Source organism: Saccopteryx bilineata, chromosome 12 (assembly GCF_036850765.1).
Source record: "Saccopteryx bilineata isolate mSacBil1 chromosome 12, mSacBil1_pri_phased_curated, whole genome shotgun sequence".
Taxonomy (NCBI): domain Eukaryota; kingdom Metazoa; phylum Chordata; class Mammalia; order Chiroptera; family Emballonuridae; genus Saccopteryx; species Saccopteryx bilineata.
Genome location: NC_089501.1, coordinates 3,739,485 through 3,883,663, shown reverse-complemented (window position 1 = coordinate 3,883,663; position 144,179 = coordinate 3,739,485). Strand labels below are relative to the sequence as shown.

The following is a 144,179-nucleotide window of genomic DNA, read 5'->3' as shown; positions in this document are numbered from 1 at the left end:
TGTCTCTTCCTCTCCTCTCTAAAATGAATAAAAAAAAAAAATATGGTATAAAGCATTTTGATTCTTTCAGTTGAGATTTTCATTCAGAGGGGGTGTGTGTCTGTGTGTGTGTAAATATATATGGAGAAATAGAGAACTACACAAACAGAGAGGTTTTAAAAAAAATTGGCCCTTGAAATTTTGGAGGTTGGCAAGCCCAAACTCCACAGGGCAGGCCAGTAGGATGGAAGTTCCAGTAGGAGTTGATGTTAAAGCCTGGTCCAAAGGCAGGTCTGGAGGCAAAATTTCTTCCTCTTCAGGGGACCTCAGTCTTTTCTCTTAAGGCCTACAGTTGAATGGATTAGCCCACCCATATTATGGAGAATAATCTGATTCATACAAATCTTGCTTTAACTACATCTAGGAAACACCTTCACAGCAACATCCAGACTGGTGTTTAATCAAACACTGGCATCATAGCATAGCCAAGTTGCCACATAAAATTAATCATCACAGCATATAATCCACCAAAGTGCTGGAAACAGAAGCCAGAGCTATAATGCTTTATGGTAAGATGATAGCACGATCAAGGGACACAATAATGTCATGCTTAGAGGCTTCAATGAAAATAGCTCTACAGAGACACTAAGCATCCTCTGAGGAGGCTGGCAGACAGTTTTGTTTTGGGGTTTTTTTGTGTGGTTTTTTTATTTTTATTTTATTTATTCATTCTTGAGAGAGAGAGAGAGAGAGAGAGAAGGGGGGAGGAGCAGGAAGCATCAACTCCCATAAATGCCTTGACCAGGCAAGTCCACGGTTTCAAACCAGCGACCTCGGTGTTCCAGGTCAACGCTTTATCCACTGTGCCACCACAGGTCTGGCTTACTATAGGCACTGCAGGTTGTGCCAATCATGCTCTTCCATACAGGAAAAGGAGGAAACATATAGTTGCCTTAAGTTCTAGACCATAATAGTACAAGCTGTCTTGGAAAGTTGTATTGTTTACTCAAACTGGTTAAAAAACCTTTTTTTAAAGATTTTTTTTAATTTATTCATTTTTTAGAGAGAGAGAGAGGAGAGAGAGAAAGAGATAGAGAAGGTGGGAGGTACAGGCAGCATCAACTCCCATATGTGCTTTGACCAGGCAAGCCCGGAGTTTTAAATTGGCGACCTCAGCCTTATAAGTTGACACTTTATTCACTGCACTGCCGCAGGTCAAGCCAAACTGGTAAAAATTTATTAAGTATTTTAAAATAAATAAACTTATTCTCCTCCCTACTCTTCCACCTCCCCTCCTTTTCCTCCTCCCCTTCATCTTCTCCTCCTCTTCCTTCTTCTTTCCTGGATATTCATAATTTCTTAGAAGCCTAGAAACAGATAATGATAGAAATGCAAAATCCACAAATTGCCTAACTGTCCACGTATGGAATGTTGATACCTTCTTGACAGTGGAGAGCAGCGGGCTCACTTCGAATGCTGGGGAAGCTTTTTGTTTTATCTAAGAACTGGGGGCATCCCTCTGGGAGAAGAAGGTGTGGGGGAGGAGTGTCAACAGTCAGGAGGTAGGGAAGCAAGAGAAGCCTGTAGTCTTCCTATTCTTTCTCAATTTCTGTCTTATTTTTTTTCCCTGTCATGAAAAGCTAAGCCATGCCTCAGCATGAAGCATTATTGCTCAAAGCATAAGAGTGAAAGTTTTTTAAAAAAGAAAAAAGGCAGTTTTGGAATATATGCATAGTCAGGAGCCTAGAAGAAAAAATAAACAGTGATTATCTGAATGATGGAATTATTAATTACTTTCATCTTTATATTCCTCTATATTTTTCAAAGTTTCTACAATAAACATAAACAACTGTATACTCAGAACATAAATCATCTTTAAATTTATCTTACAAAACAAGAACCTAAAATATCTTGAGAAATTTACATTTTAAATGTAAATAGGTTTTCCGTACAAATAGTGTATAAGACTAAGCTTTTATACTGAATAAAGCCACATCCACATAATATACTCCAATATTTAAAAACTTATTTTCATGTTAGCAAAATTAAAACTCACCAACCAAATGATAGCACATTAAGATCCTTTGTTAATTTGTGTGGGAAATTTTAACATTTTACATAAATCCTTTTAGAATTTATAATTTTTTATTAGCATATTTTAAAAATTTGCTTTGCTAAAACTAAAATAGTTTTCTACCTTCTAATTTAAGCTGGTATTTCATTTATGAAATTTATGGTTTAAAAAGCTGCAGGTAACATTGGTTACCTCTTTCAATCCTATATAGTCTATACAGTTAACTGCATTAGAGTTCTTAGAATTCCAAATTAGGAGTCAAGTTCATTTGTAAAAGCCATGATTCTTTGAACTGCATAATTATGGCAAGGCCAGAAAGATCAGTTTAGAGCAGAAAGTTTCAAGGTAGTAATCACACAAAACAGGAAATGTGTAAATCTGTGAACAGAGATATATTCATAAGTTTCTCTGCAGAAGGTAACTACTGACTGAGCAAGAAAGAAATTAGCATTAGTGGTAAGACCTCCTAGGACTTGACTGCTTTTCTTGAAAAGAAAAAAGAATACTAAAAGGTTAGTAATAAAAAAAATGGTACTGCCCTGGCATTCCATTGTTCTTCTCTGGAGGGTTGTAAAGATGGTGCTTAGTGACCTCTGTGAAATGTCACAAAGAGAAATGGCATCTGGATTAGTAGGGAAATTAACATGAAGAAGAGACTTCAAAGTACCCTGCAGAGATCCAGAAAATTCTTAAATCTATATGCATACATAAATTGCATGTATACTGAATTAAGGTCTACAAAATGCTAGACATATGAACTCCTTGTTTGGTGCGTGCATATAAGGAATGCTGGACCACCTGCAGTTCTTCTTTTTTTCTTCTTTCTTTTTAAAAAAAATTTTAGTGAGAGGAGGGAAAGCAGAGACAGACTCCTGCGTGTGCCTGACTGGGATCCACCTGGCAAGCCCCCTAGGGGGCGATGCTTTGCCCATCTGGGGCCGTTGCTCCATTGGAACTGGAACCATTACTTTTTAACGCCTGAGGCGAGGCCAACTTACTCCAATCCAGCCTTGGCTGCAGGAGGGGAGGAGAAGAGAGAAATAGATTTCCCTATGATAAGACGCCCCTTTTTTGAAAAATTTGGGGTCTAAAAACTGGGTGCATCTTATACAGTGGTTGGAGATTTTTCTACCTGCATTTTCTCCTTTTTCACGCTTGTTTTTGTGCTCATTGTAGAGGACAGTGATTCGTCATCAGACACAGATGAGGACAAGCTAATGGATGGGAGTTTTGACAGTGATGAGTTGTATACATTTTATGATGAATAAACCTTGAGTTCAATAACTTTATGTAATACATTCTTTTTTCAAATTTCAGGCCCCAAAATTAAGATGTATCTTATACATGGGAAATACAGTAAAGAGAGAGAGAGAGAGAGAAAGAGAGAGAGAGAGAGAAACAGACGGTTGCTTCTTCTGTGTTCCTGGCGGGGAATTTAGTCCAGGACATCCATGCGCCCGGCCGACGCTCTACCACTGAGCCAACCAGCCAGGGCCCATCTACAGTTCAAACAAACCAATCTTTCGTTAGGCAAAACAAAATTCAGAATTAAGACTAGAATTTCAGAACCAAGATTTTGTCATTTTGATGAGAAACATTAAATATACTTCTAAAGATTTATGATATATGGAATCAAAAGAAAAATATATGTGAACAAACAAAACAGAAACAGACTGATAGATACAGAGAACAGAATGATGGGTGCCAGAGGGGAGGGTTTTGGGAAACTAGGTAGAAAAGGTGAAGGAATTGAGAAGTACAGATTGGTGGTTAAAAAACAGTCATGGGGATGTAAAGTGCAGCAAAGGAAATACAGTCAATGTAATAACTATAAATGGTGCTAGGTGGGTACTGGAAATATCAGGGGGCACACTTTGTAAAGTATATGTTTGTCTAACAACTAGGCTATATAGCTATAACTAATACAAAATAATATTGAATGTAAGCTGTAATTGAAAATTATTTTCAAAAATAAACACAGAAAAAACAGGATTAATGTGATAAAAGAGAAGAGGAGAGTTGAGAGAAATAAAATGGAAGTCCAAAACAGGAAGAAAAAGAAGAAAGGAATAAGAAAGTTAGGTAAAGGGGAGAGGAAAAGAGAATATGATCTGAGGGAGGGGGTTTAACTGGGGAGGGATGGGAGATAATGCATCTCCACAGGGCCCCTCTCACCATGAACTTTTAAGATAGAGAGCCCAACCCATAAACAAGCTATCACCTTTTGGCAGAGAAAACATCCCACTTTCTATGTTGTTATGAAGTTTCTTCACACTAGGAAGAAATCTGCCCCCTGTGGGCAGGTTTTACTGTTGTTGAGAACAAAGAAAAAGGAATGGATACTAAGGGTGGAGTGCCACAGTGAGGCTGTCATCCATTATTTCTGGCCCAGTTTGGTGATAGCTAACCCTGTTAAGGCCAGTGTTAGAAAGCTCTCTTATTTCTAAAGCACCCTCTGTTCTCTATTTATGTAAAGTGAGGTAAGGGGTAGTTAGGTGTTTGGTGTAAATTACATTCCAACAGATTTTCTCATTTCTCCTGACTATTGTTTTTGTTTGTTTTATTTTGTTTTGTAAGAGCAAACAGGAAGACTGATGAAGCATATTGATCTCCTGGAAGTCTGGGACCATATATGATATAAATGCTAAAAACCAGGATTGAAACCTGGAGAATGCACTTGAAACCCTGTCCTTTCCATTTTCCCTTTGCTTGTCCTTTTCCATGTTTGATGTCATAGCTGGTGGAAAAGGTTTTGTTTCTTGTCCCCTGTTTTTCCATGTTTTATGTGATCGAGGGCCTGATGTGTTGTAGCAACAGAAAGAAGAGCAGCTTGTCCTGGGCTTTTCTTCCAAAGTCCCATCATTAACAGGTTATGTGATGCTGGAAAAATCACTTGCCTAAGCTAAGATGGGAGGACCAAAATTTGGCCACCAGCCCACACCTACCTACTTCAAAACCATTGTTTACTTAATTTGTATCCTATTTGTATATGTTACAATTCATGCAAAAAAAATATTGCTCTATTTAGGCCCTGGCCGGTTGGCTTAGTGGTAGAGCATCGGCCTGGCGTGCAGGAGTCCCAGATTTGATTCCCGGCCAGGGTACACAGGAGAAGTGCCCATCTGCTTCTCCACCCCTCTCCCTCTCCTTCCTCTCTGTCTCTCTCTTCCCCTCCTGCAGCGGAGGCTCCATTGGAGCAAAGTTGGCCTGGGCACTGAGGATGGCTCCATGGCCTCTGTCTCAGGCGCTAGAATGGCTCTGGTTGCAACAGAGCGACGCCCCAGATGGGCAGAGCATCGCCCCCTGGTGGGCGTGCTGGGTGGATCCCGGTCGGGTGCATGAGGGAGTCTGTCTGACTGCCTCCCTGTTTCTAACTTAATAAAAATAAAAAAAAAAAAAAAAAAAAAAAAGAGAGAGAGAGAGAGAGAAAGAAAAAAAAATTGCTCTATTTAAAAGTGCATGTTACAAATTGATAAGTGGGGAGAAGGAAGGATGAAGAAGACCATTTTAAAATGTGTAATACAGCCTGACCAGGTGGTGGCGCAGTGGATAGAGCGTCGGACTGGGATGCAGAGGACCCAGGTTCAAGACCCCGAAGTCGCCAGCTTGAGCACAGGCTCATCTGGTTTGAGCAAAAACCCACCAGCTTGAACCCAAGGTTGCTGGCTCCAGCAAGGGGTTACTCAGTCTGCTGAAGGCCCGCGCTCAAGGCACATATGAGAAAGCAATCAATGAACAACTAAGGTGTTGCAACGCGCAATGAAAAACTAATGATTGATGCTTCTCATCTCTCTCCGTTCCTGTCTTTCTGTCCCTGTCTATCCCTCTCTCTGACTCACTGTCTCTGTCTCTGTAAACAAAAAACAACAACAAGAACAACAACAAAAAAAGTGTAATACAGGCTGAAAGCTGAGCAGTTAACTAAAAGGCCTTTGGTATTTTAAGCTTAATGGAATAACAAAAAATAGTAGACGGTTAGAAAAATGATGTTTCTAAATCATTTATAAAAATTCATATCTATTATAGCTTAGTAGATTTTTTTTCATGTCCTCACAAACTTGTAAAATCTTATGATTGCTGAATCTGGATTTCCAATTATTTTTGCTCAGAATCTAAAAATTGCTAATCCCTTCTTCATTTTTAAATAGCAACACATATGTTTAAAAAGTAACCACTCAAGATTTTGGTAAGAAATTTCTGTCTCTTGTGATGAACAGACATAAGGTTCCAGAATACAGTAATAATAACAACCACAACAAAACAAAACAACAATGACTAATTTTATTCACTCTTATTATGTCCCAAGAACTTTGCGATTCTAGCTCCCTTGTCTCATTTAATCATTTAATCCATCCTATATGGTAGTTACGGCTGTGACTTTATTTTACAGATAAGTTAACAGAGGGCTATTTTAGGAACTAAATGCAGAATTGCTCATAAGAAAATGCACTAAGCATGATAGGTGGTGGCGCAGTGGATAGAGCCTTGACTTGGGATGCTGAGGACCATGGTTCAAAACCCTGAGGTCACTGGCTTGAGTGCAGGATCACTGGCTTGAGTGTGCTATCGTCAACATGATCCCATGGTCACTGCCTTGAGCCCAAAGGTCACGGGCTTGAACAAGGGGTCACAAGCTCAGCTGGAATAGCACGAATGAGAAACAATCAATGAACAACTAAAAAAAGTGCTGCAACTATGAGTTGATGCTTCTCATCTCTCCCCCTTCCTGTCTCTCTCCCCCTCTAGCTAAAAAAATAAAACACACAAAAAACAATGCACCACGATCTATTCACACACTCATTCTGTAATAAGTGCGGTCCAGCTGGACAGGCCGGCACTAAGACACAGATGTGGACACTCCCCTCATGAAGTTTACAGTCTACCTAGGAATAGAATGTTCAATAATATTCGCTTAAATGATTGCAAAAATGTAGATCTAATTAGATTAAAAATAACATTTCTTTTAACAAACTGAAGATTGGCTCCTAGTTGTGTGGTAATTCTGGAATCATTTAAAACAATTATAATTGTGGAAGGCATTTATTTTTTGAATTTTCCATAACAACTTTATTAAGATATAATTGATGTACCATAAAGTTCACCTTTTTAAAGTGTACAATCAGTAATTTTAAGTATATTCAGAGTTGTACATCCATAAACACTCTCAAATTTTAGAATATTTTTATTATCCCCCCCAAAAGAAACTCCATTTCCATTAGCACTTCCCATTTCCCCCTCCCACCAGCCCCCAGAAACCACTAACTTTCTATCTTTATGGATTTGCCTATTCTGAAGATTTCACATATGTGAAATCATACACTCTGTAATCTTTTGTGTCTAGCTTCTTTCACTTAGCATGTTTTTAAGGTTCATTCAGGTGTAGCATATATCAGTACTTCATTTCTTTTTATTGCCATTGTAGAGATATGCACATTTTATTTATTCATTCATCTGTTGATAGACATTTAAGTTATTTTTACCTTTTGGCTACTATAAATAATGCTGCTATGAACATTCCTGCCTAAATTTTTGTGTATTCACCTGTTTAAGGTGACCAATTGTTCTCCTTTAGGGCAAAAGGTCCTTCTTTTGTAAGTTCCATCCTGCCTTGAAAAGTGTTCTCCTACATGTCCTCCTTTTTGATACTGGAAGACTGTTGGGCAGATAAAATATAATATGCTCACTTTGTTAAAGATGGCGCTGCCCATGTGGAAGCCTGTCTCCCAGGTGATGATATTAGTTGCCCTTCCTGCTTGGGATGGGCGTGATTATGTTAATATGTGTTCGGGGAAGGCTTTCGTACCAAAAGGTTTTAAAAGGAAGAGACATCACATTGTTCGGAGAGATGAGTGATTATACTCTAGGAGGAGCCCATGCTGTAAGAGAGCAGAGAAAGTCCACGTGGAGGTAAGGAGAGGCAGCCAAGATGGCGGAATGCTGAAAGAGAAGCCAGTTAGTGCAGAGTTTGTGCAGAGAGAAGGAGATAGGGAACAAAGGAGAATGATTCTGGTGAGGTAGACACCTTTGATTCTAGGAAACCCGGATAAGTCAGTAGCTTTGTGAGTGCTGAATGAATGGGTTTTGGAGCCCAGTGTGTGTTTTTACTTGCCCACTGGGTGCAAGCTAGGATTAAAGCTAATGGCCCACCAGTTCATGGCTCTGTTGTTTCATTACCGTCTATCCAAATCCAATGCAAACCTGCATGGGCCAAGCAGCTGTGATGGTGGTTGCGCCTACTGGCTTTACAAAGACTAATCTGTAAATGTCCATATTCGATTGATGCAGAGTTGATCCATTGTGTATGATGTGACGTATTTGGATCTAAACGAGTACTTTTTTCTTACAATTATTATTAAAAATTAATAGGCATGTAAGCATAATTACAATATAAAATATTACAAATGTTTTTATTATGCATTTATCATATTATACGGTGTGTTCGTAAAGTCATGGTACACTTTTGACCAGTCACAGGAAAGCAACAAAGGATAGAAATGTGAAATCTGCACCAAATAAAAGGAAAACCCTCCCAGTTTCTGTAGGATGATGTGGCAGCATGTGCGCATGTGCAGATGATGACGTAACACCGTGTATACAGCAGAGCAGCCCACAGCCATGCCAGTTGAGATGTGGACGGTACAGAGGAAAGTTCAGTGTGTTCTGTGGCTCGCTAAATTCGAATCCGTGACCAAAGTGCAACGTGAATATTGGCGCGTTCATAATGAAGCGCCACCACCACATAGGAATAACATTACTCGATGGGATAAGCAGTTGAAGGAAACCAGCAGTTTGGTGGAGAAACCCCGTCTGGTAGGCCATCAGTCAGTGACGAGTCTGTAGAGGCTATACGGGATAGCTACCTAAGGAGCCCTAAAAACTCTGTGCGTGAGCCCACATCGAACTGCACTGAATAGGTATGAAACTGGGAGAGTTTTCCTTTAATTTGGTGCAGATTTCACATTTCTATCGTCTTTTGTTGTTTTCCTGTGACCGGTCAAAAGTGCACCATGACTTTACAGACACATTGTAGTATATTATTGTTGAAATGAACAAAATGTTTCTTTTATTTATGATATTGTTTTCTTCAATTTATTTTTATCCTCTTTTTCATTATAAAAAAAATTGGTCACCTTAGTTATATGCTAATTCTATGTTTAGCTTTTTTTAAAATTGATTTTTTAAAAAGACTTTATTCAATTTTCAGAGAGGAGGGTGGGGAAGAAGGAGAGAGAGAGAGAGAGAGAGAGAGAGAGAGAGAGATAAGGGGGAGGAGCAGGAAGCATTAACTCCCATATGTGCCTTGACCAGGCAAGCCCAGGGTTTTGAACCAGCAACCTCAGTGTTCCAGGTCGAGGCTTTATCCCACTGCGCCACCACAGGTCAGGCCATGTTTAATTTTTTGAAGAAATGCCAAACTGTTTTTCAAAGTGGCTGCACAATTTTACATTTTTATCAGCTATGCATGAGGGCTCCAATTTCTCCACATCATTGCTAGCACTTGTTATTGCCTATCTTTTTGATTATAGCCATTCTAGTAGTGTGAAGTGGTATCTCATTGTGATTTTCATTTTCATTTTCTTAAGGACTAAAGAGGTTGAGGAGGCATTTATTTTTATGATTTAAAGAAATCTTGACTAAAGGAGCACAACAGAACTACTTGAGGAACTTTTACAAGACAATACCTGTGCTTCACACTACTTAAACCGGTGAAAGGATGCTCTACTGATATCTGGAATGTAATAGAAAACCACTTCAAAATGGCTTGAACAATAAGGAAAGTTATTATTTCACATAATAAGAAGTACAAGGTCAGGGCATTCCATATTTGTCAACCATTTAGTACTATCATGGAGTTACACCTTCCTTTTTTCCCCACTAGCATCTCATTTTGTCTGCAGGTTTGTTTCCTTTGCAGTAGCAAGATGACTACTAAAATTCTGGGTAGTCAATCTGAACCTGAAAATGTCCAATGGAAGGGAAATCCTTCTCACAAGACTTTAGCTATCTTTTCTTATATCTTATTGGCCTAGAACTATATCACCAAATCTAAAGCAATTATAAGCACAATAAATAAGAATTCCATGTATATGGTTTAGTTGAAGTGAGATTTACTACCTTCCTAAATGGTAATTAAATGGGGGTTCTGTTACAGGGCAGAAGAGAGAAGTAGATGTTAGGCAACTAACAGTGTGTCTGTTATGTAGCTATAGGCTACAACTTCATGATAATGAAAAATATTAGATTGAGCCTTGAAATTGATGCTGTTGGCCCATTGACACAACATTAATTTTATATGGTTTGATCTAATAATATCTGATGCCATTTTGACAGATTGGGTTGAAGAGTGAGGAGAGGATAATATGGTTCCAGGTTTTAGTTCAATCACTTAAAATAGCTCACAAATTGTGAATCACTTAAATTGATTAACACAAGTAAATCAGACTCTTGTGAACCAGAAGAATTTGTGTAATACAAGATCTTATTTGATTTTTTATCTTTTTCTTGGCACATCTCAAATGTTAGGAAATATTTCCACAATTCCAAGGCCCAAAGCATTTGTCCTGATGTGCGTGCTGATAAAGCCTATGAATGTTGTATTTATACAAACTTAACAGTTTGTTGAATTTTAATTTGGAACAATTAAATCACAAAATGCATTATTCTGTTTTCATTAAAAAATATTTAAAGATTTTAAAGAGAGAGTAACTGTGTACCTTCTATTGTAGGGGTGTTTTCTAATCTAGACAGATTTTGAGACATCTAAAATAAGCTTAGGATATGGAAATGAATGGGATGGGTTTTTTTGTTTGTTTTTGGTTTTTTACAGAGACAGAGTGAGAGTCAGAGAGAGGGATAGATAAGGACAGACAGGAATGCAGAGAGATGAGAAGCATCAATCATCAGTTTTTCATTGTGGCACTTAGTTGTTCATTGATTGCTTTCTCATATGTGTTCTGACCGTGGGGCTACAGCAGACCAAGTAACCCCTTGCTCAAGCAAGGGACCTTGGGTCTTAGCTGGTGAGCTTTGCTCAAACCAGATGAGCCCGCGATCAAGCTGGCGAGCTCAGGGTCTTGAACCTGGGTCATCTGCATCCCAGTCCGACGCTCTATCCACTGCGCCACCGCCTGGTCAGGTGAGTGGGATGGGTTGTTTTTTTTTGTTTGTTTGTTTGTTTTTTAATTTTTATTTATTTATTTTTTTACAGAGACAGAGAGGGAGTCAGAGGGATAGACAGGGACAGACAGGAATGGAGACAGATGAGAAGCATCAATGATTAGTTTTTCATTGCGCGTTGCAACACCTTAGTTGTTCATTGATTGCTTTCTCATATGTGCCTTGACTGCGGGCCTTCAGCAGACTGAGTAACCCCTTGCTGGAGCCAGCGACCCTGGGTCCAAGCTGGTGAGCTTTTGCTCAAGCCAGATGAGCCCATGCTCAAGCTGGCGACCTCGGGGTCTTGAACCTGGGTCCTTCTACATCCCAGTCCAATGCTTTATCCACTGTGCCACCGCCTGGTCAGGCTAGTGGGATGGTTTTAATAGTAGGGTATCCTTGAATTGTACAGAGCTATGTGCAAAGCAGATTGGAAAATGGCAACCTTTCTTTTTCTAAAATTTTAAGTGTATGGGTTTTTTGAATAGATAATACATTCACTCAGCACAAATTCAAAAGATACAAAAGTTATAGTACAGTCTCCCTCCCTAGCTTTTTCTCAGACACTCAATTCTCTTCTAAGACAACTGCATTGAGAAGAAAATTTTTATGAATATTCAAACCACTTCTTTCTCTACAAATGGTAGCATACATCACACACTGTTATGCTCCTTCTTCATGTTCTTGTTTTTGTTTTGTTTTTACCTCACAGGCTATTTTAGAGACCATTCTGCATTGGTATATAATAAGCATCCTCATCTATTTTTAAAAAAGATTTTAAATGTTTATTTTATTGATTAGAGAGAGAGGAAGGGAGAAAGTAAGAGAGAGAGACAGGAACAGGAACATTGATCTGTTCCTGTATGTGCCCCGACCGGGGATTGAACTGGCAACTTCTGCACTGTGGGATGATGCTCTGACCACCTGAGCTATCCAGCCAGGGCCTCATCTATTTTTTATGCCTGCATAATAATCTACTGGGTAGATGTACCTTGTTTCTTTAACCAGTCCCCTATTTGTGGACATTTAGAGTGCTTTTCATCTACTATGAACAGTGCTGTGAAGAGTAAGTTTCTACATATGTCATTGTGCACGTATATCTCTAGAGAAAATTTCTAGAGAGGAAATTGCTATACCAAAAGATGTATGCTTTGTAATTTGATAAATAATGCCATATTGTCCTCTATTCCAGAGAAGCTATAGCAATTTAAACCCCCACAGTAATGCATGAGAGCACTTATCTTTCCACAGGGACAGCTTTCCAGAAGACAGCTGTCATAAAGTTGCCCCCTTGCGCCATTAATCTGGTACAGTGGGCAGGACCCCAAAGGATCCGCTCCCATTTTTCATGACACAGAAAAATACTCATTATATGATAAAGGAACAAACAGAAAGATATGAATCTGAACTGTGTTAAAACTTGGGGAATGTATTAAAAAAAAGAATGGAAAGACATAATTAAAATCTTGACAGTATTTAAAGTTTTTATACTTTTCTACAATTAGCTCTGGTTCTGTTTGTAATCAGGAAGCAATACTAAAGTCACTACTGCTGTTGACCTTGGGTTGGGAGTCTCAGGGGAGCTCCATTTCGGCAGAGCCTCCTTTAAAGGAGTTTCCATCTTCATTCCTTTTCAGAACAAGTACCTCTCTTCCCGTGGGTGTTTCCTATGCTTGGTCAGAGATGCCAAAGAGCTGCGGGGAGGGGGGGCAAAACTCATCTGTACAGTCTGGTAAATCTACCAAAACTAAAATTCCAGTAGTATTATGTTTTACTTAAAAAAAAAGGTTTTGGTTTACCGCTTTCACTGATCACAGTGGGGTTTAATCTTACTTTCTGACTTTGCCATCATCATGGTTTCTGTCCCCCCACCCCACTAAGACCATTAAAATATTTCTGGGCCCTGGCCAGTTGGCTCAGTGGTAGAGCGTCGGCCTGGTGTGCAGAAGTCCCGGGTTCGATTCCCGGCCAGGGCATACAGGAGAAGCGCCCATTTGCTTCTCCACCCCTCCCCCTCTCCTTCCTCTCTGTCTCTCTCTTCCCCTCCCGCAGCCAAGGCTCCATTGGAGCAAAGATGGCCCGGGCGCTGGGGATGGCTCCTTGGCCTCTGCCCCAGGCACTAGAGTGGCTCTGGTCGCGACAGAGCGACACCCCGGAGGGGCAGAGCATCGCCCCCCTGGTGGGCAGAGCGTAGCCCCTGGTGGGCGTGCCGGGTGGATCCCGGTTGGGCGCATGCGGGAGTCTGTCTGACTGTCTCTCCCGGTTTCCAGCTTCAGAAAAATACAAATATATATTTATATATTTCTGAACCCCCAAAGAACCACTCTCTTGAAAAAGACCTGTTCATTTACTAATAGTCTTTGGGTCCCCAGGCAGCTCACCCCCAGCCTGGGCGAGGGCAGCATCCTCGGAGCATTTCCTGGGGAGGTGACTCGGGCTCTCCAGTCGGTGGCCTGTCCTGCACTCGCTGTGCATAAAGGCTGGTGGCCGTGGCAGTTGCAATTTTCTCTCTAAACCCCACTCCTTTTGTTGATTTGCCAAGGCTTACATTCCAAAAAATGGTAATTTGAAAGTGCTGCTGAATTTAGGTGCATTTTGTTCATTTGTTTTTTTTTATTATGCATAGAAATATTGGTATAAATGGTGTTTCAATTATTTTCTAAGGGAGGGGCCTATGAATTCTCTAGGGCCGCAAAGCTTTTAAATGGAGTTGTTTTTCTCGGCCTGTAATCGGTCTCCATTTTAAGTACCCCAGCAGAGAAAGTAAGTTTACTGCTCCTCACACAATGGGCCTCTTCACTTTTTAGGTTTGGGAGACCTGGGTGACCTACGAAAGTTAATTAGAAGGCTAACAAAGACGAAGACAGAGTCGAATACATCGAATACATCGCCTCTCCTTCAGCCAAAGATGTCATCCATTAATTAGGGAAATCGTTAAGGTGGTCTTTATAGAATCCATAGAAAACCTGCCGTTGGCGGTCGACAGTTTTGATCAGATTTTCCTCTCCCCAATAATGCTACCCTTAATGGTACGAAAAGCAGAGGACTGGGGTGGGGAGAGGGGTGAGGAGAGGGGTGGGAAGGATGTGTTTCAGCAACATTACAGTTAACCAGCCGCCGATTGTGACGGCTTTGATTCTCAGGCTGCCCCGCATACTTGCTCCATGATGTAATCCTATTGAACCTGGAAACCAAGGGAGCAGGAGGGAGGCGAGTGAAGCTGCTGCTCCAGCCTCGAGTCACTGGAGGCCCTGGGAGTTCGGAGCACGGCCCCGGGTGGGCCGCTGGGGTCCGACGCTCTCCCCGCAGCCCCGGGTCTGCGGCCAGACCCGCGCCTTCTGCAGCCCAGGGCAGGGCCCCGTGGGCGCTGGACGGCCAGCTCCGGGTGGGGATGGCTGTGCGGCCGCGGTGGGCACCCCAATCTTTTTCAGTGCTTCCAGGAGGAAGATTTCTCCCTCTTTCCCTCCTCTCCTGTCGATGCTCTGCCATGAAAACACCAGCTCAACTAAGGGAAAATTTCAGTCTGGCTAGCTCTTTGCCATCTTGAGAACCACCGTCTAACCGCAAGTCTGGGTACTTGTGGGTAGTTGTATAGACACAACCTTTCTGCTACCTCACCCACCCACGCCTCCACCCCCCTCTGCCTCCTAGTATTTGAACGTAGAGTTTCTGAATCCCGCAGTTACTGAAGCCTTCAGGGTTTTGGTATTATATATTTATAGATGGTATTAATTCTGAAAATGAAATGCCTTATTTTTAAATGTGGAACTTAAAAAATCATTTTAAGTGTACAGTACAGTGGTGTTAAGTATGTACATTCATACTGTTATACAACCATCACTACCATTCATCTTCCTAAACTGCAACTCTGCACCGTGGAACTTATTTATAAAACTACATTTCAGGGTTGGTTCCCTGGTTTTTCAAGTTATCAGTAAATTCTCCTTAAGGAATCGGTATCTTTCAAGGCATTGGGAGTTTTTGTACAGTTTTCGCCTAGCCCTTCTTTACCATGCAAGACATTTCTAGGTACTTTTTGTCTCTCGCTGGGCTGATGTTGAGCCAATACTGTACAAAACCTCTCGCAGACAGTAAATTGCCATTTTGGTTTGCCTTAGTTACCCCGTGGCAGAAAGGGTAAGAGCTGCTGTCCCTCAGGGGAGAGGGAACTATCTCTGTCAGCACCACTGAGGAAAGGACCAGAGTGACTATTCTAAATTTTTTTTTAATTTTTTTTTTTATTATTCATTTTAGAGAGGAGAGGGAGAGACAGAGAGGAGAGACAGAGAGAGAGAAGGGGGGAGGAGCTGGAAGCACCAACTCCCATATGTGCCCTGACCAGGCAAGCCCAGGGCTTCGAATCTGCAACCTCAGCATTTCCAGGTCGACGCTCCATTCACTGCGCCACCACAGGTCAGGCCAGAGTGACTATTCTAAATATAGAAAGTCATGTCCGGGGACTCCACCACACCCAGGCTCTGGTCTCCTGCTCAGTCAAGGAGGGAGGCGTGTCTCTCTCCTGTCACCCAGCCCCTTCCTCCCAACCACCCCACAGCAGTCTGAACTCCCTGGCTCAGACCAGGCCTCTGGGAAAGCAGCTGCCGCAGGCACCCTGACGGCAGCTCCTTCAGTGGAGTCATCATTTCTCCTTTCCTGAGAGTGCCCACAGCACTGAGAGAAATGAGAGTGCCCTCTACTTCCTAGAAGAAAAAGTAGTAAATATAAAAAAATCAGCATGCCCTGGCTGGATAGGTTGATTGGTTAGAACATCATCCTAAAGTGTTGAAGTTGCTGGTTTGATCCTTGGTCAGAGCACAGATGTTCCTCTCTCTCTCTCCCCCTTCCTGCCTCACTAAAATCAACCAATAAAAAAAATCAGCTAAATGATTAAAATTATATAAAATTAAAAGTACATACATTATGAAACATAAGTCGTAGTTCACTTTGTCACCAACACCAAAGTTGAAAAAATTAAACCTCACCATTTTCATATCCTTAGGATCTCTATTACCCCCAAAGGCCTTGTGCCTTTGATTTCAGTTTCGTGGTATATGTACTTATGCCTCTGTTGTTACATTGCTTGATCTTTGCTGTTACAGCTAGCAGTGTATAAAGGGTCTGCACTAAATGAATTAAGAGACTCTTAGTGGTTAGTTGGTGGTGGCTCTGGGCTGAGTCACATCAAGTGCTCCTAGGTGGCCTCTCTGTCCTATTACAGGTGTGCTTGTTGAGGTACCTCTTCTGGCCACCTTGTCTGCATGTTAGAATCATCCCAGGAGCTTTTAAAACTCCCAAGATGAGCTGCATCTTAAATAATTACATATGAATTTCTGGGGGAGGGACCACAGTGTGGTTTGATTTTAAAGTTCCCCAGGGGATTCAAATGTGCACTTATAAATAAATCTAAGTTGATGTATAAAGTAGAGAACAGTGATGGATAACTTTAAGTGTCTACTTGACTGGGCCATGGGGTGCCCAGACATTCGGTCAAACATTATTCCAGATGTGTCTGTGAGGGTTTATCTGAATGAGGTGAACATTTGAATCCATAGATTGAGTGAAGTAGATTGCTCTCCCTAATGTGGGTGGGTGGGCCTCATCCAACCAGTTGAAGGCCTGAGTAAAACAAAAAGGCTGAGTGAAAGGAAACTCTTCCTAAATCATTGCCTTTGAGCTGGGGTATGAGTTTTTGATTCTGGTGAGGACTCAAAAAGAAAAGAGAAAAGCTGGAGAGAAAGCCTTCATGTTCTTAGAGAATACATAAATAATCACAAGAGAATGTTGGTAGAACTTTGGATGTTAGAAGCTATTCCGGTGAGATCTTGAGTAGAAGTGAGGAACAGGGAACAGGTCATTGAAAGCTGGAGGAAAGGCGATCCTTGTTGTAAACTGTAGTCTAGTGTTTTGTAGATAGTCAGACTTCTAAGCAATGAAATTGGATATTTAGCAGAGAAGATTTCCAAGCAAAGTATTGAAGGTGTGGCTTTTAGTCTTCCTTACTGCTTATAATGCATGAGATGGTGATGACTATGTATGGTGCCATTTGGGACCCTGGAAATACTGAGGGGAATACTATGTAAAGTATGTGGTTGTTTAACCACTAAGCTGTATAAAATAAAATTGAAGGAAAAAAGAAAGAGGTGAGAGATGAGTTGAAGATAAAATCCTTAAGCAAAAAGGAACCAGAACTTAAATATTTGGAAAATTCTCAACCTATCCATATTGCAAAAAATAATGAAGATGTTCTGAAGAGAACACTAAGTGTGGCTGAAAAACCCTGTGATAAAGAGATTAATGTACTATATTTCCCCGTGTCTAAGATGCTCCCTTTTAAAAAAATTTTGGGGTCTAAAAACTGGGTGCATTTTATACAGTGATTGTAGTTTTTTTACTTGCATTTCCCACTTTTTCACGTTTGTTTTTGCACTTGTTGTAAACAATTTGACACCAGAAGGAAGAGTGAAGAAACCAACTATAGAAGAAGTTTGTACCTAGGTGAAAATATCCTGGGGTAATATCAAGATTGAGATCATTGTCAAGACATTTAAGAAGTGTGGCATTTCAAATGCCATACATGGAACTGGGGATGAGATAATAAGTGAAGACAGTGATTCATCATCAGACACAGATGAGGACAAGCTAATGGATGGGAGTTTTGATAGCGATGAAGAGTTGTATGAATTTTATGATGAATAAAAGTTGATTTCAATAACTTTATGTAATACATTTTCCCCCCCAAATTTTTTGGGAAAACCAAAAAGTCCTTACTTTGACTATTCGGGATTTTTTATGGTTCGATATAAGGTACATCTTATACATGGGGAAACACGGTAGGTATGAGTCATAGATCTAATCAGACCTCTCATCAGAAGACAGAAATAGAGATGGATTTTACCATCAGAAATCGAGCCAGTTTCAAAGACATGGAATGGCATGAAGGGAGCTGCTAACACGGGTTATCCTTTAAGTAAAGGGAAGAATATGTGAGCTGCCATTCCTACCACAGGCCCAGGGGCAAGACTGCTTCTTCCTGGGTTTCAGAGGGCAGAGCCCTTGAACTGAGCCATGGTGGGGACTTCAGCAGACCCTCAGCAGAGAGCAGAGAGTAGAGAGCTGAGGGTGGATCTGCCCACAGTGCCTTGAGGTTGACACTGCTACCAGTGGCCCCTAAAGCAGGTACATCCAAACAAAGAGGATTGTTTTCAAGCTTTAGGAGCTAATGAAATTCCTTCCAGGTTTTAGACTTGCTTGGGACCTGCCAACCTTTCCTTCTTTTCTGTTCCTTTGTTTTAAAATGAGAATGTTCTATGCCTGCCCCACCACTGTATTTTTTTTTGTCTTCCATCACCTTTTATTTGGTTTTCTTTATGCCCCTCCCCTTCCCCTACCCCATACCCCCCTCCCTTCCCCTCCCTCTGGTAAGCACTGCACTCTTATCCATGTCCATGAGTCTCAATTTTGTGTCCCACCTATGTATGGAATCATATAGTTCTTAGTTTTTTCTAATTCACTTATTTCACTCAGTATAATGTTATCAAGATCCATTCATGTTGTCATAAATGATCCTATGTCATCGTTTCTTATGGCTGAGTAGTATTCCATAGTATATATGTACCACATCTTTATCCAATCTTCTATTGAAGGGCTTTTTGGTTGTTTCCATGTCCTGGCCACCGTGAACAATGCTGCAATGGGGCTACATGTGTCTTTACATACCAATGATTTTGAGTTTTGTGGGTATATACCCAGTAGAGGGATTGCTGGGTCATATGGTAGTTCTATTCTTAATTTTTTGAGGAATCACCATACTTTCTTCCATAATGGTTGTACTACTTTACATTCCCACCAGCAGTGTATGAGGGTTCCTTTTTATCCACAGCCTCTCCAACATTTGCTATTACCTGTCTTGTTAATAATAGCTAATCTAACAGGTGTGAGGTGGTATTTCATTGTAGTTTTGATTTGCATTTCTCTAATAGCTAGTGAAGATGAGCATCTTTTCATATCTATTGGCCATTTGTATTTCTTCTTGGAAGAAGTGTCTGTTCATGTCCTTTTCCTTTTTTTTTTATTGGATTGTTTGCTTGTTTGTTGTTGAGTTTTGTGAGTTATTTGTATACTTTGGATATCAGGCCCTTATCTGAGCTGTTGTTTGAAAATATCATCTCCCATTTAGTTGGCTGTCTGTTTGTTTTCTTTTCAGGTTTTTTTGCTGTACAGAAGCTTCTTAGTCTGATGTAGTCCCATTCATTTATCTTTGTCTTTACTTCCCTTGCCTTTGGAGTCAAATTCATAAAATGTTCTTTATGGCCAAGGTCCATGAGTTTAGGGCCTATGTTTTCTTCTATGTAATTTATTGTTTCAGATCTTATATTTAGGTCTTTTATCCATTTTGAATTAATTTTGGCACAAGTAGACAAACTGTAGTCAACTTTCATTCTTTTGCACGTGGCTCTCCAGTTTTCCCAGCACCATTTATTGAAAAGGTTTCTTTTCTCCATTGTGTGTTTTTGGCTCCTTTATCAAAGATGATTTGACTGTATATATGTGGTTTTATTTCTGGGCTGTCTATTGTGTTCCATTGGTCTGTGTATCTATTTTTTTTGCCAGTACTATGCTGTTTAGATTATCGTGGCTCTGTAGTATAATTTGAAGTCAGGTATTGTAATGCCCCCAGCTTCATTTTTTTCCCTTAGGATTACTTTGACTATTCGGGATTTTTTATGGTTCAATATAAACCTGATGATATTTTCTTCCATTTTAAAAAAAAAAATGACATTGGAATTTTGATGTGAATTGCATTAAATTTGTATCTTGCTTTGGGTAATATGGTTATTTTAACTACAATATATTTATTCTTCCTAACCAAGAACAAGGAATATTTTTCCATTTCATTGTGTCTTTTTCAAGTTCCTTTAACAATGCTTTCTAGTTTTCATTATATAGATCCTTTACATTCTTTGTTATGTTTATTCCTAGGTATTTTTTTGTTGTTGCAACCATAAAAGGGATTATTTTTTTAGTTCATTTTTCTGAGGTTTCATTGTTGGCATATAAGAAAGCAATAGACTTCTGTATATTAATTTTGTATCCTGCAACCTTACTGTATTGGTTTATTGATTCTAAAGTCTTTCTGTGGAGTCTTTGGGGTTTTCGATGTTCAGGATCATATCATCTGCAAAAAAGTGAAATCTTTACTTCTTTTTTCCCAATATGAATGCCTTTTATTTCTTTCTTTTGTTTGATTGTTCTGGCTAAAACTTCCAGCACTATGTTCAATAGGAGTGGAGAGAGTGGGCAACCTTGTCTTGTTCCTGATTTTAGAGGAACAATTTTCAGTTTTTTGCCATTTAATATGATGTTAGCTGATGCTTTGTCATAAATGGCCTTTATTATACTGAGATACTTTTCTTCTATACCCATTTTGTTGAGTGTTTTAAACATAAAATGTATTTTATCGAATGCCTTTTCTGCATCTATTGATAGAATCATGTGATTTTTTTTTGTTAATATGGTGTATTACATGAATTGTTTTACGTATGTTGAACCATTCTTGTGATTCAGGGATGAATCCCACTTGATCATGGTGTATTTTTTTTAATGTGTTGTTGTATTCAATTTGCTAGTATTTTGTTTAGGATTTTTGCATCTGTATTCATTAGAGATATTGGTCTGTAATTTTGTGTGTGTGTGTTGTCCCTGCTAGGTTTTGGTATGAGGGTTATATTGGCCTCACAAAATGTGTTTGGAAGTATTGCTTCTTCAACTTTTTGGAAGACTTTGAGTAGAATAGGAACCAAATCTTTGAATGTTTAATAGAATCCACTAATATAGCCTTCTGGTCCTGAACTTTTATTTTTTGGGAGGTTTTTGATAGTTGTTTCTATTTCTTCCCTGCTTATGGGTCTGTTTAAGCTATTTACTTCTTCATGACTCAGTCTAAGAAGATTGTATTGTTCTAGGAATTTATCCATTTCTTCTAGATTGTTAAATTTGGTGGCATATAGTTTTTCATAGTATTCTATGATAATTCTTTGTATATCTATGATATCTGTGGTAATTTCTCCTCTTTCATTTTGGATTTTGTTTATATGAGTCCTTTCTCTTTTTTCCTTAGTGAGTCTTGCCAAAGCTTTGTCAATTTTGTTGATTTTTTTCAAAGAACCAGCTCTTTGTTTTATTGATTCTAAGTTTTTCTGTTCTCTATTTCATTTATTTCTGCTCTGATTTTTATTATTTCCTTCTTTCTGCTGGTTTTGGGTTGCCTGTGTTTTCTTTTTCTAGTTCCTTAGGATGTGATGTTAAGCTATTTACCTGGGTTCTCTCTTATTTGTTCATATAAGCCTGTAATGATTTGAAATTTTCTTTTATTACTGCTTTTGCTGCATCCCATTGATTCTGATATGTCATGTTGTCATTTTTGTTTGTCTGTATATATCTTTTGATCTCTACTTTTATTTCTTCTTTGACCCACTCATTTTTTAGAAGTGTGTTGTTTGATTTCCACATTTTTGTGGGTTTGTTGACTTCATTTTTGAAGGAGAATTCTAGTTTCAAGCTTTATGGTCAGAGAATATGCTTGGTATAATGTCAATCTTTCTGAATTTGTTGATGTTAGTTTTGTGGCACAATATATGGTCAATTGTTGAGAATGTTCCATGTACACTGGAGGAAAATATATACTCTGATGTTTTGGGATGAAATGTCCTGTAGATGTCTATCATATCCAATTGTTTCAGTGTTTCGTTTAAGGTCAATATTTCTTTATTAGTTTTCTGTTTGGATGAATGATCTAGAGCTGTCAGCAGTGTATAGAGGTCCCCAAGTATGATTGTATATTGGTTGGTTTTTATTTTTAGATCAATTAGTAGATGTCTTATATACTTTGGTGCTCCTTGGTTTGGTGAATATATATTAAAAAGTGTTATGTCTTATTATTTTTTTTAAAGAAACAGAGTCAGAGAGAGGAATAAATAGGGATAGACAGACAGGAATGGAGAGAGATGAGAAGCATCAATCATCAGCTTTTCATTGCAACACCTTAGTTGTTCATTGATTGCTTTCTTATATGTACCTTGACCGTGAGCCTTCAGCAGACCAAGTAACCCCTTGCTCAAGCCAGTGACCTTGTGTCCAAGCTGGTGAGCTTTTGCTCAAACCAGATGAGCCCACGCTCAAGCTGGCGACCTCGGGGTCTCGAACCTGGGTCCTCCGCATCCCAGTCCGACACTCTATTTACTGTGCCACTGCCTGGTCAGGCAAAAAAGTGTTATGTCTTGATTCAATGTCCTTTTTATAATTTTGAAATGATCATCTTTGTCTCTGATTACACTGGGGAACAATTTTTTTTCATTTTCTGTTGCATGAGGTTTTAGAACTGTTTCTATATATCTCTGCATCACTGATTCCAAATCTGTAATCCATTTTTTGGTGCATGCTCTAGTTTTTATGCAATTTTAATTTCTTTTTGTTACAGTTAATGGCATGCATTGGTTTTTAAATTGGAGTTAAAGGGCAATGACTCTTGGATTGAACATAACCACAAGGCAATTAAGGTTTTACAAACATTACTTTTACATAATTGTAGTTGTTTTTAAATGTAAAAAAATATTATCTGATAAAAACACCCTCTTATTTTGTTTTAAGATTGAATCATGGCTTCTTCGGGTAGGCGTAAGTGTAAGAATAGTCCTGACACCTTCTGTTATATATGTGGCTGTTACACATTTCAATGTCAAAGGCTCAATATTTCATCATTTGTGACATGTGTATATATTGCCTATTTTCAAGTTCCCCTTGGTGATCAAGACAAGAATTGGGCTCCTCATATTGTGTGTCATAATTGTGAGGAAATGCTTCATGACTGGACAAAAGAAAAATGCAAAGGAATGCCTTTTGGTATTTCCATGGTTTGGTGTGAACCTAAGGACCACAGCAGTGACTGTTATTTGTATCTGATCCATACAAAGGGCATCGACAAGAAAAAATGGCATATGATCGCATATCCTAATATTCCTTCAGCATTACGACTTATCCCACACTCTGAGACACTCCTGGTTTTCAATGGTTTTATTTCTTCTAAGGACAAAGAAAGTGAACATGGTGATCAAGTGTATTTTGATAAGATGCATGAGGATATGGTTGTAGAATCTGAAGGGTCTTCTTCTGATGCCAAGCAGTCATTAACTCCTCAGTAATTTAGCCAACCCGAATTGAATGACTTAGTAAGAATGACATAAAAATTGTCCTCAACTTTCTGAAGTATGAGGAGCGTAACTGGATCATTTGTGTGGATCTTAAAATGGTAAATTTTCTGCTAGGACAACAGAGAGGTTTCACAAAGTATCCTTGCTTTCTGTGTTTGTGGGACGGCCGAGCTCGGGAGAAACACTGGACACAGAAGGAGTGGCCGAAACGTGAAGCTCTGGAAGTAGGGATGCAAAATATTGTGAATGAACCTGTAGTTAATCAATACAGGATCATTTTTTCCCCCACTTCACATCAAACTTGGCTTAATGAAGCAGTTTGTTCAGGCTTTGAATAGAGAAAGTGAATGCTTTCAACATATCATTTCTGCTTTTCCTGGTTTGTCTTTCAAGAAGATAAAAGCAGGTGTATTCAATGGACCTCAAATTCAAACCCTCATATGTGATGATGAATTTGCCAGGAAGACAAATAAAGAAGAGAAAGCAACATGGCAGTCTTTTGTGGCAGTTACAAAGAACTTCCTTGGCAACAAAAAAGCAGAAAACTATGAACTTCTAGTTCAAAGGATGCTGTTGACTTTCCATGACATTGGATGTAACATGTGTGTTAAGATTCACTTCCTGAACAGTCACCTTGATAAGTTTCCCGAAAATCTTGGAGCTGTCAGTGATGAGCCGACTACTGCTGGAGCATCAAAAGAGATTGTCCTCAATGAGTACACAAATGCAAGAGCTATAAATGCAAATTTTTGCCTGAATAGAATTTAAATAAGTTTTGTGCAAATTTTATGATTAAATTAAGTGTTTTAATATGTTCTATTTCAAAATTGTAGACAAATTCTGATGCAATCATATCTTTTTATTGTATTAGTGTATTTACTGCATTATATAAAATATTATATTTTCACAAAGATGATGCCGAAGAAGACATTCTACTTCATTATATTAAACTAAATGTTGAAAATTTTACAATGATGAAAACCTAAAATCTTGAATCGCAAAAATACTGTAGCTTACAGAGAAAAACTAATATCAGATTTGAGATCAGCACACAGAACAAGTGTTTTTGTGGATACAACAAAAATTTTGTTCCCCAGTGTTAACTTTGCTGTCTTGTAGTCAGCATTGTTAGATCTGAGTATAACTAGCTACACCTACCTGCTTTTCTTTGAATCTGTTTTTATCCTTGTAGCTTAGAAGTGTTTCTTAAAGGCAGCATACAGTTGGATTTCCTTTTTTGATCCACTCTGCTACTCTGTGTCTTTTTATTGGTCAGTTCAATCCATCTACATTTATTTATTTATTTATTTATTTATTTTCATTTTTCTGAAGCTGGAAACAGGGAGAGACAGTCAGACAGACTCCCGCATGCGCCCGACCGGGATCCACCCGGCACACCCACCAGGGGGCGACGCTCTGCCCACCAGGGGGTGATGCTCTGCCCATCCTGGGCGTCGCCATGTTGCGACCCTCCTGGGTGTCGCCATATTGCGACCAGAGCCACTCTAGCACCTGGGGCAGAGGCCACAGAGCCATCCCCAGCGCCCGGGCCATCTTTTGCTCCAATGGAGCCTTGGCTGCGGGAGGGGAAGAGAGAGACAGAGAGGAAGGCGCGGCAGAGGGGTGGAGAAGCAAATGGGCGCTTCTCCTATGTGCCCTGGCCGGGGAATCGAACCCGGGTCCTCCGCACGCTAGGCCGACGCTCTACCGCTGAGCCAACCGGCCAGGGCCAATCCATCTACATTTAATGTAACTATTGACACTTGAGGGTTTCTTATTGCCATTTTATGTATTGCTTTCTGATATCTCTGTTTCTTGTTTGGTTCTTCTCTTGTTTTTCTGTCACTTGTTTTTGTTTGGTTGTATTCCATACTTCTTTCCTCTTTTTCTTCTTTTTTTAAGCTATGTGTTTCTGTAGTGGTTTTTTCAGGGGTGGTTACCATTAGGTAATTTAAAGAATATATATCATATTGATTGTAGTCCATTATCTCATGAGCGCTTCTGCACTCCATCCTCCTTTGCTACTGCTAATCTTTGTCCTCTCCCCTTTTTTGTTGTCACAGATTTTTCTTGTTTTTATTATGATCTTGTTGGAGCTTTTACTTGTGATTTTGTTTTGTTTTGTTCTTTGTATCTAGTTGGATAACCCCCTTTACTATTTCCTGAACTGGGGGTTTGTTGGTGATAAATTCCCTCATCTTCTCTATATCACTTCATATTTGAAAGATAGCTTTGATGGATATAGTATTCTTGGCTGGAAGTTCCTCTCTTTCATTACTTTAAATATTGGGGTCCACTCCCTTCTGGCTTATAGAGTTTCTGCTGAGAAATCTGATTGGTCTTTCTTTATATGCTGTATTCTTCTTCTCCCTGGCTGCCTTAAGGATTTTTTTCAAATCAGTGACAATTTCATTATGATGTGCCTTGGAATAGGTCTGTTTGGGTTAGCAGTGGTTGACAAACTCATTAGTTAACAGAGCCAAAGTATCAACAGTACAACGATTGAAATTTCTTTTGAGAGCCAAATTTTTTAAACTTAAACTATATAGGTAAGTACATTCCTTATCGAGGTAGCACCCACACATTGTATTTTGTGGAAGAGCCACACTCAAGGGGCCAAAGAGCCACATGTGGCTTGCAAGCCGCAGTTTGCTGACTGCTGGGTTAAGGTAATTCGGTGTTCTGTTTGTTTCTTGGATTCGAAGCTCTAATTCTTTCCACAGGCTTGGGAAGTTCTCATCGATTATTTGTTTGAATATGTTCTCCATTCCTTTCTTTCTTCTCCTGATATACCCATTATTCTTTTTTTTTTTTTTTTTTTTTTTATTTCATTTTTCTGAAGCTGGAAACAGGGAGAGACAGTCAGACAGACTCCCACATGCGCCCGACTGGGATCCACCCGGCACGCCCACCAGGGGCAATGCTCTGCCCACCAGGGGGCGATGCTCTGCCCATCCTGGGCGTCGCCATGTTGTGACCAGAGCCACTCTAGCGCCTGGGGCAGAGGCCACAGAGCCATCCCCAGCGCCCGGGCCATCTTTGCTCCAATGGAGCCTTGGCTGCAGGAGGGGAAGGGAGAGACAGAGAGGAAAGCACGGCGGAGGGGTGGAGAAGCAAATGAGCGCTTCTCCTGTGTGCCCTGGCCGGGAATCGAACCCGGGTCCTCCGCACGCTAGGCCGACGCTCTACCACTGAGCCAACCGGCCAGGGCCATACCCGTTATTCTTATGTTGCTCTTTCTGATGGAGTCAGACAATTCCTGTAGGGCTTTCTCATTTTTTTTTTAACTTGTGAGTCTCTCTTCTCTCTGTAGTATCTCTAGTTGCCTGTCTTCTATGTCACTAATTCTTCTGGCTGGCCTATTTCATTAGCTAAGCTTGTTACCTCATTTTTCAGTTCATGTATTGAGTTTTTCATCTCTGTTTGGTTCTGTTTTATAGTTTCAATTTCCTTGGTGAAGTATTCTTTTTGTTCATTAAATTGTTTTTTGTGCTCTCTAAATTGCCTTTCCGAGCTTTCTTGTATTTCACTATGTATTTTTAGGACTTCAATTTTGAATTCTTTGTCATGTAACTCCAAGGTTTCCAAGTAATTAAAATATTTTTCTAGAGATTTTTCATCATCTATCTGAACTACATCTGTCTTTTGTATTCATGATATTTTATTTCTTTTTTCTTAATGGCATTTGAGAGTGGTATTGTTAAAAACACTAATAAGAAATAATTTAAAAACTAAAATAAAAATTGAAAAAAATACAGTGAAAAAATGAAAATTTTATAATAAGTGGAACAAAAACTACAGAGAACAAGGGGCAGGAACTGAGGAAAAATGACAAAAGAGAGAAAAAATGAAGTAAAAAAACAAGCAAAATGCTACAAAGAAAAATATGAATCCAAAATATAATAATTTAATGGTAAATAATGATTGAATGAGAGAAAAAGAGAAAGAGGAAAAAAAAGAAAGGAGAAGAAATGGGAAGAGAGAAGAAAGAGAGAAAAAAAGGGACAAAAACAACAACAACAAAAAAGGTTTCTGAAATGAAACTCTCACAAAAACAAGAATGAAAAATGTAACAAGTATGGATAATGAAGTTCAAAAGAAAAAGGAAAAAAGAAAAAGGAAAGAAGATAAAATGACCAAAATGAAAACAAAGTTATAAAAATGTAATTTTTTCCTGGTTTTGAGAAGTAACTTCTTCCTTTTTTTTTTTTTCATCAGGTGGCACTGTACTGCAAGTTTGCCCCTGTGGGCTCTTGGGGCCGTACTTTCCTCATATGACAAAGAGGAAATGGAGGTAGTGATACTTGTCTTTTCTTTTTATCTTGGGGATAATTACTTTAAGTTTATAAGGGAAATAAATGAATAAATTTAAAGTATTTCAGTCTTTGGCATACAGGATTTGCTCTATGTTTGTTGAATGACTTCTATAGTGCTAAGGATCTCCAAGTACAAGGTATAGAAAATTGGTCTGAGTCTGTGCAAATCTCAGACCTTAACTTTTCAGTTGAGGTTATGTTTTTTTATACTATATTCCTCATAGGAACTAGTTCTGTTAGCTTCTTCTTTCACAAAGTGTGATATAGGGGAAAAAATTAGGTAAATTAAGGGTTTCATTCATTGAGTTCAGGTTTACCTGAGCTGCTACTGTACAAGAAAGTCATTAGTACAACAAATATTTACCAAGGACATTGAGGATATGTGGTTGCACAGAAATAAACTTGATCCCTTCCCTCATGGTGCTGACACCTCTGGTACTCAAACACCCTCACACATGAAAAAGGACAGGGGAGATGGACAGCAGGTCTGCTTCCCTGACCAGTTTTCTTAATCCCTACAAATGTCACTTTTGATCAGAGCCTAGGAGGAGGTGGGAGAAGCAAGACAAACACCAAGATCCAGCAGTCCAGACAAGGGCTGGGTCTGAATACGGGGCCCATGTAAAGGTTTTTAGATTACTCACTTGGCTGTGGGTAGGGGAGAAAGTGTTTGTTTGTCTGTTTCCTATTGATGCTGGAACACCCTCGGTAACTCTGTGTATAACAGTATCCAAATGCTATGTCTTGGCTTAACTTTAATCTGATGATGGCTACTAATCTTGAGAGCCTATTAAAGGTCAGGCACTGTGCTGGACACTCTGTTTTTTAAAAAAATATTTTAAAATTTATTTATTTTTATTATTATTTTCTTTTTACAGAGACAGAGAGAGAGTCAGAGACAGATGGGAAGAGAGAAAAATGAGAAGCATCAATCAGTTTTTCGCTGCGACACCTTAGTTGTTCATTGATTGCTTTCTCATATGTGCCTTGACTGCGGTCCTTCAGCAGACCGAGTAACCCCTGCTGGAGCTAGCGGCCTTGGGTCCAAGCTGGTGAGCTTTGCTCAAACCAGATGAGCCCACGCTCAAGCTGGCGACCTCAGGGTCTCGAACCTGGGTCTTCCGCATCCGAATCCGATGCTCTATCCACTGCACCACCGCCTGGTCAGGCTACTTTCCATGTTTTATGTTTACTCATCAAAACAATCTTGCAAGATAGATACTATGATCATCCTCAGTTTGCTTATGAGAGGACTGCTGCTGTAGAGGAGATGGTCAAAGTCACAATAGGTGGTGACAGGAGAACTAAACCTGTTTTATCCTTCTGGAGGGCCTTCCCTCTTTCTGCCAAGCCATGTAGATCTTTTACTCTCTTCTAAATAAAACAGTGGGAACTTTGTGTTTTGATTCTTCACCACAATGGAGGGAAAGTGCCCATGTTTTTCAACATATCAAAGGATAATGATAATGGCTAATGTTAACTGAGTGATCATTATGTGTCAGACACTAATCTAAGCTCTTTAGAGGTATTAAGTCTTTTAATCCTCACAAACCTATGAAGAGGTTACTCATTATTCAGTATTATTCATTTACTATTTTATAGATGAGGAATTGAGTCACAGGGGTTAAGCAATGTATCCAACTTGAGTCAGCTAGTACATGACAGACACAGTTTAAACCCCAAGGTGCCTGGGGCCAGAGCTTAACATTTGTCATTTCACCCAAAGGAAATACACTGTTTAAAACATCTATCATAATTTTCTTAAGTTGGTGAAATAAAGATCACTAGCATGGGAGGGGACCTCTCTGTCCTCACCCCCACCTCGGTAAGCAGGAGACCCAATTCCATCCTAGTCTGATTGAATGCTTCCCTCTGTCATTGTGCAGTGTTCGACTTATACAGTGGCACACAACAGCCCTGAATTCCATGCACCGGGAAATGGCACATGACCAAAAACTGCACTTAATTTAGTTTCTGTTCCCACAGGTATAACATTTCCCACAGATATGCAAGTTCTCTCGAAGAGTTAACAACATGCTTTGAGAAGAGAAATCGAAGAAACCTAGGAGGAGTTCTTTTACCAGTTCAGGCAAGTGACTGAAAAGTCAGAAATTAATTTTTTAAAATATTAGGTTTTGGATCTTCACTCCCACTGCCTGGCTATTTGGATAAATTGGGCAGTGGCATCACAGACTGGACCCGAACCTCAGTGGCTCAGGTAGGGGCAAGGCAGAGGCAGAGGCACAGGAGAGTGTTAGGGCTTCAGGCTGGTGGGTTCTACTCTCCGTTCACTAAGAACACTCCCCCTCTTTCTGCGTCACAGAGACACGCGTGGGGGATCTCTGCAGCAGGCCGATGTCCTCACATATAAACCTGGTTTGTGACTATGAACCATTATGAATATTGATAACATTAATTAAATTAATTAGGTGTGTAATATATCATTACTAGTGTTCTACTTTCCCCCCTGTCTTTGCTGTACCACGACAGGAAAAAAAAAAGTTTCCATGGCAGTTGGTTTGTATAAGCAAAAAAAAAACAACAAAAAACAAAATTAAATTAAGAGGTCACACACCACTAGCAAAGACAAAATCAGGAAAACATTTTCTAATCAGAAAATGCAAAGAAATTGGGGCTTTTATATAATAGCGAAATTAGGGTTTGGATGGTGGTATTCTTTCAACCAACTTTTCACAAATATTTCCTGGAACCAGCCCAAGGAGGGAATCCTAATTTAGCCTATTCTTTTTCAGATGTAATTGAATTCGCTTGTTTAGGTTTCTGCCTCCCTTACCTTCCCTCCTGTGCTACTGGAGCACTGTTCAGCTCCCACAGGGCACCGGAGTTGTCTGTAGACCCTGTTTGCTTGTCTCTCCTCCAGGGATCCATCTTAATCTGCCCTCAGCTACTCTGTATCCAGGGAAGTTTCTTCAGACCCTTTGCTACCCCAGTGCCACTCACCTAGCACCTGCCCCCCCCCCTGCTCTGCAGCCCTGGAAGTTACCCTTCTATGAAAATGAAGGACTCCTTCGCCTGGAGCGGCAATCGGCAATCGTTGGGAAGATATCCTCTGGGGGTAATCTGGTGCAAGAAAATATGAAGAAAGGTGGAGAATCCTTGACTGGTATCACTTAAGCTGACAATGAGCTGAAGCAACATAGGCTCCCTGTGGCTGGCAGATTTGTGCACCAGTGGAACCAGGAAAGGTGGCTTTTGTTGTTGTTCCAGGGCCCGTGTGAGGATTTACCAGTATTCACATCAGGTTGGAATGAAGCTCTGTAAAGACACATTTGCTCTCATATCAGCATCCACCAAAAGCCATCTCCAGGAGGAAGACAGAACATGCCAAAGGATTTCCACTGCCTGCCTGGATGCCACTCATGTGCCTGGAGTTCTCCCTGGCAGGCTGGGTGGCTGACTTGGCTTCAGAGTTTGACTAATAGCTCCTAGGCCTGCTCCTAGAGGTTAAAAAATGTTCAGATGAAGGCAGGGCAAGGAAACATCGGAAGCCCACGTTGTTTAAAGAGGAATTTGATTTGGATGTAGAAACTTAAATGAAAAGACTTTCCTACTCCTCTTGGGGGATTCTTTCTCCACTGTTTGTCAGAAGTTAATTAAGGTGATTTGGAGCACACACACACACACACTCACACACACACTCACACATACAAGCATGCACACACCCCAGCACAACAGCCGTCTCTGCTCAGGTACTAACATTTCATCCCAAGGAAGTACTGGCCTTCAAGACAAGAACCTCACAGTCATTGGGCAGCAGAGTTTGGCGGACAGCCAAGGGGCTGGTGGGCCTCCTCTGCTCTTGCCATAGGGCTTCTTTAGCCTGGGTTAGTGGGAATCAGAATCTGTCATTTCTGTCGTGGCATCCCAGAATCTAGTTGTCCTGTCTCCAAGTGCAGCCTTCCACGTGCAACAAGAGAATGCAGACTTCTTTGAACAGGCTTCTTAGAGCATGAGCATAAGGAGCCCAATGTGAAGGGTGTCAGCAGCGGTGACACGCTCCGGGGGAAGATGTGGGACTGGCTAGGCTCTGAGCCAACAGCAAGTGAGGAAGGTTGCTGAGTGTCAGAGGAGTTCTTCCAGAATCCTGTTTGCTTACAGTGACCCCTCACCATTGCTCCTGCCCTGGCCATAGGGCATGCACTAATGTATTCCTTGACAATCAAGTCATTCTCATACAAATGGTATTGTTTAGTCCTCATAACCCAGGAATTAAGTGGCATAGTCCCCATTTTATTGATAAAGAAACCAAGGATTCAGAGTGGCTTATATAATGTGTTCCCCAAGGTACAGCTGTTAGAACTGGCAAAAGCATGAAGTCTCAGGCCTCCTGTTTTGAGGTTCTTTCCCTTGCATACCTTTAGTCAACACACAAATGTGTACTGTGTCCCTAGCATGGAACTAGTATCAATTAGGTTCTGTATGTACTCAGCAATTGGTTCTGGAACATTATGTGCCAGACACGGGTGTAGGACTAGAGGGACACAAAGATGAAAAGGACACAACCTTTCTTCTCAAGACAATAGACTTTCACTACTCAAAACTGTTCAGTGGCTACCTCTTGCTTCTAGGGTAAAATCCAAAATCCTTGATGTCACCTACAAAGCTGCAGGAGATCGAACCTTTCTCCATTTCTACTCTGCTCCATGACACTGGGCTTTGCTGAATTTCTCAGTCAGACTAAAACCTCCTTCCTTCCTTGGGGCCTTTGCACCCTGGGATGGCTTCACAGAAGTGTCTTTTGAACAGGGTTTTGAAGAATGCATAAAGAGATTTTGAGGCAGAAAGTGATAGGGGAGATAGTGGGATTCCAGGTAAAGGAGTAAGAGTGGGGAGGAAACTGAGTAAGTATGAGCTGAGAAGTTTCATAGAAAAAGCAGAAGGTTTTTTGTATGTAACTGATAGTCAATAATTACCTGTTGAACAGAGCTGGGCTGGGAAGGCTTGGGGTGGGCAGTGTGATGGGGAGAGCAGGAGATGAGGGTAGGACCACAGAAGCAAAGTCTTAGCTGAGCATGCAGAGGGGTGGAGAAGCCCTCTAAGAGGCAGTTTGGAGAGGTGGGACTTGTGGGAGGGTGAGATGATGGTTGATTTATGGGATGGGAGATCTGAACTCCAGTTGTAGCTCAGTCACTTGCTCTGTGACCTTGAACAAGTTACTTCTCTTGTCTGGGCCTCAGAACTTGTGAGAAAGATGGACTCTCTAAATCTCAAAACGTCTCCTTGCCAGGTGAAATGTGCTCTTTAAAAGTTCAGGTGATAACAGAGGGTTGCAGAAGCCAGGATGGATGCAACCCAGGAGGACAGAGAAAACCCAGGCAGAGTGCTGGCATAGAGGCCTCTGCAGCATGCAGGGCTGTGGAGAAGGGCAGGGGCTTGAGGGGAGTGGGAGGGTGGAGGGAGAGGCTGCTGCCTGTGAAACATCTGTGCCCCATCAGGACCAGATCAAACCCCAAAAGAATCTTCTAAGACAAACCTGACTTTTCCTTACTTCTACCCTGCTCCCGGGTCTAATGTGGGGGGAATCAGGCCCACCAGCACGGTAGAAGGCTGCTGTGACCACTGAAACTGAGGGCCAACTTCAAAGAGGAAGGAAGGCGGGGAAAGAACTGCCCGGGCTTTTTCGGACAGTCCAAATGACAGGACAAGCCCCTAACCTAGTTTTTTCTCTAGTGACCCTATTCTGCCCCATGGATGTCACTTGTCTCTCTCTCTCTCTCTCTCTCTCTCTCTCTCTCTCTTTGAGCTTTTGGAGAGGAGAAGCTAGGCGAGGGAGGTGGGAAGAGACTTTTTTTTTCCACATGAGTCCTCAGAATTACAGTTCACAAACTATTCAGTACACTGACCGGCCTCAACCTCCCCTTCAACGGCCTAATCTAAGGGGTGGATCTATGTGTTTTGTTGCTTGTCAGAAACAATCGCTGCCTGGCCCATTACATTTACAGCACGTCGCCCTTTAATTGGTGTAACACGCTGAGGCCTGAAAGGAGGAGAGGCCCACAAAAGCGCCTGTGAATGAGCTTTGACTCACACAAAAACACTCTGCAGAAGTTCAGAGCTGGCCACTAACAAGGAGGTAGGGAGTTAGTTTGAAAAGGGGGTGAAGTTCAGAAATGTGTCACCTTGAGGAGCCTCCCATCAAAGCAATGGTAGCATTGACAAGCTGCAAAGAAAAAAAGTTAAACCTTCAGGGCTTCGGACTTGCCTGCTGGATTTATTCTTTTTAAACTTGAGGGGGGTGGTAGGAGAGGGGAGTCTTTCTTTTTCTTTTCCTCCTCTCCACCCTTGTCTCTTGCTCTCCTATTTACTTCAGAGAGCCCTAAACAAGTCGGCATGAAAAACATACCTCCCCCTCACCCCCCGCTAAGATTTCAAAAAAATAAATGTATAAAAAATAGTCTGGCTGAACGCGGCTGCCTTAGGCCTCCGCAGCTGATTTCAACCTCTGTGGGAATAGCGTTGTGCCTCTGCCCTCTAGTCCCCCCGCCCGCATTTTCTAAGGCGACTCCCCGTGTGCTGGGGCTGGGAGCGCTGCGGCCCTGGACACTGTGGACCTGAATTCCGTGAAGGCATGGACGGGGGTGGGGGGTGGGGTGGGGGGGCGGCGTTCCGGTTCCAAGGCGGAGGAGGGGCCTGGTGCGAGCCAGACCGAAGCGCGTGGGAGCAGGGACGTGCGCCAGCGCCAGTCCAGCTCAGCCCGATCCTGCTCGAGGCTGTCGGGTCACGCCCAGCAAAGGGCACCTAGCTTTCTCTCCTCCTACTAGTAGCAGCTGGGGAGACCCTACCCAGGCCGACCGGGTTTTCACGCTTTGGTTCCAGTTTGCAAAATAAGGCGTTCCTAAAATTAGAAACTAGTGAGTGTAGGTCCCGAGTGGAGGTGGGGGACTAGGTCGCACCTTCCAATCCTCCGCCTTTCACCGTCACCTGCGCTGTCCCTCTCGCGCACCTTCCTCGCTCCAGATGCCCGGAATTTACCCAGTGGTGGTGGTGGTGGTGGGGTCAACCTCTCTCCTCACCCTTCGTTGCACCCTGCCCTTCGCCACACCTTGAGCCCCAGTGTCTGACAGCACCTCGTCCGTCCCGGGGCGCGCCCAGGGTCCGTAGGCACTCTCCGCAGCTCGCCCCTCCCGCCTTTGTCTGGCGACGGGACCCCCGCCCCTCGGGTTTCTCCTGTGAACCCGCCGCGCTGTGCGAAGGCGGGGGCGCTTTACAATGCAGGGCCACCGCTCCCTCCAGATTTGTAATCCGCCAAAAAGCCGCTGATTGCTGCAATCGTTACTTTTCATTAAAAAAACTTAGAAGCAATTTGGGAGAACCCTTCTCAATGAATACATTTACTCCCAAACGGTCTTTATTCTCCGCCTTCACTTGATGAGTTTCTCTGGCACGAATCCGTTCTTACAGGCACAGAATGGGCAATCCCTTGATCCCCGTCAATTGTCATCCCGAGTCGGGGCCACTTTGACCGCCAATAGTAGGGAAGTCAGAGCTAATCCTCAGAAGGAATCACGGGAAAAGAAAAGCAACAATAACCAAGTCAAGCGTAAAAAATGAAAGAGAAATCTCTATTATCACTCACTACATTTCCCAGCTATGTACTGAAAAAATCAGCTCGCTTGTCATTCGAGTCAGACACCCGCACAAGAATATGGGGTCGTGGTGGGTTGGTAGGCTCACACGACGTAAGGAGAGATATTTGAGAGCTAAAGTCCTCTCTTCTGCCTCTGCCAAATCCCTCTCACATCCGCCATAACCATTAAATACAGACTGACTTTATTCTCTTTATTCTGTATGGGGAGGCCCAGGGGTGGGTGGTGAGGGAGCCCTCAGCTGCGCCTGGATAAAAAAAAAAAAAAAAAAAAAAAAAAAAAAAAAAAAAAAAAAGAAATCCCAGGAGAGAGGGATGGGGGGCGGTGTATCGAACTAAAGAAACGCGCCCCTCACGGGCACCTCCGGTCCCTGGACCTACTATCGCCTCAAACGCGCCTTCCGGATTCAACCGGAGTACCGGGCGCCCTTGCGTCCTCAGGCCCCGCAAACCTGCTGGCGCGCGGCCTCGACTGCTGGGTCTTCGCGCCGGCCAGATGCTTGGCACGCACTCACCAAGGCCGTGGGCCGGCCGCTGCGCGCAGCCGCGCGTCTCCCCAGGGACCGGCGGGCCCTGGTGCAGTCGGCTGGGGGTAGGGTGTGAGAGGCTCGCGGTGCATCGGAAGCAAACACAGGGAGACCTGGGAGAGTGTGCAAACACTGCCACTTTCCACGCTGACACCTACAATTATCTGACACAGACTTTGATTCCTTTTTGCCGAAGCCAAGAGAAGAGTCAAGTTAGTTCTAAAGAGGCCGATGTAAAGCAGGACGCGGGGCCAGATTCCAGGCCTGGTCGCCGCATCTCCGGGAAGGGTGGCCCCAGCAGCGCGCACCCCTCTCTCCCTCCCACCCCGAGGGAACCTCGCGGTTTGCAACTGCTTCGCAGCCCGAGTTCCCCAGCACTGGATTTGGGAGGGTCGCGGAGGACCCGATTCCCAAACCACCTCGGGCAGAGAAAGGACCGCGGCCCGGATGGGAACGAGCAGTCTTGGCTAGTCCGGCGGCCTTTCCGCGTCCTCTTCTCTCGTTAACTTACAAAGCCGGTCTTGGGATGCTTTGGGGGATTTCATTTTCTCAGAGTGGGTCGAAGGAGCCTCCTGTGGCTGAGAGGTGAGGTTGCTTTCCTGTTGACTCGCGGGACGGATTGTGGGGCCCACGTACCGCAAGAAGGCTTTTCACCACCCCTGCACGCCTCGCCCCCGCCTCTGCCAGACCCCAGATGCATCGCTGCGGGCGCTCCTGCTCTGCCTCGCGCCGCAGTGTGCCGTGGCACCGCGGGGCCTCCAGGGGCAGCGCCCAGCTTCCATTCCACCCTGAGCACCCAACGCGTGAGCCTGGAGCGCTTCTCCCTCTGGTGAACCTCTCCAGGCTGTCATTTTAACCCTTCACGCCGCATACACGGCTACATGCACAATATCACAAGTGTGCACATGACATACACTACATACCGTTTACACGAACTTTCTCACACTAGTGTACACACGTGCAGAAAAACGTTCATGCCATAACACGATTACGAAACATATTACATTTACCCGAGACCTGACCCACCGCATGTACATCGTCACACAGACAGGCTCACATTCCTGCACATTCAGGCACACCCCGCACGTGCTCTCCTGCACTGCCTGTCCTGAATGGGCAGGAGGGAGTCATCAGGTTGGAGTCAAGGACTTTGGCCCTGAGACCCGGGCCTCCGTTGGAGCTCCTTTCCCGGGCAGATGCCCCGAGCTTCCCGCGGGGCCTATGGGCTGAGCCCGTGCTGAGCTGGCACTTCTCAGAGCGCACTCCCCAGGCAGCCACGCAAATCAGGCCAGAGCCCGCGGCGAAGACTGGACAGCAGGACTCACTCAATGCAACACAAGACGCTTGCCCACGTGCATCCTTAAGGGAGTGAGTGAACTGCCTTCCCGTTGCCGCGGGGGTTGGGAATGAGATGGGCCGAGGAGGGAATCTGACCTTCCTAACCCTCATTCCCACCCAGGTTGTCTTAGAGAGCCGGGTGATAATCGCCTTCTACAAAGCGAATCTGCCCAGATTTACATAAACGCGGATCTCCTCTACGTCCTCGAACTGGAAAGGGTGCTTGCAGAGAGGGCGACATTCTGCAATCCTAATTAGTGATTTTTGTCCCCTTGTTCCTGGGCTCAGCATCTCATGCAAATGAACCCTTCATTTCAACCACGTTACCCCAGCTCCAGAATTAACTGACTCTTATCTTTAATGATATGCCGCTGAAGTCCTCCGAGCCCGGCTAGCTTTTTATCTTGATTACTCTAATCAATAAGAAATGATAGAGTAGAAGTATAAACTCTATTGGCTTTTAAATATTGCCGACAAGCCCTCTAGATGCCATTCTCATTCATTGTTATTTATCGAAATGATCCTCAGCCTAACAGTGGATGCAAATAAAAGGCGAACAAAAATTAGCCTTGGGGTTTCTCCTTTGCTCCTCCACCCACCAGGGAAGATTCTAGGCGTTTGGACTTGAGAAAGTGAAAACATATATATTTTAAAAGAAAACTGCTCTTTTCCAGGGACAAAAAACAAACAAAAAAGAAAACACACACACACACACACACACACACACACACACACACGAGATACCAGATTACCCATCCATCCAAATAGATAGTCTTAAAGTTAGAAGCTTTTAAAAAGCGCTTGAGAGCCTCCTCCTCACCGACCCCCACCCCAGGTTACATACTTTTGTATATCGATATCTATAGACATTTGTATATGTATATATGTATACTTTCAGACAGTTTAAACTCAGGAAATGCAATTTCCTCCATTTAATTTTCTTGGGAGAAAACTGGGGACTGAATCCCTACCTGTCTGCAGATACCTCAACTCTAGGTGGATGTTAGGTGATGATTGACCAAGGTGTCAAAGCACCTTGAATGAGAAGTTTTGGGGTTCCTAGACGTCCAGCACTAGATGAGTTGAGACTGGGAGCCCATCCTTGGGCAACATGTCACCCACACCCGTCCAAGGTCCAGGACCCCACTACACTATCGGTCGCACCTCCCTCACAGGCCCAGTTTGCGAAGCACAGTCTGTTTCCCAGGAAGCTCCTTGAGAGTGAAGTGTTTATGGTGTATGCAAGAGAAACACTGCACCTCACCCTTGACCAGCTTAACATTTTCCCCTCTCTCAACCCGGGCTCTGAGCTTGGTCGCAGGCGGGCTGGGAGCTTTCTGCGCGTCCCAGGCTGCCCACGGGCTGCAAGAACGCTGGCCGTCATCATTCATCAGAATCTTGTACTAATTCACTAGCCTTTGTTAGAGCTAATGAAACCTATTGAGAGCTTACTCGGCACCAGACAGGAGTGCGGCCCAGGCTCTGAGAGCGGGAAACCTTTGCCTATCTCGCTTGACCCTCCGCTCCCACCCCCTCCGCGCTTTGGATGGGTTCTCGAGATGATGGCAACCCATGATCCGAAAACGCGGAAACGGGAGGGGAGCGCTTGCGCGCTCAAACGCGCGCGCGCGCGCGCACACACACACACACACACACACACACACACACACTTGCCATGATCGGCCTGCGGTGCCCAGCAACCTTCAGGCGTACCGCAACGGTCTAGAAGCCATTACGCTGACTTGGCGACCCGTGGCCCCTCCAACCCCAGTAGCTGCGAATTCTGCTCCACCCTTCCTTTGCACAACCCTACGTGCGAAGCCGCGCTTCGGCCCCTCCGTGGGTGGGTGGGAGGTTAAGCTGAGCGCGCAGTCCCGCAAGGGCGCACTGGTCTCGCCAGGGCAGATCGGGCCGCATAGCCGGAACCAAAAACTGGTAACCCGCGGACGCACTGGCGAAAGGCAGCGCGTTGGGAGCGAAAGGGGCTGGGGCCCAAACTCAAGTCCGCCAAGGCCGCGGTGGATCCGTGGAAAAAGAAGTTGGAAATTGCGAGCAGGCTGAGCCTTTTTTCTTTTTTTTCAGTGGCACGTGGGGGGAAGGGCTGAATGTATCAAAATCATGTAAAATTTCTGTTCTTAGCAACATCCTTGTTATTAGGAATGATGACTAAACCGCCAGGATTATTCTGGACTGTAAGTTATCAAGAGCCCACTAATTTCACATTAAAGCCCATTGACTGCAGCGACGTGATTGAAGGGTTTTTAACAATTAACATAATCAGAAAATGAGCTGAGATAATTTTTATTCAACTCATTACTTTTTAATCATGTATTTCTTTTAATTAATATTTTTTTTTCCGTGAACATAACACAAAGCGCAGCTCCAGTGCTGGCCCAAGCCAGCCTGTGGGACTAAATTTGACACAGCCAAACATTTCGCCAGCCTCATTCATTGCATCTCTATTGTGGTATGGATGAAATAGAAAAATCTTGTCCAAAAGTCACCATGTTGTTTTGAAACACACTTTAAAAGGGAGGGGGGAGGTCTGGGACTGTACAGCCATACGCTTTTAATTCTACTTGAAGTTTTATATTTGGGAGCCTTTCTTGGTTTGTAGCCAGAGAAATATAAATGGGAAGAAAGAAACAGGAGGAAAAACAAGAAGAAAAGGCTTTTGAAGATGAGTGTCCCGTTCTGGGTTCGAAGAGAATTGGCCTTTGGCTGCTCACACCTACTTCCTGGGCCGCCGGGGGTTTCGAAGACACAGCTGTCTGACAGCAGTGTGCCTGTCCTGGGCCGCCCAGCCTCGGCCGCAGCGCACCGGCCCGGAGGAGCCAAGGCGTTCAGCCCCACCCCCGACACCCCAACCTCCTGGGCCGCGACACTGGTGGAGGTGTCTCCGCTTCCCTGGCCCAAAAGGAAATGGGCGACTACCTGCGGGCCCTTCTTCCCGGCAGGATCCTGAATCGCTGCCGCAGCTGCACGCACCATCAATTTGTATTGTAGTCTCTGGTCGCTACCGCAGCCGTCCCCCAACACTTTATGGTATCCCCAACCCAGGAAACTTAATCCAACTCAAATGCCTCAAACGCGGTAAAGAAAGGACATTTCTGGTGGCAAAGCCGGCTCCAGCCTCCCCCTTGGCGAGCTTCTTCTTCACTCAGGTAACTCCGACCCGGGGGCACATCCCTCCTGTGCCCTCACCACAATCCCCCAAAAGGCTGCGTCTCGACTAAGCTCGCGCGCCCTGTGGGAGCCAGATTAGCCTCAGGAAAAAGAAAGAAAGAAACAAAGCCGACACCTAGTGGAAGAAACTGAAAGTTTAAGAAGATAAGAAAGGTTTGGGGGTGGGGGGTGCATGCCCAAACGCCTGTACATGGGAGAGGGATGGGAGAAGGAAAGGAGAGAGCGCTGTAAAGGATAAATAAGGAAAAGAGAAATTAGAAGTGGCAGAGAACAGGAGAGATCACAAAGAAGCAGGTGAAATTCAGGAGGAGAAAGCTGGGAAGCAGAGACTCAGATCTCATTCTTTTGGGCCCTTGGGCAGAATATGCATCAGTGCTTGGGGCCAGGCCATTATCAGGGGTCAGGCAGGGACGTCTGCTTTCCTCTTTCTCCCTAGGGGAGGTCTGGAAGTTCTGTGATTGCAGAAGGCAGAAGGAGATTCCAGTTGGACACTGGCAGCCACTGAGTTCCTGACCCAGACAGCATCCAGGTTCCAGAAAATTCCTCTCTTCCTTAAGAAACTTCTGCCTCCCACACTCCTGACCTCTTAGTCTTAGCTAGGGGATGATAAGGAAGGCAAAAATCCAACCTATGGAATGGGGGGGGGGAGGTTTAAAAAGGAAGCCCTATTCCTCTCTGGTATTTATTGTTGAATTTTAATGGAGAACATCTGGGGCACAAGGTCATATGCTCAAGGGATGGTGGTACTTCAGGCACTAAAAGAAATCAGTAGTGGGAGAACTACTGTTCTGAAGCCTCTGCTGTCAAATAGTTAAAAATAAAAGAAGAAAAAAAAGGTGACATCAAAGATAAAGATCTTCCTGATGAGCAAGTCATTGTTTGCCCAGAGTGAGCTCTTCAGGTTGATCAAGGAAGTAAGTGCAAAGGGTGGCATCTATATCCTTCAACTCTTTTTAAAGCCCCTTTTGGATCCACTATCAAGATGTGCCTCTGCATTGCTCCCTCTTCATCTTTCGACCTTATCTCCATACTCTTCTATGTCCTGATATACAGGGGTTTCTTTCACATACCCCCTCACTCCTGCATCTATGACATGCCAGGAACACTTTCTTTTCCCAGAAATTCCTTCCTTCCTCATTATCCATTTATCCAGAACTTTGCCCTGGGTCAGTTCTCAGGAAATATTTATTGAATTGTTGACTATCTCTGAAATTCAGAGTTTGGGCTTATAAACCAAGACTATGAGCACGTGGGTCTGGGCTGGTCTTTCTGGAATCTGGTATGAATCTGTTATTGCCACTCCTTGGCAACAGAACAACTCTTGCTGTTACAGGAGTGTGTTATAGAAAAGAAAACCCATATGCTGTGCTTATGACTCTCCAATGCAAGTGCCAAAGATGGGGCAGAGGGAAATGAAGGGCGGGCAGATATGCAGAGAGCAAAGGTGTTCTAAAATCTGCTTTGAGAGAAGCAGGTCAGCAGGATCAGTGCGGTGTCCTGGATAGAGAGGGCAAATAGCCTCTCTTAATAAAAATGAATGAAATAGTTTTAGCACATAGTTGCCAAATACACAGGCTGCAATAAATATTAATAAGAGGTGAGTCCATGTTTCTGTGAGAGTAGACAGCATTATGTCCCACAGAAACATGGACTCACCTCTTATTAATATGTGCCTTGATTGGGGGGCTCCAGCCAAGCCAGTGACCCCTTGCTCAAGCCAGCAACCTTGGGTTCAAACCAGCAACCTTGGGCTTTAAGCCAGCGTCCATGGGATGAGCCCGCACTCAAGCCAGCAACCTCGGGGTTTCAAACCTGGGCCCTTAGTGTTCCAAATTGACGCTCTTTCTACTGAGCCACCACCTGACCAGGTGCCATGGCATATTATAAAAATAGGTTTTATAAAATACCAATGACATACTTCAAAGATATAGACCACATATTCCAAAAATTTATATGGAACCAAAAGAGAACACGAATAGCCTCAGCAATCTTAAAAAAGAAGAACAAAGTGGGAGGTATCACACTTCCTGATATCAAGTTATACTACAAGGCCATTGTACTCAAAACAGCCTAGTACTGGCATAAGAACAGGCATATAGATCAATGGAACAGAACAGAGAACCCAGAAATAAACCCACAGTTCTATGGACAACTGATATTTGACAAAGGAGGTAAGGAAATACAATGGAGTAAAGACAGCCTCTTTAACAAATGGTGTTGGGAAAATTGGACAGCTACCTGCAAAAAAATGAAACTAGATCACCAGCTTACACCACTCACAAAAATAAACTCAAAATGGATAAAAGACTTAAATGTAGGCCGTGAAACCATAAGCATCTTAGAAGAAAACATAGGCAGTAAGCTCTCGGACATCTCTCGGAGCAATATATTTGCTGATTTATCTCCATGGAGAAGTGAAATAAAAGACAGGATAAACAAATGGGACTATATCAAACTAAAAAGCTTTTGCACAGCTAAAGACAATATGAACAGAATAAAAAGACAAACTACACAATGGGAGAACATATTTGACAATACGTCTGATAAGGGGTTAATAACCAAAATTTATAAAGAACTTGTAAAACTCAACATCAGGAAGACAAACAACCCAATCCAAAAATGGGCAAAAGAGATGAATAGACATTTCTCCAAAGAGGACATACAGATGGCCAATAGGCATATGAAAAAATGCTCAACATCACTAATCATTAGAGAAATGCAAATTAAAACCACAATGAGATATCACCTCACACCAGCCAGAATGGCGCTCATCAACAAAACAACACAGAATAAGTGCTGGCAAGGATGTGGAGAAAAGGGAACCCTCCTGCACTGCTGGTGGGAATGCAGACTGGTGCAGCCACTGTGGAAAACAGTATGGAGATTCCTCAACTGAAAATTGAACTGCTTTTTGACCCAGCTATCCCACTTTTAGGAATATACCCCAAGGACACCATAGAACGGCTCCAAAAGGAGAAATGCACCCCCATGTTTGTGGCAGCATTGTTCACAATAGCGAGCATCTGGAAACAGCCCAAGCATCCGTCAGAAGACGAGTGGATTAAAAAGCTTTGGTACATATATACTATGAAATACTACTCAGCCATAAGAAATGATGACATCAGATCATTTACAATAACATGGATGGACGTTGACAACATTATATGGAGTGAAATAAGTAAATCAGAAAAAAAACTAAGATGAATCCATACATAGAAGGGACATAAAAATGAGACTCAGAGACATGGACAAGAATGTGATGGCAACAGGGGTGGGGGGTGGGGGGAGAGGGGATGGGGTGAAGAAGGAGAGAGGGGTTAGGGGAGGGGAGGGGCACAAAGAAAACCAGATAGAAGGTGACAGAAGACAGTTTAACTTTGGGGGAGGGGTATACAGCACAATCAAATGTCAAAATAATCTAGAGATGTTTTCTCTCAACATATGTACCCTGATTTATCAATGTCACTGCATTAAATTTAATAAATAAAAAAAATAGGTTTTACTGTGAAAATTTCTCCATTATACACAAAAGTAGAATGTAATAATTCCCAGTGAACCCATCACCCAACTCTAATAAGTGCCACATTTTGCTTTCTTGGTTCCTATCTTCTTGGGTTGGCTGGGGTATTTTAAAATTTATCCCAGACATGAAATGTCATTTAACCCCTAAATACTTCATTATACATCACAAAAAATGTCATTTCATAGTCAAATGACACTATCACACCTAATAAAAATTATAGTTTTCTTATTTCATTTAGTGTGATATTAAAGTTTCCTTAATTGTCTAAAAAAACTATTTTTTTTTTTTTTACAGTTGGTTTGTACGAATCAGGATCCAAACTACATACACCTATATTTGGTTGTGTGGCTCTTAAAGCTTTTAAAAGTATTTTTTATTTGTTGCTGTTATAATTTTTAAGTCTTTCAGAATATTTATTTACTATAGTCTCTATTATCCCCCCTTTCTTTTCATATGACATTGACCTTTTTTCAGAGACCAGGTCATTTTTCTTGAGGAAAATTCCCCATTCTGAGTATGTCTGATTGTTTCCTCATGGTATCATTTAGCAGAGATTTCATGTGTCAGTGAAGCAGAGATTTAAATTGTTTTTCTTGCCCAGGCTGAGTAGATCAGTTGGTTAGTGTCATCCTGATACATCAAAATTGTGGGTTCAATCCCTAGTAAGAGCACATTGCAAGAACAATCAATGAATGCATAGATAAATGGAACAACAAAATGATGTTTTTCTCTCTCTCCCTTCCTCTTCCTAAAATCAATTAAAAATTTTTAAATTTGTTTTTCTTTCTCCTGCATTTCCTGAAAAGTAAGATCTAATAATTTGAGTAAATTCAGGGTTTTTTTGTTTTGTTTTGTTTTTATTGTTTGGGCAAGAATACCATCAGTCAGAGAACTCTGTAAGAGAAATCATTTGCAATTTTTTTTTAGAGAGAGAGAGAGAGAGACAGACAGACAGGAAGGGAGAGAGATGAGAAGCATCAATTCTTCGTTGCAGCACCTTAGTTGTTCATTGATTACTTTCTCTTATGTGCCTTGACCGGGGGGCTCCAGCCAAGCCAGTGACCCCTTGCTTAAGCCAGTGACCTTGGGCTCAAGCCAGCGACATTTGGGCTCAATGTGGTGAACCTGTGCCCAAACTGGCAGCCTTGGGGTTTCAAACCTGGGTCCTCTGCATCCCAGGCAAATGCTCTAGCCACTGCACCACTGCCTGGTCAGGAAAAACATTTGCAATTTTTACCTTTATTTCCATCAGCCAAACATACACTTGATGCTGTTTTAAAGCCTTGGGAATCTAAATTTAGAGAGAGAGGCTGAGTCTCCTTCCTCAGGTTCTGACTAGCATTCTAGTTTCATGTCTGAGCTCTCATCGCCCACCCCCAAATGACCAACCCCCAAAGTGATCTCCCTCTTCAGGTGATGGGTGTATTAATAAAATTGAGGTCTGACCCTGACCCTTGCAGGCTTCTGCAGGATATTAATATCAGAATGGAAAACATCAGCCCCACAGTTCCAACATTCCTATACAACTGAGAAACATAATCACACCTGGGCAGGGGTCGGGTGTCAGGGGGTGGTACAGTGGAAATGTAATATTCACACAAGGGCCAATATTAGCTCTTCTGGCAGAGAAGAATCATCTGAATGAGAAGGGGGAACTATAAAATGGGGAAATGAGTGGAAGGGTAAGTATGGTTCCCCAAAATATAACCCATGTTTTCCAAACAGGTAGTAAGAAGAGCATTCTAATAACAGTCACAGTCAGCATTTCTTTGTGGGAAATCCAGCCACCCTGCCTCTAAGAGCCCCCAAGGAGTGTTGCATGTTGTCCCTAGAACTAGTCCTGTGGCCATCCTGGGGCACTGACCCTTTTCCTCTGATGAACTGATGGTGTGTCTCATGGCTTCCTGCTACAGTTTCATTCTAGACACCACCACCCTGTGCACCAGTCTGGCTATGCAAGGCCCCTGATGCCACAAGGAGGGCACACTCGTGGCCCTTCTCCTGTCTCTGACAAGTCCCTGATGCTGCTTGTAGACTCACTGACATTGATGTCTTTGTGGCTCAAGCTTTTCTCACAGATAGCATAATTTAGAAAACAAAACTACATCTTTTGGTTTTTGCTGAATTGGTTCTCACAGTCCTTTTGCTTAGCAGTCATCTAAGAGGCTAGATTTGGGAAGTGAGTCCATGCCAAACTTCTTTGTATGCTTAAAATCCTCTCTCTCTCCCTCTCTCTTTGTCTTTGAACTGAAAGCCAAGTCCCTGCCCCTGGGAACCCATCACTTCCCAGCAAGCCCCTAGGTTTCTTAAGCTCCAGACCTGTAACAAGTTGCCTCCCCTCCCCTACTTCCAACATGCTCAGATATGTGTATCCAGAGCTCACATCTATTAGTCATACAGTGGGAGCCCTGCTACGTATGTTTTGTCTGCCTCACTACTTTTTTATTCTGCTACCAAAAAAGGTCCCCCAAAAAAGGTAATGCTAAGCCTGAAAATTATAGTGCCATACATGTAAAAATACATATAAAAATGAAAGAAAAAGGCCATAGGTAAAATAGTTATGAAGACACATCAGAAGTATATAAGAAATAGCATTTTATTTTTTAAAGTTTTAAAAATTGACTGAATTAAAAAATTATTGCACCTATAGAACATTATATTTTGAAATTGCCTTAAAATCATTTGACCCTCTTATTTGTATAAATAAACTGAGGGTCAGAGAGATGACCTAACCACAGTTGATTAGTGAAAGGGCTAAATTAAGTAAAACTGGTTACAAAGTGAAATATACATATGGAAATTTGCATATTTATATTTTAGCATCAATTCATGTGCTCTGTTTTGAAGAGGTGAAGAGGCTTTGTAGTCATCTTGAGTTTTAGTTGTTAACTTTCAATGACAAACAACTGATTACAGGTTTGAACATTTCCCTCTTTCCCCCAACCCTTTACAAATCAGCACAAGGTTTTCAACTGGGTCAAAAAAATTCTTTACGTCGGCCTAGCGTGCGGAGGACCCGGGTTCGATTCCCGGCCAGGGCACACAGGAGAAGCGCCCATCTGCTTCTCCACCCCTCCGCCGCGCTTTCCTCTCTGTCTCTCTCTTCCCCTCCTGCAGCCAAGGCTCCATTGGAGCAAAGATGGCCCGGGCGCTGGGGATGGCTCTGTGGCCTCTGCCTCAGGCGCTAGAGTGGCTCTGGTCGCAACATGGCGACGCCCAGGATGGGCAGAGCATTGCCCCCTGGTGGGCAGAGCGTCGCCCTATGGTGGGCATGCCAGGTGGATCCCGGTAGGGCGCATGCGGGAGTCAGTGTCTGACTGTCTCTCCCTGTTTCCAGCTTCAGAAAAATGGGGGAAGAAAAAAATTCTTTAAAGGTCAAGTAAATTTTAATCACAAAGAAATGGAATGCTTCCAATTTTATTCTAGTAGACAAAGCAGTTTCAATACCTTAGTTCATACAGTTTACATACGGATTTATACAGTTTACTGTGTTTTATCATGTGTCTCTGGAATGTGAATGCTGGATGTGAGACTTTGGAACATAGAGATGGCTATAGCCAATAATAATCATGAAGCAAAGATTTGCAATTATTTGGCTCATTTGAACTATTAGATACCCTGAGTAACTCAGAGCTCAAGGTGGCCTGCACTTTCTTTTGTTAACTAACTTTTCTAGTTTATAGCATAGGTACACAGTGGATGTTTAACTAATGTTTAATGATGAGGGCGACAACTAACATTTATAAAGCATGATACACTCCATCAAATCTTTTCACACATAAAGGAGTGATAATTATAAAAGCTTCACTATAGGCCGTATAATTCCAGCCTGAATAACAAGGTTGTGAGACTACTATAAGTATGATATTATATCTCTATCTCAGCCATCAATTTATTTTAGGTCTTCATTTTTTCTTTTGGTAAAAATGGACACATTAAGCTATTTGACCTATGAAGAGAATTATAAGAAGGCTTTGTGCCTTTTTAGGAAATATAAACATGTTGTGATAATTTTTCTGCTCACATATTTATATATTAGAACAAGTATCAGGGAATGGATATATGCCCACATAGGGTCAATTTAGGATCTCCTGGTATTACATTTTCTAGTCTAGAGCAGTGATTATGCGTACTCTGTATGTTTATTGACTTAGTTACAATGAACGCAAGGAGAGAGAATGTTGGGCATATGAAAAAAATAATATTGGCCTTCAAGTCTAATTAACCATTTTCTGTTTTCCTTTTATTAAGAAAAAATTTAAACATAATAAAGAGTAGGGAGAATAATATAATGAACACCTATATGTCCACAGCTTATCTGTAATAATTGTTCATATTTTGCCATATTTGCTTCATATTTTTTCTGGAAGTATTTTGAAGAAAATATAAGCAGTGCACATCCCTAAAAACTGAGGACCGTTTGTCTACATAACCTCAATGCCTTTATCAAATTTAACAAAATTAGCAAGTATTTCCTAATATATAATATCTACTTTATAAAGTAAACCCATATTATCATTTCATTGGCAAATGAAATTATGAACACTAGGTGGGAAATAAACCCATTCTTTAGCTACTGAAATGCACCTGTGCTCTCCACAAAAGTGGCCTGGTGTTGTTAGTAGTACACCTGTATTCTGTGCGCTGCTAAACTGTGGTGAAACCACAGACAGGCTTCTCAGTTTCTCCTTTTTCTCAGGTTCCTTGTTCATAAACAAAGAAGACAAATAGATTCTTCCCACTGGGGTTTACTTGAAGAGCTGATAATCTGTAGGGCTTAAATATTATTTGTTGGGTTTTTTTCACACATTGTTGGGATAGTTCAGAAATAACGCAGAAACAAGTTGTTTTACTGTCTCAGTCTATCTGACTGCTCTAATGAAATACCACAGGCTGGGTGGCTTATAAACAACAAACACTATTCAGTTCTGGAGACTGGGAGTCCTGCATCCGGGTGCAAACATGGTTGAGTGAGGACCTTTTTCTTGGTCCCAGACTTCTTGTATCCCCACATGGAAGGGGTTAGGGAGCTCTGTAGGATCTTTTTTATTTATTTATTTATTTTTTATTTTTTCTGAAGTTGGAAACGGGGAGGCAGTTAGACAGACTCCCTCATGTGCCTGACCTGGATCTACCCGGTATGCCCACCAGGGGACGATGCTCTGGCCATCTGGGGCATCGCTCTGTTGCAAACAGAGCCACATTAGCACCTGAGGCAGAGGCCATGGAGCCGTCCTCAGCGCCCGGGTCAACTTTGCTCCAATGGAGCCTTGGCTGCAGGAGGAGAAGAGAGAGACAAAGAGGAAGGAGAGGGGGAGGGGTGGAGAAGCAGATGGGCGCTTCTCCTGTGTGCCCTGGCCGGGAATCGAACCTGGGACTCCTGTACACCAGGCCGACGCTCTACCACTGAGCCAGCTGGCCAGGGCCTGTAGGATCTTTTTTTTTTTTTTTTTTTTTTTTTTTACAGAGACAGAGAGAGAGTCAGAGTGAGGGATAGACAGGGACAAACAGACAGGAACAGAGAGATGAGAAGCATCAATCATTAGTTTTTCGTTGTGCATTGCGACACCTTAGTTGTTCATTGATTGCTTTCTCATATGTGCCTTGACCATGGGCCTTCAGTGGACCGAGTAACCCCTTGCTTGAGCCAACGACCTTGGGTCCAAGCTGGTGAATTTTTGCTCAAACCAGATGAGCCCTCACTCAAGCTGGCGACCTCGGGGTCTCGAACCTGGGTCTTCCGCATCCCAGTCTGACGCTCTATCCACTGCGCCACCGCCTGGTCAGGCTGTAGGATCTTTTTTATAAAGCATTAATCCTGTGAATGAAGGCTCCACTCTCATGACCTAATTACTTCCCAAATGCCCCACCTTCTTTTTTTTTTTTAATAAATACATTTTTATTAATTTTAATGGGGTGACATCAATAAATCAGGGTACATATATTCAAAGAAAACATGTCTAGGTTATCTTGTCATTCAATTATGTTGCATACCCATCACCCAAAGTCAGATTGTCCTCCGTCACCTTCTATCTAGTTTTCTTTGTGCCCCTCCCCCTCCCCCTTCCCCTAAGCCCCACCTCTAACACCATCAAATTGGGTACTAGGATTCTGACATGTTGTTTTGGGGGGATACATTCAGACCAAGTCACAAACATTAGTTCTATCCAAGGTAGCATTTATTTTTCTCTGCAAAAATACACTTATATCACTCTTTATTCTTTTTTTTCATGATATTATCTTGATGGCATCGTTGTGGCTGCTCCTTAAATGAAACTGAGCCAGAGGGTCTTCTGACTTTTCCAGGGTGGGATAGGGTAGGAAATTCATGTCCCTAGATTTTAGTTTCTTGGCCTGTGTGATGGTTAGTTTTATGTATCAACTTAGCTAGGCTACAATACCCAGATAGTCAATCAAATACTAATCCAAGTGTTGCTGTGAAGGTATTTAGTTGATGTATTATAAATTATCATCTACAATCAGTTCACTTTAAGTAAAGCAGCTTACTCTCAATAATGTATGTGGGCCTCATCCAATCAGTAAGGCCTTAAGAGCAAACACAGGTTTCTTGAGAAGATGTTCTGCTTCAAGACTGCAACATCAAGCCCTGCCTTAGTTTCTAGCCAGCATACCTGCTCTACAGATTTCAGATGTATCAGCCCTCACAACTGCATGGGCCAATTCCTTTATTCCGTTAATGAATCTCTTCACAGACACAGTATCTATCCTATTGCTTGTTTCTCTGGAGAGCCCTAACTGACACAACATGCTTTCTAGATCAGAATGATTTTAAACATTATATATGTGGCAAATTAACTTTGATTCCTCTAATTTAGAATCATATTAATGTAGGATTTTAGTTACTCAGACAGATGTTACTTTCAAGTCTAACTTTTTAATATCTATAAGGAAAAGCAATGGGCAAAAATGATAGGTCACAGATGGCAAGAACTTACCCAAGAGGAGAATAATGCATAGTTTGCATAGATGGAGAAGCATCTACTATACCCTGGAATCACCTCCTAACTAAATACCTGACTACAAGTCTTTTAGGTCAGGCTCCGGTTTTTGGAGGTAGCTACTAAAGACAGACAGAAATTTACTATTAAAGAATGGCCTCAAGATGCAACTGAACCTGTTAATTAGAAAGAATAGTTCAAAATCAGTTATGTTAAACTCATTTTTGCACAATGGTTTTCAACATTAGATTGGAACACTTCATTTAAAGAAATGTTATTCAGAAATCCAACATACACAGAGAATTTTGTCTCTACCTCTCTCCTTCTTCCAAAAGTTCCTACAAGGATATTTGTATTAATTTGTTAAGCTGCTGTAACAATATACCACAAACTAGAGGGTGAGGTGTGGCTGGGACTTAAACAACAGAAATTTATGATCTCACAGTTCTGGGAGCTGGAAGTCTGAGGTCAAGGTGTTGGCAGGGTGAATTCCTTCTGAGGGCTGTGAGAGAAGGATCTTCCCCAGACCTCTCTTCTTGGCTGGTAGGTGGTCATCTTTTCTGCCTTTGTCTCTTCACGTTGTCTTCTCTCTATGCATGTCTGTGAGCCCAAATTTCCCGCTTTTATACGGATGCTAGTCATACTGGATTAGAACCCACTCCCATGACTTCATTTTAACTTGCTTACCTCTATAAAGACTCTATCTACAAATAAGGTACTGAAGTACTGTGAATAGGATTTCAACATATGAATTTTGGGAAGGAGGACACAGTTCCAGCCATAATAGTATTTAAAAATCTCTTAGATCACAGTTTGAAAATTAACTGCTTTCAAGATTCAGTTGTATAAATAAACAATTCTAACCTTCAGACTAACTTTTTTTTTTTTTAACAAGAGCCCATTTTGTAGACCCTTGGGGTAATAGTCCTATTCAAAATTAAACATTCTACAAGAGCAATGCTAACTTTATTTTAGAGTAGAAACATTTTGCATGAAAAGTCCTGCCTTCAAAATTCAATGGTTACCTTGTATGACAGATATTCATGCTTTCATCGGATTTGAAATTGCTGTTTGGGAAAAGTGGAGCCATGACTGTAAAGCAGTGGTCCCCAACCTTTTCTGGGCCATGGACCGGTTTAATGTCAGAAAATATTTTCACGGACTGGCCTTTAGGGTGGGACAGATAAATGTATCACGTGACCGAGACAAACATCAAGAGTGAGTCTTAGACGGATGTAACAGAGGGAATCTGGTCATTTTTAAAAAATAAAACATCGCTCAGACTTAAATATAAATAAAATGGAAATAATGTAAGTTATTTATTCTTTCTGTGCAGACCAGTACCAAATGGCCCATGGACTGGTACCGGTCCGTGGCCCGGGGGTTGGGGACCACTGTTGTAAAAGCCTTACACTTTCATATAGTTTCTACCATGCCTGGGCCTCCTACTAATCAGTAGTATAGAATACCTGAATATTTCCCTCCCTAAAGTTACTGTACAGGTTTCTTACATGCCAATATATATATTAACCTTATTAGTTTGAGGCCAGACAAAATTTTATCAGGAAGAAAACCCCAATGGAAATATTAAGGCACAGAGGTTGCCAAAGAGTGAAACAGGGAACTAGCCTGACAGTATTTTTTAAATAGGATTTTATAGAACAGTTTTAGATGTACAGAAATATTAAGAAGACAATAAAAAGCATTCACATGTACCCCATACCGTGTTTTCCCTATTATCAACATCTTACAAAAGTATGGTATATCTGTTACAATCAATGAACTTATTAAAGTTCACTCAGATTTCCTTAGTTCTATTTAATATCATTTTCTCTTCCAGGATCCCATCCAGGACACCATGTTATATTTAGTTGTCATGTCTCCTTAGCTTCCTCTTAGCTGTGACAGCTTCTCAGGTTGTCCTTCTTTTTAATGATCTTGACACTTTTATAATATTGATTGATTGATTAATTTTTGCAAGAGAGGAAGGGAGAGAAACAGGACTATCAATCTGTTCCTGTCTGTGTCCTGACCAGGAATCAAACCGGCAACCTCTGCGCTTCGGGATGATGCTTGAACCAACTAAGCTGTCTGGGCAGGCAGAGCTGATATTGACACTTTTAAGAAGTACTAATTAACTATTTTGTAGGCTACCCCTCTACTGAGATTTAGCTGATGTTTTTCTCATGAATAGATAGAGGTTATGGGTTTTGTGAGGACAAAGTGCCCTTTCATTACATTGTATCAAGAGAACATATATTAACAGGATTTCTCACTGCTGATTTTTACCTTGATCACCTGGCTGAGGTGGTGTTTGTCAGATTTCTTCAAAACAGAGCTCCTCTTTTTTTACCCTCACATCTATAACTGTACTCTTTGGAAGGAAGTCACTCCACCTCCTTGAAGACAGAGCATCTACATAAATTATTTGGCATTTTTCTGCAAGGGAGATTTGTTTCTCTTCTTACATTTATTTATTCATTACAATCATTTATATCAGTATGGACTCATGAATGTTAACTTTGTACTTCAGGATATCCTTTAATACTACCTTATGTTGTTGCTACAGTTGTTCTCTGACAAGTGGGAACTCTCATTTGGCTCCTGTGTTCCCTAGCCAGTCCCATCAAGGTAGGTTTTCTGTCTTTGGAGAACTTCCTTCCTTTCTGGTGGTACCAAATGCTCTAGGCTTATCTGGTATGTTTCTGACCCCAGTCCTAGACTCAGCCATCTCTCTAAGGAGGCTTGGCTCTTTTTATTGGAAATTGGTATTAGAAACCAAAATTTAGGAGCTAGGTATGTTTGTTGCTACCGGAGTGTCCTTACTAGGCCCTGTCAACAGACAGAGCAAGGAGATATATGCTTATATATTGACCTGTTTATATATATACACATATATATATTTCTATATGTAGCATCTATATCTATATTAAGCTAAACAAAATATAGTTCATAGTGATGTTTCCAATGCTAATCTACTCCAGTGTCTTACTTATCTATAAATTCCTACTTTACAGTGAGAAACCTTGTTTCCAACATGTGTTTACTTAATTGTTCAATTTTAGTACCCATGTACAGCAGTATCAGAATTAACCTGTACCCCTGGGGGATATAACACCAACTGGGGTATAGTGCTTATGTGCAGCTCCTTCTGCCTTGAGTCTTATAGATTCTACTCATTTTTAAAGTTACTTAGGTCAGAACCTCCCCCCCCCCCCCACTTCAGTGAGGTTGTCTCATACATTTGTAATATCGCTGCATTCCTTCAGGGGTATCCCAACCTTCTAAGTGATTTTTAAAAAACAATCCTTCCATAAATATACTAAAGCTCACATTTTCTGCTATAAAGGACTAAAATTTTGACAAATGCACAATATCATGTCTCTACAATTATAGTGTCTCATAGAATAGTTTCAATGACTTCATGTATTAACCCTCCTCTCTTCCCAAATTTGATGTATCAATTTAATTTAATTCCAATAAAAATCCCACCTGGGGCTTTTTTTAATGCAACCTGAGAAACTGATTAAAATACAAATGGAAGAGCAAATATCTAAAAAGATCCCAAACTATTCTGAAAAAAAAAAAAAAATTAACAAGAAGGTGGAACTTGCGCTTTAAAATATCAAGTCATTATAAAGCTTTAGCAATTAGAATAATTTGTTTCTAGTTCAGAAATGTTCAAAGAGATCAGCTGGGTGAAACAGACTCATGCATTTATGAGATCTTGATCTATAAAGGAGATGATATTGAAATTAGGAGTGACAGGATGAATGAGTTGATAAATGATGTTGGAACTGTTTACTTTCCATATAGAAAAATAAAATTAAGATCCTGATTTCACAGAAAACACAAAAGCAAACTTTGGATAGATTAAAACTTGAAGTGTAAAAAAACAAAACTTTATAATTGTTTGAAAAAAATGTAGTATATATCTTTATGACCTTGGGTCATAGAATTTTTCTTTAGACACAAAATGTACAAATCATAAAGGCAAAGAACTGATATTTCACTACATTAAACGTTTTTTTGTATAAAAAATTACATATAATTAAAGTGTAACAAAAAGCATAAAAAACTCAATAAAGAGGCCTGGCCGGTTTGCTCAGTGGTAGAGCGTCAGCCTGGCGTGCAGGAGTCCCGGGTTCGATTTCCTGCCAGGGCACACAGAAGAAGTGCCCATCTGCTTCTCCACCCCTCGCCCTCTCCTTCCTCTCTGTTTCTCTCTTCCCCTCCTGCAGCCAAGGCTCCTTTGGAGCAAAGTTGGCCCGGGCGCTGAGGATGGCTCCTTGGCCTCTGCCTCAGGTGCTAGAATGGCTGTGGTTGCAACAGAGCAACACCCCAGATGGGCAGAGCATCGCCCCCTGGTGGATCCCAGTTGGGCGCATGCGGGAGTCTGTCTGACTGCCTCCCCGTTTCCAACTTCAGAAAAATACAAAAAAAAAAAAAATTTTAAAAAAACTCAATAAAGAGATGGACACAGGATGTGAACAGAGACTGAAGGGGCTAGGAAACTCAAGTTATTTATCAACATGTGAAAAGATGCTCAGCTTAATAGATAATTAGGAAAAGAGAATGTAAAACAAGGAAATATCATACATCACTAAGTGTTATTATGAAAGCTGGGGAGAGATAAATCTTTAAAACTAATGCCATAAGTACAAACAGGTGTAAAGAGAACAATTCAGCCCTGGCCTATTGGCTCAGTGGTAGAGTGTCAGCCCAGCAAATAGAACCGGGTTCGATTCCCAGTCAGGGCACTCAGGAGAAGTGCCCATCTGCTTCTCCACATCTCTGCCTCTCACTTCTCTCCCTCTCTCTTCCTCCCCTCCTGCAGCCATGGCTCAATTAAAGCAAGTTGGCCCCGGCACTGAGGATGGCTCCATAACCTCTGCCTCAGACACTAAAAAATGGCTCTGTTTGCAATAGAGCAAGGGCTCTGGGCAGAGCATTGCCCCCTAGTAGCCATGCCCGGTGGATCCCAGTTGGGGCTACTGTGGTGTCTGTCTGCCTCCAGTCCTCTCACTAAAAAATGTTTTTCAAAAATGTAAAAAAGAGAGAACAATTCATGTAGGAAAACAATTTTAGGTTTATAGAAAGTCTTGTATATGTTCTCAAAGACATGCAAAGACGCTCCTTGTCAATTCATTAGTAACACACACACACACACAGTTTGTTAATAGGGAACTGGCCTGACTGGTGGTGGTGCAGTGGATAGAGTGACAGCCTAGGATAATAAAGTCCCAGATTTGAAACCGCAAGGTTGCCAGCTTGAGCACAGGCTCACCAGCTTGAGTGGGGGGAGAGGGAGGGGGGTTGCTGGCTTGAACATGGGATTATCAGCATGACCCCATGGTTGCCGGTTTGAGCCCAATGGTTACTGGCTTTAATTGAAACCCCCAGTCAAGGCACATAAGAGAAGCAATCAATGAACAACTGAAGTGCCACAACTATGAGTTGATACTTCTCATCTCTCTCAAAAAAGAAAAAAAAAAAGAAATAAATAAAAGAAAGAAAAAGCCTGGCCTGTAGTGGTGCAATGGATCCAGTGTTGACCTGGAATGCTGAGATCGCTGGTTGAAACCTGGGCTTGCCCTGTCCAGGCACATACAACAAGCACCCATGAACAGCTAGAGTGAAACAACTACTTCTCATACCCCCACACCCTCTGTATAATCAATAAAGAAAATATTTTTTAAAAATAGGAAAATTAATGGATAGAATTTTAAGTAAAATGTGGTAATCCATAGAAGTGGTTAAATAGAACTAACTACATTTAACAGATCAGCACAAATAGATGTTAAAAATATGAGAAAAAATAGCAAGATGCATAATAATTCACACATTATGAAACCATTTTTGTAAACCAAAAACATGAAACATTGTATGTGTATACATATTTATATATATTTAATGTTTACTTATGGATATTTATACAAAAGTATAAAATAATTAGCTGGACAACTAGTGATTGCATGACAGAGTGGAACAACAAATGAATGCTTCCCTTCCCCCTCCCCTCTCTCTCCCTTCCTCTGTCTCTCTAAAAATCAATCAATAAATAAAATAATTAAGCCCTGGCCAGATATCTCGGTTGTTTGGAGCATCTTCCAGGAGCATGGAGGTTGCTGGTTTGATTGCCTGGTCAGGGAACATACAGGAGCAGCTCGATGTTTCTGTCTCTCTCTCCCTGCCTCTCTTTCTCCCTCTCTCTAAAAAAAAAAAAAAAAAAATTAGCTGGAAAGATACACACTTTGGTAGCTAGCCTCTAAATTGGCTCACAATTATCCCTGCCTCCTAATCTTCAAACCCTTGTATAACTTCCTCCCCTCAAGTTTGGCCTGGGTTTAGTGACTCCCTTGTAATAAATGGAAGTGATGAGATGTCACGTCCAAACTAGGTATAAAAAACTGTGACGTCTCTTGTTAGTCTTGGCTTTTCTAGCTCTGATGAAGCAAGTTGCAAGTTGAGAGCTACACTATGGAGAGGCCCACATGGCGAGGAACTGAGGGCAGCCTCTAGTCAAGACCCGGGAAGAAACTGAAGCCCTCACTCTGACAGTCTTCAAGGAACTGCTAACTACTGAGTGAGCTTGGAAGCAGATTCTATCTGTTGAATGTGGAGATGACTCCAGTCCCAGCCAACACTTTCATTGCAGTCTTGTGAGAGAACCTGAGCCACAGGACCAGCTACAACACACAAATTCCTGATTCACAGAAACTGAGATAATGAATGTTGTTAAAAGCCACTAAATTTGGGGGCAATTTGTTAGCAGCAATAGATACTAATACATCAAAATTTGAGGCTTAGATTGGAAAGGAAATAGGAGGAAATTGGATTAGAAGAAATAAAGGGAAATTTAAAAATTTTCTTTTATAAAAATGACATTAAACAAACATGACACATCACTTCTCAGTCTTTTGGCAAAGAGCAAGTATAAACAAACATGATAGAATGTTAATAATTGTTAAAAATCTGGGTTGTGAGTGCCTGGGTGTTTGGTGTATTAACATATGTGCTTTCTGTATTTTCTTTATTTTCAAAAAAAGAATAAATTCCCATTTGCAGACTATGAGAAAAACCTAGGGCTGAGATGTTATCTTCTAGCCCACTGGATATGAGAAACATACATTTTGTTTTCAACTTCAGTTCCACAAAGTTGTTGGAGCTCTTCCTGACATATTCTTTGTTATTATTTCATTTATTACATATATAGTTAGTTGTAGGAGATAATGGAAAAGAGAGTAAGTTCATTTAAATTGTAAATTCAAAATCATCAAGTTTTAGGAATGGTGACTTTATAAACAGGAAATATTAAAAACGAAAGGGCAATTGATTTATTTTTGAAAATATTTCATGCTGTTGAAAACAAATTACCCAAGCATATGCCAAAGAGTTGTAATGAGACAAGTGTAACTATTATTCCATAATTCAAACAAAACTCTCCCACAAGAAAGCAGCACCGGGCTACTTACATTTTGGTTCTTTCTTCTTTTGTCTTTAAGATAAATCAACTTAAAAAATGTTTACTGCACAAGGATAAATATAAAAATTGATATACAATAAAGTAGCAACTTAAATGATTGGTTATATCATTTTTATAACATTTTGCTACCTATTCACAGCTCCTCCTGCATTCTGGTGATTTACTATAACTAATCATACAGGATGTGGCAAAAGTAGGTTTACAGTTGTCAGTATGCAAAATATAGTTTATTCTAGCATTATTATTCATTGATTATTGCATTATTTCCCATAGGAACAACTGTGAACCTACTTTTGCCCCACCTATATATATTTAAAATCATTTGGGTCTATCAGAAAATATATTACTTGTGATAACTTAATAATTATGCAACTTCACACGGTAGGCTTTAATTTTAAGGCTCACTTTCACATTTTACTTTTTTTCTTTGGATTAACCATTTTATAAGGACCATCTTGAGTTCCTCTTATGGAAAATCCAGTATAGCAGTATTTTTTTCATTTCATAATGAATAGTACAATTAAGATTTAATTTGAAGCACACTAGTAGGGAATTGAAAGCTACTTTGAATCTGTAAATGAAATGGGAGTTTTAAATTGCTCACATGTTGCAACCCACCCTCTCTAAAAAGCTACCACATGTAAACTTAATTTGAGATGGAGTTTTTTTAGAATAACGTGATTGCTGGTTAAACTGAATCTCTTCCTTGTCATGTGCCCACCACAACTCATTTTATCTAAGGAAGAAAGATTCACAGCTGCCTCAGGGAAGAAAAGGGGAATTTTTACTACATTTTCTTCACAAAGAATATTCTGTAGAAGTATTCAAGGATGAGAAGACCTTATTCTCATTAATGCATGTCCTACCTACTTTTCCCCTTTTTCATAGCCCCACAAAGAAGCACCTTTGGGAAGTGATTTATACATTACATATGAATCAATTTTGAATAAATGTATAGCCTTATACTTAAAATGAGGCTTAATAAAACTATTCCTATTAGAATTTGTGTCTTAATTATTGATTCTAATCCTGTTAATATTTTTTCAAATTTAGATGTACCATTATCAGCACTGAAGTAGAGGACACATTTAAAGATGATATTGCAATTATAGGCTTTCATATTTGGATTGGGATTAGTTTCCTGAAAGGTAGAATGGCATAGCAACTTAGAGGTGTGAGTGAGAGAGGAGTTCAAGACCGCTGAAAATGACCTACCTACATGTTGTGGCTATAGGAAGAGGATTGGCTTTGCTCCAAATTGGATTTCAGGTAATTATGTATACAAATGCCTAGGGCTTGAAAGATTTTGACAAAGTTGGCCTGAAAGTTGAGAATTGGTATTTTAGAATCCTTTCCTACCTATCTTGTTCTTTATATCTGGGTCCATAGGGGCTAATCATGGAATGAAACAGAGAAATAACCAAGTGCTTGTGATCATTATGGAAATAAGGACTTGCAGGAAATGCTAAACATACAAAGCCTTTGTTTTTTTTTAATTTGTCCATTGATTTGAGAGAGAGAACAAGAGAGGAAGAGAGGTGGGGGAGCATCAACTCATTGTCTCACTTAGTTGTTTCATTTAGTTGTGTACTCATTGATGGCTTCTCGCTAAACATACAGTCTTTTTTTTTTTAACATTTTTTAAAAAATTTTTTTAAAGATTTTATTTATTCATTATAGAGAGGGGACAGAGAAAGAGAGAGAGAGAGAGAGAGAGAGAGAAGGGGGGAGGAGCAGGAAGCATCAACTCCCATATGTGCCTTGACCAGGCAAGCCCAGGGTTTTGAACCGGCAACCTCAGCATTTCCAGGTTGACGCTTTATCCACTGCGCCACCACAGGTCAGGCGAAACATACAGTCTTGACATACCCAGGATATTCCAGAATTTGTGTTTTAAATGCAGAGCATTTCTGGAACCAACTTATGACCCACAAGCCTGTCATTAAGACAATATGTTATCCCAATAAATACATCTTCTAATAATGGGGTGAATAATATTTTAATATATTTTAAGAGGAAAGTAGAAGTATTTTCCAAGCTTATTATTTTAGAGAGATAGCTAATTATCTCATGTTTATAGATCTCTAGGAAAGATGACTTTAGTAATCTTGAGCCTTAAATTTCTCTTTCTACAGTCTTTAGAATATAAAAGGAATAATAGCGGTCACCTATAAATTTGTTAAAGTTGATTAAAATCACATTTTGCCCAGGATGGGATTTATTTACCCAGAATTTAACCAATGACTGTACATATGTACACACATTCGTTCATGTATGCGGGTGTGCATATGTGTATAACTTGAGCTTAAGATCAGTATAGAATAATAGGCTTTGCTGTCCTGACTTGATACAATCCCATTGTAAAACAAATTTGATGTTAGGTAGCTTCATGTCAGGTAAATTTATGATTTCCTTTAGACTTTATACAATATTGGAAATAAGCTTAGGGATCTTCAGTTCTTCCCTTGTGGACACCCAAATGTCTAGGGACCTCAGACTGGAACCTGGTTTAAAGAATGGAAACAACTGAGTCACTGCTTGTCTATTATGACCATTTCAGGTACTATGATAACTGAGTTGAATCTCTGCAAAGCTGATCTGGATAATTAACATTCATTTGTATTTGAATGGCTGGAAATCCAGGAATATATTTGTCACAGTCATTTAAATGCAGAATGGCACAACTAATGAGCTACATATTTTTTAAAAATACATACTTGTGGTATGTATTGAAGGGAGGCCAACCCAACATGCCCAATTGCCTCAAAATTCCTCCCTTTACCCAACCTACCTTAATACCATCCAACTCCTTTTCTACAACATGTATCCACCAGGCTACTGTTTATGATCAATTTTCCATTAGGAGGGAAGAGACTAATACAATTTCAAACTTCTTTTCTCCTCATCCACATGGTCACAGGATAGCCTCTGAGCAGCCATGGTTATAAATTAGTACCATCTAACTCTTGTCCTGGCTATAGTTTGACTGAACAGAGAGTTAGCCTTGGAAATTTTGGAATCAAGAGTAAAATCTGGCCTTTGTCTAGTTTGAAATCTTCAATGCAGTAGATATAAAAATGGAGTTTGTGCGCCTGACCAGGCGGTGGCACAGTGGATAGAGTGTCGGACTGGGATGCGGAGGACCCAGGTTCGAGACTCCGAGGTCGCCAGCTTGAGCATGGGCTCATCTGGTTTGAGCAAAGTTCACCAGCTTGGACCCAAGGTCGCTGGCTTGAGCAAGAGGTTACTCAGTCTGCTGAAGGCCCATGGTCAAGGCACATATGAGAAAGCAATCAATGAACAACTAAGGTGTTACAACAAAAAACTGATAATTGATGCTTCTCATCTCTCTCCCTTCCTGTCTGTCTGTCCCTATCTGTCCCTCTCTCTGACTCTCTCTCTCTCTGTAAAAAAAAAAAAGAAGTTTGTGCAGCCATATTTTCTTTTTTTTTTTTTTTTTTTGTGGCAGAGACAGAGAGAGTCAGAGAGAGGGACAGGTAAGGACAGACAGACAGGAAGGGAGAGGGATGAGGAACATCAATTCTTTGTTGTGGCTCCTTAGTTGTTCATTGAGCCTTGCTCAAACCAGATGAGCCTGCGCTCAAGCTGGCAACCTCAGGGTCTCAAACCTGGGTCCTCCACATCCCAATCTGACGTTCTATCCACTGTGTCACCACCTGGTCAGGCTGTGCAGCCGTATTTTCTACCATGAAGACTGAGTAATTAATGAGATGCAGAGTGAAACAAAGGCAGAGGGAATATCTGGTGCATAGTTCCAGTCCCATCCTAAGACATGGCCTTGGTTCCATCCTTATATTTTCCATTTTTTGTTGAAGTTAACTTGAATTGGTCTGTTCCTTGCAAAAAGATTCAACAGATAGACTGTCTTGGTGGAAGCTTATTATCAAGTGGCACAGTCCCATTATTGCCTCTATCAGATCAGCAGGAGTTATTCTCGAAGGGCAGAGAATACAGTCTCTGAAGATCTAAGTATAAAATCAAGGTACTTCAGGAAAATCAAATGAAATCTTGGTTTATACCTGCCAGTGAAAGATTTGTATGCAAATATGAATGTGTGTATAATCACATAATTTAAATAATTGTCATGGTCTTTAAAATAGTAGCAGACTAATAAGAGGGAATAGAGAGGCAATCACCTTTCCTTTGGTACTGAGAGCAAGCAGAATAGTTTTTTTGAGGGTGGCTAACTTCTTTCTCTAAATTTTAGGAGGAAAAAAAAATGACCCTACCCACAGTTTTACAATTCAAATACAGAGAGCATAGCTCTCCATTCTACATATAAAGCTGGAATAGGCACAGCTGGAAAGAACTGAATAATTACAATATCAATCAGATCAGGGGAGATTAAATGATTCCTTGAATACAGCATTTGGGAAGAACTAGAATTGGAAGGAAAACAAAATAGTTTACAAAAGAAGCAAAGCAAACAATTTAATACTGGCCTGATCTTCAAGTAAGCACAGTGGAAAGATGATAACAAGTGGTATTTGCCCTAATTGTTGCTACAGGGGAACTGAAGAACATCCACTTATCTGAGACAGGAACATTTATACACTTTATTATATTTGTAACAATTGCTTCCTTCTGCTTCTGATGCCATGTACACAGTGAATATGACTACAAAGATGATTTAAAATTTGATATTAAAAAACGCATGCTGTATAGAAATAGCATCTTGTTTATTTCTCTAGCAATCCCAGAAAATTAAAAGGATAACCAACAATAAATAATAAAACATACTCTGAAACTGTCAAACAATACTTAAATTCCATATGTGGTTATTAATAACTACTGAACAATTAAGATTTTTAAATAGTGCAATTATTTTTCTATTTATAATTGTTATCATTATTAGTCAGGGTTCTTCAGAGAAACAGAACTGACAGGATGTATGTATGTGGACTGGCAGTTTGCTCAAACAAGTAAATATATATGAAGAATAATGGGAATCTAGTTTTTCACTGTTGGAGAAGGGAGTTAAATATGAAAAGGGAGAAAAGTTGAATGAACTCTGTAGTGTAGATTAGAATTAGCAATAGCAGTGGCTGGAAATACATATAGATATAAAAATAAATAAAATATATATGTGTATATATTTATGTATATGTACACACACACCTATTTATGTATTTGTGTGCATTTTCCCTGACTCTGTCCATTGAGAAAGCCTAATAGCAGAGGCACCCCAATTATGACTGCACATAGTGCCCAGATTGTGGCTTCTGAATATCATTCTCCACTAAAAGAAACCAAGAATCTTTGGAGAAAAAGCTGATTCCTTCTACTACTGGGGCAGGAAAAGGACATGTTTTTAGCCTAAGTCATCTTGAGCCAGAAAGTATTATAAGAATGTGCTCCAAGAATGATGGGGACATGTCAAGAACACTCAGAAACCAGCTTGAATGGGCTCCCACTGGCCAAATCTGGGACAGGACAATGTGAGCACAATTTATAGTTCCATAAATAAAATTTCCTACTAATTCAATTTCTTTGGTAACAAAAATAAAACAAAATGTAGCCATCACAAGCAAACTTAGGAAAACAAAACAATATTCAAACAGATTGGGTAAAAGATAACTCTAAGACCCATCAGAAACATACAAGGTCTACCGGAAAGTTCTGTTTCTATCACAACAAGTTTCAACACTTAAGCACGTTTATTTAGCGCATGTGTGCCTCTCTATTTTTATCACTTAATGTATACATACTGATGTAGCAAATTAACTAAAACAAAGTTGATTCACGTTAGTCTTATGTGTGAAGCGATAGTGTACCCATGGCTACTGATAAAGTTCATTTACGTCACTGTAATTTTTACGAATTTCAACAAGGAAGAAATGCTACAGAAGCATGTCTGTCGCATCCACCATATTCCCCGGACTTAGCACCCTCTGACTATCACTTGTTTTTGTCCTTACAAAATTTTTTGAAGGGCAAAAAATTCAAAAATGAAGAAGATATTAAACAAGCACTGGTTCAATTTTTCGCATCAAAAGATAAAACATTTTTTAAAAATGGGATATACAAATTGCCCTCACGCTGGCAAGAAATCATTAATAATAATGGCAATTATATTATTTAATAAAGTTTATTGATGGTAAGAAAAATTTGTATTTTGTTTTAATTCCAAAAACGGACAGAACTTTCTGGTAGACCTTTATATATACTATCAGATAATCAAAAGTTAGCATATTAACTCTTGCAATTTACAAAGCAAAAATGCAAACACAAAATACCTAAGAAATAATTTTCTCCCAAACTTGTCAGAGAACTGTTTTCCAGGTCATTAGTTTAAATTCTTTTTACAGCCCAGCAGTGGAATTGGGATGCTTGTTAGAGAGTATCCCTTATTTTGCTTAGGAATGTCAGAAACTGGATTGGAGTTCGAAGCTAAGCCAATTTTCCAGATTTTTACACTGGATGCAGATCTGTGCTGCACCCCAGGCACCTTTTTGGGTTCCAAGCAAACCTGGACATTAGCTACCTTTGTACCACGGTACAGAGTGAGAGAGCTTAGTCCTGCGCTGCCCAACACAGCACCCCTCGTCAGATGGGGCTATGTACAGTTAATTATGTAAATAAAATTAAACATTCAGTTCCTTGGTTGCAGCAACCACAATACAAGTGCTCAACAGCCACATGTGGCTAGTGGTTACCACATTAGACAACGCAGATACAGACCCTTGTCATCGTCACACAAAGCCTATCAGACAGCGCTGATGTAGACAGTTTAGAGTGTTGGTTTAGTTTTTCCTGAAGAAGAAAGCCAATTTACTACATTCAATACTGACTTCTCTGTAGAAATACTTGTTTATTGTGTGGAATTTCTAAAGCTTACCTATAAAGGATTAAAGCAGGCAGAGCATGGAGTATTCTACTTATTTCCAGATGAATTTTTCACATATCCTGTCTTTTTAAAGTTAACCGTCTACAAATCTTTTAGGACTATGGTAAACCCCAATCATATAATTTCTTTCCACTGACCTGGACAAATATGATGGCTTGTTGTGGATAATAAAGAGGCAGCTAATCCCATAAAACCGGGTGAATACACCAGCTTTGTTTTTGAAACTGTAGCCAAAAGGAGTCCAACAATGCCAGCAAAACCAATAATAACACCAAGTCTGGGAAAAAATCCAGAAGGTGCATTTTGGAGATAGTCATAACTATTCAATCCCCACTGAACCAAACTTTGCATCCTGGAATCGGTTTGGGAGTACAGTTCCTGACACCAACTTTTATATAGCCTGTAATACTGCTGGAGGTGTGAGATGCTTTCTTCAGGTTGAGTTCTTGGCTCCTCCACATATTTAGACTGACCTTCAGGAATGGGAGTGAAAGCTCATTCATCTTCACGGCAATTTTGTGAAGTGAGTCCTTTTTCTGTGATGTACAGGTTTTTTTTTTTTGTTTTTTTTTTCATTTTTTTTTCTGAAGCTGGAAACGGAGAGACAGTCAGACAGACTCCCGCATGCGCCCGACCGGGATCCACCCGGCACGCCCACCATGGGGCGACGCTCTGCCCACCAGGGGGCGATGCTCTGCCCATCCTGGGCGTCGCCATGTTGCGACCAGAGCCACTCTAGCGCCTGAGGCAGAGGCCACAGAGCCATCCCCAGCGCCCGGGCCATCTTTGCTCCAATGGAGCCTTGGCTGCGGGAGGGGAGGAGAGAGACAGAGAGGAAAGTGCGGCAGAGGGGTGGAGAAGCAAATGGGCGCTTCTCCTGTGTGCCCTGGCCGGGAATCGAACCCGGGTCCTCCGCACGCTAGGCCGACGCTCTACCGCTGAGCCAACGATGTACAGGTTTTAAGGGTCGGGCTGGCCAGCCCCATGGACCTCTGAATTACCCTGAACATGCCTCTAGCATTGGTGGCTTGGGGGTGTACGTGTTTGTTTGTTTTAAGATTTTATGTATTAATTTTAGAGGAGAAAGAGAGAGAGAGAGAGAGAGAGAGAGAGAGAACAGGAAGCATCAACTCCCAGGGTTTTGAACCGGCGACCCTCAGCATTCCAGGTTGACGCCTTATCCACTGCGCCACCACAGGTCAGGCCTTTGTTTTTTAAGCTTGGAAGCCACCAAGCTCCACTAAAAATAATCAGTAGACGTGTTTACTCTTTCCGAACGGGATGTTGGGTAAAATTACGTTAAAAATACCAAGTAAAAAAATCTGCAAAGGCACCTGCCGGCGGTCTTAGGGAACGCGTTCATTCCCACGAGCCCGTCTTTCTGCCGTGTGACTCCTAGAGCGCAGGGAGTTTCCAAAGTGGGCGATGGAGAGCGAAGACTCCCCGAGATTCAGTTGTTCAAAGTGGTGTCCGCCTGTCTTCACAGGGTGGGTGAGCCTCGGCTCAGTGACCCACAGCCGGACGCACCCCGGGTCTTACGCGCCCTACGGTCAGTTCGCTGTCGCCGGCTTGGGCAGGAGGCCGCAGGAGAGTACACATTTCGCCGCCCGGTTGGCGCCGGCCCGCCGGCTGCAAGAGACCGTCGGTAGCCAATAGGGCGGGGCGCCGCGCGCCGGGGGCGGGGCAATGACGCGCGCACCTCGTGACCCCACTCCCGGCCTGCACCGCGGAAGCCGGAAGCGGCGGCGGTCCGCGGCACCGGCCAAGAGCGTGGGGGTGCGGCGGTGAGAGCCTTGGGGTGTGTGAACTCCGCGATGGATCCCGACGCGACAGGGGCGTGGCGGAGGTCGTTGCCACTGACGCAGCTGCTGCTGGTGCCGCTGTTGTGGTCGGGGCTGGCTCTGGGCACGGTCGCCTTGGGCAGCAGCCCCCGCAGTGTCCTGTACGACCTCCTGTCAGAGCAGCAGTTGATGGAGGTGGAGGACTTGTCTCTGACCCTGCTGCAGAGAGGAAAACTGGGGCCACAGTCGCTACCGCCGGACCTGCCGGATCTGGACCCCGAGTGCCGGGAGCTGCTGCTGGACTTCGCCAAAAGCAGCGCGGAGCTGACCGGGTGCCTGGTGCGCGGCGCCCGGCCGGTGCGCCTCTGTCAGACCTGCTTCCCCCTCTTCCAACAGGTCGCCAGCAAGATGGACAACATCAGCCGAGCCGTAGGGGTGGGTAGAGGAGCACACCCGGGACCCCTGGCGTGGAGGGTTGAGCAAGGAAGAGGGTGTGATGCGGTTAACTCGGGGGCGGGGCTTAGTTACCCCGTCGGTAAGAAAAAGGGGTTGGACTAGGACTCCAGAGTGGGAGCATCGAAAGAAGTGGATGGCATTATTGGGCTTGGGGTTTGAATTTTTGCCTTTGTGGTTGTTCGTAAGCTTCCTCTTGTTACATACTATTTACAGATATGGCTCGTTCTCTTGGGCTCCTCCACCACCAACCCAGCCTTTCCTTTCCCCTCGTCCTTACCCCCTCCCCAAACTCCGCCACAGCTTCCTCCTATTTCCACCTGGAGTTAGTTCCCAGTGAGGACCCTTTCCGGAGACCCCAAGTGGAGCGGGGAAGGTGGAGTGTGGTAGTGGTTAGGAGCTTGAGCTTTGTAGCCAGAAACGTTCGGTTCCACCACACTTTACAGAAGTTTGACTTTGGATTATCTCAGTCTTAGTTTCCTCTTCCTAATTAGCCTTAAACCCTTGGGAAGTTGCATTCTCTGTGCTTGCCGTTTTCACTTGTAAGATGGGCATAAAAGGAACTCTTAGAAAACTGGCACATAGTAATAGTTCTTAGTAAATGGGAGCGAAATTTTTTGGAAACGGTAAATTTATGCCCCGTTTTTGGTACCATAGAGCTTTTCTGGTCATGTGGTAGGTGCTATAAGGGATTGAGAGAGAGAGAGAAAAGATACGATTTTCTGCTCATAAGAACCTTATAGGGTCTAAAATAGTAAAGAGTATCAGGGCTGATGGGAGTCACAAGGTGTGGGCTGGATATGCCTTGTAAAGGGAAAACGTGAATAACTTTGGGATTGTGGAGTGGGGAAGTTTCTCTTGTGTTGAAAGCACAAGTAGTTTCATGAAAATGTGGTTGGAATTATTTCATAAATCATAGTTGGTTTGAAAAAATAAAGACTTGTGTATAGTTTTATCTTGCTTTAAGACAGCCTGATACTATTTAACAAATTATTTTTTACATAAAGAGATTTATTTGTGTTACATAAATCCTGTGGTCAATCTTTCTGTGAAGAGCTAGTTTTCAATGTAGTTTAAATAAATTCAGACTTACACGCCGTATTTTCCAGGCATGCTTATGTGAGTATAGCAAGGGATTCACACACACATATCTCACTATGATGTAACAATAAAGCCCACAAGACTTGTCCATGTCAACTATAGCAGGTTATTATATATTTTATGGCAGCATATTCTGTTCTGAGCAAAGGTGAGTTGTTTTGTGGCCAGAATGACTGTGATCATGGTGCAAAGCTTGGGGCTTTTGCAGCAGCAAATGCTTTTCTCATTTGTGTAGATACTGTGGAATTTAGAAGAGGTTAAAAAATTACCACAAACGCTAATACAGTATTATGGGCATCACCCACAGGGTGTACGAATTTCCATATGAACTCCTCTTCCCAGTGTAGGGGGTGGCAGAAACTTCCTTCTCCATTGTACCTCTCAGATTCCACCAGTGATCTTGGCACCTGGCTCGCCTCACCCATGTGTGAAACACCCATGTGTGAAAGGGAGAGAGTAAAGATGAAAAGAGAAAAACCCTTTCCCCAACTGCATTTTCTTTCCAACTCATTCTAGACTTTGGTCTCTTTCCCCTCCTTTCCTCAGAGCCGGCTGTGGTATATTAGCTCAAAGGCATGATTTCTATGTTCTGAGGTACTTCATGGATTTAATAGGTTTCATTGGATTGGTTTGGGAATTGAACTATCGTGTGTAATAATGAACATATGGAAAAATGTGTTCTGACTTTCTTCAGAGTAAACTTGAAGGAATCAGTTGTCCTTTGTGTGTGAGGGTGGAAGGTTTCTTTTTGAGTATTTTCCTTGACTCACATAGACTTCGTCTTTTATTTAAATCCATTTAATCAGTAAACATATGCTGTTCTTAAATATTGGGCTGGTAAAAAGATGTAGAAGAAAAAGGAGGATAAGGTTCAGGCCTCAAACTTTCAGTGTGTTGGTAAAATAAACCTATACTGAGAAAAAGAGAATAGGAAAAAATTATCCATATTAATGTATAAATTGTACAATAGAAATTTAGAACAAAAGGAAGGAGATGCTGAATTAAAGAGGGGAACTGCAAGATGGAGTTAATCAAAAGAAAATCTATAAGCTGAATTTTGAACAAAACATACTTTCTCCCCTCTTTGAGTGTCCATGGCTTGATTGGGAGGGGGGGAGAGTGTAACAACGGGAAAAAGAATCAAATGTAGAATTTAACAGGCTATTTCTGTGGTACAGCAAAGTTAATTCATTTAACTATAATATCAATAGAATTATCTGATGAGAATTCTGTTTCTTTGTTACTTCCTCTTGGAATTACTGGAACAAGGATTGCGTAGTCTTAATATTTTATAGTAAAGAATACAGTGATTTGTGAAACCAGAATGTAGAAATGATGGATTCCCCCTTCTTTAGAGTCATACTTTCTTCTTTTAGTTTAAGCTGATAGGGACATGGTTTCATGATGTTCAACATCATCAGAGTGGTTGGCAGGATGCTTTGGCCCTGCAAGTTCTGAATTGCTAAGCTTTCTCTTCTTCTTTGTGTGTATGTGTGTGTGTGTGTGTGTGTGTGTGTGACAGAGACAGAGAGAGGGACAGATAGGGACAGACAGGAAGGGAGAGAGATGAGAAGCATCAATTCTTTGTTGCGGCTCTTAATCTCCTTAGTTGTTCATAGATTTGCTTTCTCATATGGTGCCTTGACTGGGGGTGGGGAGGCTCCAGCAGAGTGAGTGACCCCTTGCTCAAGCCAGCGACCTTGGGCTCAAGCCAGCGACCTTGGGCTTCAAGCCAGATGAACCCACACTCAAACCTACGACCTCAGGTTTCAAACCTGGATCCTCTGCGTCCTAGTCCCATGCTCTATCCACTGTGCCACTGCCTGGTCATGCACTAAGCTCTATCTTATTCTACTTGGTTTGTTTAAAATCTATATAGATAGACATACATATGTATATATATTATTTATGAAGGTGCTAGTGATTGGGGGTGTGTACCTAGAAGTGTTCAACATACTTTTAGTGTAGAATAAGTTCTTAGGAATATAGACAATCCTTAGAACATAGCATAAACATAATAGTCTGTATCTTTTATTAGAGGTCAGAAAATGTAATGCTTAATTCATTCAAAAAATTATTCAGTACCTATTTTGTGGCTGGCTAATGGTAGTTACTAGGGTTGTAGCTGTGAATGAGCAGAGCTTGTAGTGTGGTAGGAAAAACAGACAGTAAACATATCATTGTAAAAGTAATTACTTAGTTCAAGTGAGAATTGTTGTGCAGGATAAAAAAAAACCCTCAGATGCTACCAAAGAATATAACAGGGTGCTCATCTCTAGGGCTGGAGGTAGATAGTGTGCTTAGTGATGAAAGCTAAGACCTAAAATTTGAGAGGATGTGGGACCAGGGAGAGAAGGTATACAGATAAAGAAGTAGCAGATATGAAGACTGAGATGGGAGTCTGCTGTGTTTGAGGACTATAAAGAACACGGATCACTAAGCCAGGAGGAGAGTCGTGAGCTGAGCCTGAAGAAATAGGCAGGTGCCTGCTCAAGTGGGCCTTGTGGGGTATGTTAAAGGTGTTAGGCTTTGATATTAAAGCAGTGCAGTGTTATTGAAAGGTTTAGTTCTGTGGAATGACATGATCAGATTTGTGCTTTAAAAGGCCTTTCTGGCTGGCTATGAGAGAAAGTGCAGGGGACGGGCTGGGGAGGGCAGGGAACATTATCTATAGGGAAATGAATTAAGAGACACTTGCAGTGATAAGAGAAACAGTGGAAGCTAGGCTATATGGGGGCCATTGTAACGGGAAGAAATGGATAGATTTCAGAGAAATTTAGGAGAAAAAATTGACAAGACTTGGTACTTAATTAAATATGGAAAGTAAAGAAAAGGAAAATGATGGTTTCCAGTGTTTTAATAGCAGATTAGTGAGTAGGGTTGTCATTTACACAAATGGAGGAAGGAACCTGTTTGGTGAGGGGAAGATCATGATTTTGAAAATGTTGACTTTGAGATGTTTTGCTACATGTAAGTGGAGATAGTGCATATGTGATTGGATATGTATGTGTAGAGATCTGGATTTGAGATGATATGTTTGGGAGTAGTTGGCTTAAAAATAGTGTTTGAAACCACGGCATGATGAGTATACTTTATGAATGAGTAAGGCGTGCTAAGAGTTGAAGACTTGGGTAGAGAATAAAGTGTCAAAGGAGACTGAGAAAGAAAAGTCTGAGAGATGAAGAACCATTTCCACAGTTGCCATCACCTTTTCATCATACCTGAACCACGGAACTGGTCTAATTAGTCTCTCTGCCTCCTCACCCTACATATTGTAACTGACAGCCTGTGTTCCTCAAACTCTGCGTTTCGTGTCACTCTCCTCAAAAATCTTTAAAAGTTTCCTCAAGACTCTTCAGAACTTTTCCCCTAAGTTGTCCCTCTCATGCCTCTGCTTTCACAGAGGTGCACTCCATTCTAGCTATATTAGCCTACTGAATACTCCCTGAATACTATGCAATCATTCCGTTTTTACCCATGGATCATTTTATTCTGCCATTTTAGAATCCTCTTCTCTTTCTCAATATAGGGCTTAGTTCAAATCTCACTTTCTCCATGAACTCTTCCTAATTTCTCCCAATTACACTGATGTATCCCTCAATTGAACTATTCCATACGTTGACCACTCATACAGACTAAGCTGTATTGATTTTTTAGCTAGCCAGACATCTGCTTTTGAAGATTCAACTCATGTTACTGATTACGCTTAGCCAACTATACCCACTTAGCTACTTCATGTTGGCAGCAAGGTAGCTAGGTGAAATAGCATATGTCATTTACTTACTACGTGCTAGACATTGTGCTAAGTGATTCATGTATGTTATATAGGACTCATGATTATGAAACTGAACCTCAGAGAGGTTACCTCAACTGCTCAATATCGCCAGGTAGTGACTGAGGCTTGTCTGACTTCTTAGTCTATGTTCTAATATTTAAGAATTGATAGTAGAAATTTTCTTCTATTGCTGATATTTCTGTGAAAGCAATTTCTAGAGTTATCAGTCTTTTTCTTTTATTATCTTTATTTAATTCCTTAACTTTATGTGTCTGGGGAGGTTCTTTGAAGCCCCAGTGTTGATGGTATACGTTTTGTTTCCTCAAAACACCAGGATTCTTATAGTGCTCTGTAAGTAACAGGAAGCTAATTAACTTTGAAAGAAGGAAGTGTCATCAGGACTTAATTCTTTGCTTGGTGAACAAGGGAAAGAAAAGATATAAGGATCAAATAATTTAGGAGCTTGGATTTATTATTTGCATAGCATGAGTTTTATTATTAAAATGCTCTGTAGAAAGCATATTCTTTTATCTGGTACAAACTATGTCACATTTTCTTGTGGATTATAAGATTTTGAATAAAATGTTGCCTAGAATATAGGACTGTATGTTTTGTGATTACTTACCTATCAGATTAAAAAAATATGTAAATAATATGTTCATTGTAGAAAAATTTAGTGTTAAGGAGACCAAAAAAAAAAAAAAAATCAGCATACTTCCATTATTCACATACAACTACCTCTACATTTTCTGAATAGCTTTCCAGAATTTTATGCACAAAAAGTAAGAGATGTGACAGGCTTACAATTTGGGCCTGAGTTGTTCAGATTATACTATAAAAGCAGACACTTACTGAGGAAGCAAAAATTTCTTCTCTTGCAAAAGAACCTGTTATCAATAAATGTTAGCTGCTATTGCATTACTACAATTGTTATTATTAATTACATTATTTGAGTATATCAAACATGTTAAAATGCTTAGAATAAGTATTTAAATTATTTTAAAACATTTTTATTTTTTGTCTCAATTTGTTTAGAACTCTTAAAAATACTCAGGTTGTATTTTTCTTTTTATCCTTCTCTCTCTCTCTTTCTTTTTTTGGCTACAGAATACTTCAGAGAGTCATAGTTGTGCTAGAAGTCTCTTAATGGAAGATAGAATGCAAGTAGTTGTGATTCTGTCTGAGTTTTTTAATTCCACATGGCAGAAGGCAAATTGTGCAAGTAAGTAATTCCTTTATTTTTATGTTGCCATTATGGTTCAATAGTATAGATGTCAGATTTTATTTTAATGTATCTTGAAATCTTTGAATTTATAAAATACTTTTTATTACTCTGTTTAAATGAACTGTGATTAGCATCATGGTTTATTAGTGGGAGTTAGTGGAAACTACTTGGGCAAATACCGAAAAGCAGAAAAGTGAAGCAGTGAAGAGCATGAGCTTTACAGTCAGGCAGATCTGGGTTTGAATCTAAACTCTGCCGCTTACTAGCCCTAACATACTAGCTCTCAGACCTTGGGCTTGAAACTTTGCCTCTTCAGTTTCCTCATCTGTAAATGGATGATAATAATGACCGACATTATATGATTGTCTTGAGGATTAAATGAGATAAACTGTGTGAAGCTCTTAACTCAGTACCTGGCACATAGTTAATGTACAAGAAATATAAACTGTTTAATAGTAATTATGATATTTATGATAATCTGTCATATGGTGCTATGGATGATAACATCTGTTCTGTTTTGCAGGTTTGAATGTATTTGTCGAATAAAATGTGATCTGTTTTTAGGTTTTCTTTGCAGAATTAAAATCACTCTTTCAATTCAGAAGTATTTTGAATAAGAACTGTATTCTAGGCAGTTTTTGTTTTTTTATGCCTTATAATTTAGTGAGGTTGAACGTTTTATATATATATATATATATATTTAGATTTTATTTATTCATTATAGAGAGGAGAGAGAGAGAGAGAGAAGGGGGGAGGAGCAGGAAGCATCAACTCCCATATGCGCCTTGACCAGGCAAGCCCAGGGTTTCGAACCGGCAACCTCAGTGTTTCCAGGTTGACGCTTTATCCACTGCGCCACCAAAGGTCAGGCTGAACGTTATATTTACAGCAGTGGTCCCCAACCTTTTTTGGGCCACGAACAAGTTTAATGTCAGAAAATATTTTCACGGACCGGCCTTTAGGGTGGGACGGATAAATGTATCATGTAACTGAGACAAGCCTCAAGAGTGAGTCTTAGACGGATATAACAGAGGGAATCTGGTCATTTTTAAAAAATAAAACATCGTTCAGACTTAAATATAAATAAAATGGAAATAATGTAAGTTATTTATTCTTTCTCTGCAGACCGGTACCAAATAGCCCACAGACCGGTACCGGTCCGCGGCCCGGGGTTTGAGGACCACTGATTTACAGTATAAGCTAAGGCAGACAAATAATGCTTTAATAAAGCTATAGAGTCCTTGGGGCAAGTAGAGAATAAATTGAATTTGGGAGAATTTGAAGTGACTTTCTGAAAGAGGTAGTGTTTTATCTTTTATGGATGGTTATGATTTCAATAAGTAGAGATGAGAGGAAGAACATTGCAGATAGACATCATGGACAGAGGCACGGAGGTATAAAAAATACATGTTCCAAGGTCCTGAAAGCACAATGGGAGATAAAGTGGAAAAGGGAAAGTAGGACTTTGACTGATACTGCAGTTTATCTCTCTCTCTCTCTCTCTCTCTCTCTTTATTAAGTGAGAGAAGGGGAGGCAGAGAGACAGACTTCCACATGTGTTGAACCGGGATCTACCCAGCTAGTCCCCTAAGGGCAATGCTCTGTCCATCTGCGTTGTTACTTTGTTAGGCAACCGAGCTATATTTAGTGCCTGAGGCAGAGGCCATAGAGCCAGGGGCCAGCTCACTGGAACCATCAAGCCATGGCTGTGGGAAGGGAAGGGAAGGGAGAGAGAGACAAAAGAGAAGAGAAAGGAGAGGGGTGGAGAAGCAGATGGTTGCTTTTCCTGTGTCTCCTGACTAGGAATTTAACCCAAGACATCCACATATCGGGCCAATGCTCTACCACTGAGCAAACTGGCCAGGCCCAACAGTTTATCTCTTACACAACAATTTTTATACTGCTTAGAGTATCAGCCTATTACTGAGGAATGATTATATACTATAGCATCTTGGGGATTTACAATACACCTGGAATATTAAAGGCAGTGAGAAGAACTGCAAGTTAAAAAAAGCTTTTTAATGTCATTTAACCTACCTATTTTCAAGTTTTTCTTTTTTTTAACTGCAAAGACCTCTTTTCTCATGGAATTCCATTGGAAGAGGAAGGGAGAGACCAGTGAGGAAGCTATTACAATAGTTAAGGCAAGAAGCAAAGATAGCCTGACCAGGCGGTGGTGCAGTTGATAGAGTGTCGCACTGGGATGCAGAAGGACCCAGGTTCAAGACCCCAAGGTCGCCAGCTTGAGCGCGGGCTCATCTGGCTTAAGCAAAAAAAAAAAAAAAAGCTCCCAAAGTCGCTGGCTCGAGCAAGGGGTTACTCGGTCTGCTGAAGGCCTGCGGTCAAGGCACATATGAGAAAGCAATCAATGAACAACTAAGGTGTTGCAATGAGAAACTGATGGTTGATGCTTCTCATCCCTCTCTGTTCCTGTCTGTCTGTCCCTATCTATTCCCTCTCTCTGACTCTTTCTCTGTCCCTGTTAAAAAAAAAAAAAAAAAAGAAGCAAAGATAACATGAAGTAATGTATGGACTATGGAAATAGAAAGGGCAGGATGGATTAAAATCTCTACCTGTAAATCATTAAGGAGCTTAACTCTCCTAAGGACTTCTCTTCTTATTGAGTTCATATAAAGAAAAACTGTCAAGGGGGAAAAACCCCTTGCTAAGCTTCTTTTCCTTTGCAGTATACCATGGTATATTGAATATTGACTCTCTTAATTTTAACTCTTAATTCATATTTTTTGTTAATTTGAATAGAGATTTGGCTGACAGTTGTTTTTTATAAGGAAAACCTTCATTTTTAGAGTAAAAATTTCTTTATTAATGTATAAATGCAATAAAATATAGAAATATGATTGAACAGAGTTTGTTTAACCTATATGGAATAGCTGCTTTTTAGTATTCTTTTTTTTTTTTTTTGTATTTTTCTGAAGCTGGAAACAGGGAGAGACAGTCAGACAGACTCCCGCATGCGCCCAACCGGGATCCACCCAGCATGCCCACCAAGGGCGACGCTCTGCCCACCAGGGGACGATGCTCTGCCCCTCCGGGGGCGTTGCTCTGCCGCGACCAGAGCCATTCTAGCGCCTGGGGCAGAGGCCAAGGAGCCATCCCCAGCGCCCGGGCCATCTTTGCTCCAATGGAGCCTTGGCTGCGGGAGAGGAAGAGAGAGAGAGAGAGGAAGGGGGGGTGGAGAAGCAAATGGGTGCTTCTCCTATGTGCCCTGGCCGGAACCGAACCCGGGTCCCCCGCACACCAGGCCGATGCTCTACCGCTGAGCCAACCGGCCAGGGCCTGCTTTTCAGTATTCTTAAGTCTTTTAGAAAACCACTAATACAGAAAAATGTTAATTACAAATAATTTTAAATCAGTTAATTAGAATAAATGGAATATTTATTGGGGTTTACTTCTTTTGACTGATGTGACTTAATTTATATACTCGAGGATATAAAACGTCTTTTCTTTAAAAGGTATTTTGTAACAAAGACTTTACTATTTCAAAGTATACTGTTCACAAAAATTAGGGGATATTTCAAAATGAATATGAAGTGATAAAGAAAGAAGCATTTGATTTTTTTAAAATTAAACAAGAACATCAGAAAAGCAAACAACAAGTCAAAGAAAATTGTTCAGTTATGCAAATGAGATACAAAACCAGCTTATTTCGTTGGTGAAAATGCACTATATAAAAGTCTGAAAGTACTAGAGTATCGGCAAGTTCTCTGTAGTTTTTTTTTTTAGGTGAGTTAAAAAAAATAACATTTTGACCTGACCTGTGATGGTGCAGTGGATAAAGCATCAACCTGGAAACGCTGAGGTTGCCGGTTCAAAACCCTGGGCTTGCCTGGTCAAGGCACATATGGGAGTTGATGCTTTTTGCTCCTACCCCCTTCTCTCTCTCTCTCCCCTCTTTCTATAATGAATAAATAAAATCTTTAAAACAAAATAATAACATTTTGTCCTGGCCAGTTCGCTCAGTGGTAGAGTGTCGGCCCGGTGTGTGGAAGTCCCAGGTTCGAGTCCTGGCCAGGGCATACAGGAGAAGCACCCATCTGCTTCTCCACCCTTCCTCCTCCTCTTTCTCTCGATCTCTCTCTTCCCCTCCTGCAGCCAAGACTCCATTGGAGCAAAATTGGCCCAGGTGCTGAGGATGGCTCCATGACCTCTGCCTCAGGTGCTAGAATGCCTTGGGTTGTAATGGAGCAAAGCCCCAGATGGGCCTAGCATCACCCCCTAGTGGGCATGTCGGGTGGATCCTAGTCGGGCGCATGCGGGAGTCTATCTGCCTCCCTGCTTCTCACTTCAGAAAAGTATAAACAAACATTTTGTGTATTTACTCAAGAGTATGTCTGATGCAGTGGATTGAGCATTGACCCCAGACACTGAGGTCCCAGGTTCAAAACCCCAAGGTTGCTGAATTGAGTGCAGGCTCATTGGCTTGAGTGTGGCCTGGGCAGCTTGAGTGTGGGGTCGCTGGCTTGAGTGCGGGGTCATCGACATGATCCCAAAGTCACTGGCTTGAACCCAAAGGTCATTAGCTTGAAGCCCAAGGTCACTAGCTTGAGCCCAAAGTTGCTGGCTTGAACAAGGGGTCACTGGCTCAGCTTGAGGCCCCCCCCCCCCCAATGAAGGCACTCACAAGAAGTAATCATGAACAACTAAAGTGAAGCAACTATGAGTTAATGCTTCTCACTTTCTCTCCCCTTCCTCTCTTCCTCTCTCTCTCAAAATCAACTTAAAAAATTAAAGAGTATGGAGTAAGTACTGTATTTCCCCATGTATAAGGTGTACCTTCATTTTGGGGCCTGAAATTTGGAAAAAGAATGTATTACATAGTTATTGAATTCAAGTTTTTATCATAAAATTCATACAACTCCTCATCGCTGTCAAAACTCCCATCCATTAGCTTGTCCTCATCTGTGTCTGATGACGAATCACTGTCTTCATATATTGCCACATTCTCAGTTCCATCTATGGCATTTGAAATGCCACACTTCAACAACCACTGTATCAGACACACCCTGTTTTTATACCCCAAGTTTTTGAACAAAAATGTGTCTTATACATGGGGAAATACAGTACTCTTTAGAATAAATTCTTGGTACGTGGTTTTTCTGAGTTGATCTTGAAAATATTCCTTGATTGAACTTCTGAACAAAGGTAATGCTTACTTCCTAATTACAATTAATTTGGCCAAGGCATAAGGTCAGATGAAAGAAGCAAGGTGCTGAGAATTAATGACACCTTATGAGGAATTAGGTAGGTGACTGGACAAGAAAAAAAGGAAGATTTAGTTTTCATTCTGTTTACATTAGTACCCTTTGGATTTTATGACATATGCATTTAACACATTCAAAAATACATTAAGAAAATTAACAGAATGTCAAAATCTAGAATGAGTATGTTAGATGTAGTCAGAGAGATTAGCTATCTTGTTTTCCAAGATTATACATTAAAAAATTATCTTCCATATATTGTTTTATTCATATTTTAAACTTTTATCATAACTTCTATATTTTAAATGGAAATACAAGTTTTATAAATTTATACTCCTTAGCTGTTTTCTCTTGGATGTTCTAAAACAGGGGTCCCCAAACTACGGCCCGCGGGCCACATGCGGCCCCCTGAGGCCATTTATCTGGCCCCTGCTGCACTTCCAGAAGGGGCACTTCTTTCATTGGTGGTCAGTGAGAGGAGCATAGTTCCCATTGAAATACTGGTCAGTTTGTTGATTTAAATTTACTTGTTCTTTATTTTAAATACTGTATTTGTTCCTATTTTGTTTTTTTACTTTAAAATAAGATATGTGCAGTGTGCATAGGGATTTGTTCATAGTTTTTTTATAGTCCGGCCCTCCAACGGTCTGAGGGACAGTGAACTGGCCCCCTCTGTAAAAAGTTTGGGGACCCCTGTTCTAAAATAATCATCTTAATTAGAATTGAGTAATATTTCTCAGATTACTTGGAAACACTTCTAATTTGTTGTTTTCAAATCTACTTAAAGATAATGTGAACATTATTTTTAAAAAATCGAAACATTTTCAAATAACTTTAAAATTTTTACTAAGCCCTGGCCAGTTGGCTCAGTGGTAGAGTGTCGGCCTGGCGTGCAGAAGTCCCGGGTTTGATTCCTGGCCAGGGCACACAGGAGAAGCACCCATCTGCTTCTCCACCCCTCCCCCTCTCCTTCTGCTCTGTCTCTCTCTTCCCCTCCCGCAGCCGAGGCTCCATTGGAGCAAAGATGGCCCGGGTGCTGGGGATGGCTCCTTGGCCTCTGCCCCAGGCGCTAGAGTGGCTCTGGTCGCAACAGAGTGATGCCTTGGAGGGGCAGAGCATCGCCCCATGGTGGGCAGAGCATCGCCCCCTGGTGGGCGTGCCGGGTGGATCCCGGTCGGGCGCATGCGGGAGCCTGTCTGACTGTCTCTCCCCGTTTCCAGCTTCAGAAAAATATAAAAAAATACAAAAAAAAATTTTACTAAAATTTTTTTTAATTTTTTCTAAGTGAGAGGAGAGGGGATAGAGAAACAGACTCCTATATGTGCCCAGACAGGGATCCACCTGGCAACCCCCGTCTGGGGCCAGTGCTCTGCTCATCTGGGGCCATGCTGCAACTGAGCTATTTTTAGCACCTGAGGAGCCATCCTCAGCCCCTCCAACCAATCGAGCCATGGTTGTGGGAGGAGAAGAGAGAGGAAGAAAAGGGGGAGAGGGAGGCCTGAAGGAGCAGATGGCTGCTTCTCCTGTGTGCCCTGACTGGGAATTGAACCCAGGACATCCACATGCCTGGCTGATGCTCTACCACTGAGCCAATCGGCCAGGACTAAATTTTTACTAAAATTTAAAAAAGTATTTTTACTTGAGCAACATGGTCTTCTCTTACAAATTAGTGAGAAAATTGCCCATGCCGGTTGGCTCAATGGTAGAGTGTCAGCCTTGCATCTGGCTGTCCCGGGTTCCATCCCTGATAAGGGCACACAAGAGAAGCGACCATCTGCTTCTCAACCCCTTTCCCTCTTACTTCTCTATCTCTCTCTCTCTCTCCTCCTCCTCCTCCTCTCCAGCAGCCATGGCTTGATTAGAACAAGTTGGCCCCGGGCGCTGAGGATGGCTCCATGGCCTCTGCCTCAGGCGCTAAAAAATGGTTCCTGTTGCAATGGGGCCAAGGCCCCAGATGGGTAGAGCACTGCCCCCTAGTGGGCTTGCCAGGTGTATCCTGGTCAGAGCGCATTTGGGAGTCTGTCTCTGCCTCCCCTCCTCTCAGTTAAAAAAAAAAAAAGTAGTGAGCAAAGAAATTTGTAGGAAGATAAAATAAGGAGCTAAAGAAGGTGAGTAAAAGCCTGACCAGGTGGTGGCACAGTGGATAGAGCGTTGGACTGGGAGGTGGAAGACCCAGGTTTGAGACCCCAAGGTCGCCAGCTTGAGCACAGGCTCATCTGGTTTGAGCAAGGCTCACCAACTTGAGCCCAAGGTCGCTGGCTCGAGCAAGGGGTCACTTGGTCTGCTGTAGCCCCCCCAGTCAAGGCACATATAAGAAATCAATCAATGAACAACTAAGGAGCCACAACGAAGAATTGATGTTTTTCATCTCTCTCCCTTCCTGTCTGTCCCTATCTGTCCCTCTCTCTACTCTCTCTGTCTCTGCCACACACACACAAAAAGTTGAGTAAAAAGTCATCAGTTAAATTAAGTAGTATTTCTCAATTTCATAACCCTTGTCTCATTTGTGTTTTACAATAAGCCCTGGGAGGTAGAGTGAGGGCTCAGAGAGTGTAAAGGAACTGCAGATCAAGAGCCTAGAATGAAATTGAAAAGGCTTTGAGACTGTTCATCTGAGTAGACAGTGTTCATGAGTTAATGCCTATTTTTGTTTTTTTTTAAAGTTCTCTTTGACAAATTTATTGCACAGCCTTCATTTTAAGAAATACAAATATACTTTAATTAACCCTACAAAAGTTTAACACTTATGCTTTATACATGTTTGATATTATGGAAAGCCTAACTTTTTATTAAAAATATAAATGTAAGCCTGACCTGTGGTGGCGCAGTGGATAAAGCGTCGACCTGGAAATGCTGAGGTCGCCGGTTTGAAACCCTGGACTTGCCTGGTCAAGGCACATATGGGAGTTGCTGCTTCCAGCTCCTCCCCACCTTCTCTCTCTGTCTCTCTCTCCTCTCTCTCTGCCTCTCTGTCTCTCTCCCTTTCTCTTTCCTCTCTAAAATGAATTTAAAAAAATAAATGTAAAATACTTTTTCCTAAAGACCAATTAACACTACATAAAATTAAAACTAGATAATATGAAAAAATTTTTAATAGAGTTGCACATTTTCTGAAGTTAACTCTTAGCAACTATCAGACATCAGATTCTGATGTAGTCACATCCTTGGCAACTGGATCTCTTAACCCTCTTATTTAATGGGACCCTCCCTCTTATTTTATTAATAAATGGTGCTCAAGTCTTCTCTTTACCTTTGTACATTAAAAAAACACCTTTCTTACCTGTCCAGTTACTGTTTATTAAATCATTGGCCTATAGAAATATGTAAAAGAATACAAAGAATATTTACTCGTTTAATGAAATAGAAGAAAACAATCATATCAGTATTATTTTATTTTATTTTTTACAGAGACAGAGAGTCAGAGAGAGGGATAGACAGGGACAGACAGGAATGGAGAGATGAGAAGCATCAATCATTAGTTTTTCGTTGCATGTTGCGACACCTTAGTTGTTCATTGATTGCTTTCTCATATGTGCCTTGTCCGTGGGGCCTTCAGCAGACTGAGTAACCCCTTGCTTGAGCCAGCAACCTTGGGCTCAAGCAGGTGAGCTTTTTGCTCAAACCAGATGAGCCCTTGCTCAAGCTGGCGACCTCGGGGTCTCGAACCTGGGTCTTCTGCATCCCAGTCCGACACTTTTATTTTTTTTTATTTTTCTGAAGCTGGAAACGGGGAGAGACAGTCAGACAGACTCCCGCATGCGCCCAACCAGGATCCACCTGGCACACCCACCAGGGGGCGACGCTCTGCCCACCAGGGGGCGATGCTCTGCCCCTCCGGGGCGTCGCTCTGCCGCGACCAGAGCCACTCCAGCGCCTGGGGCAGAGGCCAAGGAGCCATCCCCAGCGCCCGGGCCATCTTTGCTCCAATGGAGCCTTGGCTGCGGGAGGGGAAGAGAGAGACAGAGAGGAAGGGGGGGGTGGAGAAGCAAATGGGCGCTTCTCCTGTGTGCCCTGGCCGGGAATCGAACCCGGGTCCCCCGCACGCCAGGCCGACGCTCCACCGCTGAGCCAACCGGCCAGGGCCCACAGTATTATTTTAAATTAATTTTTTTGTCCAATCAGTTTGTCTAGGATGTTGTCATTTTGTATTGTAGGGACTAGACTATACTACCCTGAAATATGACTATAAGAAGTCAGAATATGCCACCCCCAAATATGCCTCTGAAAAACAGTGGAAGCAACAGTTTGTAAGGGACATTTATATGTATAAAGAACATCTTCATTTGTAAGAGAGTCTCTATATATACCAAGAAGAGAAGGATGGCTCTAAAATCACAAGAGTCTTATAAATGGAAAAGGCAGGGATATAATTTGCATAACAGACCTTACACTGTTCACCATGCTTTTCTTTGTCATTTCCCTTTAACTGGTCTCCCCCAACTCCTTCTTTCTTTGTTTTAAGCTGAAGATGTAAGCCTGAATGCTAAGCCACCTCTTTGAGTTACTCATTTTCCTTGTGTATCTTTCATGGATATGTGAGATATGCAAGTTAATAAACTTCTGTTTGTTTTTTCCTGTTAATTTGTCTTTTGTTTCAGGGGCCCCAGCTGAGATCTTAGAAGGGTAGATGGGAAGTTATTTTTTCTCCTGTACAGTATGTATATATGAAGATCACAATATAAATATTAAAATAATTTTTTTCTGGATTATTTGTCTTTTTATTTAAACACTGATCAGTTTTCTGGTCAGTTTCTGAGAACTTGTGTGAAATCGTTAAATGTGAGCCACTAACCCATTTGTCTCAGTTGCCTTTTTGCAATGATCTAGTTATTAAATTTGTAAATATACAGCTGCTAAGTGATGCCAGCAATAAGGATCTTTAATATTTAATAGTAAATAATATGGAGTTCATTCAGTCTGGCATCTCAATGGTAAAATGAGAAGGAAAAAAAATTACAAAGGAAGAACAAAAACTATTGATGTGTTTTAAAAACTTGTTTTTGGCTTTCTTTCTCTGACTGATTTATTTCACTTAGCATAGTAGTCTCTAGGTTCTTCCATAGTGTTGCAAATGGTAAGATTTCATTCTTTATTATGCCTGAGTAGTACTCTTATTTTATCTATGTACCACAACTCTTTTATCCATTTATCTATTGATGGACAGTTGGGTTGCTTCCATATCTTGGCTATTGTAAATAATTCTACAGTGAACATAGGGGTGCATATATTCTTCCTAATTAGTGTTTTGGGTTTATTTGGATATATACCCAGAAGTGAAATCACTGGGACATAAGGGAGTTCCATTTTTAATTTTTTGAGGAACTTCTGTGCTGTTCTCCATAGTGGCTGCACCAATCTACATTTCCAGCAACAGTGCACTAGGGTCCTTTTTTTTCCACATCCTTGTCAATACTTACTGTTTGTTAATTTATTGATAATAGCAGCCTGACCTGTGGTGGCGCAGTGGATAAAGCGTTGACCTGGAAATGCTGAGGTCGCTGGTTCGAAAACCCTGGGCTTGCTCTGGTCAAGGCACATATGGGAGTTGCTGCTTTCAGCTCCTCCCCCCTTCTCTCTCTCCGTCTCTCTCCCTCTCTCTCTCCTCTCTAGAAAAAAAAAAAAAAAAAAAAAAAAGAATGTATCTAAAAAAAAAATTTATTGATAATAGCAATTCTGACAGGTGTGAGATGGTATTTCATTGTGGTTTAACTAATTAGTGATGAGCATCTTTTCATATTTCTATTGGCCATCTGTATGTCCTCTTTGGAGAAGTGTCTATTTAGATCTACCCAATTTTTAATTGGATTGTTTGTTTTTTTGGTATTGAGTTGTATGAGTTCATTAAAAATTATAGATGTTAACCCCTTATCTGATGTATAATTGATGAATATGTTATTCCATTCATGATTTGTCTTTTCATTTTGTTGATGGTTTTCCTTTGCTATGCAAAAAACATTTTAGTTTGATTTCACTTAAATGGGGGATCTAAAGAACAAAATAAATGAACAGACAAAATTGAAACAGACTCATAGATACAGAGAATAGACTGATGGTTGCCAGAGAGGAGGGGGTTTGGGAGCTGGGCAGAAAAAGTGAAGAGATTAAAAAGTATAAATTGGTAGTTATAGATAGTCTGATGATGTAAAGTACAGCATAGAGCCCTGGTTGGCAAACTGAGGCTCTTTGGCCCCCTGAGTGTGGCTCTTCCACAAAATACCACATGTGGGCACTATCTTGATAAGGAATGTACCTACCTAAATAGTTTAAGTTTAAAAAATTTGGCTCTCAAAAGAAATTTCAATCGTTGTACTGTTGATATTTGGCTCTATTGACTAAAGAGTTTGCCGACCACTGGTAGGGAATACAGTCAATAATATTGTAATAACTATGTATGATGCCAGGTGAGTCCTGGGAATATTGGTGGGAGGGCTGAGTATTAATTATCTAACCACTATGCTATACACATGAAATGAGTACAAAATAATATTGAATGTAATCTGTAATTGAAATAAAAATTTAAAAATTCAATCAATATATGATCCATTTAAATTAATAAGTGATCCACTTTGTAGGATATACCTTTTGATACAAAATGACTCTTTTTCATCCTCTGTGCCAGCAAATGCAAAACTATAATTGTAGAAGTAAAAATTTTTAAATGAATTTAGGGGCTATTAGAATTTGAAAAAAGTATTAAAAATGTAAAATATGAAAGCTAAAATATTTTTTTAAAGGATATTAAAATTAATATACTGCAAAAACAACCTTTCCTTTACTACTTGATCTAGATGTGGTTGGCACCTAGTCTCTAGTTATTAATTGGTGAAAGGAAGGCTAGACCCCATTGAATGAGAGAGTGTTATCCATGTAGTACTTCCATCTCTTTTGTTTTTAGATTTTATCTGTCTTTGAGTATTAGTCTTGGTAGGAAATGAGTTTTGGGAATTGGTAGAGACTCAGAAGAAGTGTTAAAAGCTCAACTGTTCCAATTTACGTAAGTAACATGAAAACTAGTTCATGAGAATGACTGCTGAGAAATAAACTATACTGCTCACAAAAATTAGGGGATATTTCAAAATGAATTTGAAGAGAATAAAAGCTTTTTTGTTTTGTTTTGTTTGTATTTTTCTGAAGTTGGAAACAGGGAGGCAGTCAGACAGACTCCTGCATGCGCCTGACCGGGATCCACCTGGCATATGCCCACCAGGGGGCGATGGGCAGTTGCTCTGTTGCAACCTGAGCCATTCTAGTACCTGAGGCAGAGGCCACAGAGCCATCCTCAGTGCCCAGGCCAACTTTGCTCCAATGGAGCCCTGGCTGCGGGAGGGGAAGAGAGAGACAGAGAGGAAGGAGAAGGGGAGGGGTGGAGAAGCAGATGGGCACTTCTCCTGTGTGCCCTGGCTGGGAATCGAACCCAGGACTCCTGCACGCCAGGCCGATGCTCTACCACTGAGCCAATCGGCCAGGGCGCATTTTTTTTAATTGAACAAGAACATCAGAAAAACAAACGACAAGTCAAAGAAAGTTGTTTGATTATGCAAATGAGATGCAAACTCAATTATTGTGATTGAGTAGCAAGTGACATACTGGTGGGATTTAACAGAAGCATGTCAAACTGGACGAGAATGCCACACATTGACTATTCCGTAGGGTGTATGGTCACCCAAAACTGCCAAAACATACTGACAGCAATGGGTCATGGGCAGGATCAGATTGTCCAGCAGTTCTTATGGGATCTTCTGCCACTCTTGCTCCAGGGTGACTTCCAGCTCAAGAAGTGTGTGGGAGGCATTGGACATTTTGCCAGACGTCTTCCCAGTGTATCTCAAGCATGTTCGATGGGATTCAGGTCTGGAGAATGTGAAGGCCAGTCCATGTGTTTGATTCCTGCCTCCTGAAACATGTTGACAAAGGTGCGCACAGTGGCGACTTGTATTATCGTCCACGAAAAGAAAGTTGTTTCCAACTGCTCCAGCTTAGGGTACCAATATAGGGTGCAGGACCTCATCTTGATACCTAACAGCAGTATCCATTTCTGATGAAGTGGAGGTTAGTACAACCACCAGTGCTGATTCCAGCCCACACCATGATTGCACCACCACTAAAGGAGTCCCTTTCTTGCATGAAACTTGGATTCTCCCTTGTTCCTCATTCATGCCAGATTAGGACACGATTGTCAGGATGTAGACTGAACCGTGACTCATCAGAGAAGAGGACAGTTGACCACTCATACGGGTCCGATGACGATGCTCATCAGCCCACCTTCTACGGGTTCTATGGTGTTCAGCATATAACGGAGTGCATACCATTGGTCGCCAGGCATGCAGTCCAACATGATGGAGCCAGTTTTGTATGGTCTCGTTGCATATCTGTCGTCTATTGACAGCAAGAGACTGTCCCCACAGCTCTGTTGCATTGCTTTGCCTATTTCTTCTTGCTAGTAAGGTCAAGTAGTGGTCATCTCTTGCTGTTGTGGCAGATAGGCGACCCTGCCCTCATCTTCTTCATACTGTGCCAGTTTCTTGAAAGTGATTCCAAAGTGCTAATCATGCTTTGGGATGTTCCAAGTGCTGTTGTCACTGCCGTCTGTTTGACCAGCTTCAAGACATCCTATGTCTCTCCAGGCTTCGCATTTGGGCAAATCATGTTGCAGGGGCATTGCAAGGGCTGGGAAATTGCAGGATGTGCACTTTCAAGATCAGGGAGCATGCAGATGCTCCAGTACTTTTAGCCTTTTGTATAGTACATTTTCACCAATGAAATAAAAGTTCGTTTGCATCTCATTTGCATAATGAAACAACTTGTTTGCTTTTCTGATGTTTAATAAAAAAAATCAAATGCTGCTTTTTTTTATTGCTTCGTATTCATTTTGAAACATCCCCTAATTTTTCTGAGCAGTATATATCAAAGAATTTTCCTATATAGAACTTAAAAGCTGTTATCATAGTTGTATTGTAGATATAAAGTAACCTTGTTATTGAGATGCTTCTTGGTTGTCTTATGCATAGGACAGTTGAATAACTAGCAAAGTGACCAGGTTTGATGAGACCATGGATCGTTTTATGGTTAACTGTTTCTGTTTTTTGTTTTTTTTATCTTTTTTAGCTTTATTGAGATATAATTGACATATAATTGTGTAAATTTAAGGTGTATAATGTGTTGATTTCATACACTTACATACTGTGCAGTGATTACCACTGTAGTGTTAGGTAACACTTCTATCACATTACATAATTACCATTTCTTTTTTGTGTTGAGAACATTTAAGATTTACTCTCTCAGCAACTTTCAAGTACTTAATACAGTATTGCTAACTACCATCACTGTGCTGTACATCAGATTCCCTGAACTTACTCATCTTACCACTTTGTATCATTTGACTAACATCTCATTTCTTCCACCCCAGACCCTGGCAATCACCATTCTTCTCTCTATTTCTATGAGTTCAGCTCTGAGTTGACTGACTATATGGGGGTTTATTTCTGGACTCTTGATTCTGTTTTCATTGTTTACTTTTTTGGTGATAAGCGTCAATCTTCCCTATTTGATGAAACTCCCAGGGAAGAGGTTGATGACAGTTGAGTTTCTTTTAGGATCTGTCTTTAGGCAGATAAGGGAATTCACAGAAAGTTTCTCTGTATCTGCTGCTTTTCAAGTGGCTTTAGCTCAAAATAATTCTTATGGCAAAGAGGCATATTCTGACCCCTTTCACTTACTATGTCTTGATTTTTAAAAACTTTATAATAAAATGAAATGGTTAACCAGAACTACTCTTTTCATGTTTTATCTCCATGGTATTGTAGTAAGCATTAGACTCACTTACTTGTATCTTATAATTTAAAATGTCTTAGTTTTCATACTTATTTTTTAAAAGATTTTATTTATTGATTTTAGAGAGAGGAGAGAGAGAATGGGGTGGGGACCAGGAAGCATCAACTTGTATTAGCTGCTTCTTGTAGGTGCCTTGGCCTGGAAGACCTGGGCTGCGAACCGGTGACCGCAGTGTTCCAGGTGGACACTTGATCCACTGCACCTCCACAGGCCAGGCATGAATTTTCATACTTATTAAACTAATTATATTGTTCAGGTACAAATTTCCCTCTGTGCTATGTTTTCTGAAGCTTGCTCTAATTCTCAGAAATTGGTGATTGTCTTTGTTTTCTATAACACAAGTTTTGAAAAACAGCTGAGATCTTTATATAAATTCCTATCAGATGCAAAATACTTTATCTAAAGATGTATAATTCCTGTTGTGATAATTCAGTAGGTTTCTATGTAAGGTCCCAACTTGAATCCCTAACACCTTTAAAGAATGCCTTTTGAGCTGATGCTTGAGTGCTCACTGAGAAAGAAGCTATGCTAATCTGTCCTTGAGGAGTCTGCCTTGGTTATCTGAGATGAGGAAAATTCGCAATTAACACTTCATTTAGTCCTATAGAAAGCTTTAGTACTACTAATATCTCTTAATTTACTAATTTTTAAAATATATAGCTTCTCACTGCTTACAACCTCATGCTCCCAGTTCCTATAAAAGGATAAAAGGAATTTACTGGAGTTTCTTTGTTTTAAATCAGAAAGTCAGGGCTCTTTAATAATGAAAATACTTTTAACCTCTTTATATAAATGAACTCCTTTGTGCTGTATAATACTACTGTTTAATGATCATTGAAAAAAATTTTGATGGTACAGATTAATGCAATATATAACATGATGACCAGTCTATTTAACTAGCTTTTAATTTAATGTTCAAGTTATTTTAAGGAAAAAGGAATGGTTGTCAGTAGAAGAATAGAAGAGATTCATTTCTTTTGTTGTTCAGAGAAGCATCCTTTAGAAATTAACTTTTTTATAAAGAAATTTCAATTTCATGCTTTGTATAGAAGAAATTATTACTGCTCTCAATTATTCATGTACCTCCCCTAGGCAACACAGGGATGGGCACATGCCCATTTATCCTGATACTGTGTATGTCAATTGCCGTGACATGGCTCTGTACAATATTGTGTATGTCTGTACGATATTGTGTATGTCAGTTGCCATGACATGGCAGATGTACAGCTGCCATGGATAAAATTGTGTCCTCTGCCTGAAAACTATTATGCTAAGTAAAATAAGCCAGGCAGAGAAAGAAAAATATCATATGACCGCACTCATTTGAGGAATCCAATGAACAATGTGAACTGAGGAACGGGATAGAGGCAGAGGCAGGATCAAAGGGACCAGAGGGAAAGCGGACAGAGGGAAAGGGGATGAGAGGAGGGGATCAGAGAAGGGAAAGAGATTGGTGAAATTATATACACATAACACAGCGTTATAGAGAGCAGGAAAGCAAATCCTGGAGGGAAAGGAGGAGGACGTTGAGGGGAGGAGGCAAGGGAGATGTTGAGGGGAACACGCGGGGGCGGGGGTGTACTCGGTAAGACACCTGAATCTATGTAAACACAATAAAATCAATTAAAAAAAATTGCATCCTCTGTACTTCCCTGAAAAATGTCAACTACAGAAACCAAAAACCTATTCAATTTTGTTTTCCCAATATACTGATATTTCACATATTTGTAATTATGGATTATTTATGTATACTCTGCTTTGTGTGTAAAAGGATTCAAGGCAATTTTGTGATGGCATCAAACCAGGATTAAGGAGGGCAGTATATGTTATTTTTTAAAAAGAATTCAGTGTGTGAACTTTCTGAAAGCCAACAGTTGGAGTACATTTTTAAATAGTAAATTAAAAATGGCATAATTAAGAACACTTACTTGAGAGTCTAGAAAGTATTATATGTTTTGTATTTCGATGCCTTACTATGTTGGTGTGTGACTCCTCAGTATGTTACTTCATTTTTCTGCCCCTCTGCTAATTTAAGGGTTCCCTCAGATTTTCAAATGATAAGGTGAACAGTCAGAATGGAACTTACATTCTTGAAAAGATAAAGCTTCAGAGAATGTATAGAGTACATGAGTTCAGAGAAAGAAAGGCCGCAAGAATGGGTTTATTAGCAGGGCCCCTGTATACAGGGTGCAGACTAACCCCTGCACTTCAGGGACTGTGTGGGGGTGAATGGGCCTGAATTCCAGCTCAGTCTCTGGAACAGGAATGTTTCCTTTTTTGTAATTGAACTACCAAGAGGGGACGTCCCTTTTCAATTTGCACAAAGAAGTCTGAATGTGGTATTGCTGCCTCTTCACCAGGTTTAGGTTTCGTCTCAGTTGCCAGCACCGATCATTTGGGGGTGACTGGCTCTCTGCATCCTGTGAGATATCTGTGGGTAGTGGAGGGAGGAGTGGTGGCATGTATTTGTTGACTCTGAGTATTGAAATTTAATGGTTTAGAATTCAGATGTGAATATTAAAATATATTGTGGTGTTTGAAATGAAGGCTTAGGAATCAGGCTGAGTAGAAATTCCAAGTTTTCGCTTAGAGTTTTGTGACTTTGGACAACTTCCTTAATTCCTCTAAGCCTCTGTTTCTTATTTAGAAAATAGAAATAATCATAGTTTGTGCCTCCTAAGATTGTTGTAAGAAGTAAATGTGTTTAAAGTACTTAGAACCGTCTGACCTGTGGTGGCGCAGTGGATAAAGCGTCGACCTGGAAATGCTGAGGTCACCAGTTCGAAACTCTGGGCTTGCCTGGTCAAGGCACATATAGGAGTTGATGCTTCCAGCTCCTCCCCCCTTTTCTTTCTCTGTCTCTTTTCTCTCCCTCTCTCTGTCTCTCCCTCTCCTCTCTAAAATGAATAATAATAATAAAAAAAGTTAAAGTACTTAGAACATAGCAAGTATTCAGATGCTTTCATTGCAGTGATTGTTGTTTTTCATAGTACCTGCATATCTCATGGTGTGTCATATCCTAGTGTCAACTGTAAGGGAGAAAACAAATCTTTTTCCTCTATCTGTGTTAGGTTTCCTGGCTGAAACACTGTAAATTAGACTGGCCAAAGACCGATTAACAGGAGAAAAACAAACAAAGGTTTATTAACATATGTGTTGCACATGTGTACCTTGGAGCCCCCAGCGACAACCCAAAGGGATGGTTAGAATTTGGGCTTATATACCAACTTAGACTAATCAAAGAAAAGGCATTTGGGGCTTCTGGGTGGAGGAGACAAGTTATGGGAAGGTGACCAGGAACAGTATGATAAACAAGAATTGTAAAGTTGGTCTTACAGAGATTTAAGTAGTGCCTTCTCTACTGGTGAGAGTTAAGAGTCCTCTTCTTCCTTTTACATGACAGGAAGACATTTTTACAAATGAATATTTCCTTTATAAATATTTATAAGACACAAACTTGTGCCCTGCTTTTAGAGTTTTCCTGCATCTGCTGGTTCTCAATGGCCTTTAGCTCAAAATAATCCATATGCCAGACAGGCTTACTTTTTTTTTAAATTGAATTTTTTGGAGTCGCATTAGTTAATAAAATTATGTAGATTTTAGGGGTACAATTCTATAATACCTCTTCTGTATATTATATTGTGTGTTGACCACCCCAAGTCAAGTCACCATCTATTCCCCCTTACCCTCTCCTACCTCCCCCCATCCCTAGGCTTATTTGGGGTGTCATGTTCTGGTCCTCTTCACACCTATTCAGTTTCTCCTATCCATTGGATTTTATTTGCAGTTCCACCTTTCTCCTGGATATTGTAGTGGTCTCCCTTCCTGTGTCTCCATTCCCAGTTGAGAGCTATCATATTAGATGGCCCTGAAGGAGTATAATATACAGCTATCTGTTGAAATTAAGGGGGATAAGGATGAGGTTGATTACTACAGGATAGAAAATATTCTTGTGGAGTAATTGGTAGGGCATCTGTAAGGATTGCTTTTGTGGCCCTGAGATTAGAATTGAATTGAGTTCCTTTATTAAAATTTTAGAATTTTCTAAAATAATATTTGACAACCAGAATTCAGAATAGAGAAAGTAAATGGAGCCAGTCCAGGATTAGAAATGTCTGTATGTGGAATGTAAAGAGGGCTAGGATTCTAGGAGAGTAAGACTGAAATGGCTGACCATAGTTCCAGGATCTGAAGCCAGGTGCTTGAACCTGGACAAGAGGGTAAATTGAGAAGAACATGGAGAGGTTAAAGCAAAGTGAGGATAAAGAATAGGTTTATCGAAGAAGGGAGAATAAATTGTGCTAAATTCATAAAAGGAATGAACTTGAGCTAATGTTAAGAGAAATAAGTTAAAGGACTAGCACGTTTGTAAAAAAATTTAAAGTGTGTAAAAGAGTTCTGTTTTTTCCCCTAGACTTTACTTAAAGCCTCTTTATGAGTATTTAAGACAAAATTTCCACCAGCATGTTTCTCTGGAATCCTAACTCGCCTTAGTTGGAGGTAACTCGTAGTGCTATTTAGGCAGAAAACCATTTATCCGGCATTAATTTTACCTAAATCCATATGCTATCTTATCCCTTTCTGTGTCAAACTCAGTAATTCTGTGTCCTATCTTCACAATGGGTTATTTGTTGCATCTAATAGGATAACTTATTTTCACATGCTCTTTCTCATCTACTGCGAGTTAGGATTCCAGAGAAACATGCTGGTGGAAATTTTGTCTTAAATACTGCTTTTAAAGGCAATGTTTAGTTAGTAGCTTTGAATATTAAATTACAATATAGGCCCTGGCTGGTTTTCTCAGTGGATAGAGCATCAGCCGGGCATGCTTAAGAGGTTACACCATTAAAAATCAATTTAGCCTGACCCATCGGTGGCGCAGTGGATGGAGTGTTGGACTGGGATGCGGAGGACCCAGGTTCGAGACCCCGAGGTCGCCAGCTTGAGTGTGAGCTCATCTGGTTTGAGCAGAAGTTCACCAGCTTGGACTCAAGGTCGCTGGCTTGAGCAAGGGGTTACTCAGTTTGCTGTAGCCCCACAGTCAAGGCACATATGAGAAAGCAATCAATGAACTAAAGTGCCACAATGAAAAATTAATAATTGATGCTTCTCATCTCTCTTCGTTCTTGTCTGTCTGTCCCTGTCTTTACCTCTCTCTGTATCTGTAAAAAAAAAAAAAAAAAAAAATCAATTTAAATTTTATTTGGTATATTGTTTTTATAAAGAGGAAACTGTGATTAAGATTTTCATGAAAATGGTTATGATATAAAAATTTTTTTGTAAACTAAAAGAGGTAAGTTTTATGTACGTGGAAAATTCTCTTATGTAAAATACTTCAAGCTTGTTTGACTAAACAATTAGTGTGAAACAGAAGATGATAGCTTGAGAGAGAAATGACTATATATAATTGTTGCTTGAGGTATTTTAATATACTTTTTTGGGTTGTTTTTTTTTGACAGATTGTTTAATGAACAAAAGTGAAGAATTATCAAATAGCACATTAAACTTCCTCAATCAATTTAATAACACCTTGACCTGCTTTGAGCATCACCTCCAGGTATTTTATATATGATACTTGAAAATAAGATGCTTTACAAATGAATATTAAGTTCCCGCTCTTATGGCATTAATTGCTGATATTTATCTATACACACAATATAGAGAAGTAAGTGGACCTGGATGTCTGCTTAGTTCTTCCATTACTAGTCCTCAGGCAAATCATGAAAACTTTAGTTTTCTTTTTTGTGCGGTGGGGATAGTAAGACCTACCTGGCCCCCCTCAAGTGTTTTGTGGTGAGGATCCAATAAGATAGTGAGCATGATCACATTAACTGAGGCATGCGATTGTTTAAAACATAATGTTCTTTAGTCTGACAGTAATTTATCTTGATTTTGTTTATGTAACAAGGTATTTTGCGATGCTGTATGATTATGTCTTGTCTATAGGAAGCTTACTTTTTACGTCAGTATTTGCTTATATATACTTTACCTGCTTTTAAAGGCAATGTTTAGTTAGTAGCTTTGAATATTAAATTACAATATAGGCCCTGGCTGGTTTTCTCAGTGGATAGAGCATCAGCCGGGCATGCAGACGTCCTGGGTTCAATCAGGGCACACATGAAAAACTCCCATCTGCTTCTCTTCCCTTCCCTTTCCCCCTCCCCCTTCTGTCTCTCTTTCCCTCCCACAGCCAGTAGCTCCTTTCGTCCGAGCATTGGCCCCTGGCACTGATGATAGCTGGGTTGGTCTGAGCATCGAACTCAGGAACTGAGGATAGCTCCATTAATTTGAGCATCGGCCCCAGATGGGGGTTATCAGGGGGATCCCAGTAAGGGTGCATGAAGGAATCTGTCTTTATCTCACATCTTCTCACTTAAACAAAAGAATATATATATAATATATATAAGGTAGTCTTCAGAAACCTACCTTAGTGGTTTTTTGTTTCTCACCTCTGATCTGTAAATGTTGGTATTGGAACTTTCCAGGTGGTAGTCAAGGGTGAAATTAGAACTGTGATAAAATCATAGTTTTGAAACTTGTTTAACAAGTAAGTAATCCCTACAAATAGATGTGAACACGTTTAGGATATAGATATGCGTGCTTTTCTTTTTATTACAAGAAAGGAATTATAAATTTTCCTCACAATAATAGAAACTCTTAGCTATGCATTTCCCAAACTGTGTTCTGCAAGGTGTTACTAGATGGCCCATGCACTGATGAGGTTGGGGAATGCTTTACTACAGGACTTCAGAATCCTAGTAGACTAATTTATGTTGTAAAACTCTAAATGGTAATTTTTTAATATACTGTTTATCAATCCTATCTGCCCAGAAACTCTTTGGTTTAAGACATTAGTATTCTGATGAATGTATTTTAGGGAAATTAGCATTTTTCCTGGGATGGAAGTTGCAAATATTTTTCCTAGTCTGTTGGCTTTTTATTGTGCTTTTCTTTTTGTTGTAAAGAAATTTTAATTTTTATGTTGTTAGAGTTACCAAAAAATTTGTAATGGCTTGCAGATTTTGTATCACACTAGAAGGCCTTTTCCCACTTTGAGATTTTTAAAAATTCTCTTTTGATTTATTTTAGTACTTTTGTAGTTTTTATTGCTATGTCAAAATATATGTGCATTTAAAATTTTTATATAAATAGCTAAATTGCTAAATTACGCTCCCCCATCGAGGGTCTGTGCTCAGTTTTTGGCTGAACACATTTTGCTAAATGCACAAATGTTCTGTGAACAACTATCAATGGGCTATTTCTTGTGGCAGAACTAAATAAAGGAAGTCTTAGTTTCTCTATCAAATAGGTAGTGAGGGTAACATTGTGGAGACTACATAATTTTAAATCTTAATTTTTCTTTTTCTGTTATTCCAATATTCCTTCCTCCTTCCCTCTTCTCTCACTCCTTTCTTCCCTCCCTCCCTCCTTCCTTCTTTCCCTCCCTCCTTCCTTTCTTTCTTCCCTCCCTCCTTTCTTCCCTTCTTCCTTCCATCCCTCCCTCCTTCCTTCCCTCCCTCCCTCCTTCCTTCTTTCCCTCCCTCCTTCCTTTCTTTCTTCCCTCCCTCCTTTCTTCCCTTCTTCCTTCCATCCCTCCCTCCTTCCTTCCCTCCCTCCCTCCTTCCTTCTTTCTCTCCCTCCTCCCTTTCTTTCTTTCCTCCCTCCTTGCCTTCCTTCCTTCCTTCCTTCCTTCCTTCCTTCCTTCCTTCCTTCCTTCCTTCCTTCCTTCCTTCCTTCTTTCCTTCTCTTTCCTTCCACCCTCTATCCTTCCACCCTCCTTCCTCTGCCCTCTCTCCCTCCCTGCCTCTTTCCTTCCCTCCTTCCCTCCTTCCTTCCTCTCCCCCACTCCTTCTTCCCTCCCTGCCTTCCTTCTTTCTTCCTTGTGGATTTATTGAGACTCTACAGAGGGCAAAACATTGAGTGAGATAGACTCCCAGGTTCTGCATCCTGAATGTGGGGCTAGGGGTTTTTGTGGCTTGGGGATACAAAAGTTGCTGTGGTTAACCAATCAGGGTATAGGTTAGCAAGCTTCTCCTCTTTTTGGAACATAGATATCTGGGCATATGTCAGTAAAGTGAAGCACTCTGGGATTGTGTAGCACTTATTATGGGATGCAGGAAGGGACTTTGCTAGCCAGGTATTGAATTTGTGTTTAGTGGCTTGGCTTTAGATCTCATGTCTGACAGCCGCTTGTCTCATGGTCTTTCCTCATATCCTAGACACCAGGCTGGCCTCAAGTTGGGCCCCACAACTCTCCTCTGGTCCATACCTTTGCTTCCTTCAGATTAGAGCCCTGCTCTAGCCTCAAAGACCACCCTGCCTCCCGCTTTAACATGCCATTTCTCCAGACTACAAGGTGTAGAATAAAGTGAACCGGACTGTTTAGAAAACTTATTCTTGGAAAGACAGCTGTCAGTCTTGAAAGTGGAGGAGACTGAGAACCACTAACATAGTATTTTATATCCATTACCTTCACTTTAGGTTATATAATTCTTTGGTGTTACTCCCTTTTTGTTGAGTAGAAGGGCCTGGGTTACAAGCTTGGGGGTAAGAGGGTTATGTGGGGATATAGTTTTAGTGCCTTTTCCTTTCCCATTAATAAAGTCCTCTCTGTTGGAGTCAGTACAGGCAAGGGCATATTTTATTTATTTGATAAAAGTAGGATAGATAGGAGCAAATATAAAATAACAAGAGAATTTAGGAAATGCTTGGTGTTTAGGTATCAGTAATTTGGCAGGTATGTTAGCGTTATCCTCACTTAACAGTGGCTAGTGCAGTGGTTTTCAAAATTGAGGGGCAACTGGAAAGTGCCAGATGTTTTGCTATGTGCTTATATACCAGATTTCTAATCCTTGGGACCTGTAATGCAGGTCGTGTAGTCCTATTTTGTAGATGGTAAAACTGAGGCTCAGAGTGATTTAGCAACCTGCCTAACATCATAACTCAGCACTTTAACATACTATGTTGTTTCCTGTTTTCTAAGAGGGCAAATAGTGTACACTTAAGAGATGTAATGTTTATTGTCAGTATTACCTGTGCCTTTGACATTTTAGGAGAGCATGCAGAGTTTTCTACAGCTAAGAAATTATTCAGAAGTATGCAAAAACTGTCGCGACGCATACAAAACTCTGAGTAGTATGTACAATGAAATGCAAAAAATGAATGAACATGAGAATAAGGCTGAACCTGGAACACATTTATGCATTGATGTGGAAGATGCAGTAAGTACTTTGCTTCTAATATGATACATATTTTGCATTGGTGTTGAATGTGCCTTCAGTATTATTACCCCTTTCAGAAGTATATTGGAATCTTCATATGCTGTCTGCAACCACAAATAACTAGTTGTAAACTACTAAAGTTGTAGACTATCCCAATCTTTCAAACTAAAATGAAAATTAATCGGGTCTTCATAAGTGAATTGATAATTTGGTACATTTTGTTTTTTAAGTTTGGTAATGTGTGTCATTTTCTGAGATGTGGGCTTTATTGTATGTTTACCTTTCAGTTTCTCATTCATGTGTTGCTAATTCAAGAAGTCTCTAAGTTCTGTTCTCATGTGTTTTTGAAGCCATTCCTCAATGACTTCCTATCCCATTGCTTTATTTCTTTATATCTGTTATCTAAAATTTTTTATTTACTTATTTATAGTCTGTCTTCCCTCACTAAAATATAAACCACATGAGTATAAGGATATCATCCCCTTTTTTTGTTCACTGTTCAGTATTTAGAACAGTGCCTGGCATATTTAGGCCCTTAGTAATATGTATTGAGTGAAGGTCAACAGAAAAGCTTTTTTCTCCATTATACATCCTGTCTTTTCATGAGGCACCACGAGATGGCAATCATGTCTTTTATAGAAATAGGCATTAGAAGAGAGTGAGAAATGATTGGCTAAAAGTAGAGAGAACTCAAGGTCAAAATTGATAAACTTAATGGTTGAGAATGATGAGTGTAAATTATTTTAGCAGCTCAGAGTTAACTACAGTGGATCAACAGTATTCAGGATGGCAAAAGGCACTTAAAATAGACACACCATGGGGATTTTTGTTTGTTTTATACTGCTTTATTCCCAATGTCAGGAAGAGTACCTGACTTCTCCTAGGCTCTCAATAAGTAATAAACATATATTTTGAAAATAATAGTCTTTTTCATTGTTTTTAAAATAAAGAAGAAAAATAATATTGGTTCTGTGACATAAATGGGATTACATAGAAAATCAATATGACCAACTAATTTAGAACATGCCATAAGCAAAATGTGCAGTAAACATACAGTTTACCATTTGTAAACCATATCTCAATTAAACAAAATACAGGCAAGAACAGTGTTCTGCATTAAATTTGATAGTTTCCTTATATTAGCCTGTTTGACAGGAAACCAAGAGCTCACTGAAAGTGAGGTACAGCTGCCCCCAACTTGTATCTATTTTATGCTGTGAAACAAGATGTTAATGTTATCTAATAAAGTCTCTATGACTCATTGAGTATCATGTACTTAAAAATTATTTCCTACATATATGATCTTTCATAATATCTCTAATAAAATATTAAACATTTCATAGAAAAGCCCTATAAAGTTGACATTTTTCTTGTCATCTAAAAATACTGCAGGAAGCTTAGAGATTACATCTGTAACATGAAAAAAATTTTTGTTTTAGTGAGTCTTTCCCCTCCAGTTTTATTAAAAAATAATGGACAGAATTGTAATATAAAGTGTGTAACATGATTTGATATATGTATACATTGTGAAAGGATTCCTGCAGTCAAGTTAATTAACACATCCATCACATCATATCGTTAAGCCTTAAAATCTTTTTTAATGAATAAAGCATGATTTAACTATGTTCTTTTTTTTAAGTTTATTTAGAAAATTAACTTTAATAAGGTGACATTGATCAATAAGAGTACATAGGTTTCAGGTGAACATTTCTGTAGCATTTGAACTATTTATTATGTTGTATACCCATCACCCAGAGTCAAGTCATTTTCTGTCACTTTTTGACACCCTCTTTACATCCTTTGCCCCCCCCTTCCCCTTCCCCATCCTCCTCTACCACATTCCTATCCCCCTGGTAACCACCTCACTTATATCTATTTCCGTAGTCTCAGTTTTATATCCCACCGATGTGTGAAATCATACAGTTCTTAGCTTTTTTTGATTTACTTATTTTACTCAGTATAATGTTCTCAAGGTCCATCCATGTTGTCATAAATGTCACTGTGTCATCATTTCTTATGGCTGAGTAGTATTCCATTGTATATATGTACCACATCTTCTTTATCCAATCTTCTATTAAGAGACACATTGGTTGTTTCCATGTCTTGGCCACTGTGAACAATACTGCGATGAACATGGGGAATGCATGTGCCTTTACATATCAATCTTTTTGAGTTTTGGGGGTAGATACCCACTAGAGGGATTACTGGGTCATATGGTAATTATATTCTTAATTTTTTGAGGAACCACCATACTTTCTTCCATAATGGTTGTACTACTTTACATTCCTACCAACAGTGGATGAGGGTTCCTTTTTCTTCACAGCCTCCCAACACTTATTAACTGTCTTGTTGATAATAAGCAATCTAACAGGTGTGAGGTGGTATCTCATTGTAGTTTTGGTTTGCATTTCTCAAGTAGCTAGTGAAGATGAGCATCTTTTCATATATCTGTCAGCCATTCGTATGTCCTCTTGGGAGACGTGTCTGTTCAGATCCTTTCCCCATTTTTTAATTGGATTGTTTGTTTGGTGCTGAGTTTTGTGAGCTCTTTATATATTTTTAATATTAACTCCATACTGGAGTTGTTGTTTGCAGATATCATCTCCTGTTGGCTGCCTATTTGTTTTGTTGTCAGTTTCTTTTGCTGTACAGAGCTTTTTAGTTTGATATAGTCCTATTCATTTATTTTTGCCTTTACTTCCCTTGCCATTGGGGTCAAATTCATAAATTGTTCTCTATGGCCAAAGTTAGTACCAGAGCTTAGTACCTACATTTTCTTCTATATAATTAATAGTTTCAGGTCTTATATTTAGGTCTTTGATCCATTTTGAATTAAATTTTGTGCAGAAGGACAAACTGTAGTCAAATTTTATTCTTTTGCATGTGGTTTTTCAATTTTCCCAGCACCATTTATTGAAGAAGCTTTCTTTTCTTCATTGTGTATTATTGCCTTCTTTGTCAAAGATGATTTGTCCATATATATGTGGTTTTATTTCTGGGTTCTTGATTCTTTTCCATTGGCCTGTATGTCTGTTTCTCTGTCAATACCATGCTGCTTTGATTATTGTGGCTCTATAGTATAATTTGAAGTTAGGTAGGTAGTGTGATACCTCCAACTTTATTCTTTTTTCTCAGGATTTCTTTGGCTTTTGGGGACTTTTTACAGTTCCATACAAACCTGGTAATTTTTTGTTCTATTTCTTTAAAAAATGACATTGGGATTTTGATGGGGATTGCATTAAATTTGTAGATTGCTTTGGGTAACATGGCAGTTTTAACTATGTTGATTCTTCCAATCCACGAACGTGGAATATTTTTCCATTTCATTGTGTCTTTTTCAATTTCTTTCAATAATGTTTTATAACTTTCAGTATATAGGTCCTTCACATCCTTTGTTAAGTTTATCCCTAGGTACTTTTTTTTGTTATTGCAATTACAAAAGCAATTTTTACTTTTTAGTTCATTTTCCAAAGTTTCATTGTTTACATATGTGAAAGCAATAGACTTACTGTATTGGTTTATTGTTTCTATCAGTCTTTCTGTGGAGTCTTTGGGGTTTTCTATATACAAATTCATGTCATCTGCAAAAAGTGAAACCTTTACTTTTTCTTTTCTGATATGAATGTCTTTTATTTCTTTTTATTGCCTAATTGCTCTGGCTAAAACTTCCAGAACTATGTTGAATAAGAGTAAGAGAGAGTGGGAAACCTTGTCTCATTTCTGATTTTAGAGGAAAATCCTTCATTTTTTTCAACATTTAGTATGATACTAGCTGATGGTTTGTCATATTATTATGACAATACCCTTTATTATGTTAAGGTACTTTCCTTCTGTTCTGATTTTATTGAGTGTTTTAAACATAAAGAGATGTTGTATCTTATCATCTTATCAAATGTCTTTTCTGCATCTATTGATAGGATATGATTTTTGTTCTTTGTTTTGTTGATATGGTATATTGTGTTCATTGATTTCTATATGTTGAACTATCCTTGTGCTGCAAAATGAACCTACTTGATCGTGATGTATTATTTTTTAATGTGTTGTTGTATTCGATTTGCTAGTATTTTGTTTAGGATTTTTGCATCTGTATTCATTAAAAATATTGGTCTGTAGTTTTCTTTTTTTGTGTTGTCCTTGCCAGGTTTTGGTATAAGGGTCATGTTTGCCTCATAAAATATGTTGGGGAGTATTGCTTCCTCTTCTTCTTCTATTTTTTTTTTTTGAAGACCTTGAGAAGGATAAGCACCAAATCTTTTTTTTTTTTTTTTTTTTTTACAGAGACAGAGAGTGAGTCAGAGAGAGGGATAGACAGGGACAGACAGACAGGAACGGAGAGAGATGAGAAGCATCAATCATTAGTTTTTCATTGCGCATTGCAACACCTTAGTTGTTCATTGATTGCTTTCTCACATGTGCCTTGACCGCGGGCCTTCAGCAGACCGAGCAACCCCTTGCTGGAGCCAGCGACCTTGGGTCCAAACTGGTGAGCCTTGCTCAAACCAGATGAGACCGCACTCAAGCTGGCGACCTTGGGGTCTCGAACCTGGGTCCTTCCGCATCCCAGTCCGACTCTCTATCCACTGCGCCACCACCAGGTCAGGCAGCACCAAATCTTTTTGACTGTCACAAACCAGCGCAACGAGTAATTTCAGGTCCTGAGTGGGAACAGTGCAAAATTAAGAAAATATGCTTAAAAAATAAAAGGATGGGTTCGGGAAGGCTCTGCAAAGTTGCTAGCAAAAACAGAGCACACTCAAAAACCGCTTCCTCCTTTATTTATAGGGCAAAGTGGGCCATTAGCAAATCAATGAGATCTCTGATCACATCTCCAAGGCAACCCAAGAATTTTACCAAGTGCGGAAAACCCCCACCACACATAACATCTTAACTTCACACAAAACAAAGGATAGAAGAAACTTGCCTCCAGTCTTTCCAGTGGACATGGGGGTTAGGATGAGTACAAACAGTCCAGCACCACAGCTTAACAGGCGTTAGTAACTTCACAGAACAAGTGAGGTGGGGGGTTGGGCAGACTGTCAGCTTGCTGCCAGTTCCCTGTACCTCTGTCCTCCAAAAATCCAAGCTGTAAAGCCCTGTTGGCTTTTCAGTCCCCAACATTTGACTGCGTGGTAGAATTTACTACTGTAGCCATCTGGTCCTGAACTTTTGTTTTTGATAGTTGTTTCTATTTCCTCCCTGCTTATAGATCTGTTTAAATATTCCACTTCTTCATGACTCAGTCTAGGAAGGTCGTATAGTTCTAGGAATTTATCCATTTCCTCTAGGTTGTTGAATTTGGTGGCATATAATCTTTCATAATATTCTACTATGATCTTTTGTATATCTATGGTGTCTATGATAATTTCTTCTCTTTCATTTTGGATTTTGTTTATATGAGTCCTTCCTCTTTTTTTCTTTAGTGAATTTAGCCAGTGTTTTGTTGATTTTATTGATCTTTTCAAATAACCAGTTCTTTGTTATATTAATTTTTTCTACGGATTTTTTGTTGTTGTTGTTCTCTATTTCATTCTCTAATTTTTACTATTCTTTTCTTCTGCTGACTTTGGGTTGCCTTTGTTCTTCTTTTTCTAGATCCTTAAGGTGTGATGTTAGGTTGTTTACTTGGGATCTTTCTTGTTTCTTGATATAAGCCTGGTAATGATATAAACTTCCCTCTTATTACTGTTTTGCTGCATCCCAGAAATTTTGATATGTTGTGTTGTCATTTTCATTTGTCTGTATATATCTTTTGATCTTTACTTTTATTTCTTCTTTGATCCAGTCATCTTTTAGCAGTATGTTATTTAATTTCCACATTTTTGTGGGTTTCTTTACTTCCTTTTTACAGTTGAATTCTAATTTCAAAGCCTTGTGAACAGAAAATATGCTTGAGCCTGACCTGTGGTGGCACAGTGGATGGAGCATTGATCTGAAATGCTGAGTTCGCTGGTTTGGGGCCCCAGGGTTCTCTGGTCAAGGCACATTCAAGAAGCAACTACTGGCCCTGGCCGGTTGGCTCAGCGGTAGAGTGTCAGCCTGGCATGCGGGGGACCCGGGTTCGATTCCCGGCCAGGGCACATAGGAGAAGCACCCATTTGCTTCTCCACCCCTCCCCCCTCCTTCCTCTCTGTCTCTCTCTTCCCCTCCTGCAGCCGAGGCTCCATTGGAGCAAAGATGGCCCGGGCGCTGGGGATGGCTCCTTGGCCTCTGCCCCAGGCGCTAGAGTGGCTCTGGTCTCGGCAGAGCGACGCCCTAGAGGGGCAGAGCATCGCTCCCTGGTGGGCAGAGCGTCACCCCTGGTGGGCGTGCCAGGTGGATCCCGGTTGGGTGCATGCGGGAGTCTGTCTGACTGTCTCTCCCCATTTCCAGCTTCAGAAAAATACAAAAAAAAAAAAAAAAGAAAAAAAAAAAGAAGAAGCAACTACTACTGAGTTGATGCTTGCCACTCCTCCCTTCCACCTTTTTTTCTCTAGCTCCTCTCTCTAAAACCAATAAATAATATCTTTTAAAAAAAGGAAAATATGCTTGGTATAATTTCAGTCTTCCTGAATTTGTTGATGTTAGTTTTGTGGGCCAACATATGGTCTATCCTTAGAATGTTTTATGCACACTGGAGAAGAATGTATAATCTGATGTTTTGGGATGAAATGTCCTATCAATGTCTATTATATCCATTTGGTCCAGAGTGTCATTTAAGGCCAATATTTCTTTACTGATTTTCTGTTTGGATGATCTATCTAACGCAGACAATGACATGTTGAAATCTCCAAATATGATTGTGTTTTTGTCTGCTTTTATTTTTAGATTAGTTAGTAGATGGTCTTATATATTTTGGTGCCCCCTGGTTTAGTGCATATATATAAAGACTAGAAAGCCCGGCGGTCATATGAAATGACCGCTGTTCTAGATATTATAAATTGTAATTAAAATGATTTGTGCAAAGGTGTCTGCTAATTCAAACTGAATTACCCAGGGCAGGCAGCGAGGATGCCCCTTTGCTTACTGCCCCACGGGGTTTCCCTCTTCTACTTGCTTAATTGCTTAAAGTAGAGTGCAATGAAGGAAACCACTGGTGGTACATTTCTTAAGAGCCACCGCTAGCTCAATAAATAAAGGTGATTTAAATAATAAAATGTTAATTCACATGTCAAAGATCTCTTTGTACACAACATTTCTTGTGTAGATCTTTCCATCATTTTTAAGCTCGCCTTGCAGAGGACCATCAATTATTTTTAATTTTACGTCCGTTCTTTCATGAACTCTTGAACAGGCAACATAAAGTTGACCGTGTCCAAATGCAGGCTCAGGTAAAAAAATGCCAACACGCTTAAGCGTTTGGACCTGAGACTTATTGATGGTCATAGCAAAGGCAAGTTTTACAGGAAATTGTCTACATCTCAATTGAAACGGCAACCCTGTTTGAGATGGAGCCAAATCAATTCTTGGAATGACATGTATTTCACCTTTAGAGGAGCCAGTCAAAGACTTAGCTATTATGACATTATTTTTCAATTGGTGAACCTCTAGTCTTGTACCATTGCAAAGACCCCTTCTGGTGTTAAGATTTCTTAACAGCATAATAATTGCTCTAATCTTTAACCTCAATTTGTGAGGTGGCATGCCAGAAGGCGGGACTATTTGAATGCTGTGGCAACTTCACCCCATTGGCTAGTACAGTTACGCAAGCAACCAATAAGCTATCGGTGACAAACAGACACTTAAGCCACATATAATAAAGAAGTGTTATGTCTTCTTGATACAATGCCCCCTTTATCATTATGAAATGTCCATCTTTGTCTCTGGTTACCTTTGTTGTCTTGAAGTCAGTATTGTCAGATATGAGTATGGCTACACCTGTTTTTCTTTGGATATTACTTGCTTGGAGAATCTTTTTCCAACCTTTCACTTTGAATTTACTTTTGTCCTTGTAGCTTAGATGTGTCTCTTGAAGGCAGCATATGGTTGGGTTTTGCTTTTTGACCCAACCTGCTACTCTGTGCTTCTTTACTGGTTAGTTCAGTCCATTTACATTTAGAGTAATTATTGACACGTGAGGATTTCCTATAGCCATTTTTTGTTTTGCTTTCTGGTAGCTCTCTGTCTAATTTTGTTCTTTTTTGTTTCTGTCAGTTGTTTTTTCTTTGGTGGTATTCCATACTTCTTTCCACTATTTCTTCATTTTTAAAGCTGTGTGTTTCAGTAGTGGCTTTTTTGTGGATGGTTACCATTAGGTTAAGAAAAAAATGTTCATATGTACAAGAGTCCTTTGTCTTATGAGTGCTTCTGCACTGTCCTCCTTTGCTACTGCAGATCTTTATCCTCTCCCCTTTTATGTTTTTGTTGTCACAGATTATTCTTATTTATTGTGACCTTGTTGGAGCATTTACTTGTAGATTTGATTTGTTTTGTTCTTTGTGTCTGGTAAAATAACCCCCTTGAGTATTTCCTGCAGTGGGGGTTTTCTGGTGATAAATTCCTTCAGCTTATATATGTGTGTAAAAATGTTTATTTCTCCTTCATATTTGAAGGATAACTTTGATGAATATGCTGTAGTATTCTTGGCTGGTAATTTCTCTCTTTCAGTACTTTGAATGTTTGGGTCCATTCTCTTTTGGATTGTAGAGTTTCTGCTGAGAAGTCTGATGATTACCTAATGGGCTTCCTTTATATATTATATATGTTCTTTTCCCTAGCTGCCCTGAGGATTCTTTCTTTGTCATTGATTTTTGGCATTTTATTATGACAATTTTACTATTATGTGCCTTGGAGTAAATCTGTTTGGGTGTGGTAACTCAGTGTTCTTTTTGTTTCTTGGGTTTGAGGCTCTAACTCTTTCCATAGGCTTGGGAAATTCTCATTAATTATTTGTTTGAATAAGCTTTCCATTCCTTTCTCCTTCTCTTCTTCTGAGATACCCATTATTCTTATATTGCTCTTTCTGATGGAGCCAGACAATCCTTGTAGAGCTCACTCAGTTTTTTTTTTTTTAATTCGTGAGTCTCTCTCCTTTTCTCTCTGTAACATCTCTAGTTGCCTGTCTTTGATGTCACTGATTCTTCCCTCTATATGGCTTTTTCTGTTAGCTAAACTTGCTACTCCATCTTCAAGTGATACATTGAGTTCTTTATCTCTGTTTTTAAAGTTTCAATCTTTTTGGTGAGGTATTCCTTTAGTTTAGTAATTTGTTTTTTGAGCTCATTAAGTCGCCTATTGGTGTCCTCTCACATCTCATTAAGTATTTTTAAAACTTCAATTTTGAATTCTCTATCATTTAACTCCAAGGTTTCTGTGTGATAGAGATTGTTTTCTGGAGATTATTTATTTTCTTTCTGAAATATGTCTCTGTCTTGTGTAGCCAGATATTAGATTTCTTCTTTCTATTTTTATTTTATTTTATTTTTTATTTTTTTACAGAGGCAGAGATAGGGACAGAGAGATGAGAAGCATCAATCATTAGTTTCTCGTTGCGCGTTGCGACTTTCTAGTCATTCACTGATTGCCCTCTCATATGTGCCCTGACCGCGGGCCCCCAGCAGACCGAGCAACCCCTTGCTGGAGCCAGCGACCTTGGGTCCAAGCTGGCGAGCTTTCCGCTCAAGCCAGATGAGCCCGTGCTCAAGCTGGAGACCTCAGGGTCCAGAACCTGAGTCCTTCCGCATCCCAGTCCGATGCTCCATCCACTGCGCTACCACCTGGTCAGGCAGATTTCTTCTTTCTAGATGGCATTTGAGAGTGGTACTGTTAAGAACTCTAACAAAAAAAAAATTTGAATAATTAAAAAGTAGATACAATCAAAAATATAAAAACTTAACAAATTATGACAAGAAGAAAAACCACAGGAAAAAAGATCAAAAGCAAACAAAAAAATTGAAAGCAAAATACCCACAAAAAAAGAATAAAAATTAAAGAAAAAAGTGGAAAAAAGGAAAAATACATTTCGATTTTGAGAGGTTTCTTCCAGTAGATGTTGCTGAATTACAACTTTTAGCTCTGTGAAGTTCCTGGGCTATCTTCTGCTGAGATATTGCTGTCACAAAAATGTAGGCAAGGTCACAGTTGTCTTGGTTGGTGGGGCATGTTGTGAGGGCTTTCCAACTTGAGCCTTTCGGCTTTGGCTTTCCAGCTTTAGCTTTCCAGCTTTGCGGCTCTAGCAATGGCAATCTCAGGCTTCAGGGCACTCCTTCCATGTTTCAACAGACCTGGGGACCAGACATGGAGCATCTCTGTTCTTCAGGGGAGAGAATGGCTCTGGAGAGCTTGGTGTGGGGTTTGCCTGTGCCACTCTCGGTACCACGAGATGAGGGAGGCAGGATCTAGGAGGCTGGGGGAGGGGGCTGCACTTTAGTTTTCTGACTCTTTTGAGTGAGGGCTGCAGGTAGACTGTGGGAACACTGACTATGACCCCTCACTCTGGCCACTTTGGTTTAGCTCCCCCTCTGCCTCACAGCTTCTCCCAGCAGAAGGAGACCCAGTCACTCCAAGTTTCCCTCTCCATATGCCTCAGACTAAATCCAGAGATCCTGAGCTTCCATCCTCCCTTTAGTGCAGCAGAGAAAAAAAACCTAACCCATTCACTCCAGGTTTGTTTCCTCTTCAAAGTTCACTGAGGAAGCATTTATCTTCCACCCTCCTTTTCACCCATCCCACTTTTAGTTAATTCGGTGCATGGATCTTTCAGGCACACCTGTGAGCCCAGCTGGGATTCCTTTGCTGCATTATAGTTGTTCAATTTGTTGAAATCAAGGGGAGAGATCAGAAGTATCTCTCAAGTCACCATTATCTGACCTGTATATACAGTTCATTGTGGTTGAGCCAAAAGGGCAAAGATTGATTCCAACTACTAAGACAGGGAAACTTGATCTGGTTCAGAAGGAATTGACTCAAAACATGGACAGTCAACTATGTTCTTATTGATACAGTTTCTCTGTTTAAACTCGAAAGGTTAATATTTGAATAGAATTATGAATTTAGAATATGACATTTTGTATGTATGTAAAATTATACCATGACAAATTGTAAACCACCTTATTTGTTGGCAGAAGAAATTATTCTCAGCTATCCATAGATATTTTTACAGTGTGTATTTAGTCTAAATTCTGAGTGCCTGTTTAGTTATTAACAAAATTATTGTGTAAAGTGAAAATAAATTAAATATAAAGTAGAGTAATATTATTTGTTATTGTTCCAGATGAACATTACTCGAAAACTTTGGAGTCGAACTTTCAACTGTTCGGTCCCTTGCAGTGACACTGTGCCCGTAATTGCTGTTTCTGTGTTCATTCTTTTTCTGCCTGTTGTCTTCTACCTTAGCAGCTTTCTTCACTCGGAACAAAAGAAACGCAAACTCATTCTGCGTAAGTGTCTTTTTACAATTGTTCATGTATATAGATAAAAACTTGTGTTTTAAAAATGTAGGCCTGTTTAGAAATAATATATGCTCTGAGAACTCAAAGTATAGCCTAAGACAGTTCTCTACTTCAAATTTTAAAGTTATGCTTACTAATGAAAGATATGTAAGAAGTTTACAAGTATAGATAATTGAAAGTCAACATACAGTACCTTTCAGTTGCTTTAATTGAGAAAGCTTGATTCCCTGGAGTATGGTAGCAACAGCAGAGGAATAAGCAACATAGGTTTTAAAGACCTGAAATGCCACAGTAGGGAGATAGAGACAGCTCGTAGGCTCATTGGAGCCATGCAGAAGCACCTAAAAGTTCTCTAGGCAAGGAGAAACTGTAGCTTACACAGTTTATGAGCAAGTTGAAACTGCAGTTGCAAGAACATTACTGACATACAACATGACTTCTATACAAATTAATTCCTTTGTTCCCATCAAATAGAGCAGAGCAGAAAAAAGCAGTAACCAGAAGACGCTCATCTGTATCAGAATGAAAGTATGAGCTTATATTTTAGTAATTTTAGTATTTATTTATTTATTTATTTATTTATTTATTTATTTATTTATTTTACAGAGATAGAGAGTCAGAGAGAAGGATAGATGGGGATAGACAGACAGGAACAGAGAGAGATGAGAAGCATCAGTCATTAGTTTTTCATTGTGACACCTTAGTTGTTCATTGATTGCTTTCTCATATGTGCCTTGACCATGGGCCTTCAGCATACCGAGTAACCCCTTTCTTAAGCCAGTGACCTTGGGTCCAAGCTGGTGGGCTTCGCTCAAACCAGATGAGCCCGCGCTCAAGCTGGCTACCTCAGGGTCTCAAACCTGGGTCCTCCGCATCCCAGTCCAATACTCTATCCACTGTGCCACCACCTGGTCATGCAGTAATTTTAGTTTTTAAAAATATGCTTTTTTTTAAGAAAATAGGTTTTTTTTTCTCTTTTCAAATATTATTTCTACTCTAGAAACCTATGACATAATAATTCTTTCACCTGTAAATTTCTTTCTAACACTTCATGGTTTTTCTAATTTTATTTCTAATATATCTAACTTAAATGAAAAGGTAACTTGTAGATCAGTTTGAATGCAATGTGTAATGTCTTATCCCCTTAGAAAGCTAGCCACTAGAGGAAAGAGTATTTCATGGGTGTACTAAGAAAAGCTTTTTGAAGATTGCCAGCATTCTGTAAATCTGTAATATCTCAGTCCTAAAAACACTGATTTAGAATAATAACAAAATATTGCAAGCAGGGACCTCTCTGTTGAGAAACTATTTTTCAGGGCTTGGTGTACTTTTAAAGTTTAGCATCTTATTTGCCATGCAAATCTATTTAACTCTACAAAATTATTTTCTGCTTCTGATTAGGGTTGTTTTTACAGTCAAAACTCTATTATCTGTCTGTTTGTGCAAGCCACAAACCTTGTTCTCTTCTAATTTCTTAAATTTTTTTTATTTGCCCATTTCCTTCCCAACCTCTTTTCAATTCATCAGCAAATACTGCCAACTCTACCTCCAAAAATATATCTTAAACTGTCTTTCATGACCTTTACTGGGAATACCCTCGGCCATCATCCTGTCCTGTCTGCATTAATGCAGGAGTCTCTTGTATTTCTGCTTCCATTTCTTGACCCACTACAACCCTGTCTTCATATAGTGACTAAGGTACTTTTTTAAACACAAATTTTACTGTGCTCCTCTCCAACTTGAAACCCTTTTTGTGTTCCTAGATAAAATCCAAACTTATTTCCAGGGTCTGCTCTCCAAGCTGCATGTGACACTCCCCCCCCCCCTCCCTTTCTGTTGCACTCACTCCTCTCCTTGCTCACGAGGGAGGCCGCGTGAGGCAGCCTGGCCTTCTTTCTGTGCCTCCCAAATGCTCATTCACACAGTCTCTTTCCAGGGCTCTTGTACTGTCCTCCCCACTTTCTTTGACTAGTGCCTTGTCATCCAGGTCTTAGGTCCAAGGTTACTTACTCAAAGAGACATCTTTTGACCCTCCCCCCAACTTAAGTATACACCCTTTTTTTTTTTTTTTTTGTATTTTTCTGAAGCTGGAAACGGGGAGAGACAGACAGACTCCTGCCTGCGCCCGACCGGGATCCACCCGGCACGCCCACCAGGGGGCGATGCTCTGCCCCTCCGGGGCGTTGCTCTGTTGCGACCAGAGCCACTCTAGTGCCTGGGGCAGAGGCCAAGGAGCCATCCCCAGCACCCGGGCCATCTTTGCTCCAATGGAGCCTTGGCTGCGGGAGGGGAAGAGAAAGAGAGGAAGGAGAGGGGGAGGGGTGGAGAAGCAGATGGGCGCTTCTCCTGTGTGCCCTGGCCGGGAATCGAACCCGGGACTTCTGCACACCAGGCCGACGCTCTACCACTGAGCCAACCGGCCAGGGCTACACCCTTCTTTTAATTCTTCTGTAATATCTTTCTTATAATGGTATTTAATCACTTTTTAAATTAGTTCTAAATTTATTTGCTACCTTATTTGTTTGTCTCCCTTGACTCAACTGTAAGCCCCATCAGAACAAGGATTTTGTTTGTCTTGTTCACCATTATATCACCAGCATCTAGAAAGTTCCTGGCCCATAGTAGGTGCTCAAAAATACTTGAGTTAAACCATTATACTTAATATTAACATTTCCTAAAGTGTGTTTCTCAAAATACCAGTCCTGTAAATTATTTTTTATGAGCTTCATAATATAGCTGAAAATAAGTTAAAGACTCTGAGATTACATTTCCAAAATCTCATATGAGAACTTCTGCATAATTACTATTAATGTTACACAGAAGCATTGTTTATTAATTAAATTATAAATTTAAGGAAATGCTAGTGTAAGCAAACAGTTCTTGTGCTGTTACCTCATGGACATTGTAATTTACTTTTCTTTATTTTATATGTCCCCATTCATCAAGTCCTCTGGTAGCAATTAGAGGTTAAAAAAAGAAACAAACCACAATATAGCAAGTCCTCAAATAACTTTGTTATTTCATTATAACATTGATGAGATGCCACAGGAACTCAACTCTTCTTTGTGCAATTAACCTATGATAGTAGACTTGGTTTTGTTATACTTCACTTCTGTTAAAGTCACAGAACCTACCAGTGAGGTTAAGTGAGGCCTTCTGGACATTCCCTCAACACACTGATCATAATCCAACTATTACAGCAAATGCAGTAGAGGTATATACAGTGTAGTCAGACCACAGAGGAGGATAAGATTAACTGCGTTATGGATGTCAAAGTCACCATTAGATGATCCCTGGGGTAAAAATTTAAAGGATGTAGGGACTTATCAGTGAATAAGAAGGCAAAGAAATTATAGGTATAAGTACTCATTGGTACTACTGATTAGTTTTATAAATTTGGTAATTAGTTAGTAGAAACTAGATTACTTCTAGTCATTTCAAACAATGTAATTGGGGTGGGGGGACCTTTTGAGTTAATTTGCCTTCCAAATCCACTGAAGACTTAAGTAGACTTTTAGCTTGGACTAAAGTAATGCACTGGTCTAGGAAGTCATGTTATCATCTTGCTTTTAGAGTGATGGTCAGGGGAGACCCTAACACAGGGGTCCCTAAACTACGGCCCGCGGGCCACATGCGGCCCCCTGAGGCCATTTATCCGGCCCCTGCCGCACTTCTGGAAGGGGCACCTCTTTCATTGGTGGTCAGTGAGAGGAGCATAGTTCCCATTTAAATACTGGTCAGTTTGTTGATTTAAATTTACTTGTTCTTTATTTTAAATATTGTATTTGTTCCCGTTTTGTTTTTTTTACTTTAAAATAAGATCTGTGCAGTGTGCATAGGGATTTGTTCATAGTTTTTTTTTATAGTCTGGCCCTCCAGTGGTCTGAGGGACAGTGAACTGGCCCCCTGTGTAAAAAGTTTGGGGACCCCTGACCTAACAGAACCCTGGTTCTCATCCTTGACCATATATCAGAGTTGTCTGCTGAACTTAAAGACAAACAAAAAACCCAGACCCCTAGATCCCAATGCAAACCTAAATCCTAACCTCTCCTCTAGTGTTGAGAACTTCTGAAGTAAGTAGGTTTCTCCTTAGCCAGTGTAAGATACTTTTATCATGGCACGGTTGTTTTCCACTTCTGGAACATGAGAACATTTGTGTTAACTATAAGTACAAAACATATTACCAGGCAAACAGCCATGATTTTCTTCATTAACTCTAATGATTCAGTCCCATTAGCATCATGATCAAAATTGATTGAACATATTTTATTAGCAGCTATATATATTTGTGTATGTATTTGTGCATAAGTAATATACAACTCACTTTTCTTTGTAAGCCACTTAAATTTTTTTAACATTACTGAGTTTTTCCACTGAATTTAAAATAAAATTTATTGAATTTATTAGGGTGATATTGATTAATAAAGTCATCTAGGTTCCAAGTGTACAGTTCTTTAATATATCATATGTATATAGTACTGTGTGTTCACCACCCCAAGTCAAGTCTCCTCCTGTCCCCATTTATCCCCCCTTTACTCTCTTCCACCTCACCCCCCTTCCCTCTGGTAATCAGCATACTGTTGTTTGCGTCTATGAACTGAATTCTTTTAAGAGAAATTGAGATTTGTATTTCTAACAGACTTTTGAATGTGTAATTTTATTATATTTTATAGCACCTCCATTTTTTAAAATACTATTACCTATATCACATATTTAAGATTGTGATGTTCAATATGATATAAATTATGTCTTTTTTACTTGCTACTGCATCTAATAAAGTCCTATGCAGCTTCTAGCAAAGTTATGTTTTTTTTAAGATTGGTGGAGAAAAATAGGTTTTAATTCTTAGAAGATTGAATACCCTGATTCAAATACAGAATGAATAAATTAATACTATAGTTCTTTTTTGAATACTATAGTTTACATAAAAATAATGAATACTTATGTTTATAGAATTAAGTTTAACTTAAAATCTAATACTTTTGATTTATATAGCCAAACGTCTCAAGTCCAGCACCAGCTTTGCAAACGTTCAAGAAAATTCAAACTGAAACCTACAAAATGGAGAATTAACATCATATCCCATGGATGAATGGTGGAAGATACAGCTCAGTCCAAAAGAACATAAAGTTCTTAAGAAACTCAAGGACTTCAGATTTATTTTTAAATAAGAATTTTCAATTTTTTGTTCCTTCTCCACCCCCTTTTTACGGGTTTGGATATTTTTAATTTACAGACATAGCAATGTTGTGTGTTTTAACGTGTATTTGTTACAATAACAAAAGATGCAAGAACAATCTTTGTTTTATTTTATAGGCATATTATTACTATTTGAGACTTACAGTATTTCCGTATTAACGTATTATCTCAAGTAGCAAAAGTTTTGAAAAAGAATTATACTTGCCAAAAAGTAGCAGGTCCAAAGGTCAATTTAAATTACCATTGCAGTATTATTGTTACATACATATTTAATATGTCATATGTTATAAATAATAAGTAATTCAATCTCTAGTTTCCTTAAAGTCATTTTTGAAACCACTAATTATAAACCTCCCTAACAATTTTTAGAAGTGGGAAGGCACATTACATTTCTCTTTGTAAAAAGATTTATGGTAACTGGTTTCTTACTAGACTTTTATAAATAGCATTTTACACCTTATTTTTGCCTTTATTTCTTTCATAAGTAATTTAATATTATTGGACTGCTTCATTATATTCAGGGCAAGATAGATTCTTTTTATACCATGGATTTGCATTGTGAATTACATTCAGTTATTTGGCAATTTATAATTTATTACTACTTTAAATCAAATGTAGCATTATCACACTGTATTTAAATTGTGACTTTTTAAAGTGGAGATTTTGTCTTAGGATATATAAAGATTTTTGGAGCAGAGATAAAGGAGGAGTAAGAAAAGCTTAAGGCTCAGAAAGCAGACAGAGACCTGAGGGGATGCTACTGGTAAATGGTTCGTGCCACGGGCATGAGTCAGAATGAGAGCCCGAGTAGGTTAAGGTGATGCTTACTTTTATCTAAATTATTTAAATCAGATAAAAGTGATATGATTGGTATGAAGTCATATATTTCAGAAAACATTCTATTTGGAATATTTGTATCTTTTTTTTAAAAAAAAGCTTCATTTCAGAATTGTTTACAGTTTTTTTTCCCTCAGGTTTTTAGTTGTTAGGTATTTTCTTTGTTAATTCCTTCTTACCTTCTTGATGAAATAGGATTTGTAGTAAACGTTTAGAAACAAGAGTTTGTTTAAATGTTAAAAGAATTTGAATACCTTCATGTACTGTAAAATACTCTATAGAGAGACAACAAAGTGTTTTTATTTATTTTTAATCTTGCCATATCGGCAGAGTGAGAGGAAAGGCTCATCCTTGGATATGTAACATATCTACAAGCTGTTACAATTTTTCTAGTCTGCTTTGATCCATTAAAAATGTGCTGGGGTTTGTTCTGTTGTCACTGTTCCCACTACTGATACTAATAGCACTATTATGATCTGAAGCATATAGTTGAGGGCCATTGAGAGCAATCTTTCATTAATGCAGATAAAATCAGTTTACATGTGCAAAGGTACAAAATGGCATATTTGATTCTGTAAGCAGTGACTCTGAGCACTTTTGAATATTATGTATTTGTAAAAATCATTGCTTTTGGAAATGTTTGCTAATAAGCACTTTAAAAAAGAAAAGGCAGCCTTTACTATTTTTCTGGTTGAGTCATTGCTCTTTAGAAGTAGCGTCAGCAATAGCTTTCAAAAATAAGCATTAAGTACTACACTCAAGTGTGTGAATATTTCATTTTTTATTCGTTTTGAAAAATTCTTTGCATAGTTCTGAATTCTTAGACACACAGCATATGTGTATACAAGAACATTTTTAGTTTTTTTGACACTTTGAAATAAAAGAAGTAGCTTAAGGAAATTGCAGTGTCATATTTAATTTTTAAATAATTTTTAAAACTTCAGCTATAATTAAATATCATGTTTTGTTTTTTCAGGTTGTTGGATTTAAATATCTACTTTAAAGGTACCATCTATCTTATAATTTTGCTGCAAATAAAAATGTACTTTTGGATTTTGTTGTTCGATTCAGAGGTAGAAATAGCATCAGCTGTCGTATAAAGTATAACTTTAAATCACTGCATAACACCAGGGTTTATTCATTACCACTTGGTAAATGTTACTTCTAATGGGACCAGTATTCCGTAATGTTTCATGGATGGGCTCTACTATTTTTTTTACCGCAATGTACTCCCAAAAAAATGAAATGTTTTCCCAAAATGATGTTGTAGCTGGGTTGCATTTTCGACCAAAGACTTGACATCAGATAAGTAATAGACATCACCAGCAATGAATTGTGAAAGCAAGAATATACTAATAACCTATGCAACATTTTAAAATGGAAAAAAACTATGTTCCAAGTATATATTCTTAGGTTTTATTTCTTTAACCCTGCCAGTAAGTCTCCTTTCAGGGCTTGCAACAAATGACTAATCACAAAGGAATGTCTGAGGTCACAAGCCAAAAAGTCTTGGCAAACTTCCATAAAAGACCCTCCTTGGTCCAGCAGCCAATGGGCTAATGCCCCACGACCCTTCCCACTGCCCCTCCCCAAAAACCCTTAAAACCCAGTCCCAGGCTGTACCTGGTATGTGACTCCCCTTGCTAGTCAGCCTGGCAGGGTTTCTTTCTTCCTTTCTGTAAAACCTGTTACTCTGGTCTTTTTGGACTCCCATGGATTCCAACATTTGGTGCTGAAACCCGGGACGGTACTAACTGCCTGGATGATCCCTCTTTGCCATCCAAACTTACAACCAGGGAAGCAATGGTCAGCGGCAGCTCATCCGGGCCTTACTCCCTGATTTTGTTTGGACATGTAATTGTAGATTGATTGGCCAGCAATCTGACCCTGTCCCAAACCCCTGCCGGACCAGAAAGGTAAGGTTTTTTTCCCTCCCCTTCCCCGGCTGGCCTCCAAATTTCTCTCTGAAAACACCCCTTCCTGGTCAGATGGTTTTGACTTCGGACCCCATATCTACGAGTGGTCTGCCTCTACTCCTTTATGGACTTCTATGAAAGTCTAGGCACACCTAGTCAGGCCCCTCTCCTACGTCCTTGGATCTCAGCCTTGGGGTGATGACTTTCTGTCTTAGTTTCTCTTTCTACGGAGATTTTCTCCTCTCAGAACTGTGACTGAAGGCAGGGACGCCCCCTTCTCTCACCAGTCTCCTCTACTATGGGCTCCTCTCAGTCCAAACCAAACAGCCAGGCTCCCCTCGGAACATGGGCTCCTCCCAATCTCAGGCCTCAGAGACTAATCCTTTACTCCTTCGGGACTCCTCTACTCCTTCAGGACTCACCCTACTCTCTGAGGTTCACAGTTTGGGAGGTTTCTACTCCGAGTGGCTAGCTTCTATGGACTTCCTCGAAAGTCTAGGTGCCTAGCCAGGTTGCTTTCTACTACTATTACAATATCCTAAAAGATCTTGACAATTTCTGCCACCAGACGGGGAGGGCATCAGAAATTCCTTACGTGAAGGTTTTCTTCTCCCTTTGTTCCTGTCCTTAATTTCTGTGCCGCCTATTCTACACGCAGGCCGTTTTTTGGCCAGAGAAATCTCACCTAAAACCTCTGCTCCTAATCTTCCCTTCTCTGAAGACTTCCAACTCTCTTCCCCTCCTGCCTGACCCCCGGGGGCACCCCTCTCTCAGGATCTATCTCTGGTCCCTCTGCAGATCTCTTCCACTTAAGTCTCTTCTCTCTAAAAGCCCCCTCCCCTCTCTTCACTAAATTCTGTTTCTCATTCACTTGCAAATACCAGTCTCTCTTTCTCCTCCCCTGCTGGCCCCTCCCTTCTCCACTGTGTTCTTAAACCCCTCCTTCCTCCTTACAGATGGGCGGATCTATCTCTGTTTCTTTTTTGACTCATTCTCCCCTCCCCACCGGCTCCAGCAGCAGTGCCTGTCTGTACTTTGCCCCAATTCCCCTCCCCACAGACAACTATGCCTTTCTCCCCCTCACTCCCTACCCTCTCCTCAGAGCTCTAAACCTTTTTGACTCCTCTGACCACGTGGCACCACTACCAGAACTTTAATCTCCTCCTCCTCCTACTGCAAATTCTGACCCTCCTTTCCATCCAGCTGTCCACGCTGTCCATCTGTCTGCTTCCTCTCTTCCTCCCCTCTACACTGACAACTCCCTGCCATCTCGAAAAGCTTAAAAAAAAAAAACCCAAAAGTTGTCTGTTAATCTGTGTAAGTAATCTGTTTTGTCTCTTTGTGTCTGTTTCTAAGGCCTTAAACCAATAATTACTCGCCTCTTAAATCAAAGCTTACTCATCCCCACGGACTCTCCCTGCAATACCTCCATTCTTCCTGTTTGAAAACCTTCAGGGGCTTATCGCCTCCTACAAACCTTACACCTAATCAATGAAGCGGTAGTTCCCCTCCATCCAGTAGTCCCTAATCTCTACAAGTTACTGTCACACGTTCTCTCAAACTCCACTCACTTCACAATCCTAGACCTTAAAAATGCCCTCTTTACCATTCCTCTACACCAGTGTTTTTCAACCAGTGTGCCATGAGACATGGTCAGGTGTGCCGTGGGGAAATTAAACATGGGACCCCAAACTATGGCCCATGTGCCGGATACGGCCCGCGGAGACTATTTATCCGGCCCGCCCCCAGCCACCTCCATCCGAACATAAACATTCCCCTCACAATCCCTCCAGCTATCAGCGACAGGAAGAGTGAAGGCACAGGGAATGCTCACTGACCAATCACCTAGGATTCATCCCAACCACTAGCGATGAACCAATAGTAGGCCGCCTCTCATCCACACCCAGGAAGGTCCCCGCTCGGGCTGCCGTGCACTTGTCATTGTGTGGCCGCGGCGAGTAGTTGAAGCTGCTACTCCTCCCCATGGTCCCGATTTCTAATCCTGGTCAGGACTGGAGGTAAATGTTGCCACCACTGGATGAAGCCTCAGCCTCAGCTGGTTATGTCTACCTTGATGGTGTATATAGATATTTGACCTTTTTCTTTTTAAAAGAGGCCCCCGCAGAGGGTGATATACAATGCATCACAATGCATCACAATGTTATCTAACTTTAAAGCTAAAGTTTGCTGATCTTCCTTTGGACAGTTTTTGGTTATCTGTTGCCAAGGAGTTCCCCATTCTGGCCAACAAAGCTATTTTGACATTGCTCCCGTTTTCAACCACATATCTATGTGAGCTGAGCTTCTCAAGCTTGACTGCGATAAAAACTAAAACCAGAGAGAGACTGAGAACTGTTGAGGAAGAGCTTCATGTGTGTCTTTCTACCATTACTGCCAGGATATCCCTTTTGTGTTCATTGAAACAGGCCCAGGTTTCACACTAAGTGAGTATAAATACATTTAGAAACTATATTATTAACTATATGTATAATATGTACTGTGTTAGAGTGTCATTTTGTGTCATTTTGGTAGGTGGGGTGCCCCAGGATTTTGTAAATGTAAAAAATGTGCCGTGGCTCAAAAAAGGTTGAAAATCACTGCTCTATACCCTGACTCTTACTTTCTGTTTGTTTGGTTTTTTTTGGACTGACCCTGACACTAATGCAGCCCAGCAACTTATGTGGACTGTCTTACCCCAGGGGTTCAAAAACAGCCCACACCTGTTTGGGCAGACACTAGCTCAGGATTTAGCAGCATGCAATCTCAAAACTAGTACTCTCACAATATGTAAATAACCTACTCCTCTGCAGCCCCTCCCTGCCTGCCTCAAGGAGACACACCTCCACCCTTCTTAACTTCCTCGCTGTGAAGGGATATCGTGTCTTCTCTGCTAAGGCTCAGTTTCACTCTCAGTCTGTAGTCTATCTGGGCATTGCCTTAACCCCCAACACCTGAGGTTCACCCTAGATCGAACTCAGAACCTCCGCAGTCTCCAACCACCTACCACCATGAATCAAATCTTTTCTTTCCTTGGTCTAATAGGCTTCTTTAGACACTGGATTCCCAATTTTGCTCTCTTAGTCAAGCCCCTCAGTGAGATCTTCTGAGCATGGCTTTTAAGGTCTATAATGGCCAAGGGAGTAACAGAAAAGGCAAATAAGGCCCAAAAGAGGTCAGGAAATACCAGCTTTTGGCATATGCTCTTAAAGGCTCCAGCGCCCTAAAGGGCTTCATAGCATTCCACCAGGACCCTGCTCCAGAGTGGAAAGAAAGGACATTGAACTGAAGCCTGCCAGGCTTCTTGAACCCCACCAAGGGACACATCATTGCTGTGGAAAGAGGGACATGAGAAGGTAAGCTGCCCCCTTGCTTCATGGAGGGAGGGTTCAGTCTCTTCTAGCCCTGCTCCAGCTACCTGTGACCTGACCTTGCCCAGCATGCTGGGAATTGCCACTGAAGGTCCAAGGACATCATTCACGAGTCTAAGGTATTTCTACCAAATAGCAGATAAACTAATCTCATTTCTTGTGAACACGAGGGCCATCTACTATACCTTGCCTGAATATTTGAGTTTCATTTATCCCTCGAAGATCTCTACTGTGGGTATTGACAGTCTAATTTTGTTGCTTTATTTAATGTATAGTATCTCCCTTATTCCTCTTGTCTCAATGCCCCATGCCTATTGTAGGCTGGGACCTGCTGCTAATTCTAGCTAGAAGCAGTGGTCACTAGGACTTAAACTCTAGCTGCAAAGTGTAGAAATGTAACCACCCTTTCCCTAAGTACTTGCAGAATTTACAGGTTACTCAACAAACTGTTCAAAGACTGTCCAAGAGGTGCTTTCAGCATTACATCACCCAAGGACTGACTTTCACGTGGACAGGTCCACACACCATGATCCTGACAACTCCCACTGCTGCTAAAGTAGAAAAACAGCATGCCTTACTCCAACCACAAACCAGAAGCTGGTTGGTCTACGTATGGCGAATATATGAAGAAACTAAGGACTCTTTTAATCAGACTTTGGGAAAAGGGAAGCTAGGGTAAAAAGAAAGTCAACTTAATTGTCACTAAAAGTTAAAGATTTTTAAATCAAGAGTTCTGACTAGAAAGGAATTGTATGGTTTTGATAATAGAAGGTATAAGGTATGGAAATACTTTTGAAAGAAAAAGGAAGAAGCAAGTTGTTATGAAGGCCAGTTATTTCTGGATAAGAAAGTGCATGGAAAAAAAAAAGTGCATGAAAGCTGAAGGTTTATGTAAATTGCAGAAGGTTTGTGCAGGTTATAGGAGGTTTATACAGAGAAAAAAGAATTTGAACAATCAGAAAACTGGTTTTTGAAGAATGTTTAATTAGTCACCATAGCTAACAATCCTCTACTCTCCCCATTTATTGGGGCAAGTCTTTCCTTCACCCTGACTATCTGGAGCTCAGAAACAGAAAAACAAAACCAACCTTTTGTCCATCAATTCTCTATCCACCTCTCATCCTGTATCACCCAATCAGGGGCTTTCTACTTCTGTGGGACCAACACCTTTATGTGTCTCCCTACTAATTGGACAGAAACCTGTACTCTATCTCACCCCAAATATCAACCTAATCCCACTCCATGAGCCTCTTCCAGTTCCTAGTACACTACCCATCAATCTAAGGACCAAACGAGCTATACAGGTAATTCCTCTCCTTATTGCTTTAAAAATTTCTATAAAAATAGGTCTAGGGACAGGGGGACTCACCACTGGCCTGTCTTAATCCCACTCTCTGTCTCTCTCTGAAGACCAGCGAATTCGTAAAAAACAAACCAAGTCATGGAATCAGTGGTTTCGCACAAACTGGGTGTCTTGACTATTACCTTTCATTAGTCCACTCACTGTCCTATTTATTTTTCTAACTTTTGGACTCTGCCTCTTACATTTGTTCACTAGTTTCTTACAGAACCGCATGCAGACCTTCACCAATCAAAAAATTGAAAAAATCTGGCCCTGGCCGGTTGGCTCAGCAGTAGAGCGTCGGCCTGGTGTGTGGGGGACCCGGGTTTGATTCCCAGCCAGGGCACATAGGAGAAGCGCCCATTTGCTTCTCCACCTACCCACCCCCCTACTTCCTCTCTGTCTCTCTCTTCCCCTCCCGCAGCCAAGGCTCCATTGGAGCAAAGATGGCTTGGGCGCTGGGGATGGCTCCTTGGCCTCTGCCCCAGGCGCTAGAGTGGCTCTGGTCGCGGCAGAGCGACGCCCTGGAGGGACAGAGCATCGCCCCCTGGTGGGCAGAGCATCGCCCCTGGTGGGCGTGCCAGGTGAATCCCGGTCAGGCGCATGCGAGAGTCTGTCTGACTGTCTCTCCCTGTTTCCAGTTTCAGAAAAATACCAAAAAAAAAAAAAAAAAAAAAAAATTGAAAAAATCTATCTAACCCTACACACCAACCCTGAAACCTGCCCTCGCGAAACAGAAAAATCTGGAACTCTATAAATACACCCCTACCTGACAAGAAGCCACCACTGCATCTCTCTACCCCTTACTGAGAGTAATCCTTAGGCCATAACACCTCACCACCCCTATTCAGGAGGAAGAAGTTACAGAAGATAATGACCTCTGTCCCTTTTCCCTTGAGGTCTCTAGGAACCACTCTCTCTCTCTCTCTCTTTTTTTATATATCAAATAGTTGGGAATCTTAGGTTTCATTTCTTTAACCCTGCCAGTAAGTCTCCTTTTAGGGCTCGCAGCAAATGACTAATCACAAAGGAATGTCTGAGGTCACAAGCCAAAAAGTCTTGGCAAACTTCCATAAAAGACCCTCCTTGGTCCAGCAGCCAATGGGCTAATGCCCCATGACCCTTCCCACTGCCCCTCCCCAAAAACCCTTAAAACCCAGTCCCAGGCTGTGCCTGGCACATGACTCCCCTTGTGAGTCAGCCCGGCAGGGTTCCTTTCTTCCTTTCTATAAAGCCTGTTACTCCGGTCTTTTCGGACTCCCATGGATTCCAACAGATAGATATGACTTTCAAGTCTCCACCGGTTCTTTGCATCTAAACCCTGTCACCTACTGTTGTACCCACAGTGCCACCATTTTTCCTCTTAGCCCCAATTAGCTTCACCAACACTAAAAATTCAGGTGACTTCATGGGATTGTGGTAAAGTCTAAGTTTTCTAGTACTTTAAAGAAGTCACTTCATTGCCTTCTGGTTTGCAAATTTCTGCTGAGAGTTCTGCTGTAATTTTTCTATTTGTTCTTCTGTATGTTATGCTAATGTTTATTTTCTATCTGCCATCAAGATTTCCTTTTACTTTTTGATTTTCAGCAGTTTTACTATAATTAATCTAGGAATGTTTTCTTTGTATTTATTCTGCTTGGGATTCCCTGAGCCCCTTGGTTGTTTTCATTGTTTTTTATTAATTTTGGAAAATTCTCAGCCATTATACCATCAAATACTCTTTGCCCTATTCTCTCTTTTTCTCTTTCTTTCTCTCTCTCTCTCTCTCTCTTTCTTTTCTTTCTTTCTCTTCCTTCCTTCCTTCCTTCCTTCCTTCCTTCCTTCCTTCCTTCCTTCCTTCCTTCCTTCCTTCCTTCCTTCCTTTCTTTCTTGACCAGGCAGTGGCACAGTGGATAGAGCATTGGACTGGGATGCGGAAGGACCCAAATTTGAGACCCCGAGCTCGCCAGCTTGAGCATGGGCTCATCTGGCTTGAGCAAAAAAAAAAAAAAAAAAAAAAGAAGCTCACCAGCTTGGACCCAAGGTCGCTGGCTCGAGCAAGGGGTTACTCAGTCTGCTGAAGACCCATTGTCAGGGCACATATGAGAAAGCAATCAATGAACAACTAAGGAGTCCCAATGAAAAACTGATGATTGATGCTTCATAAATCATAAATTTTTCTGTAATAGACATGCACTGATAAAAATTTCAACATACAAATTATAAATAAAACTGACCTAGTTAAAGTGACTTTCACAAAAGATAATATCAAGTCATTCTGTAAGCTTTTGGAAGTGGGTAGGGAACAACATAAACTGTCATGTTTATCCACATATATAGGCACAAAAGATACTAACTCTTAAAAAAAATGAACAGATTTTTTAAAATTTAAAGGCCATGAAAATAAGGAAATATTCTTTTTTTTTTTTTTGCATTCTTCTGAAGCTGGAAATGGGAGAGACAGTCAGACAGACTCCCGCATGCGCCCGACCGGGATCCACCCGGCACGCCCACCAGGGGGCGATGCTCTGCCCCTCCGGGGCATCGCTCTGTTGCGGCCAGAGCCACTCTAGCGCCTGGGGCAGAGGCCAAGGAGCCATCCCCAGCGCCCGGGCCATCTTTGCTCCAATGGAGCCTCGGCTGCGGGAGGGGAAGAGAGAGACAGAGAGGAAGGAGAGGGGGAGGGATGGAGAAGCAGATGGGCGCTTCTCCTGTGTACCCTGGCCGGGAATTGAACCTGGGACTTCTGCACACCAGGCCGACGCTCTACCACTGAGCCAACCGGCCAGGGCCAGGAAATATTCTTTTTCATATAAAATTTGAAAAGTATTACTATTTCCTATAGTAGTAATTTAAGATGTAGATGTGGATAAGGACCACTATATGTGACAAACTGAACTTAGTGAATGAAGAGTAGTGGACTGGCAGTCAAAAAATAAATATTTCTCATCTTCTCTGCTATTTAATTAGTTACAAGAACTTGGAAATCTAACTCCTTGATTTTTTTATGTCATCATCTATTAAATTTGCTAAGTTTTCTGAGCTATAATTTTAAAAAGGAAAAGTTTTACTTTTAGGACTTAAGGAATAGGAAATGTGAATGTGGTATTTACTCAACTCTTATTTTTTTTCTCTTGTAGATAGTGTTTTTTGCATTGCTAATAAACTATTTAATCCCCAACTTGAATGACAAAATAAATATAATTTAAATTTATACCTACAAAGATCATTTGTATATGTTTTACTTAAATTTTCTAGCTAGTATGCATATTCTGTTTAAAAATAATTTATCTACTAAAACCTATTTCTGACTTAATCTTTTAGTTGTTTAAAAATATGAATTCTAGCCTGACCAGGTGGTGGCGCAGTGGATAGAGCGTCGGACTGGGATGCGGAAGGACCCAGGTTCGAGACCCCGAGGTGGCCAGCTTGAGTGCGGGCTCATATGGCTTGAGCAAGGAGCTCACCAGCTTGGACCCAAGGTCGCTGGCTCCAGCAGGGGGTTACTCGGTCTGCTGAAGGCCCGCGGTCAAGGCACATGTGAGAAAGCAATCAATGAACAACTAAGAAGTCGCAACGCGCAACGAGAAACTGATGATTGATGCTTCTCATCTCTCTCCGTTCCTGTCTGTCTGTCCCTGTCTATCTCTGCCTCTGTAAAAATAAATAAATAAATAAATAAAAATTAAAAAAAAAAAAAAAGCCTTTAAAAAAATATGAATTCTAATTAGGGTACACATACCAACTAGGCTACACTTATACTGCATTTACTTATGATTTCCTTTATTAGAAAATACAATAAAAGTGTTTGGAGTTAAATAAGAATAGATTTAGATTCGCTAAGGGAATTTAATATAAAGCAACTTAAAGTCCAATAACACCAAGTTAATATATATGTGATAGTGCTTTAGAAATTAACAAATATAATATTACTTATAGACATTTTAAAAAACTGTATAGGTAGGTACATTCTTTATTGAGGTAGAGCCCCCACGTGGTATTTTGTGGAAGAGCCACACTCAAGGGGCCAAAGAGCCGCACGCAGCTCGTGAGCCTCAGTTTGCTGACCAGGGCTCTAGCCAGCTGAGCTATCTTGCCAGGACCTCCCTTATCTCTTATTTTTGGCCTCATAAAAATCACTTAGGGAAAAAATCCCTAACAAAGTACATGTGATACTCCTCTGGTGTCAGTGCCCTTCCTCGGCTTTGATTCACAGCTTCCCCTTAAATTCTACCTCTTTCCAGCCACACTAGAAATAACTCAGCAAGATTCAGCTTATCCTGGGCCTCGGTTGGACTCACTCATTCATTCCCTGAAGAAACATTTCTGGTTCCCTAAGATGAGAGGCAGTTAATTTAGCACATCTGAAGTTTAACGGTGAGCATATCACTTTACAGTACAGTATTCAGGATGCTTGTTCTTTGTTTTTATTACATTTTATCTCTTCTTGCCTCCTTCATCTTTTATTATATTATTTTCATCCTTCCTCAGAAACATCTCCTTGCACTCTAAAACCACAGACTCTTAGAGCTAGAAAGAAATGAAGAGACTCTCCAGAATCTGGTTTAATATATATCTTCTGAGGGGAAAACTCAAACTCCAAGAGTTGAAATTACTTGCCCGCATCAGTTGGAAACCAAGTCTTTGACTCATGGTCCCAAATTCTTTCCAGCGTCTTACATGATGCTGCCTTGCTTCTCTAAGAGAATAGTAAGGAGAAAGAAGGCTCCAGAGCTTGCAGAAATAAATTTATTTTTCTTTTATTTGGCCAAAAAATATTAGAACACATGCATTTGTGCTTTCAAAATATTAATTTCTGAAGTTAAAGAGCTAAATCCATATAATAAAAGAAATCCCAAATAAATTTAAAAATAAAAATATTTTGAGTATACCATTAGATTTATGATTTGTTTCTCCAGCTAATAATTAGTCAGCTGCCCAGTATTTCTTTAGTACAAAACTCTGATAGCATCCTTAGTATCCCACTCTATTGATCAATGAAGACCTTAGCCCTGGATGAATTCAAGAGGCATAGAACTCTCTTGTGTGCCTCACCTGTCTCTTTAGTTTTTTCATGGATCTAGCTGACTCCTTTCTTCTACAGTGCTGAATGTTTGAAAGGTATCCATTCAAGTGTCCCCTTATTTGTTTTTCATCTTTTCTTTTTCCTCCACCTCCATTTTATAGTCTGAAGGAAGGTCAAGTGTCTTTTTATTTAGCTGCACTATAAAAATTAAATTTGAAACAAAAATGAAATATTATTTAGGTGGTATTTGAAATGTTCCTAGGAAGGGGCTGCTTCCAATTCCGTCTTTACGTGTAGCTTGAGAACATAGGACCTGTGGCTCAGAGGAATGGACAAAGATTGACTGAAGAGCAATTGCTCATAGAGGAACGGGTTTTCAGGAACCCAGATGCCCTCTTGGTGCCCTGCAGAAGAGCCAGGGTGTGCACAAATGGCAAATATTCAACAAACATTCGCTGAAGAGCCCTGAGAACTGCATGGACAGCCCGAACTCCTCACCTGGTTTAGCCTTCCTGGTCCTCATGAACTGACCGGGCCCACTTCTCCCAGACTCACTGCTGACCACTCTCCCCTTGTTCACCATGCTCCAGCCCAGCTGTTTTTCATTCTGTTCCTTGAATTCTGCCATTCCCTGCCTAGAGGCCCTGAGTTGGCCCTCACCTGTTCCCTTGAGCTGGAATGATCTCCCTTCTCAGAATTGGCTCCTCATCCCAAGGGAAGCCTTTTTGAGACAATGTACCTGAAGGAGGCTCCACCTCTATCCACGTGGTCCTATTTGTTTCCCTTATAGTGCCTGCCATGATCTGAGATTATTAATCATTTACTGTTTGGTGTCTGTGCCTCTCACCTTCCCCAAGAACCTAAGAATTTGTTTGCCATATTCAGCATATATATCCCCAACATCTCAGATAGCACCGGATACATTGTAGATGCTTGATAAATATTAGATGACTATATGAATTAACAAATAAAACAAGCTAGAGGATCATGCATTATTGTTCAAGTAGCAATGGGCTGTGCAATTACAATGTCAACTAGATTCAGAATTGCCTACCAGGCATGAAGCCTCCAAGAACATCATTGTGGGCAGTAGACACATAGAACCTTTGATTCAAGGTGATTGCTTCTAACTGGAACTTTTCCTAAACCTGGAATGTGCTCTGACAGTCCCTTGTCATGTTTCGCATAGCAGTTAAAACTCCTCAGTGAGAAAATGCCTGAGCGGTATTAGGAGCTGTGATGTACCTTATTAATGGTAGATTCTGGGGACACAGAGGTAAGGAAGTCTCCATCCCTGTCCTGAAGGATTTTATGATCTGATGGGGGTAAGTCACTCAGACCTCAGGATTTTCATTGGCACATGAAGCAGTCTCAGCAGTGTTGTTCTACAATATAAGATGTTGAAATGGTTCGTGAATATTTCACATTTGGAAGCCTAGGACACTTTGGACCTTCTTAAAGTATTCAATGTTTCAAAACTAATAATGATACATTTTTAAAAAGCTACCCACTACTGAATTTGATAAATCCTTCCCTGGCAATTTTTTTTTTTTCCCTCCCAAGGTAGTTGTGATTATATTTACATATGATGATACTGAAAGTCAGGAAAATTCACTAACTCGTACAAGGTCACACATGCCACTTGTAAGTGAAAGCCATGAGTCAAATCTATGTGTTTCTGAGCGTCGGCCTAGCGTGCGGAGGACCCGGGTTCGATTCCCGGCCAGGGCACACAGGAGAAGCGCCCATTTGCTTCTCCACCCCTCCGCCGCACTTTCCTCTCTGTCTCTCTCTTCCCCTCCCGCAGCCAAGGCTCCATTGGAGCAAAGATGGCCCGGGCGCTGGGCATGGCTCTGTGGCCTCTGCCTCAGGCGCTAGAGTGGCTCTGGTCGCAACATGGCGACACCCAGGATGGGCAGAGCATCGCCCCCTGGTGGGCAGAGCATCACCCCTGGTGGGCGTGCCGGGTGGATCCCGGCCGGGCGCATGCGGGAGTCTGTCTGACTGTCTCTCCTTGTTTCCAGCTTCAGAAAAAAAAAAAAAAAAAAAAATCTATGTGTTTCTAATGCCAGAGCCCATGCCCCTTGCACTACACTCTAGGATCATGTTTCCAATTCTCTAGGACCCAGTGCTTTATATTTTTCACCTTCAGTGGATCTCTTCCCAACTTCCCTTCTCTACTCATGTCAGAGAACCTCAAATGCACACTGGGCAAAAACCCTGTAGACACAGGCAGGCTTCTTCACCAGAGGGTGCAGTCCAATGGCACATTGTTCTGATAGAACCATTCAATAAGCCTGTAGGAACGCTAAGGACACCTAGAAGACATGGCACAAAAATAACACTGAACAGTTACAGAAGTGATGGAAGTGAGACCCTAGTGGGCTCAGCTTCTGTTTTCCCTTTAGTAAGTGCAGAACCCTTCTAGGTGACACTGTTCCCTAGGTCTGTCCAGTCTTCTCTTACCCCTTGCTTTAGTATAGGAGTTTTTGGTCCCTAACAGCCACCTAAAAAGTATTCATTGATAGAAAGCGACTGTGTTGCCCTGGCCCAGTACTCATTTGATTAGAGCCCTGGTAGGCAAACTGCGGCTCGTGAGCAACATGCAGCTTTTTGGCCCCCAGTGGTTAGAGCGTCATCTGCGTATACCAAAGTCACAGGTTCCATCACTGGTCAGGGCACATACAAAAATCAACCAATGGCCTGACCGGGCGGTGGTGCAGTGGATAGAGCGTCGGACTGGGATGTGGAAGACCCAGGTTTGAGACTCCGAGGTCACCAGCTTAAGCGAGGGCTCATCTGGTTTGAGCAAAAAAGCTCACCAGCTTGAACCCAAGGTTGCTGGGTTCAAGCAAGGGGTTACTTGGTCTGCTGTAGCCCCACAGTCAAGGCACATATGAGAAAGCAATCAATGGACAACTAAGGTGTTGCAACAAAAAACTAATGATTGATGCTTCTCATCTCTCTCTGTTCCTGTCTGTCTGTCCCTGTCTATCCCTCTCTCTGACTCTCTGTCTCTGTTAAAAAAAAAAATCAATCAATGAATGCATAAATAAATGGAACAACAAACTGATGTTTCTCTCTCTCTCAAAAATAAATAATAATAATAATAATAATAATAAAAGCAGCTGTGTCTTCCAAGAAGTGTGACTTCCCCAATGAATGGGCAGCAGGGGGTGCTGGTTTCCCACTGCAGCAAACCTCCTTCCAGCTTGGGAAGGCAGTTCCACTCTTCCCAACCCCTGAGGACATGGCTTTCACAATTCTTTTTTCCCAGATATTACTACTTGGAAAATTGTGATTTTATTCCTGCTCATTAAATCTTATAAATATTATGATTTGGCATGTCACCTTTTTCATAAACTCTGGGCTGCATGGACAGTCACAGAAACTAGGCGGGGAGTTGGCAGGAATGAAACACCCCCCACCCATCCCCCCACCCCACCCTACCCCCACCACATGCCGTCTGGCCAATGGCAGGGCACTGCTGGGAAAACGAAGTATGAAAGAGGAAAACTTTAAGTGTAATCAGGCTGCTGAGGGAGTAAGCCTGACTTGCCTTAAGACCACTTCTTTGGAACATCAGGCAAATTTCTTTTAACTTCTGGAGTTTGAAATGGTTTTGTAGGTACATGTGACAATGGACTTCAAATTAGACTTTTGAGGGAGATGGATTTCTAACTAGCTGCTCTCTTCTCTAAGTATGATTTATAAGAAGGCATATATATGCCCATGGGAGAAGGAGTGGGCTGAGGAACTAGGGAAATAGTGGAAGAGCAAAAGAGGGGAGTCGGTGGAAGGATAGCAGAGAGGGAGTCAGGAACAAAGGACACAGGGGGTTTAAGTGTTCTGTTTCCCCTGCCCTTTCATTAGCACCAGTGGTGGGGCTTCCCATGGAGTCACAATCCAGCCAAGCTCCTCTTGGGAGCTGGTTGTAGCCTGAGGCACAGGCTGACCGCTTTAGCAGAGGCTCTGACACTGAGCCATGGGGTAATGTCAACAACAGCTGACTGTCACAGGACTTGAGGAAGAAAACCAATGGGAATCCTGGTTCTGAGCAGTGAGCAGCTCATGCCCAGCCAGTTCTCTGCTGGGTGCTGGGAAACTAACATAATGGAGTGATTTTGTAATCTGTCATAATACGGTAAACCACAGATCCACAGACTTTGACCCCTCACAGGTATATTAAGTTCCTTTTTTCAGCTTCACAGGTTCTCCCTGAGGGAGGTGGGAGAGGGCCCTTTTTCTAACTACACATCCAATGCAGATGATTTTTTTTTTTTGTATTTTTCTGAAGCTGGAAACAGGGAGAGACAGTCAGACAGACTCCCGCATGCGCCCGACCGGGATCCACCCGGCACGCCCATCAGGGGTCCACGATCTGCCCCTCCGGGGCATCGCTCTGTCGCTACTAGAGCCACTCTAGCACCTGGGGCAGAGGCCAAGGAGCCATCCCCAGAGCCCGGGCCATCTTTGCTCCAATGGAGCCTTGGCTGCGGGAGGGGAAGAGAGAGACAGAGAGGAAGGAGAGGGGGAGGGGTGGAGAAGCAGATGGGTGCTTCTCCTGTGTGCCCTGGCCGGGAATTGAACCCGAGACTTCTGCACACCAGGCCGACGCTCTACCACTGAGCCAACCGGCCAGGGCCCAATGCAGATGATTTTTTAGTAGCAATCTTATAAACCAGTATCTTTTTACTAGCCAATTAACTAATTGACAGTTAAGAATTTGTATTAACAACATACTGCAGCCAAGCATTGCTTAATCTGACAGTTTTATTAAAAATGTAGGCCAGCACCACTATCAACCTTTATGTAGGACTCCTGCTTTCTAAGCATCCTAGAATCACCTGTAAACCTATATCCTACTGGCAAAAATTGTTCTCCCCGGTCAAAGTCCAGGAATCATCAGGGTTAACTTGCTTGGGTGATTTTTTGTTGTTCCCTTTGTGATGTATCTGAACAAGGAAGTATTTTTGTTCCTGTTTTCTTAACATCTTATTGGCATGGTTCACTTGTTCTGGACCAAGTTATCCAGGTAGTAAATTATCCTGACTCTTCCTTTTTGCTTTTTCATGTCCCTTACCCACTTTTAAATTTTTTTCTTTTCCTGGTTGAGGGGTTCAGTGGATCAAGCATTGGCTTAGCACACCAAGGTCATGGGTTTGATCCCTGAGCCCGGTCAGGCACCTACAAGAAGCAATCAATGAGTGCACAACTAAATGAGAATAACAGGTTGATACTTCTTTCTCTCTCCTTAACCTTCATCCACCTCCCTACCTCTCTCTGTCTGAAATAGGAAGAATTATTTCTCAAGTTGTTAGCAACTCCTTCAAAAGTTTTGCACGTAGTGGCAGAGATGATGAAATTCAAAATCTGTTCTATCACTGCCCTTTCCAGACTTTGCCTCTAAAACTCTCCCCATTTTTCAAACCCAGCTTAAATAACCTTCATGAATCCTCTCTAATTTCCTTCACTGAGGGGAATCAAATATCTTCTTCTTCCACTGTGCCAGCAATTGCGTTAAACTTCTCGTGTGCCCTTGACTCACCTTGGGAGTTCCATCTATGCTCTTTTCTCCCTCCCATGACCCCTTCCCTATAACACATACTAAATATTTGCTAGGTCAAACTGAATTTACCCTTTATTGCTAGCTCTAATCTCAGTCTGTCTTTTTGTTGTTAGTATTCAGGGTTTCATGAAGAGGAGCCGCAAAGGATTGAGGCAGCAACAATACTGCAAGTGGAGGATCCCAATCTCTCCAGGATTGAGGTGCCTTGGAGAGATCAGCTATCCAATTTATTGAACAGAAACATGACATCATGCGTGAGAAACTAACAAGCAGAATAGAGTGTACAATTTTATTATTTAGTTTTGCAAAACTGATTAGATGCTCTTGCCTTTTCTGTGACAGAACACCACACCATTCTGCTGTCTGATTCCTGACCTGCAGAAAGCTCCAGCAGGGTGTGAAGCCAGTAGCCAGGGCTACCATCACAGCAGCCTGGCCCATGCAGGTTCGCATTGGATTCGAGCAATCAGTAAAGAAATAATGGAGCCAAAAACTGGTGGGCCATCATCTTTAATCCTAGCTTGCACCCAGCGGGTAAGTAAAAACACACACTAGGCTCCAAAACCCACTCACATTCATTGCTCACAAAGCTACTGACTTATCCGAGTTTCCTAGAATCAAAAGTCTCTAGCTCACCAGACTTATTCACCTCTGTTCCCCATCTCCTTCCTTCTCCCTGCACAAACTCTGCACAAACTGATTTCTCACTCAACACTCCACCATCTTGGTTGCTTCTCCTGGGCTCCTCCACGTGGCCTTTCTCTGCTCTCTGCTCTCTAATGATCTCAGGAACCAAGAGAGCAGGCTCCTGTTCTGCCCCCATTTTATAGTGTAGAAATCAAAACCTTTAATCCAATATACAAAATAGGGAAGTCTCTAATACAAAGTCACTTATCAGAGACATGATAGGATTGCACCACCCACATCAAAAAGGGTGGGAAAGGCTTAGTCCTAAAACCAAGCCCCAGGCTACAAGGATCCTGCCTGCCCACAGCCCGCCCCCAACACACATTAACATCACCTGGGCAACGGCTTCCAGTTGAGCAGCGCCATCTTTAACAAAGTGAGCATAATATATTTTATCTGCCCAACACAGGGCCAAGCATTGTGTCTTTTAGCCTTCTCTGGACACAATTGCCTTTGGTCATGTATGCTTGGTCTTGACCTTCACTTTCTCAGGATGGGAACAGAAAGTCACTTGGTGCTTTGGCTTTTCCTCCAACATTTCCCACCTTTTTCTTTAACTCATTCTGCAACATTATGGTATAAAAGAAAGCTCGTCCTCCGGAACAGCACAAGTCACTTCTGTTATTTCTCTACAAAAATGAAACAGCAATGACAATTAATGTGCTTATTGTAGAAGTTCCTAATAATTGCAAATGTTTAACAGGGTGTAGTTCAGAAAATCTATCCGCAATACTAACTAATAAAGGTGTTGTTGGTCAAATAAGTTTGTAAATATGATATATATGTTTGCTCGCTTGTGACTTATATTGGGTGTGGGGGACAGGCTATAAGCAGGCCAGGTCGTTGTAGCCTAAGGTTTGGTTTTGGGACTAAGCTTTTCCCCACACCCTTGACTGATTGTATGATCTGGGTGGTGCATTCTCATGAGGAATCCAATTATGCCTTGGATAAGTGACTTTGTATCAGAGACTTCCTTGTTTGTATACTGGATTAAGGGATTTTGGTTTTCTACACTATAAAGTGGGACAGACCAGGAGCTTGGACACACAGTTCCTGCTATCACAATTGCAGGGGCTTCCCTGATCCCTTGCCCTTCATGGGAAGAGCTGGTTTTCTGCTTTTCCCTTGTCTTCTTTTGTGGTTTGCCTGTCTTGGTGAGACACCAATAAATAGGATGGCCCCCCATCCTCTGACTCCGCCATTTCTTTATCGTCTGCCCGAATCCAATGGGAACCTGCATGTGAATGGCCACGATGGCGGCTCCTGGCCTTACAGGTGTACTAGTGTTGGGCAAATAAAATATATTATGCTCACTTTGTTAAAGATGGTGCTGCCCACGTGAGGCCATCACTCAGGTGATATTAATGTGTGTTGAGAATCCTTGTAGCCTGGGCTTGGTTTTGGGATTAAGCCTTTCCCACCCTTTTTGATGTGGGGTGGTACAATCCAATCATGCCTCAGAGAAGTGACTTTGTATTAGAGACTTCCCTATTTTGTATATTGGATTGAAGGTTTTGAATCTACACTATAAAATAGGGGCAGAGCGGGAGCTTGCTCTTGGTTCCTGGGATGATTAGCATGAGAGAGCAGAGAGAGCAGAGCAGAGAGCAGAGAAAGGCCATGTGGAAGAGGCCAGGAGAAGCAGCCAAGATGGCGGAGTGTTGAGTGAAAAGCCAGTTAGTGCAGAGTTTGTGCAGGGAGAAGGAAGGAGATGGGGAACAGAGGTGAATAAGTCTGATGAGCTAGAAACCTTTGATGCTAGGTGTAAAGCCAGTGGCCACGGCCAGGGCCACCATCACAGCAGCCCAGCCCATGCAGGTTCGCATTGGATTCGGACAGTCGGTAAAGAAACAACGGAGCCAAAAACTGATGGGCCATAGTTTTGGTTTTTTTTTTTTTGTTTGTTTGTTTTTTTCATTTTTCTGAAGCTGGAAACAGGGAGAGACAGTCAGACAGACTCCTGCATGCGCCTGACCGGGATCCACCCGGCACGCCCACCAGGGGCGATGCTCTGCCCACCAGGGGGCGATGCTCTGCCCCTCCGGGGCGTCGCCATGTTGCAACCAGAGCCACTCTAGCGCCTGGGGCAGAGGCCACAGAGCCATCCCCAGCGCCCGGGTCATCTTTGCTCCAATGGAGCCTTGGCTGCGGGAGGGGAAGAGAGAGACAGAGAGGAAAGCGCGGCGGAGGGGTGGAGAAGCAAATGGGCGCCTCTCCTGTGTGCCCTGGCCAGGAATCGAACCCGGGTCCTCCGCACGCTAGGCGGACACTCTACCGCTGAGCCAACCGGCCAGGGCAGGGCCATAGTTTTTAATTCTAGCTTGCACCCGGTGGGCAAGTAAAGATACACACTGGGCTCCAAAATCCACTCACATTCAGTGCTCACAAAGCTACTGACTTATCCGAGTTTCCTAGAATCAGAGGTTTCTAGCTCACCAGCCTTATTCTCCTCAGTTCCCCATCTCCTTCCTTATCTCAGATACAAACTCTACACAAACTGGCTTCTCATTCAGCACTCGCCATCTTGGCTGCTTCTCCTGGCCTCTTCCATGTGGCCTTTCTCTGCTCTCCTCTCTGCTCTCTCATCTAATGATAATCTCAGGAACCAAGAGCGCAAGCTCTGGTTCTGCCCCCATTTTATAGTGTAGAAATCCAAACCTTTAATCCAATATACAAAACAGGGAAGTCTCTAATACAGACACTTCTCTGAGGCATGATTGGATTGTACCGCCCCACATCAAAACGGGTAGGAAAGGCCTAATCCCAAAACCAAGCCCCAGGCTACAAGGATTCTACCTGCCCACGGAGACACACATTAATATCACCTGGGCGAAGGCCTCCTCATGGGCAGCGCCGTCTTTAACAAAGTGAGCATAATATATTTTATCTGCCCAACACTAGGAAACTCGGATAAGTCAGTAGCTTTGTGAGCACTGAATGTGAGTGGGTTTTGGAGCCCAGTGTGTGTTTTTACTTGCCCGCCAGGTGCAAGCTAGGATTAAAGATGATGGCCCACCAGTTTTTGGCTCCATTGTTTCTTTACCGACTGTCCGAATCCAATGCAAACCTGCATGGGCTGGGCTGCTGTGATGGTGGCCCTGGCCTTAGATACTGGCTTTACAACTAGAAAGCAATTTCAGTTTTTCTCTGAAAGTGTCATATATATCTTTTTTAGAGACTCATCTATTAAATACATTTTAGGCAAGTTTTGCCATTGTCTACGCCAGTGGTTCTCAAAGTGTGCACAGGAGCACACTGGTGTGCCCTAGAAGATTTCCAGGTGCACCCTATGGTATTCCAGAGAAATATGTACCTTTTGGGGATCAAAAACCAACAGAGTTTTGGAGTTTAGATTTTTGGGGAACAGAGGTGTGGGGAATTGTCTGTAAGCTGACAGTTTGCCCAACCCCCCACCTCACTTGCCTGATTAGGTTGTAAAAGGCTGTTAAGCTGTGGTGCTGGATTGTTTACACTACCCCCCATGTTCCCCAGAAAGACTGGAGGCAAGTTTCTTCTATCCTTTGTTTGGTGTAAAATTGAGATGATATGTATGGTGGGGGTTTTGGATTGATGATTAAACATAAGGAATTGTCTCTTGAAGCCTTTAGAATTTCTATAAAAGAAGAATATGTGGCAATATCTAAAAAAGCTTTGAACATTTTAATACAATTTTCAATATCCTATTTATGTGAATTAGGATTTTCTACCCTCAACACAATTAAGAGTAAAAAGAGAGGAATTCTTCAATGTAATGATGAGAAAATGAGAGCGTGCCTTTCAAATATATGCCCAAACATTGAAGAAATTACTAGGACACATCAGGCTCATGTTTCTCATAAACACAAGAATAAAAAAAACTTAACACATTCACGCTAGGGCCTGCCAAATTTACTAAATCTTACTAAGAATGTATCTATAGCCTGACCAGGCCATGGCGCAGTGGATAGAGCGTTGGACTGGGATGTGGAAGGACCCAGGTTCGAGACCCTGAGGTCGCCAGCTTGAGTGTGGGCTCATCTGGTTTGAGCAAAGCTCACCAGCTTGGACCCAAGGTCGCTGGCTCCAGTAAGGGGTTACTTGGTCTGCTGAAGGCCCGCGGTCAAGGCACATATGAGAAAGCAATCAATGAACAACTAAGGTGTTGCAACGCATAATGAAAAACTAATAATTGATGCTTCTCATCTGTCTCCATTCCTGTCTGTCTGTCCCTGTCTATCCCTCTGACTCTCTCTCTGTCTCTGGAAAAAAAAAAGTATCTATACCTATCAAAAGATAACATTTTTGTCTTTTTAAATTTTTTAACCCCTTTTTTTTACGAATTCTAAAAAGCATAACAAAAAATATAACATAAAAACGTCTTTTTTTTTTTTTTTTTTTTTTACAGAGACAGAGAGTGAGTCAGAGAGAGGGATAGACAGGGACAGACAGACAGGAACAGAGAGAGATGAGAAGCAACAATCATTAGTTTTTCATTGCGCGTTGCAACACCTTAGTTGTTCATTGATTGCTTTCTCATATGTGCCTTAACCGCAGGCCTTCAGCAGACTGAGCAGCCCCCTGTTGGAACCAGCGACCCTGGGTTCAAGCTGGCAGGCCCCTTGCTCAAACCAGATGAGCCCGTACTCAAGCTGGTGACCTTGGGGTCTCAAACCTGGGTCCTCAGCATCCCAATCTGACACTCTATCCACTGCGCCACCACCTGGTCAGGCAAAAAACATCTTTTAATGCCAGAATAAATTTAATTTTGTTGTATTTATTTTGTTTAATTACCATAAAAACATGCTTGGACTTTGTATATTTTTCTTTAATATTTGACTTAATTATTATAACATATTTCTCAGAAATTTGTATATAGTGCACCTACAATTATTTGTAGAATTTTAAATGCGCCCTGACTTCAAAATGTTTGAGAACCACTGGTCTATGCATATGAACAGGGATCCAGACTCCTGTTCTAGCTTTAAGTATATACACAAAATCAATAGATTGATTATAATTAATAGAGGAATTAAGACATGTATAAAAAGAACAATTCACACAGGTAATGAGATTAATTGATTCATTCCAGAACACAGACCAATCATGAACATATAAGGTAGACATACATAAGTCTGAAATGTCCACCCTTGTAATCTATTTAGAATAGGGTGATGTGACCAATTTTGTATAGTAGATAACCAACCCTGTGATTTTATCTTTAAGCAATGATCACCTGCACCTATACGAATGGGTAATCTATCTGAGCCCACAATATAATTTGATGTAACCTGTCCTTCTTCTTCAGGCTTTCAGGGTCCACGGCTGTCAAATGGTCCTGGAAGCCAAACAGAATTACTAATATAAACCAAAAAAGGGGGTGTTTTTTTAATTAACAGGTCTATTTATAGGAGATTAGGAATATAAACTTAGTATGAATAGTTAGTTCCGCTTACTGTTACAGACACAACAACCAACATTGCCATAAACAGAGTCAAGGATGTTTTTGGAGTCTTAGCCCCAATTTAAACATTTTCTGCATCCTGGGTAAGTTTCTTCAGTTGCTCTCATGTAGGTGGTTCAGCTTTTTGTGTTGCAGTTGCCTTCACCTTCACTTCTCTGAAGTGAAGCCAAACCTTTGGCTCTAGGTTTAGTCTCTCTATTTCTTCTTCTGGTGGCTCAAAAATGTTAAATCTTTCTCTCTTTCACTTCTGACTCATGCCAAGGCTTCAATCTTCTGGAAGGTATCCACTGGCCTCCTGTATTTGTGGAGAGAAGAGCAAATCCTCACCCATCTATTTTTCCTACATTGCTGTTGTAAGTCAGTAAACTGTCCCTGTCCAAAAAGCTCATCTTGTGTAATATTAACAGGAGGGTTAGCATTAGCATTCCAATTAGTTTGAATACAAGCCTGATCTTTCCACTAAGTTATAAATTGTAAGTATTCCACTCTTGAAAGAATAGTCCAAGCTAACATCTCCCAACAACAGAAGGAGGAGGTGGAGGCCAATTATCTTGGTCAGTTTGAAAGGGTTAATACGATGTTGAACCTCCCCATCAGAAAGTTTAGACTGTAATTCAAAAAGTTGCTCCTTTAATTGTTTAGAAGATAAATATTCTTCTTCATCAGAGGCCAAATTCCTGATTTCCTCAGGGCTCCTTTTCCAGGATGTGGCCTGACAAGCAGCCAACTGCTTGAAGCAGCTTGAGACTAATTCTTGAAATGACTTATTAGGGCCCTGCTTAATTTTGCTTAATTCCTTTGTTTCACAGATCTGAGCACATCTTTACACACAAACAAGACAATTTTCAGCACAGAAACACAAGTATAACACATAACTTTGATTAATCCTAATACTTGAATTACTGTTCGATTTCTAACTTTGAATACACCTTACAATGCATTAACCAAATTAGCAAGTCTTAGGATCAGTATTCTATTTGATTTAAATTTAAATGAGCGCTCCTTACAAGTTCCAATTCTAAAGCAAAAAGTGTAGGGATGAAACTATTTTTTCAATATAAGAGTCAGCATTTCCATTTTTTGCATGCAAGAACTTAATTCAGGCCTTAAAAATCACATTTTAGACAACATCAAACAAAAACTAAACAGAAACTAGAATCAGACAAACCAGAGAGAAACCCAGGATTTCAGAGCACAATCAGACTAGAAAGATGCCTGCCTGATCTCAATCAGGGTATTTTCTGACAGAGACTAAGGATGGATGGGACTAATCAAAATCTCTCTGAGGAAAAAAAAACTCATGGCTGTTGAGAGATTTTGTAATCAGATCCATTAGGAGTCCCTGATCTAAATTTCCAGGCAAAGAATAAAAAAGAAAGAAAAAAAATGATAGTTCAGAGGATTATAGCTAAAACATTAAAGAAAATCAGACCATAACAAGAAAAGCTGTAACTTTCCTAATACCTGAGTCTCCTATTCATTCTCAAATTTTATAGCTGCTGCAACTGGCAGTTCAGGTTGACCATGCGAAGATTTCTCCTCCACCCCTATTCCAGCTGAGCAGCAAACTAAGTTAATAAATTCTGATAACCCACTACCATCAGACTAGCCTTTTAATTAATGATTTCTCCACTCTGATGAGCTCTCTGGAGAGACTTCATTACTAATCTCCACTGTTGTAAATTAAGTAAATTTTTTCCTGTGGGGGTAAACCAATAACAATGCCTTCTAACTAAATACCATAGTTTGTCTAAAGTTTCTTTCTTAACTTTGACTTTGTAACTATGTAACAATCCCTTAAGCAACTGTGAATATGCATAGGCTTCATAGTCACTTGATGGGGAATTCCCCATTGCTCCACTATCCCAAAGTAGGAATTTACCTGTCCACATGAATCCCTCTGGTTCCCTTGGGCTGAAAACCAAAAGCAGTCTCAAAGACTTATTTCCTCCTCATGTCCCTTGTTCAGGCACCATTTCCTGTTAATATTCAGGGTTTCATGAAGAGGAGCTGCAAGGGATTGAGGCAGCAACAATACTGCAAGTGGAGGACCCCAATCTCTCCAGGATTGAGGTGCCTTGGAGAGATCAGCTATCCAATTTACCAAACAGAAACATGACATCATGCATGAGAAACTAACAAGCAGAATACAGTGTACAGCCTGACTGTGGTGGCGCAGTGGATAAAGCGTCGACCTGGAAATGCTGAGGTCGCCGGTTCAAAACCCTGGGCTTGCCTGGTCAAGGCACATATGGGAGTTGATGCTTCCAGCTCCTCCCCCCTGTCTCTCTCTCCTCTCTCTCTGTCTCTCTCTCTCTCTTTCCCCCTCTCTCTCCTCTCTAAAATGAATAAATAAAAAAAAATTAAAAAAAGAATAATAAAAAAAAAGAATACAGTGTACAGTTTTATTATTTAGTTTTGCAAAACTGATTAGATTGCTCTTGCCCTTCCTGAGACATAATACCACACCATCTGCTGTCTGATTCCTGACCTGCAGAAAGCTCCAGCAGGGTCAAGCATTGCGTTCTTGAGCCTTCTTTAGGCACAACTGCCTTCAGTCATGTATGCTTGGTCTGAACCTTCACTTTCTCAGGATGGGAACAGAAACTCACTTGGTGCTCTGGCTTTCCTCCAACACTTTTGATCTTTGTTATCTTTATATCTAACTGTCTCTAGACTCTAGTCCTCCTCTGTGGCAAGACCTTTAATATCTCTTGCCCATCTTCCTGTTTCAGTCTCAGCCTCCTTGAGAGGATATCTTGGAGACATAAATATGAGCATGGGACTCCTCTGTTTAAAATCCTTCCACAGTTCTTCATTCATTTTCCAAAAATTTAGAGCACACATTGTGTGCTATGTACTGTGTTGGAAGATAGGACTTCAGCAGTGAACAAAACACTCCAAAATCTTGCACTCCTGGAGCTGACATTCTAGTAGGGGGAGACACATAATACTTAGACAAGTTAGTATGTAAGTGCTATGGAAGAAAGAAAACAAGGGAGGGGCATCTGGAGTGGAGAGCAGGAAGGTCAGCCCTATCCTGGATTAGTCAGGGAAGTCTTCCGTGCAAAGATGACTTTGAGCAGGGACTGGGGGAAGTGAGGGGGTGGACCAAGTGGAAACCTGGGGGAGGAACTCACTAGATGGAGGGATCGATAGTGGAAGGGAGGTCCAGGGGTGGCAAAGATCACACCAATGTGGTAGAAACAGAGCAAGAGTAAGAGGTAAGAGGTGGAGGTGGGGAAGATCATGTTGGACTTTGTGGGCATTACAAGGACTTTAGGTTTTACTCTGAGCGAGATGGGGAGTTTAAAAATTTTCAATAGAGGAGAGTGTTGATCTAACTTTAGTTTTTAAAAGGTCATTCTGGGCCCTGGCTGGTTGGCTCAGTGGTAGAGCGTTGGCCTGGCATGCAGGAGTCCCGGGTTCGATTCCCGGCCAGGGCACACAGGAGAAGCGCCCATCTGCTTCTCCACCCCTCCCCCTCTTCTTCCTCTCTGTCTCTCTCTCTTCCCCTCCCGCAGCCAAGGCTCCATTGGAGCAAAGATGGCCCGGGCGCTGGGGATGGCTCCTTGGCCTCTACCCCAGGCGCTAGAGTGGCTCTGGTTGCAAAAGAGCAACGCCCCAGAGGGGCAGAGCATCGCCCCCTGGTGGGCAGAGCGTCGCCCCTGGTGGGCGTGCCGGGTGGATCCCGGTCGGGCACATGCAGGAATCTGTCTGACTGTCTCTCCCTGTTTCCAGCTTCAGAAAAAAAAAAAGAAAAAAAGAATCAGTTGCTCCTTTTGGGTCTTGTGTTTAAGATATTTTAGAGTAAATTAGAGCAGTGTTTAGTTTAGGGCTAATACTCATTCCCCATTATTGAAGCAAGACCCCTCCAAGGCCTCTATCAATGAATGCTCCATGGATTATAATGTTTTCTAGTCTGGCTGGTGGGAATAGACACCATTCTTAGACCTGTGCTGTCAGAAGCAGATCAATGACTGCTGGCTGACAAAGGTCACAGCAGAGAAGATCAACAACTGCTGGCTGACAAGGTCACAGCAGAGAAGATCAACAACTGCTGGTTGACAAGGTCACAGCAGAGAAAAGGCGCAACGATACTTCCCCCTTTGACCTTTTGAATTAATTTGGCCTTTTCTCCCCCCTTTTCTGGGAGTGTGTGCTATCATTTATGGCACAGGGATAACAGCACCGTGCTTGCCCTGCAGATTCATAGTAATTTCTTTGGAAATGAGACAGAGGGTGTGAGTTCCACAGAAAAGCCTGTAAGCCCCTTTGCCTGGGCTCATAGACATAAGAGGCTGGCTATGACATCCCTCGAAAAGGGTTAAGTTTGTAGGAGAATTCCTTCTTATTAATCATGTTAGAGAAAATAGATTGTGACTTATGAATAGGTAGGAAACAGTAACTATACACAGAAGCACCTTTCAGCCTTCACTTAATTCATTACTTTACCTCCCTAGCCTTTTCATGTGGTAGAGTAGAGAAACTTTCCTTTCTTCTTGCATACCTTACCTGCAGGTGGTGGAACACTCTGAGAAGAATAAAGTTAGAACTTAACTAGTGTATGAATATAGTAGATAAATAAAATTTGACTAGACAATGGGACCTTAGATAAGGTAGAGTTATTAATCAGTACTGACCTTTTAGAAGTTTGTACCAATATTGTTATTGCTGCTCAAGTTATTGTATAACTGTACTTTGAATGACTTACCACCTGATTTATAGCTTATAGAAATGAATTAACTGTTACCTAGAAATATGTAACCATAGTGAAACAAAAATAATTATTAATCAATGTATTCTGAATACCATGTGATTGTAACTTAGTGTGTGTGTATAAAAATAAAGCTAGACCAGCATTTGGCAGAGATGCCTGGCAGTAAATGCTAAAGAGAAGAAAAAAGAATTCGGCTCTCTTACTCGATTTGCATCGACACCATCTCTTCCTGTGGGACCCCTGGATTCCCCCCGGGGCTGGACCCCGGCACTGTGCAAGTACCAGGTTCTACCAATTCTGATCCTTTTAGACAGTTCTTTTTTCTAACCTTTGGTCACTTTAAAAATTTTTAAAAACATAGTTCTACTCATAAATACTCTACTAAATATTTGAGGGTGATTTTTTGCAGTCTCTGGGGTTCTCTGTTCTCTGGCACTCTGTCCTGTGAACTCTGTCTGCTGTTCTCCCCAACTCTCAGCTTCTTCTCCTCAATTCAGGGAGTCAACAGGATCCACCAGAGTCCTACTTTACTGCGGTCTGGAAACCTCTAAGACAGAAAGCTGGAGTAATCCTAGAACTCACCTCATTTGTTTCTTATCTCTCAGAGACCACTGTCTTTCATTGCCTGATGACACACTGAATCTGGTTCATGTTGTTTCAGGTGGGAGGGCAGAAATCATAAAGGCTCCTAAAATCTTCCCTGAAAAAAGCCTAAAAGAAAGTATCAAAAAACTCAAATAACTTAGCTGCATGTCAGAACAAAGTACAAAACTCTTTAAGGAGACAACAAAATCCAATGTCTGATGATGTAAAATTCACAATGTCTGGCATCTGATAAAAATGACTAGGAGTATGAAGAAGCAGGAAAAAATGATCTACACCTAGGAGAAAAATCAACCG

The 144,179-nt window shown here is 41.0% G+C and overlaps 1 protein-coding gene and 1 pseudogene across 1 annotated transcript; one reads left to right on the top strand and one right to left on the bottom strand.

Moving 5' to 3' along the window:
- Nucleotides 1-65,251: 65,251 nt before the first annotated feature.
- On the bottom strand, nt 65,252-66,234 carry LOC136316399 (MICOS complex subunit MIC26-like; annotated as a pseudogene).
- A 721-nt stretch (nt 66,235-66,955) lies between these two features.
- Nucleotides 66,956-116,346, top strand: OSTM1 (osteoclastogenesis associated transmembrane protein 1). The gene is made up of 6 exons (XM_066248313.1): nt 66,956-67,440; nt 73,442-73,556; nt 94,069-94,166; nt 97,663-97,830; nt 109,019-109,184; nt 114,192-116,346. The coding sequence occupies exons 1-6, from the start codon at nt 67,039-67,041 to the stop codon at nt 114,245-114,247; spliced, it is 1,005 nt and encodes a 334-aa protein (XP_066104410.1). The 5' UTR covers nt 66,956-67,038; the 3' UTR covers nt 114,248-116,346.
- Nucleotides 116,347-144,179: the final 27,833 nt, after the last annotated feature.

Bases quoted from the DNA above. Each gene is read 5' to 3' on its own strand.
- OSTM1 (XM_066248313.1), top strand. From the start codon at position 67,039: ATGGATCCCGACGCGACAGGGGCGTGGCGGAGGTCGTTGCCACTGACG. The intron at 67,441-73,441 runs GTGGGTAGAGGA...TTTTGGCTACAG, and splicing joins ACATCAGCCGAGCCGTAGGG to AATACTTCAGAGAGTCATAG. The intron at 97,831-109,018 runs GTAAGTACTTTG...TTATTGTTCCAG, and splicing joins GCATTGATGTGGAAGATGCA to ATGAACATTACTCGAAAACT.